The sequence below is a fragment of the Budorcas taxicolor genome, chromosome 15 (genome assembly GCF_023091745.1).
Source record: "Budorcas taxicolor isolate Tak-1 chromosome 15, Takin1.1, whole genome shotgun sequence".
NCBI classification, from domain to species: Eukaryota; Metazoa; Chordata; class Mammalia; order Artiodactyla; family Bovidae; genus Budorcas; species Budorcas taxicolor.
In genome coordinates, this window is record NC_068924.1 from 63,457,098 (window position 1) to 63,601,276 (window position 144,179).

The 144,179-nt window shown below is 39.4% G+C and overlaps 2 protein-coding genes across 3 annotated transcripts; one reads left to right on the top strand and one right to left on the bottom strand.

Annotated features, from left to right (window-relative positions):
- Positions 1-11,208: 11,208 nt before the first annotated feature.
- APIP (APAF1 interacting protein) lies at positions 11,209-36,135 on the bottom strand. 2 transcript variants are annotated; one of them, XM_052652798.1, is made up of 7 exons: positions 35,991-36,135; positions 23,849-23,949; positions 18,096-18,144; positions 16,613-16,730; positions 14,814-14,886; positions 11,992-12,159; positions 11,209-11,357 (listed from the first exon to the last, which is right to left on the bottom strand). In XM_052652798.1, the coding sequence occupies exons 1-7, from the start codon at positions 36,048-36,050 to the stop codon at positions 11,258-11,260; spliced, it is 669 nt and encodes a 222-aa protein (XP_052508758.1). In that variant the 5' UTR covers positions 36,051-36,135; the 3' UTR covers positions 11,209-11,257. The 2 variants fall into 2 exon arrangements, with proteins under 2 accessions (XP_052508758.1, XP_052508757.1); XM_052652797.1 differs by having other exon boundaries at positions 14,814-14,949.
- Positions 36,136-36,370: 235 nt separating this feature from the next.
- PDHX (pyruvate dehydrogenase complex component X) lies at positions 36,371-109,214 on the top strand. The gene is made up of 11 exons (XM_052652506.1): positions 36,371-36,563; positions 56,549-56,629; positions 72,140-72,240; positions 81,986-82,185; positions 83,739-83,837; positions 92,033-92,207; positions 93,746-93,893; positions 98,069-98,127; positions 99,751-99,909; positions 105,640-105,704; positions 108,149-109,214. Exons 1-11 carry the CDS (start codon positions 36,404-36,406, stop codon positions 108,405-108,407), a joined length of 1,506 nt encoding a protein of 501 aa, XP_052508466.1. The 5' UTR covers positions 36,371-36,403; the 3' UTR covers positions 108,408-109,214.
- The last annotated feature ends 34,965 nt before the right edge of the window (positions 109,215-144,179 follow it).

The following is a 144,179-nucleotide window of genomic DNA, read 5'->3' on the forward strand; positions in this document are numbered from 1 at the left end:
CAGAGGAGCCTGGCAGGCTACAATCAATAGGGTTGTAAAGAATTGGACATGAATGAAGCGACTTAGAACACACAGCACATAATATAATACTGATTTGTTTATTTATAACTCTCCCTTTCAATTTTGTTCCAGACAGGGATTTAAGACTTTCCCAGTCCTACTCCATTAATCACCATGACCAACAATGTCCATGATGTAAAAGCTAACATGGCTGGACTTCCCTGGTGGCCCAATGGTTAAGAATCCACCTGCCAAGGTAGGGGACATGGGTTCGATCACTGGTCAAAGAGGATTCTACATGTGTTGGGGCAACCAAGACCATGAGCCAAAACTACTGAGCCCGCAAGCCTAGAGCCTGTGCTCCACATCAAAAGAAGCCACTGCAATGAGATGCCCACATCCGGCAGCAAAGAGTAGACCTTACTCACTGCAACTAGAGAAAGCCCTCGTGCAGCAGTAAAGACCTAGCACAGCCAAAAATACTAAATAATCAATTAATTAATTATACAAAAAGACTAACATGACACTCATTCTTCCCAGGCTCAATTCTTTCCCTGTAGAACTGGGAGGAAGAGATGAGACAGACATTTCATCTTACTCCTAATTCCCATCTACTTTAATATTGCTGGGAGGCCCAGAGTCATTCACTCAGTATCTCTTGGCATCTACTTACTCTCCTAGGTTTGCAGCAATATCATTTGAGAGGCAGCAGTTTCCCATCTGGGTGGGATCATTCAGCGCTCTGGGCATGTCTATTGCATCCTCTTGGTATGGTATCTTCTTGCGGCCTCTTTTAAATCATTTACATGAAACTGACAAGCTTAGATGGTCCTTGGTGCTTCTACTTATATTTGACACCGACACAACTGCCTGCTTCAAGAGCATACTTGCTACTGTATATATGGTATATATTGTATTTCCTTGGGATAGGGTATTTTGGTTTTCAGCCAGTTTTCATAAAATAACACAAGCCTAAATGCGCATAAGATCTTTGTATTTGGAATATGGGAAAGAAAAGTTTATTAATTGGAAAGTTTCACCATGCGTAAGGGAAGAGGACTAATCTTAGCTGGCTAGTGAGTTCCAGTGGTATTCAAGCATGTTAAAGTTGACTTAATGGGATCATATACCAGGGCAATCCCCCTTTTTCCTTACTCATATTAAAGGTGATGGATGCAATGAAACCTGAAACCAAGAATGAATATTTGTGAAACCAATGGAAACATTTGTAATTTTAAGACACATTGTTCCAGTAGTAGATAAATGGTTGGTAGTGGCTTGATCAATATTCCTAAGAAAGGAAAAAAGTGTGATTGAGGGCCATAGATAAACACTTATTATTGGAAAAAATGAAAGAAACTGTGTTACATGCACAAATCACATGTATAGGACTATACAGATGATTTAAAGGATTTTTTAAGGTAATTTTGACTGTTGGAGAGTTTCACTTTACTCATTGACCTTCAAAATTAATATGCAGCTCTTCAGTAAACCAAAAAAAAATACCAAAAACACGAATTTCTTGGTTTTGTTTGCAAAGATGTAGCTCTCATTGAAATAAAAAATAATATCAAGTATGAAAGAAAAAGATACTTAGTAAAAGTACAAGTAAAAAAATAGAAGAGAGTACTTGATATTTTCAAGGATAAAACTTAATCATCAGATTGTATAGTAAATGGAAACCCAACGCATGATTAATAAATGGTCCCCAAAGAAATTTTGGGTACTGTTAGGTCAGTAAGACAGAAATGCTTCTTTTCCTAAGTCCCTAGTGCCTATCTCAGAAACCACCTATGTTTAAACAGGAAAACTCTCTTTACACCCATATAAGTAATTATATCGATGAAATAAAATTGATCTGACGTGGGAAAGTGCAAAGGGCTTGTGGTGTGGTCTTGGTAAATTTTTTTACTTGGGTAATTTAACCTCTGAATTTAACTCTGTTCATCTATTAAATGGAGGTAATAATACCTTCAAAAGTTATTATAAGAATTGGGCGTAGTATATTTAAAGTTCCTTAGCATAGCCCTTGGGGCTTCCCTGGTGGCTCAGCAGCAAAGAATCTGCCAGCAATGCAGGAGCCTCAGGAGACTCGAGTTCCATCCCTGGGTGGGGAAGATTCCCTGGAGGAGGTCATGGCAACCCTCTCCAGTATTCATCCCTGGAGAATCTCATGAACAGAGGAGCCTGGCAGGCTACAGTCTGCTGCTGCTGCTGCTAAGTCGCTTCAGTCGTGTCCGACTCTGTGCGACCCCACAGACGGCAGCCTACCAGGCTCCCCGTCCCTGGGATTCTCCAAGCAAGAACACTGGAGTGAGTTGCCATTTCCTTCTCCAATGCATGAAAGTAAAAAGTGAAAGTGAAGTCGCTCAGTCGTGTCCGACTCTTAGCGATCCCATGGACTGCAGCCCACCAGGCTCCTCCGTCCCGTCCGCGGGATTTTCCAGGCAAAAGTACTGGAGTGGGGTGCCATCCCCTTCTCCAGGCTACAGTCTATCAGGTTGCAAAGAGCTGGACATGACTGAGCAACTGAGCATGCACGCATCATGGTGCTTGAGCTCCTAGAAAATGGAGCTCTGTGAGTTTTTAGGGCTCCAAAAAGACTGCTATGATTATTACAACTGGCCTGGACTGCAGTTCTAATGACTTGAAGAAATTAATTTTATCCCCACGACATTTACTTCTACATCATAAAGTTTCAAGAACAATCATAGAAGAGACTAATACAGTATTTAATCACCTTGCTTATTCTCTGGCTTCTAAAATTTCAATAATAAAAAGTTACAGAATTTTAAACAAGGAGAAAATAAATGTAGGAAAACTATATTTTTTCTTTGCCATAGCTTCTGTCATGTTCAACTCTTTGCAACCCTGTGAACTGTACATAGCCTGCCAGGCTCCTCTGTTCATGGGATTCTCCAGGCAAGAATACAGGAGTGGGTTGTCACGCTCTCTTCCAGGGGCATCTTCCCAACCCAGGGATGGAACCCACATCTCTTATGTCTCCCCTACATCAGCAGGCAAGTTCTTTACCACTAGCACCATCTGGGAAGCCCCCCAATTTTTCTTTAGTCAGGTTTGTGTAATTTTCAGAAAATGTACTTTCAAATAATAAAATTACATGATTAGAGACAACTCTGACAGATAAAGAGATGAACACTGTTTATAACCTATAACCACAAAATGATACTTATTTCAGCAATAATCATCAGAAGCATGATGACTCAGTGGTTACAGGTCAGTGAGAGGAAAACCAAATTCTCTTTCTCTTATAGTCCTGTTTTGAAGAGCTTTGGTGGGAGAATTCTTACTGCTTCTTGAAAGTGATGTCAGTGTTCTAAGTCCCATATCTGACTACCCTGACTGGAATTCCTGATGAAACATGGCAGTTTTCTTCATCAAAAGGGAAATATTTGAGCCAGTTGAAATATAAGATGGAACTCTTCCTAAGGGTATGACTTTACCATTATGATTGTTTGGGGGCATTCTCTGGGGAACTATAGTATTTTGAGCTGCTTCTTACAAAAGAGAGCTGGGTGGGAACCATAAGGCTCTAAAATCATTTGAGAAGCAAATAACACACTCCTGACTGAAATGTTAATCCCTTATTCGATCTGGGAGTGAATGGAATGTCCTGCACTTAGTGAAATAAGTGTTTCATCTAGATCTCTTACCAGTTTACCCTTTCATTCACAACCCAATTTTCCTCTCCTTATTTAAAGAAGTGGGATAATTGAGAGAAAAACAGCCACAAGGGCATGTGAAGAATGCCTGTCGCTCCCCTCCACAAATAGTCACTGAGTCACCCATATGCCAGGTGCTGAGAATAAGCTCTTCCTTCACTGTATGTGTATCCCCTTCGGACCTCAGCCCCTGCAATCACTTTGCAGGGATCATATTCTTCTTTAAAAACAGTACTAAAAACAACTAACTAGGAGACACACACTTCCACCAGCTACCTGTGCCCCCCAAACGCCCCAACCTCCAAATGAGGTTTTATGCATCTTTTCTGCATATTGGGCAGGAGAAGGGCCGGGTGGCGGCGAAACACGATCAGAGATGTGCCATACTACAGTACAGCTTAAATGACTTACTTCATTACAATTGCCTTGAGGGTAACCAAGTGAGGGGTGTTTAGGAAAAGATCTTTACAGTTTGAATGCATTCCTGGTATATGACAGGCATTGCCGTAAGAAGTTTATATTTTTTCTCTTAAATTCTACGTATTTATTATTCCTATCTGAGCTCAACTTTGCCATGTTAAAAAAAATGGAGTAACACTTCAAAATCCTGAGAATTAAATAAGACTTACAGTTGTTTTAAGTGGCTAATATCTGACTCTTTGAAATTCCATGGGACTGCAGCATGCCAGACTTCCTTGTCCTTCACTATTTCCCAGAGTTTGCTCAAACTCATGTCCACTGAGTTGGTGATGCCATGCAACTGCCTCATCCTCTTGCCCTTTTCTCCTGCCCTCAATCTTTCACAGCAACAGAGTCTTTCCCAATGAGTCAGCTCTTTGAATTAGGTGGCCAAAGTGTTGGAGCTTCAGCTTCAGCATCGGTCCTTGCAATGAATATTCAGGGTTGATTTCCTTTAGGATTGACTGGTTTGATTTCCTTTCTGTCCAAGGGACTCTTCAGAGTCTTCTCCAACACCACAGTTCAATAGCATCAATTCTTTGGCGCTCAGCCTTCTATATGGTCCAACTCTCACATCTGCACATGGACATCTATAAGACATTTGTTGACAAAGTGATATCTCCTCTTTTTAATATGCTGTCTAAGGCTGAGCGCCGAAGAATTGATGCTTTTGAACTGTGGTGTTGGAGAAGACTCTTGAGAGTCCCTTGGACAGCAAGGAGATCCAACCAGTCCATTCTGAAGGAGATCAACCCTGGGATTTCTTTGGAAGGAATGATGCTAAAGCTGAAACTCCAGTACTTTGGCCACCTCATGAGAAGAGTTGACTCATTGGAAAAGACTCTGATGCTGGGAGGGATTGGGGGCAGGAGGAGAAGGGGACGACAGAGGATGAGATGGCTGGATGGCATCACGGACTCAGTGGACGTGAGTCTGAGTGAACTCCAGGAGTTGCTGATGGACAGGGAGGCCTGGCGTGTTGCGATTCATGGGGTCGCAAAGAGTCGGACACGACTGAGCGACTGAACTGAACTGAACTGAACTGAGGTTTGTCATAGCTTTCCTCCCAAGGATGAAGCGTGTTACCGAAAGGAGGGTAATTTGGGACTTCCCTGGTGGTCTAGTGGCTAAAACTCTGTGCTCCCAATGCAGGGATCTGGGTTTGATCACTGGTCAGGAAACTAGATCCCACACGCCACAACAAAAGATGCCACGTGCCACAACTAAGACCGAATGCAGTCGATTGAATAAATATTTTTTTAAATGAGGGTAATAGATATTGGCCAAAAAGTTCATTTGAGATTTTCCATACAATGTTACAGAAAAACCTGAATGAACTTTTTGGCCAACCTTTTCCTATGGGTCGAGCCCTGCGGTTTGTTCCATCACGTACTTCATCTCGCTCTTCAGCTCCATTTTAAGAATGAGGAAAATGAGGTTAAACAGAAGTGACCAAAACTATTTCTCCCCAGTGGAAGAATCTTCACCAAGAACCAAGAGTACCAATATATATGGAGTGCTTACAATGGTCAGGCATTTTTCTTGGTTGCAGTGAACAAGACCGGTCTGTCTCAAAGCGCTTTTTGGTGTAACTATCCAGAAACTGTTTGGAGGTGGGGGTGGGGCAACAGCTCACATAGAAGAAAATTCTATGGCACCGCTTTGGGCTATATATGGAAAGTTTAAGAGGCCTATTAGACATCCAAGGTGTTCAGTGGAGGAAGTGGAGAGATACTTCTGGAATGTAAGGCAGACATCTGGGCTAGAGATAAAATACTGTGTCATCAGCCTATAGGTAATATTTCAAAGCTACGGTGCCGAATGAGATTTCCTGAGAAAAAAAGGGTAGGTGGAGAAGACTGTTAAGGGCAGAGAACCCCGAGGCCCTCCAGCATTTAGACATCTGACAGAAGAGAAATATTCAAGAACCGCAGAAGTGACCAATGAGGTAAGTAGAAAATCACATGAGTCCGGGGTCATGGAAGCCTAGAGAAAACTGTTTCAAGGAGGGAGTCATCACCAGCGAAGTTATTGTAAATTCAAATAAAATTTAGAGAACTGACCACCAGCTTTGGCACAAAAGTGGTCTTTCATTGAGCAGATATGTATTGAGTACCAACTCCATACTAGGTACTGTTCAAGGGACTAGAGCTACACCTGTGAACAAAACAGGAAAATCCTTGTCTTCATGGGATCTACAATCTGTGAGGGGGGGGAAAGATAAATTATAATATGCTAGCTGATTCTGAGCACTTAAAAGAAAACTAAATAAGCTGTGCTTAGTCGCTCAGTCATGTCTGACTCTTTGTGACCCCATGGACTGTAGCCCACCAGGCTCCTCTGTCCATGGGGATTCTCAAGGCAAGAATACTGGAGTGGGTTGCCATGCCCTCCTCCAGAGGATCTTTCCAACCCAGGGATTGAACCCAGGTCTCCCACATTGCAAGTGGATTCTTTATCATCTGAGCCACCACAGAAGCCCAAGAATACTGGAGTGAGCAGTCTATCCTTTCTCCAGTGGAACGTCCCCACCTAAGAATCGAATTGGGGTCTCCTGCATTGCAGGCGGATTCTTTACCAGCTGAGCTACCAGGGATGCCCAACCAGGGCTTTTTCATTCTCAAAGAGTTGGGCACAACTTAGTGACTGAACAACAGCAAAGAATAGCAGGAGAGAGAGCTCCAGGTGTGGAGGGCAGGGTTGCACTTTAAATAAGAGTAATCAGGCTCTAGACCTGGAGCCTGTCCATTATTCCATTAATAATGAAGCTTTCCTTTGCTTCTGAACCTGACTCGGTCTTGTTCAACTGATATAAAGGACACTGGGAAGAAAGACCTTGCTGAAGCCCTACTCGAAGATTCAGCCTTAGCAAATAGAATCTTCCCTATAGTGTTGGGAGAACTAGCCCTCCTAGTTGTCCATTGCTGGCAGTCGGACAAGGAGTGCACACAAGGAAGACCTTCAGAAGACAGCTGGGGAGCTGCACATGGGAAGGGCATCCCAGGAAGAGGATGCAGGAAGGACAGCGGCTCTGAGAATAGAGCTGGCAAGGATTAAAGAAATAAATAAAAATAAAGTAAAATAACAGCACAGAGGTGACTTGTGAAACCCTGAATGAGCAGAGGGAATGAGCGATGCAGGTGGCTGGAGGAAGAGCATTTAAAGAGGGAAGAACGCGTGTGAAAGTGCCTGGCAACTTTAAAGACTCAGAAGGAGGCCAGAGTGGCTGCAGCAGAGTAAGTGAGGAAGAGGGTGACTGAATGGGGGAAGAGGGGAGTGGAGCCTTCATTGTGAGACAGGAAGCCCGGGTTTTGGGCTGAGGAGCACTTCAACTTCACAGCTGCTTCCATATTGAGCAGACGCTATGGGGGCCGGGAAGAGGTGGGGAGCAAAGTCAAAAGCAAGGAAATTAGTTAGGAGGCAATTGCTGTAATTTAGCACTGGGTAAAGAATCTGTTTGCAATGCAGGAGACATAAGAGACACGGGTTCGATCCCTGGGTAGGGAAGATCCCCTGGAGAAGGAAATGGCAAGGCACTCCAGTATTCTTGCCTGGAAGATTCCATGGACAGAGGAGCCTAGTGGGTTATAGCCTATAGGGTCACAAAGAATCGGACGTAACTGAGAGACTAAGCATACAAGTGAGGAATAGTGGGGCTTGGGCCAGGAGGTATCAATAACTGAATGCAGTGAGAAGTGTAGAGACTGTTCACAAGGTAAAGCTGATGGGATTTGCTGATTAGCTGGATGAAGGCAATGGCAACCCACTCCAGTACTCTTGCCTGGCAAATCCCATGGACGGAGGAGCCTGGTAGGCTGCAGTCCATGGGGTCGCTAAGAGTCAGACATGACTGAGTGACTTCACTTTCACTTTTCACTTTCATGCATTGGAGAAGGAAATGGCAACCCACTCCAGTGTTCTTGCCTGGAGAATCCCAGGGACAGAAGAGCCTGGTGGGCTGCTGTCTATGGGGTCGCACAGAGTCGGACACGACTGAAACGACTTAGCAACCCTGCAAATAAACTCAAGCAGGATGCTGCAATTATCTGCCTGAGTTACTAGAAGGATGGAGTTACCATTGAGTTGGGGAGACACCAGGAAATTCTGGTTTTGGAACTGGGAGATCTACTGCTTGGAGGAAGAGGCTGGCCTTAGCGGAGGCACAGACAGTTCATCGCAAGTACATGCGGGCAGAGGGAAGCAAGATCTCTCCTGGTAGTTTCTAATTTTTTTTTTCTTCCGGTGAAATAGCAATCAAGGTCATCAGCCAAGAAAGAATACGCAGGGAGGTGTTTCAAGTGTGAAGAGAGAAGCAGTTGTCAAGGGGAGGAAGGGAATGAAGAGACAGGCCACTGTAATAAATTTAAAATTCATAGGCAGTATTAAGGGCCCACTTGACCTCGGCAGAGTTTTCTTCAGCCACATTAAGGTGCTCAAGTACGGGTCTGGAGTCAGAAGAGAGCTGGAATGACTGTGATTGATGGACTGAAGAGTACAGTGGAACAGGAGGGGAAGGACATTGAGTGTTCAAGGAATTCACTCCCTGCAATGCTTGGGTAAGAGCGGAAGTGAAAACAGTCACTGAGAGCTTCAGGGGAAATTGTGTCCCCAGGGGAGAGAGACAGGTTTCACTTAGAGCAAAACAAGCAAACGAAGCTTTCGAAAGGATAAGTATTGGGGGGATTTCTTACTCTTGCTAAATAAAGCTGTTTCAGTGGCTGTGGTGCAACTGGATTGGAGTGGGTGGGTCAAGGAGCAAGTGAGAAAACAGAAGTTGACAGAAAAGTGGATAACGCTTTCAAAAAGCTCTGTTGGAAAGGTGCTGTGAGTGTGCTTAGTTGCTCAGTCATGACCCAACTCTTTGAGACCCCATGGACTGCAGCCCACCAGGCTCCTTTGTCCTTAAGGCTTCTTCAGGCAAGAATACTGCAGTAGGTAGCCTATCCCTTCTCCAGGGTATCTTCCCAACCCAGGAATTGAACTGGAGTCTTATGCATTGCAGGCAGATTCGTTACCAGCTGAGCTACCAGTAAAGGTGCTGGAGTTAGCCAAATGATTGAAGGCAAAGTTTGTGTGTTTGAGATGAAAGGTATCACAGTGTACTTCTATACCAATGAAAGAAGGTAAAAATTAACAATGCAAGAAATAAATGGAGTAAAATGTGGGGATCTTTATAGCGGCAAAGCCCTTGAGGTCAGCAGGTGCTGGGATCCAAGGCCTAAGTGGAAGAACTGACCTTAGAATTCAGTAAACTGACAAAGAGGCAGGAGGTAGGAAGGCTGGCAGAAATGTGAAATGGGGAAATTAGTTAGCTCTTTCAATCTATTTATCTCTAAAAGTCTGGGGAGGTTATCATCTGAGACGTAATGTGGGAAGGTTGGGTATTTGATGTCAGATAAGTAACACTATGAGAAATAGTCACCAGAGAGAGAAAGTGAACTTAACTAGGGAATTACAGGGCATCTCAGGTGGTTTAGCGGTAAAAGTATCTGCCTGCAATGCAGGACACAGGAGATGAGGGTTCGATCCCTGGAGTAGGAAATGGCAACCGGCTCCAGTAGTCTTGCCTGGGAAATCCCATGGAAAGAGGTGTCTGACGGGCTACTGTTCATGGGGTCGCGAAAGAGTTGAATACGACTCAGCAACTAAACTAGCACCAGGGAATTAAAGGTTTGTTTGGCAGCAACAAGTGCCCACCTGAGAAATGTGGTCAAAAATCTGCAGTGAGATCAGTCAACATACTTGTGCACATCTTCCCATCAGGCCTTGCTGCTTGGGTACAGGTGCCAAGAAAGTGGGTCTCAAAGACCGAGGGCTGACAGGTAGGACGGAGGGGACAAGACACACAGGTTAGGGTGTGTCCAATAATGTGGTGCAAAACGCCATCATCTATGCTTCATAAGGAAGGAAGTGAGGATAAGAAAGGAGTCATGGACACTGATAAATGGTAGGGGAAAGGGACTGGAAGTCTAGATGAGGCTAAAGACTTGCTGGAGAGAAAGAACTGGGGTAAATGAATTCGAATGGTTGAAGATGATCAACTGAGGGGCTGGAGGATGAGATGATGATTTTGGAGATGGTGCATTATTTTCTCTCCCAGTTCAATAATAGTATTAACCAAATAAAACCTTATGATCAAGATGCTGCTGCTTTTGGCTACATTAAAAAAAGCATTTTCTGATTACATCTCTGTATTGGTCATGGTTTATTTCATCAGGAGAGTTTGAGTATACTTGATTTGAACTTTACAACTCATCCCACTATAACATGACTGCTCTATCTCACAATATAGGGAAATCTGTACAGCATAAAGAGGAAATCTATAAAATTGACTCAACATTAGCACTGAGTGGCACATCTGGTCTTAACTTTTCAAGCAAATTTATGTTACCAATATTAAAATAAGAAAATGCTCATTCTATAATTTAGTGGAAATTTTCCAATGGGTTCTATTATCACCAACAACTTTGAAGAGTAATAGGAATTTTCTGGGAGTATATACAAAAAAAGATTAATTCAAAGGGAAATATGTTGCCATTAGGGGTTTAGAAATAAACATAAAAAACATTCATGGGATTCTTGTGTGGTTCAGATTCCTTGCTTCCACTCTAGGAAGCGAGGATTTGATCCATGGATTTGATCCCTGAACTAGGACCCCATATGCAGGATAGCATAGCCAAAAAACCCAAAACACATTCATTATAAAATTTTTATTCCATTGCATTGTCATTTAAGATTATAAGAATACAAGCAAATATCACCCAGTGTCAGAATATCTGCATTGTTTAGTGACAAATCAATATCTTCATGGACATTTTCAATTCATTTAGAAAAGGTCATGTCATTTATGTATTAATTAAGGTAAGCTTTATCTCTCTATGGCTCAGATGATAAAGCGTCTGTCTACAATGCGGGAGACCTGGGTTCGATCCCTGGGTTGGGAAGATCCCCTGGAGAAGGAAATGGCAATCCACTCCAGTACTATTGCCTGGAAAATCCCATGGACAGAGGAGCTTGGTAGGCTACAGTCCATGGGGTCGCAAAGAGTCAGACACAACTGAGCGACTTCACTTTCCTTTTTCCTTTATCTCTCTATACAGTAAATTTCCATTTATTTATACAATTCCATTTTCTCCAGCGGGAAGCTGTGCTGGGTCCAGCCCTACTTGCTTCATTGATACAGCAACATCAAACAAATAGTCATAACACTCACACCTGTTTAAAAAAATAAAAAGCAAAAAGCATTAAAAGCGTTTAGTCAGAGTTCTCCACTTCTAATAATCACATTTTTCCTCTGCATCAAATGAACCCTGTTCCTAGTAATTTCCACCCCCCCCCTCAATTCTATGCAAAGGGTTTCTTATTTTGTCTCTAACATTATTAAAAAAAGGAATCACACCGTATCATGCCACCATACCATACACTTCTCAGGAAATAAAAGAGTTTAAAATATACTACTTACCTAAATTTAAATTTTTTATTATGTGCCATTTTTGTAAATAAATGTAGCAAATCATCCTAGCCCTCAACTGAGAGAACAAGAGCTGTTGCTCCTTCTTTATATCAAAGGGCACAGTAACTTGCCAAAAACCAGCAGGCCTGAAAATTATGTCTTAACAAAAGAATATATAATACAAAGAAAATGTCTAGAAATAATAATGATAAACTGTGAAGTTGGTTTAAAGTCAGATTAAACCAATTTGACCAGTGACACACCAAAAAAAATCATACCAGTAAAAGAAGACCTGAAAGCTAATGCAGTCCGGTCTACTCTTTTACAGGAGCAGAGCGAGGGGTAGTCCTCCAACTAAAGGGTGACTGGCCCTGACGTTCCTTGGTTTACACTTACATGGTTTTAGCCTTCTCCCACGTCTCGCCCCAGACGTAGACTCCATGCCGTCTGACTAGCACTGCGCAGGAGTCTGGGTAATCATTCATTGCCCGAGCCATGCGCTCTTTGAGGTCTTTCTCCTCAGGTGTGTTCTCAATAATAGGTACTACTAACATATCATCGTATCTGTAAGAAAAAACATGCTCCTTTTTAAAACAAACGTATTCATATATAAAACTGATCACTTTTTCAAATAATAAGCTAGACGTTCTCTTTATATCCGAGAAGCCACTCCAAATTATGAACAAGATGTTGCATGTCAGTCTGTGTATCCTGCATGAACAACTATATCAAAAGACGCCTTGGGAATCTGGCAGGCATTGTTCTAATCCTAAGTAGAAGTGGCAGAAATTTGTACAGGACACCAAAACCTAACAAAGAAATAATCAAGATCATACAAGTATTTCCATGAAGCATAGAGAATCATAGTGTTTTGAACACAGGAAGGATTAACAACTGAACTACTTAAAGCAGGAATTTCCCAACAGTTCGAAACCATTTTATTCTATCTCTGCAGGACCTGAAAGTGTCTTGGATAGGCAAATAAATACATGTGTGGCTTATGGTCCTGGGATAGCAAAAACCTTTTGAGTGAACCATTAAGGGTATGATAACATTTTTAGAACGTTCTCACATCTGTGATGTTAGAACTTATTTTTACCTTATTTTTACTAAGTACATGTGATGAAATCAAAATACGCATTTTTCATTTTTTGTTTCTGTAATAATACTCAAGAAATAATTTGTCACTGGTAAAGTTACCACTATTTCTGAGGTCATTTACAACCAATCAAAACTCAGACATATTTTCCTTGTAACATGAACTTCTCTTGCCTTGTTAATGTATCATCTGCTTTTTCACCTCCTTTGTAATGGCTACAGTTAACCAAAATAAGTTCTATCAATAAACTATCAGAAATTACTACTTTAGGGAAGGTACAGAATAAATAGCAGTCATGTGATAAAGAACTTGGCCAATCATTACCATTAACAGAATGAGGTTGCCCATTATTTCACTTAAGTAAAACAGAGGTAATTATAAAATATCCTTAAACATGGAAGGAAAAATTGCTAGTCCCAAGTCTTTCCTAGTATTGGCCATGAAAACCACAAACTTATATTTTTCTCTACCATACACCAAACAGTCAGAAATAGCTCCAGGTGCAAAATAATTCCACAGTAAAAGAAGACCTGAAAGCTAATCCAGTCCGATCTCCTCCTTTTACAGGAGCAGAGCCAGGGGCAGTCCTCCAACTAAACAGCCTTCTTTTCACCCTTCCACAGGCATTCGCCTTCAAAAGGGAGGACAGTTACATTTAACATGGTTACCTCACCAATAAGAATTAGGCATTTGAAAGTTATCATTATTTTTAAGATGCACTTAAAATTTTTAAAAAGTAGAGTAGAAAATGTAAAAACTCCATCCTTTTTCCGACTTCATCCACCTTTTTTGCCCCTTCTTTTGACTGGATACTTTAGGATTCTACCCAAAACCTGATTAAGTACCACTGCCCAGGAGCTGTGATAATGACCCTGTTACTGATTTCCCAGCCAGCCAGGCTCAAACAGAATTGCAAAAACATCTCAAAAAACTTGGTACTCTTTAAGTTCTGAAACATTCAACATAATATATAAAAAGTATATACACTGTGATGCATAACAAATGGCATCTTTGCATTCACGTCATTCTTTTTTCCACAAATTCCAAAGACTTTCTGCTGGGCTTTGCTCCTAAACCTACCGTTTCACATGTTCTTCTGACCTATTTTTATTTCTTCACTGAAGCAATCAAATGCCGATGAAATTGGTAACACACAAATGCCTCTCCTTCAAGACCCAGACGTGGAAAAGGTAGTACGCGGCTATGCTTTACTATGTACACTTTCATAATTTAAATAGTTAACTTCTGTAAGTAGGTGTTTCTCAGTGCTGAGGAATGCTTTAGGCACACAATAAATATTAAGTAAAATCAAGTCAAATGAACTTCTCAGCACACTAGTTTAAACACGTACTGTCTGTTACGTGCAGTAACAGTAACATACTGGCGTAAGAACACTTTAGTGAAACTGGCACCCTTTTCTTCTCAACAAGCCAAAGTGGATTCAGCCTCTTTAGGAAATTAAGAAGGGTGAAGGTTCAGGAACAAGAATGCCCAAACATTTAGATGAAACCCTGAGTCCCAGGAACATATATCTTTGTGTCACTATATTCTAGATTGATGAATAATGGCCACATTTTTGTGGGTTGGTAGATTTAGCTGATTTTGTCTAAAGGGCCTCTGTTCTATATTATCTATGCCCCTTTCCACACTGAAAAATATAAGCATATAGAGATCTACATTAAAATAATTATAAAATTTTTTTAAGTGAAAATTTTACAGAAATACTACATGAAATCCAAGCGAAGCATAAACTTTAGTCAGAGCTGAAACTTCCTGAAGACAAAGTGAAGGTGAGGAGCGCTTATTCTCGGGTTGTTTCAATAGAGGAACACAGTCTTTCCATCTCTACAGAAATCTCAGCCCAGTCCTTTTCTTTTTACTCCAACAAACATTTCGTTATTCACGTTGGCAATAATTTACCAAGGCTGGGTTGGGAATGGGGAGAAGGAAGGGAGGCATCTAATTGGTGTCACTGAGAATAGATCTGGAAGTATAATATTAAGTAGGGTAATAACATCATATTAAATACATAAAAATATCAGGATCCCGTTTATCACAAGAAGGAGAAATACTGTTCAAATTATTTAAGCACAAAAAAAAGAGGGGGGGGCAGAAATACCTGTAATACCCTCCCGAGGTACATTTCTTTATTCCTTTGATCATCTCTTGATGTGTAATTTTAAACTCCTTTCCTGGGAAGACAAGGGTGGCCATGACAGCGGCTTTAGAATGGGTATGGATCACAGCGCCTGCTTCTGGGGTGCGGTGGGGGGAAGAATACAGTCACATGCTCAGTGAAAAGTAAATTATGCTTTTTAAAGAGTTTATATATATATATACACACATACACACACATATATTTATATATGGTTATAGACTTGTTTTTTTTGGCATCGAATAAAAAGTTGGCAGTGGGTAGGAGACGAGGAAGGGAGGTAGGAAAGAGAAGAGTCAGAAAGAAAAAAGAAGAAACATTAAACTTTATCCAGCAAGTGGACAATGTGCGCAATACTTCATATATGCTCAAAAACATGTTTTAGATGGTCTAAAGTACAGCTATTATAATAATAGAGATCATTATCACAATACTATGACCACTCAATTAGGGATTCCTATGTCTCCTTTAAAGATGTTTTCTCTTTATATCATCACAACAACCATCTCTCCCATTTAATGGTGAAGGCTCAGAGATTGTTAAATAACTTATTGACAGTTATTTAACTACACTGTCCAACTCTTAACAGTAGTTGAAAACTTGGGATTTGAACCCAGGTCAGTCTGACCCTTGATCAAGACAGGCTTTATAGTGTAGGCCACATCTTGGTGACATAAGGAATGATTGGGATTTTAAGATATAGATGCAATGGGTTTACCTAAAAAAGAATTTGTACACTATAAAACTCAGTAATGGCTATTTTTGCAACTGGAAGTTTATTTAGCTTTTTTTGCTAGGAAAGATTCTCCAGGCTGGCAGAATCTGCTGTTGAAGTTTCATCCTGTCAATAGTAGCTGGTAATGTCTGGGAACAGAACATAGCATGATTATTCACTGTGTACTGATTTCATTCAGGGGCTATACTAAAGCATGGTCTTTATGACTTCATTGCAATGGCTAAGTCAGTACTTCAGTTATGCTTTCTTATTTTTACATTGTCCTTTAGGTTCAATCTTTCTAGGTTAGTTCTCTACCACAATTTCTGGGAATTAGTAATAAAATGTTTATTAGTAATAAAATGTCACATAGTAAATTTTTCAAAAAAGAGAGGACCACTCCCACTGAAGTGAATAAAAGACCATGATTTTCCCTCCTTTGCAGTTTGATTAATTTCTACTACAAGTTTGCAGAGGTATAGCTCTAAACTAAGAGTAGGAATTGGATTGTATATATAATAGTTAGTTGGTTAATCTGACAATCTAGTGGAGTCATACTCATCTAGATTGTAATTCTGGCCCCCCCAATACTCACTAGCTGTTTATTTTGGGAAAACCTTCCCACAGCCTCTGTCCTTTCATGTATAAAATGAAGTACTAATGGACCTTCCACAGAGACGATGTGAGGACTAAATCAGTGAACACGTTTATAATTCTTGCACATAGCAGGCATTTAAGAAATCTGAATTACAACAATAATTGCCATTATTTAGGGGGGAGTTTTATTGTTTAGTCACTGAGTCATGTCTGACTCTTCTACAGTCCCATGGACTATAGCCTGCCAGGACTATAGTCCATGGGATTTTCCAGGGAAGAATACTGGAGTGGGTTGCCATTTCCCTCTCCAGGGGATCTTCCCTACCCATGGATTGAACTTGTATCTCCTGCATAAGCAGGAGGATTCTTTATCACTGAGCCAAACATGAGAGCCCATTTAGGGGAGCCTACTCTGCAAATATTCGTTATGTTGAGCACATTTTCTACCGACCTCTCATTGTGTAAGCATTCATGAAAAGAGGAGTACACTGGCTTTTCTTAAGATTCTTAGATGGTGGAGGTCCGCTTATATCCTTTTCATTGATGTCACAAACAAACATGTCTTCAGGCTATTTAGAGAAGGAAAAAGAAAAGGTTCATAAATATCAATGAGAAATGTCTTCTTTCTTGTTTGTCTATAGTATATACATACAGTGCTAATATATGTGTGCTGCTGCTGCTGCTACTAAGTCGCTTCAGTCATGTCTGACTCTGTGCGACCTCAAAGACGGCAGCCCACCAGGCTCCCCCGTCCCTGGGATTCTCCAGGCAAGAACACTGGAGTGGGTTGCCATTGCCTTCTCCAAGGCATGAAAGTGAAAAGTGAAAGTGAAGTCGCCCAGTCTTTGCGACCCCATGGACTGCAGCCTACCAGGCTCCTCCGTCCATGGGATTTTCCAGGCAAGAGTACTGGAGTGGGGTGCCATTGCCTTCTCTGTGATATATGTGCAACTCATTTTAAATATTTATATAGTTTCTCACTCAAAAATATATAACCATTTTGAGAAATAAAAAAATGTTTTCTACTAACCAAAATAATCTCAAGAGTTAAAAAAATCCACCTTTAGAATTTGAAGAAAAAAATTGATATGGAAAATTGAATATGCAAGTATAAGGTTATTTCATTAATTTCTCAGTTTTGCCATGTAATTTCACAACTATATTTCAGAGAGACTACATAATCACTATTTTAGGATGGGTATTATAATTTTTTTCATATTTCATAATATAAGAGGAAAAACAGAGAATAAAATTTTCTTATTCCTTGAGAATCTTACCTGGTACTCAGAAATGCTAATCTCGACGAGGCACATTATTTTTTAAGTTCTAAGGAATTATGTAGATCCACAGGTTTTTCCTACTAACACATGCATATTTCTGACTTGTAACTTTCATTTGCCAGGGTTTATTGTAAACTACCATATAAATTCTTTATTAATGAAGCATTATGCCTTAGAGAGAATTAAGTATTATGTACTTGTTTTAACTCTATTCTGGGTATTATTCTAGCGTTAATACAGAAGGGGTCCTCTCAAAATTTTGAAACAAAATTTTATGGAAGACATTTGCTATTATTAAATATGAGTCAATTTGGTCCATTTGGTCCAATCTGATTAACCTATTAGCCGACAAAGATGGTGTTATAATGCTGCAGTTATAATCATCTTTTATTATGATTTAAGACTGTACTATTCACTTTTGCCCTGTAGAGGCAGAAAGAAAGTTTAGAACACCTGGTGATATGCAGGATCATTACCACCTTAAAAAAATTTCGTAGTTACTTAACAAATGTTTGTTGATTAGTTATTTAAATTATCACAATATAATTTCCCTTCAAAACTAACATTTCTTTTAATATTAATTCCATTTCACAAAACAATAATCAGGTAGAGAAGAGCAGACATTTAGGTTTAAGAAGGATCCCTTTACCATACCTGAATCCGTTCCTTTTGCACTCCTGAAGGAGCAATGTAGATTTCATTGCTGGTGATACAAAATATAGAAATTGGTATTTATTTAACTCTATTGTTCTGCTTTTGCAAAAAAGAAAAGTGTATCCTTGCAGTCCAATCATTAATCATCTTTATAAATCAAGTCATACAAATAGCAGCTTTATTCAATTAATGGAATAGGTTGTATAGAAAGAATAGCAAGAAAGAACAGCAAGCTACTTTAATGTCTTTATAATGCTGGTGACACAGTGAAATGTTGATAGTTGCTTCTGTCTTCTACATTTTCATATAAAGTTCTTTATTTCGTTTTATGGTGCAAAATTAATGGTAACCAGACTTTCATCTAGTTAGGATAAATACAAATCTGAAAACACAAGTCCTTAGCATCTTTAAGCGTCAATAAGCACAGTTGATCTTGCTGGACATGGAACACAGTAATTCTAAAATCCAATCAGAGGAAAATATGCTCACTCAAAGTCTTGCAAGGAATCGGGTTTCATTTTGTTTGAAATGCTCTTATTACAAAACATGAAGTTCAGAGACCTCTGCTGGATGGCTGGTTAAATTACAGCTTTAACTCTGGGCTACTTTTTTGGGTGGAACAGTATGCTTCCTAGTTGAAAAACACTTCTATCTTGTGAAAATACATGGTAACAAAGCTAAAACAATTGCAGAAAGTTAAAAATGTAAAAGGCATGGTTACATCTGGAGATCTCTGTTATACAACACCTGTGCTAAGGGAGGATGCTACAGCATTACCACAAGGTGCTTTCAAATTTGATTTGGAAATTAACTTCAAAATCTTCTCTAAATTCTCTCCACCCTCAACAAAGATCCTCTGGCTCATGTGTCAGTTTCAGTTGCTGCCAGAGGGTGTTGAAGAGCTGCCACATAAGGCAAATGAAGGAAATATCAGCACCTGCATGCTCTAGCTTCCGCCACTGAGGCATGGACTACGTACGGACGCTAAATCAATATTAACTGTTTCTGAAGGAGACACCCAGGGCTTCCCAGGTGACGCTAGTGGTAAACAACCTGCCTGCCAATGCAGGAGATGTATGAGACATGGGTTCAACCCCTGGGTAGGGAAGACCCCCTGGAGGAGGGCATGGCAACCCACTCCAGTATTCTTACCTACAGAATCGCATGGATAGAGGAGCCTGGCGGGCTACAGCCCACAGGGTTGCAAAGGATCGGACAGGACTGAAGCAACTTAGCATGAACACACAAGAGACTCACAGACTTAAGAGAATGAACTTATGGTTGCTGGGGGTAAGGATGGGGGAAAGGATAGTTAGAGAGTTTGGACATGTACACACTACCGTATTTGAAATGGATAACCGACAAGAACCTACTGTATAGCACATGGATCTCTGCTCAATGCTATGTGGCAGCCTGGAGGGGAGGGGAGTTTGAAGGAGAATGGATATATGTATACTTATGGATGAGTCTATCTGCTGTCCACCTGAAACTATTACAACATTGTCAATTGGCTATACTCCAATATAAAATAAAGAGTTAAAAAAATATCAACCGTTTCCCACAGAAAATGAGGATGACTGGCTATATTGCATCAAGCTGCCGAAGTAGGGGTTACAAATAAACCTATAGACTTAGAATTGACAAAATGTAAGGAAGTTGCTTTAAGGTCTACTCATAAATTAAGGTCTAGAAAATAAATGCTGGCTATGAAAGTGAAAGTGTTAGTTGATCAGTCGTGTCCGACTCTTTGTGATCCTATGAAACCGTAGCCCACCAGGCTCTTCTGTCCATGTAATTCTCCAGACAAGAATATTGGAGTAGGTAGCCATTCCCTTCTCCAGGAGAATCTTCTCAGCCCAGGGATCAAATCCAGGTCTTTAGCACTGCAGGCTACGTCTTTACTGTCTGAGTCACCAGGGAAGCCCAAAATGCCTGATAAAGGGAGTGAAATCCAAAGCACAGTAAGCTTTGTTCAAGCATTCATTTTCACAGAGTAGTTACTGCTTTAGAACTTTGTTGCCTAAGAAAATCATAGAGCGGCATTCCTCTGGAGCCAGGGGCAATGCACAGGGATCGTACTGTCAAAAAGGACCCCTTATAAATACCAGAGATCCAAATCTTTTGTCCTCATGTAACATGAAGAACATGAAAGAGACTCTGGAATCATGTGTGGTACATAGTCTAATCACCTCTGCTGGTAAGTGGACTTGTAGGTCTTCTCATGCGGGAAGATATTTATGTAGCCCTGGGAAAAGACCCAGATAAAGTTCCCAACAGTCTGCTGTAAATAAGCCCTCAGTAGTGAAATGGCAACCCACTCCAGTGTTCTTGCCTGGAGAATCCTAGGGACGGGGGAGCCTGGTGAGCTGCTGTCTATGGGGTCGCTAGGAGTCGGACACGACTGAAGCGACTTAGCAGCAGCAGCAGCAGCAGCAGCAGCAGCTGAAAGCATGGAATCCTAACCACTGGACCGCCAGGGAATTCCCTGGTATGCTAAATTTGTTTTTATTACTACTTTTGTAAAACAGAAATCAGTTTAGATTTTGGTCAATTTTGATTAAACGATTAGCTAAATAGATTTTAGAAAAAAATATATTTACACCTACAAGGAAGGAGATATCTGGATAAAAATACAGAGATGATAGAGCTTTTATTTTGGGAAGGACAAGTGCTAAAGACTAAAAGTAAAGTATTTCTTGGGACTGTAAGCCACAAACAGAAAACATGTTGAGTTTCCAGGTACTATGTTTGGGAATTTATTTTCTCCACACTCTCTGCTCTTTCACTCTGTGGTGAGCAGGGGGACAAACCGCAAGGCTTCATAATGCATGTACATGTACTGCTTCTACTCGTATTTACTTAAAAAAATCCTTTAAATCTTACTATGCTTCAATTATCTTGTCTACAATATGGGACAATTAATTTTAATTTTAGTATCATACAACAGGATTAGTGTTTCTGACACATAAAAACATCATGCTGTGAAAATAGGAAATGTTAAATGTGAAAGGTAGGAGCCCAACCTAAACACAACGGCTGCTAAGTATCCTGGAATAGCCATGACTATTGTTATTTTCTTGGTCCTCCATTTCTTCCTTTTGATTTAACACTCATCTGTGTCTTAAGCTGTCTTCTCTTGTTTGGCACCACACGTCAGGAGCATATAAATTGGACTGATAGCAGCCAAACCTTGGAAATGTAAATAATTTCATTTTCTCCAAAGGCTTACTGCCACACTTACTGTGGAAATATAATCTATTGGGTTTGTCCTTCATGCCAAATATATGTGCTCTGAAGCATCAGAAAAAAACTTTCATTAACATGAGAATATTAATACCATTGATAAAATTATTGATATGGGTCTACAAAGTCTTTTAAATATTAGGGAGAAAATTCAACATTTTACTACAAATTACCCATTTTACTCCATGAAGCACAAATTTAGTAAGATCCCAAATGCAGTGACATACAATCGTGGCTGTTTTCACCTGTGACCTCCAGGCGGCGCTCCTCACCAATTAAGAATCTAATAACAGACATTTTACAAATACAATGCAACGTCCCCACAAATTGACTGTAATGCTACAAAGTCAATTACTTTTAAAATGTGCCCCTCAGGGCTTTAGCATAACCATACACAATTTTAGAGAACGGTTCCACATTTTAATTACAGTCTTTTATATCTTTATGATAAAAAAAATTTCTTCTTGAGATCTGCAATGGCCCCTTGCTTACATTCTATTTTTAATTTTGCTATTTTTTTTTAAAAGAGCCAATTGGAAAAAGTTGTTTTAATTCAGTTTGGTAGAAAGCTCTGTTTCTTACATATGTATGTGTGTGTACGTGTTGTGTCCGACTCTTTGTAGCCCACCAAGCTCCTCTGTCCATGAAATTTTCCAGGAAAGAAGACTGGAATGGGTTGCCATTTCCTATTAGTGGGGATCTTCCTGACCCAGGGATCTTACCCGTATCTACTGTGTCTCCTGAACTGGCAGGCGGATTTTTTTTTTTTTTTTTACCACTGCACTGCCTCTTTGTGTGTGCGCACTCAGTCATGTCCACCTCTTTGTGGCCCCATGGACTGTAGGCTGCCAGGCTCCTCTGTCCATGGAATCTGTGGACTGCAATCTGCCAGGCTCTTCTGTCTATGGAATCTTCAGGCAAGAAATACTGGAGTGGGTTGCCATTTCCTACTCCAGGGGATCTTCTCGACCCAGGGATCGAACCTGAGTCTCATGCGTTGGCAAGTGGATTCTTCACCACTGTGCCCACCTGGCAAGCCCTTATTCATACTGCTGACAATGCAATTAAAAAGCAGGTTACTAAAGGCAAGGTTTAGAATATGATTTATTATAAATAATACAGCTCAAAAACAAAATTACTAGGACTCAACTCCTAAATGAAAAAAATGAAACAATTCTAATAACAACAAATGTTGTTATAGGACTTTGTTGTGAACAGGTCAACTTGAAAGTTTTGGCAAAATACTCTGAAAACCTGTGAAATACCGATTGACACATTAGCACCGGGTTGATGGTAAGAGGACCCATGTAAGGGAGGTACCACATACTACGTGGAACGGACCTTTGCAGACCAAGAGCCTCCCTACATATGAACTCTGACAGCTGTTGAGTAAGGCCTCTCCTGCTATTTCCCACAGTTTAATTATATTTTATGAGTTTCTTGCTAATTTGAAGCAGATGAAGTTTCAATGGCATCATCTTGTGGTATGCCACAAAGTCCCTTTAGTCCAAAATGTTCTGATTCTAGAAACTCCCCTGGTGGTTCAGTGATTAGGAAGCCATGCTTTCAACGCAAGGGGCAAGATTTCCATTCCTAGTTGGGGAACTAAGATAATCGCATGTTGCGAAGCCAAAAAAAAAAAAAGTTTACTGATGACATTTTGCATTCCATTCTTCTTTAAACAATGCAGCCTCCTTGGAGGTGTTACTCTATATATTCAATATCCCATAAATATTGTAGTAGTCCAATTTTGTTAAAGAAAGTGAATTAGGATAAAGAAATAAACCAAGTTACTCAATTTAATATTCAGCCTCCAGACAATTAATATTCCTAAAACATTTCAGGAGGAAAAATATTAATCCTGTTCCAGAAACAATTAAGGGAATGAGACTCTACAACCTTTATTTTCATTGTAAGTAGGTTACTTATTTTTTCATCCTCTTAAAGGAATGACACTGAATAAATCTAATGAACAATTAAATACTATTTATTCCTTCTACTTCAAGTCAAATACCTCTTGTTTTGTCCTGTGAGCAACATGGACCCGCACGTATTAAGCCCATTAATAACAATACATGTAGTTGGAAAGGCATATTGTGATTTTCTACTCAAAATGTAATTTTTAGGATTTTTGGATGGTTAACAATATGCATCTAAGTGACTCTGAAATATGTATCTGAACCTTTGTAACAAATCCTGTCTACCCAGAAGGGATCCTTTATAGTTCCAGACACGAACATACCCAGCAGCACGTTAGTTAACTTTGGTACTCCAAACACTGGGACCAAATTATCTGGATTACAAACTGTGGTTCTTAAGTCCACAGGTATTTATTATATATGCAACATCTAGAGAACACTTACTCCATTCGGTTATGCAAATACCTATTTCTCTATTTAGAAACTAACTACCTTGAGTACCATGAGAAACTGATCATCAGCTGTTCTTTGACATAATACATGTTAGGCTCTTGGTGGTCTACTTATATGGAGAATCAGCCAGAAACTTACCCATGCTTCAAGCTAATTCCTCCTCCAGTCCCAGTGACCCAGCCCAAATGGTAGAACTGCTTGCAAAGCTCTGGGATCAGGTATCTTGGATGTTCCTTGTCCTTAAAAAGAAGATAATGATTTCTAAATAGACATTATTTTATCAAGTAACTATTATAGTAAGTTACTTGATATCTTACTATAATATATATAATACTTACATACTTACTATAGTATATACTATATAATATATACTTACTATAATATATACTGCTGCTGCTACTGCTAAGTCACTTCAGTCATGTCTGACTAGTGCGACCCCATATCCGGCAGCCCACCAGGCTCCCCGTCCCTGGGATTCTCCAGGCAAGAACACGGGAGTGGGATGCCATTTCCTTCTCCAATGCATTAAAGGGAAAAGTGAAAGTGAAGTCGCTCAGTCGTGTCTGACTCTTAGCGAACCCACGGACTGCAGCCCACCAGGCTCCTCCATCCATGGGATTTTCCAGGCAAGAGTACCGGAGTGGGGTGCCACTGCCTTCTCCGATAATATATACTAGATATCTCTAGTAAAAAAACAATTTAAGGAAGTTTAAGAAAAACTACCATAGAGAGGATACTGTGAGAGAGAAAATTATTACAAAATATACTTTGTTTTTAATGTTTGGAAAGTGGATCTGCCATATTGTTTGGCCACCTAGAATCATTCAGTTAAGGGCCACATAGTCCAATACTATGGAACAAGTTATAACAATGAGGTGGGGAAAGACAATATTATATTGCAAAGTGTCTTACTGAAATGGTTGAAATAAAATAAAATCTAGTGCTGAAAGAGGCACACTTCAGTCTACCCAGAAGATTTCTTTAAACAAAACATCGTATTTAAAACACCTCATTAAGGCATGTGTACATGATATATACTATGATAGTTATTTTTTCATCTTCTCTGTGTTGGTTCAATCTTTTTTTTTCTAAAAAAAAATGTCCTTTTTCCATAGTAATTATAGTGTTTTCTATTATTACAAAATCAATGTATACTCATTATGGAATATAAGTCAAGGAAATGACATAAAAAGCACACAGAAGCAATCATAATTAATATTTTCTAGGCCCCATTCTATGAAGATATATGTTGGGATAACATCTTACTGTTTAAGATGTTATAGAAGTAATATATGAGATATAATTGACATATAACATTATGTTTCAGATGTACAACATGATGATTCCACATTATACAGCTGGTGAAATTATCAGTACAATAAATCTAGCTGAAATAAAAGCCCCACTTTTATATATGTCTGGTGATTATTTGTTTAGAAAAAGAAAATAAAGCATTTCCCCCCTTTTGGTAAAGCTAAAATGCATGAAAACAAAAAAAATAATAAAGAAATACCATGAATTCCATTTTGGCAGTAATGATTTACAACCCTTACCTTGAAAACAACTAAAACAGCTGAATTATTTTAAAAAACATTTCAAAATATATTGCTTAGCTGGCTGGAAAATAAGGTTTCACAGGGGCCATTGAAGAAAAGAGTGAGTCTACCTGGGAGGGAAGTGAGTTCCTATAACTTCCTTGAAAGCATCTGCAAAACTCTGGTGACCTAAGTGCTTCAATTTTGATAGCTATGCAAGTCACTAGAAGCACAAGATAAAACCTCAGGTATGCTACAAACGGGGCATCCAATAGAAAATCCCAGCATACACATGGGACCCCAAGGGACTATACTCTCCAGATTAAAGTGAACAAGAAATAGATGCACTGTGCAGCAAAGCACAGTCAGCGTATCTGCCTATAGAAATCTCAGCACTGGGTAAAGGGGAAAGAACATCTTTGAGTCCAAAGAGGGGTTATTATTGAACAGACTACATTTTTAGCTACTTATATGGAAATTATGGAATTTTCCCATATTCACTGTTAATATTATACATACTATTTTATTTTAGATAAGTATTGCTAGTGATAATTTGATGGAGCAGACTTAAGAATATAAAATTAAGGATATGGGAAAGGTGATGTTTTTTAAAATTCTGATTCAGCACAGGCTTCGGGGTTAATTGCTTACATGACCCGGGGCCTCAGATTTGTTGTTGTTTAGTTGCTCAGTGATGTCTGGCTCTTTGGTGACCCCATGCACTGTAGCCCACCGGGCTCCTCTGTCCATGGGATTCTCCAGGCAAGAGTACTGGAGTAGGTTGCCATTTCCTTCTCTAGGGGATCGTCCCTACACAGAGATCAAACTGGTGTCTCCTGCATTGGCAGATGGATTTTTTACCACTGAGCCACCAGGGAAGCCCAGGCCTCAGTTTACTTATCCATTAAATGAGAACATGCTGAGGATTAAAATGACATATAATGGATATATCCAATCCCAAAAAGACAATGCCAAACAATGTTCAAACTACCACACAATTGCACTCATCTCACATGCTAGCAAAGTAATGCTCAAAATTCTCCAAACCAGGCTTCAACAGTACGTGAACTGTGAACTTCCAGATGTTCAAGCTGGATTTAGAAAAGCCAGAGGAACACAAGATCAAATTGCCAACATCTGCTGGATCATAGAAAAAGCAAGGGAGTTCCAGAAAAACATCTACTTCTGCTTTATTGACTACGCCAAAGCCTTTGACTGCATAGATCACAACAAACTATGGAAAATTCTTAAAGAGATGGAAATACCAGACCGCCTGACCTGCCTCTTGAGAAATGAATATGCAGGTCAAGAAGCAACAGCTAGAACTAGACATGGAAGAACAGACTGGTTCCAAAAAGGGAAAGGAGTACATCAAGGCTGTATACTGTCATCCTGCTTATTTAACTTACATGCAGAGTATATCATGAAAAATGTTGGGCTGGGTGAAGCACAAGCTGGATTCAAGACTGCCAGGAGAAATATCAATAACCTCAGATATGCAGATGACACCACCCTTATGGCAGAAAGTGAAGAGGAACTAAAAGCCTCTTGATGAAAGTGAAAGAGGAGAGTGAAAAAGTTGGCTTAAAACTCAACATTCAAAAAACGAAGATCATGGCATCCAGTCCCATCACTTCATGGCAAATAGATGGGGAAACAGTGGAAACAGTGAGAGACTTTATTTTGGGGGGCTCCAAAATCACTGCAGATGGTGACTGCAGCCATGAAAGTAACATAGACACTTGGTCTTTGCAAGAAAAGTTATGACCAACCTAGACAGCATATTAAAAAGCAGACATTACTTTGCCAACAAAGGTCCGTCTGGTCAAAACTGAAAGAGTCAATTCCTAGGCAGATTGATAAGATCCAGGGGTCCTCAAGGAGAGAGGGGTCTGGAATTCTCAAGAAGGAAAGGACAAACTTTGTGGAGGTTTTTTCCCCCTCTACATTCCTTAGTCACATAAAAAAATTTTTTTTTCTTTAAGCCTGGAACTGATGACTACACAACTCAGTTTAAACTCTGTCAGTTCAGTTCATTCGCTCAGTCGTGTCCGACTCTCTGCGACCCCATGAATTGCAGCACGCCAGGCCTCCCTGTCCATTACCAACTCCCGGAGTTCTAGGAGTTCCCTGTACTAAGGATTATATAACCACAATGTATCCTGCTTGAGGACAGTTTCTCCTTCCTGAAAACCTTCTGGCTAATCCTGTTATCTTAAAATGTAAATTACGGAAGTGGGTCTAGTAAGATCTTTACAACCTTGAGACATTCTTTTGATTTATAAAAGTTATGACCAACCTAGATAGCATATTCAAAAGCAGAGACATTACTTTGCCGACTAAGGTCCATCTAGTCAAGGCTATGGTTTTTCCAGTGGTCATGTATGGATGTGAGAGTTGGACTGTGAAGAAGGCTGAGCGCTGAAGAATTGATGCGTATGAACTGTGGTGTTGGAGAAGACTCTTCAGAGTCCCTTGGACTGCAAGGAGATCCAACCAGTCCATTCTGAAGGAGATCAGCCCTGGGATTTCTTTGGAAGAAATGATGCTAAAGCTGAAACTCCAGTACTTTGGCCACCTCATGAGAAGAGTTGACTCATTGGAAAAAGACTTTGATGCTGGGAGGGATTGGGGCCAGGAGGAGAAGGGGACGACTGAGGATGAGATGGCTGGATGGCATCACTGACTCGATGAACATGAATCTGAGTGAACTCCGGGAGTTGGTGATGGACAGGGAGGCCTGGCGTGCTGCGATTCATGGGGTCGCAAAGAGTTGGACACAACTGAGCGACTGAACTGAAATGAACAACTCATCAAAGTATATAATTCCCTCACTAACACTAACAAGGGGGGCACTCTCTGTCCCCCTTCTGATGTCTATGTCAGAAGCTTTCTCGGACCCTTTTCTTACTTTAATAAAACTCTGCTACACAAAAGCTCTTGAGTGATCAAGCCTGGCCCCTAGTCCCGAAGCTAAATCTCCTTCAGAGATCACAAATCCGGTATCATTCACCATAAGCTATCAAAGCTACGGTTTTTCCAGTGGTCATGTGAGAGTTGGACTATAAAGAAAGCTGAACACCAAAGAATTGATGCTTTTGAACTGTGGTGTTGGAAAAGACTCTTGAGAGTCTCTTGGACTGCAAGGAGATCCAACCAGTCCATCCTAAAGGAAATCAGGCCTGAATATTCATTGGAAGGACTGATGCTGAAGCTGAAACTCCAATACTTTGGCCACCTGATATGGAAAACTGACTCACTGGAAAAAGACCCTGATGCTAGCTAAGACTGAAGGTGTGATGAGAAGGGGATGACAGAGGATGAGATGGCTGGGTGGCATCACCGACTCTATGGACATGAGTTTGAGTACACTCCGGGAGTTGGTGATGGACAGGGAGGCCTGGCGCGCTGCAGTCCATGGGGTCGCAGTGTCGGACACGACTGAGCGACTGAACTGAACAATGGACACAGCAGGCAGCACAATGTGTGTCACAATGTTCATTTCCTTTCCACTTAATAAATGAAAAATTTCTGAATTAAAATATTAATAAAGCTATGTTGGTTTTTCTTATTTTTTCCTCTTTAAATCTAGCTAAAATTACTGATGCCTTGTATAATTTGCTATTTCTTTTTTTAGGAATATAAATGATGTTTTAATTACATATTAAAATGCAGCCAATGAGAAGACTCCTGCAGTTTTCAATCTTTAAAACCATCCATTTCCACAGCAAGTTGCAAACGTTATAGGAAATAGACTGTTCTTAAGCCCTGCTCCCCGCCCCCCCCACCCCTTTTCCCTTTTGTATTTCCAGTACTGAGGTATCAGAACCATTAGCCAGCTTTCTGCTACAGGAGTAACAATGATAAGGCCGCTGTTGTTAGTAAGGTTTCATTCAAATCCACAAAATTACAATTTCAAAAAAATAATCAGCAGCAGGAACCAAGAGAGGTATATTTACTAAATATGCAGTCATTTAAGTTGCCCAGAATAGTAAGAAAAGTAAAAACCAGAATACATATTTTAATAAGAACTGATAAGAAAGAAAAGATTTAGTTAGTATTTAGCTTTCCCCTGAATGTCAATAGTATCTTGTTTGTTATTAAGTCTGATTTTTCACTTAGAATAAGGGTTTTGAAAGATATATCTAAAGGTAGGTTGCAATCAACTTCTTATAGTAGAGGTTCCATACAGTTAGGGGGCAACATTTAACAGTACTTATATATATATATATACATATATATATATATACACACACATTTTAAATTATTTAATTGGAGGCTAATTATTTTACAATATTGTGGTGGTTTTTGCCATATTGTATGAATCAACCATGGGTGTACATGTGTCCCTCCATCCTAAACTCCCCTCTCACCTCCCTCCCAACCCCACCCATCTGGGTTGTTTTGTATATATTAAAAACTAAGGCCTAAATAGTTTTTCAATCAATATTTCATTTCCCCAATTTTTCAATCTATTTATTGTTGTGACCCAAGAACGAAAGAGCAGATAAAACTATCGAGGGGCTTGGAATGCAGGAACAGAAAAGCCAGACCCTTATCATCCTTCCCTCCCCTGTGTTTTAACTATTAATGGATTTCAGGTCCTCCTGAGCAGTATAGCCTGTCTCCCCGACACCCCATAGGGAGAAGGTATTTGCCTTACTTTTCACCCCACCCAGTATAAGTGCCTAATCCAATCAGCAAATGACCTGCAAGTCCCCTATCCCACTCCTTGTACCCTGGGTATAAAAGTGGACTAAGGACCCTGTTCAACATCGGTTCTCCCTTGAGCTGGCCCGCTGTTCTAAGAGCGTCTCCCACTCTAATAAACTTTATTTAGCCCTCATGCTGTCTCATGTCTGGAAATTCTTTTCCAACCCAAGCCCAGACAATGATGGTTATTTTAAGGAAATCATCCTCGAATGTCACTGAGGTACCTGCTCACAGCCAGCCATGGCTCTAATCTCCTCCACTTTTTCTTTCAATTTAAGCATAATAGAGGCATGTATTTCTCAGGGGTTTTCCTCGGGGGGAGACTCTCTTACAATCATAAAATGAACACCTGTCAAAGGCATTTTAGCCCATCAACTAATGAGGGAATCAAAAAGATGGTACAACTGTGTGTACAAAAGAGAATTCAAAACACAGATACATGAAATAATCAGGAATCCTGGATTTACAAATAAATAATAAAGAGAAACTGGACAATATCTACTAGAGCAATTAAGTTGAATCTCTATCAGTTCAGTTCAGTCGCGTCTGATTCTTTGCGACCCCACTGACTGCAGCACGCCAGGCCTCCCTGTCCATCACCAACTCCTGGAGCTTACTCAAACTCATGTCCATTGAGTTGGTGATGCCATCCAACCATCTCATCCTCTATCATCCCCTTCTTTTCCTGCCTTCAATCTTTCCCAGCATCAGGGTCTTTTCAAATGAGTCAGTTCTTCACATCGTGGCCAAAGTATTGGAGTTTCAACTTCAGCATTAGTCCTTCCAATGAATATTCAGGACTGATTTCCTTCAGCATGGACTGGTTGGATCTCCTTGCAGTCCAAGAGACTCTCAAGAGTCTTCTCCAACACCACAGTTCAGAAACATCAATTCTTCAGTGCTCAGCCTTCTGTATGGTCCAACTCTCACATCCATACATGACTATTGGAAAAAGCATAGCTCTGACCAGATGGAACTTTGTAGGCAAAGTAATGTCTGCTTTTTAATATGCTGTCTAGGTTGGTCATAGCTTTTCTTCCAAGGAGCAAACATCTTTTAATTTATGGGCTGCAGTCACCATCTGCAGTGATTTTGGAGCACAAGAAAATAAAGTCTCTCACTGTTTCCATTGTTTCCCCATCTATTTTCCATGAAGTGATGGGACTGGATGCCATGATCTTTGTTTTCTGAATATTGAGTTTTAAGCCAGCTTTTTCACTCTCCTCTTCACTTTCATCAAGAGGTTCTTTAGTTGCTCTTTGCTTTCTGCCATAAGGGTGGTGTCATCTGCATATCTGAGGTTATTGATATTTCTCCTGGCAATCTTGATTCCAGCTTGTGCTTCATCCAGCCCAGCATTTTGCATGATGTATTCTAAATATAAGTTAAATAAGCAAGGTGACAATATACAGCCTTGATGTACTCCTTTCCCAATTTGGAGCCAGTCCACTGTTTCGTGTCTGGTTCTAACTGTTGCTTCTTAACTTGCATACAGATTTCTCAGGAGGCAGGTAAGGCTGTCTGGTATTCCCATTTCTTGAAGAATTTTCCAGTTTGTTGTGACCCACCCAGTCAAATGCTCTGACATAGTGAATAAAGAAGTAGTAGATGCTTTTCTGGAACTCTCTTGCCTTTTCCATGACCCAACAGATGTTGGCAATTTGATCTCACCTTCCTCTGCCTTTTCTAAACCTAGCTTGAACATCCGGAAGTTATCGGTTCACTTACTGTTTAAGCGTCTCATTGAAGAGATTAACACACTCCTTCTGAAGGCTGGACATTCCCTTGGAGATTTTTGCAAGACTGAAGACCCATTCACTTTACTTCCCCACTGCATCTCCCTCTCCATTCTGCCTTTCAACTTTAGTTCCTCCTTGCTTCTTTTTCTCCAAACTATAAAATTGGGGCATCCAGACCCCAATGAGATGGTTATTTTGAGGTGCAAGCATGCCATCTTCTCAGGCTGCCGGCTCCCAAACTGAAGTCTCTTCCTTGCCTCAACACTTTGTCTCTCAATTCATTGGCCTATTGTGCAGCAAACAGAGTGAGCTTGCACACATTAACACAAGGAGCCTGGCTTTAACTCTGATATCCACTAGCTGAGTGCCCTATGTAAGTCAGTGACTCTTTCTGGGTATTGAGTTCCTTATATTAATAACCTGGATGAGTGATTCCTAGACTTCTGAATTTCAAGACCAATAGCTTGCGTTGCTGTTGTTCTTTAAATTTTAGGGACTGACATAAGATTGCCAAGTTACAACGTTAGTTATATTTAATCATCATCACATTCTTCAAAAAAGAAAGTGCATGTTTAACATAAAAACAGTAGGAAGGATAATGTCAGAATAAAAGGTAGTCCTTTAAATTGAATGCAGTTAATTTTGTAGAATTCACTTTTCCATCATCCTAGCTTTCCTTACTTTATAATAGTGAAGTTACTCAGTTGTGTCCAACTCTTTGTGACCCCATGGACACCAGGCTCTTCCATCCATGGGATTTTCTAGGCAAGAGAACTGGAGTAGGTTGCCATTTCCTTCTCCAAGGAATTTCTCGACCCAGGGACCGAACCCAGGTCTCCCACATTGTAGACAGATGCTTTACCATCTGAGCCACCAGGGAAGTCCAATATAATAGTAGAGTGTAAAGCTCTCATGGACTCATATTTGGCCAGGATGAAGGTTATTTTTCCTTATTTGGCTTCTTTGCCTACAACTTTTCCATTTCCCTCCAGCTTACCCTTCACTCTATTTTTAGTACTAATACACTACTTTGATCACTTAAACTCCCTTCCTCAAATCATTTGATGCTCAGATACCATGTCCTGGGTCTGTTAATTAAGTCCTTCTGCTTTTTTTGCTCCCATTTAACTTTCAAATATTTTCATTTTTTTACATAAATCTCTCAGTTCTAGTCCACCTACATAGTAATCAATCTCCAGGATGGCCCTTAATGATGACCCCAGTTTCCTGGTTTCCACATCCTGGTGTAAAGTTCCATTCCAAATTGTATGGGGCTGGTCTGTGTGAAGACCCACTGAGAAGTGATAGTCTGTCACTTCTGATATCAGGTTACTGAAGACTACAGCTTCCATCTTCTCTGCTCTCCTTTGGATCAGCAGCTGCCATGTTATAGGGTATTAGCTATGCAGCAGGCCATACAAGGAAGAACTGAGGCTTGGGCCAATAAAATGGGAGGAACAGAGGCCTGCCAGTAACTTTGTGAGCCCGGAAGCACATCCCGGCTGCAGTCAAGGTTTGAATGCCTGCAGCTCTAGTTGACAGCTTGACTGCCGTCTCATGAGAAACTTTAAGCTTAAATTCTCTTGCATTCCTAATTGTCAGAAACTGTGTGAGACAATGATTGTGTGTCATGCCTAAGTTCTGGGATACTTGCTATGCAGCAATAGATGACTCAAGACACATTATCTTGACAGCCAAGAATACATCTTTTTCTCTTTGCACTGTTATTGTTCATGCTGGATCTCCAATTCTCCCAACTCTAGCTGTCAAATTCTTGCTTATCAGCCTTCATACCCACTTCCCCTATGATTCCTTCTTTCATCTTCTCAGGCAGAAGTGATCGTTCCTCAAACTCTGTGTCATGGCAACTGCCCTTTGTACCTTTTTTGTGTACCTACTGAATAGCCCTCTCATTCATTCACTTAACAAACCTTTACTGAAGGCTCCAAAGAAATAAATATGAGTAAGATGAATCCTTCCCCTTGAGGGCTCAAACTCTAGTAAAAGTTGCAAAATCACAAAACAACGTATAAAACAAGATGGTCCAGGGCATTATGCGAGTAGAAGCTACTGCTGGGAGGGAGCAGGAGTTGGGAAAGACCAGAGAGGAAGGGATGCTGAGCTAAGTTTTAATAAAGGATGTGGCGGAGTGTGCAGGTATGTGAAGAGGAGAAAGAGTGTTTCAGTCAGAGAGAACTCTTAAGCACCAGCAACCAGAATTAGGTTCTGCAGGATGGAGGCAGGTAGGGATAAAGACTGTAAGGGTCTTTCATGCCATGCACTGGGGTTTGGACTTTATGTTACAGATGGTTGCTAACTGCTGAGTCATTTTAAGTAGAAGATGACTGGATCACATCTTGCTTTTGAAACATTTCTATAGGGGTAGTATAGAAGAAAGGCTGAAGGATGACCAAGGTAGCAAAAGACCAGAACAGACCAGAAGGCTGTGTGAAAGTTTCAAAATGAAATTTTAATGTGTGATGGTGGAGATGGATTTGGAAGATAAAGAAGTTAAAAAGGATAGGCTTTGGGTAAGAAAACCTTAAAAAAAAAGAGGCTTCAAGGAATTCTAAGTTTTCAGTTGGCTGAGTTGCTAAGTGGGTAGTGATACCAGTTTTAAGTATTCCTTGCCTGTCTACCACACATGAAGCACTTCTGGGAATTCAGCCCCGAACAAAACACAGTCATTGCATTAATGGAATTTATACTCCAGGGATAGTTTTTTAAAAAGCTATGTTGACTGAAGAAAAAAAAAAAAGGCACAACCTCAAAGTTAAGTTTCAGTTCAGTTCAGCGGCTCAGTCGCGTTTGCGACCCCAGGAACCGCAGCACACCAGACCTCCCCATCATCAACCGCCAGTCTACCCAAACCCATGTCCATTGAGTCGGTGATGCCATCCACCAACCATCTCATCCTCTGTCGTCCCCTTCTCCTCCTGCCCTCAATCCTTCTCAGCTTAGCATAAAGTTAAGTTTAACTGGGGGCAAAATGAGGACTATAGGCCGGGAGACAGCCTCTCAGTTCTGAGGAACTGATCCAAAGTGGTGAGAAGGGAGGTCAGTAGATAATTTTAGTGAAGGAGAGTTACATGGAATCAAGCCCACATTTTGGCCAAGGGTTGATGTTACTCACCAGGTTGACGCTAGTCACGCGGCACAGATGTTTCAATTATTTTAGTGCTTTTCTAGATGGGAGAAAAATGCAAGAAACTAATACTTATAAAATGTTCTCTTGAAAACAACTGTCTGACAGCCTGCTCTGCCAGGTTTTCCTACAGTATCTCATTCCTGATCTCCTCTCTCTACTCCTTTCAGGGTGTGTTGAAAGTCAGTAACTCCAGCAGGTATTGATCTAATCTTTGTAGAAGCAGACAGTGGGCGAGTTTTTAAATGGCAGTGAAATGAGGAATAAACAAACTGTAGTACATGGGAAGAAGAAAACAAATAAGAGACTTTGCTAATCTGTGTTATGTTACTTATTCACACAAGAATAGTGGTTGCCAAGAATTTCCCAATAAAACCTGCTAGGCTGTGACCCACGTTACTACTTTTTAATTGGGCCCTTCAGCCCCAGGAGAAATAAAGGAGCGAGTTTCGGGGGGGGGGGGGGCGCGGGGAGACTTTCCCTCTCTGCCTCTTAATTAAGCAAGGCTTCTCACGTTGCAATTGTTTATTCCTCTAGATTTCCTCCGTACCCAAGGCCAAGCCCTTAATCATCACCCTGAGCACGTGGGTGTTCCAGAATAAAAGGTATGCGCAGCCCGAGGGTGGATTTTCCTCTTCTGCTTAAGGAAAAACCCTTTTTAAGATCATTCCATAATCAAACTAAACCGAGGCAGTCAAAGAGCAACTGCGCAGAGTAAAAGTGCTGGCTACAGTCCGAAGACCTGGCTCCGCGGACGTTTTCCCACTGCCTACTGAGCGGCAAACGAAGAGCGCAGGAAAACAGCTGCAGAGGACAGTCCTAGCTCCAGTTCCACTCCAGAGCTTCGAGCTTCCCCGAAGGTCTTTTATGTTAAATGGTTTTGAAAAACACATTAAAGACGCCCAATGCTCCCCCTCAGTTATTTTTCCCTTTTCAACGTTTGGTGCCCAGCCCTCGCCGCCGAAAAATCCCAGCGCTGGAAGCAAAGCTCGCCGAGTAGGCAGGGGCCTCAGGTCCACACGCGGGGAGCAAGGGGCGGCGCACGGCGGTCGCGTCCGGCCCGGCGCAAAGCCCCACCCGGCCGGCGCCTCGCTTCGGCCGCCGCCTCGCTTCCTGGGAATAGAGGGCACCGGCGGCCCCGCCCCTACCTGCGCGCGGCACTGCCGTGAGCAACAACAGTCTCCCTCTGGAGCGTGAGAGCCAGACATGGCCGGGACTAGCAGTACCCGCGCTTGGCAACCTTCGCACGGCTCGCGTGCTCCTGGCGCTTCGCCTGGGCCAACGCAACGAGGCCCGAACTAAAATCAGGCGGCTCTGAGGGCAGCCTGGGGGCGGGGCGGACAAGATGAAAGGCGGGTCTGAGAGGGCCTCTCTGACCCAACCGCGCAGCCGCCTGGTTGGGAGGCGGGGCCAACCAGGTTGGAGGAGGGGCTAGAACTGGACTCAGAGGCGCGCAGGCCTCTAGGGGGGCGTGTCCCCGGGTGGGAGGCGGGGTATGGGCGGGCCTTGATGACTGGGCGATCAGGCTGTGCTGAGGGCAGCCCAGGAGAAGGCCGGGAAGATGGCGGCCTCCTGGAGGCTAGGCCGTGACCCGCGCCTGCTGCGTTGCCTTTTGGGCTTTGGCAGTCGCAGAAGCCCAGAGCTGGTTAAGGGGGCTGCTAGGTGGTCTGTCGGCCGTGGAGCTAGTTGGAGATGGTTTCACAGTACGCAGTGGCTGCGGGGTGAGTGGCCGGGGCTCGCTCAGCGTCTCTGTACCTGAGCAATGGGCCTGGGGCAGGGGCTTTTTGATCGAAGGCCTGCGTCTGGGTGTGGAGGCGCCCGGAGCTCACCGTTCCCTAACCCTTTTTGTGGGAGAGCGTCTGCTGGCGTGGTCTAGTGCGTGCCGCAAAGGGCTTTTTTGGAAGCTACGAGAACTTGACTCCCATCTCTGGCCGCCTGGCTTCTTCGTGACCTTGCCTTGGAATTTGGGTTCTGAGGCCTGTCTCAGGCCCCTTCCCAGTCATATTTCAGGTGTCTTTAGAGTTGGCTAATTGCCCAAGTTTGCTGACATTCAGACGTCATCGTTAGCTGCTTTTATTCATTTTCCTGACCTGTCTCAGTTAGGAGACCTTCGAGGCCCCTGGGATTGCTCTACGCCAGGACTGATGAAGGACCCCATTTGTAAATGTCTAGACATCATCAGGCATAGGTCCGGAAGAACGTTTTAAGCAAAACATGAGCTTGAAAGAGTGAAAATTTAGGAGGGGAATCTTACGAAGGTGTCGACTTAAAGACACAACGAAAGAGTTGTGAGTTTTAAGTTTTATTCTAGGTCTTACTGAGTGTTATAGCCCGGGAGCCAGCCACTCAGCCCTGAGGAACTGCTCTGCAGAGGTGGGAGTTGAGGGGGGGTGGGGGGGTAAGCCATTGCATATGAATTGTTTTGGCTAGGAAATGCATGCAGTCAAGCGTATGCCTTAGCAAAGATTACCGCCAATCATAACAGATATGTCGTTAATGATTTTAATGTTTATTATCTTAGTGTTTTTCTATGGATGGGGAGATGTAAGAATCTAGGGTTATTTAAATTCTTCCTGAGATGTGCTTTGAACCATCCTAGAGCCTGTTTATCCAAAGCATAGTGCTTCATCTTGATTTCCTCTCAGGTCTCACTGTTGCTGGGCAACTGCAGTGAGTTGTGAATTAACCCCTGTGGAACTGGGCAGTCGTTGAAATTCCTTAAATTTATTATAGAAAGTTGTCATTAAATAAAACACAATTCTCCCAGTATGTAATAGTTTGCAATGTAGTGTGCCAGGCATTATTTTTCTTGACAAAAGGGGCGAGTGCATACTGAGCCTGATGTATAATTATTACCTGCCGATCATTCAGTCTCTCCATACCATGAATTGTAATATAAAAAATTTGGCTTAGGCATTTGCCTACATATTCTGAGCTACTTGAGGCCCAAGGGGAAAAAAAAAAAGTTACATGAAGTTAATGGCATGGTGAGTGCACTGAGACTTTAAAATTTAAGGGAACAATTAAACTCCTTCAGCTTAATGTTTCATAAAATCCCTCTTGTAGCAGTGGCTTTTTTAAACTGTGTTTTAGCATTCCCTGTCCTCTCTTCCCCCAGTTTGTTAAATAATGAACTTTCCTACAGCTGCCAGAGATTCTGTCTGGGGTAGAGCTCAGCAATCTACGTTTTACCAACAACCTTTGGTGAATTTTCGTGTACAAAACATCAACGTTTGGTGTTTGATGGGCTACACTTTGAGATTTGCTGTCTTAGAAAATCATGGAACATTAAAAGCTCACTCTTAGGAATAACTGAGAAAGAATGTTCTTATTAAACAGATACTTTTGAGAATCTTTGAACATTTCAAACTCTCTACTGAGAAAGGGGGCAAGTGTTGCATACTCAAAAATGTGCATGCCGTTTCAGGGATTTTGCTTAGACCCAACTTGACAGTGCTTATCTGAGGCGTCATGAAATTTTACCTACCCCCCAACACACTGCGAACAACTTGTCTAGATATCTGCTTGAACTTCATCTGTAAAGAATCCTAGGAAAGCTGTCTTAGCTTCCTGGTGCCTCCTTCTTTGATGGATACAGGGCCCGCCTCAGTGACCTAGGATTCTTTCCCTATTTCAAGATCAGTTGTTCAGTGGTGGTCCTCAGGTGTTTACCTGGTGAGCCAGTGGTTAAAGGACTTCCCCCATGGCTCAGAGGCAAAGAATCCACCTGCAGTGCAGGAGCTGCAGAAGACAGATTCGATCCCTGGGTCGGGAAGATCCTCTGGAGGAGGTCATGGCAACCCATTCTAGTATTCTTGCCTGGAGAATCCCATGGATAGAGGAGCCTAGTGGGCTACAGTCCATAGGGTCACAAAGAGTTGGACACGACTGAAGCGACTTAGCATCTACACACATACACTCACTCACCAGTGGTTTAGACTACGCTTCCACTGCACGAGGTGTGGGTTCGATCCCTGGTAAGGGAACTAAGATCCCACATTCTGTGCAGTGTGGCCAAAAAAATTAATGAATTAAAAAAAAAATGCAAAAGTCATTTAAATTTTTTTGAAAAAAGGTCAGGTGTTTAGCAATTCTGATCTCTTTTTCAACCTTAATTCCCACTTGCCATGCAACAACATTCACAGGTTCTGGGGTTAGGACATCTTGGGGGTGGTGGGGCACAGGCATTAGTCTGTCTACACGAAAGCTGATTACTGTATGTTATTGGATAGCCATAGGTTATTTGGAAATCTTATATATTTTTCCTAATGCTAAGTCAAAATTTGTCTCCTGACTTTTCACATATTTTTGTTTTGCCATGATAAATATACATGACAATCCTTGAACCATTTGCTTTACAGAGCATGGATTACGAGGTGTTTGTTGGTTTTTCTCGAGCTTGGTAGAAATTATAGTTTCATAAAACTAAACAACTATTTGGTAGTCTATAGAGTATGAATTTGACACAATTATTGAATTATTTCCTCTTTCACTTAACTGTCAAGGATTTAAAAATCAGTCGGTTGTGAAGTCACTTGGAGTTTTGGTTTCTTTAAAAGGTGTTTGTTGGTAGCATGTTTATGAACTATAGCATATGCCGTGTGCTTGGCCCTTCTTAGAATTCCTTATTCGCTTCTCACAACTACCTAGTAAAGTTCGCATTATCTGCATTTTTATTGGGCAGAAGATACCAAGGCTCAGAGAAACTCAGTGGTACTCCCAAAGCCACCCAGCTATACTGGTAATGACCTGAACAGGAGCCATGTATTGTTTCACTCTGTGTTTAACAAATCCTTAACTGCTTCAGTCTCTGAACTGCAGTGTGTACTGAGAGGGCAGAGACTTATTCACCATACTATTACTGAGTGAAGAAATGAGCCCTAGTTGCAAGGTACCTGGTAGCTGCTAAGAAAGCAGTTGTCCTGCTGAAGGAACAGGTTCTGTATATTCAGGCACATGGCCCATCTAGTCATGCTTCTGGAGATGGAATCCTGTGTTCCGTGTAGGCTTTATCCTTAAAGTATGGGGAGGTAAACAACAGCGGCATGGTTTCAGGAGTGTGTGTAGGGAGCCCAGAGGGGCTAAGTTCAGGATGATAAGGGAGAACATAAGAAGGCTTCCTGGAGGTGGCAGCCCTTCCAGGCTGAAAGAGCTGCAGACATAAAGACCCAGAGGCTAACTGTGATATTTACAGAAATGGCAAGGCATTTGTAAACCATTTTTCATCACACCCTAGGCGTTTAACTTTGAAGAGTTTCCATTGCTGCCCTTTCAGAGAAAATGGCTTAGTTTGGAATTAATTAATAATTAGTAAGATGTTAATATTGTTGGTTTTAAGTGGTCTCTGAGAAATGACGTGTTGAATGTAAAATAACATGAGAGGAGGAAAATAAATGAGCTTCGGTCTTTGTCGTGCTTCGCCCAATATCTGACTATAGGCCTTGCGTATATAGATGTTAAATAAACATATCTGGGGAAGCTAAAAATCTCAGAAGTTATATTTTTTAAAAAAAACAGCTCTACAGTATTGCACATTTGCAGCTAGTGAACCAGTCTGTGTCATTTTAGGAGAAAATTAAATTTATTGACAACATTTAAAAACTAGAAACCTCAGATAAACAGTCTAAATTTTTGTCTTCCTTTGAAAATTTAATGTTAGGACCTGTATGGTGACAGACGATTGAGACTGAGTAATGACTGTTCTCTTCAGGTAGGAAATTACATACTTTCTAGTTGACCGTTTTCTCTTCTCTGTTACCTCTCAGCCAGCAAGACTGAATGTCCTTTGAAATTTGTCATCACCTCTAGTTGTTGTTTTTTCTTGCACTCTTCTCTCTATGGAAAGCGGAAAACGAGAGATAGGTTAGGAAAAATGGGAGAGGGCTCTGTGTGTGTGTGTGTGTGTGTGTGTGTATAAAGGAGGAAATTTATCATGATTTAATATGAAAATGAAGCATGACTGGAGCTGTAGAAACTTACAAGATACTGATGGTAGTAGTTAGTACTTTAGTCGCTAAGTCGTGTCTGACTCTTGCGACCCCATGGTCAGGCTCCTCTGTCCATGGGATTCTCCAGGCATGAATACTGGAATGGGTTGCCATTTCCTTCTCCACGGGGTTTTCCCAACCCAGGAATCGAACCCAGGTCTCCTGCATTGCAGGCAGATTCTTTACCGACTGAGCTATGAGGGAAGCCCAAGGTACTGATAACCCACTTCTTCTGTTTCCTCTAAGCATCTGAGTTTTCTATGGTGGTTCTATAACAAGGAGAGGACTTCTTTGTTAAGAGTCAGTGGTGTGGCATGTTGACCTATAACAGACTACCAGACATTTCTTGACCAAAGATGGGTTTATTCGGGATCTGCAGAGAAGAGCAGTTTGGGGTCTGCAACCATGGGGAGCCACATTCTAATCCCCACAAGCTCAGGAAGGAGAACACTTAATACAGAGGGACAGAGGAGGTGGGAGGCTACAGTAAGCAAAGAGTCCACGGCTTTTCATTGGCTGAGTCCTCGCCAGGAAAGAAGAGGAATCAGTCTTCTTCCTTTTGGGCTTTGCAGTTATCACAGCGTGTGAGACATCCCCCTTCTGGTCTCCCAGCTCTATTTCATTGAAGTTTCTGTTTATTAATTTTTACAGTTATTTTTGCCAAAGTATAAATACTGTTTTAGGCCGGGCTGTAAGTAGATCTTTCTACACTGATATTGATGAGACTCTTACTGTTCTTTGAGTTCTTTAAGCATGGAAACAGAAACATACAAACTTGCTGAACTATAGGATTTCTTAGAAGGGTGCAACACCAGAGTGCCTGGGCCATATCCGTTTCTTGTAGGGCTCCCATTGTCTGCTCTCTTTCTCTGATTTACGTTGGTTTTCTCCACACACTTGTCAATCTACTTACTCATGGTTTTTCTTTTTCTATCATGTCAACTTGCCTTGCCTTAATGCCAGTGCAGGTCCTTAGATTCGTTGCTCTTTCAGTTTAGTTCAAGCACACACCACCATTTTTGTGATCTAATTCCAGATTCCCTGGGCAGAGAAGCTGATGACCCAATGTAGGTCAGTTGTAGTATAGAACACAGGGTTGATTCCATCAAAGACTGCAGTTTGGACATTTCCTTTAAAAGGGAAGTGTGAGTTGGGAATCAATGATGTCTGTTATTCTGACCACTTGATTAAAGTAGAATAGTGAAGTCCCTCATTTTAATTGTTTTGGGGTTAAGTATTGACTAGAGAAAATGGATGATCAATTAAACAAGGCAGAATAGGCTACTCAATAGTTGAGATCTGTGGTCATCTAAGATGAACTCCGGGAGTTAGTGATGGACAGGGAGGCCTGGCGTGCTGCGATTCGTGGGGTTGCAAAGAGTCGGACATGACTGAGCGAGTGAACTAACTAACTAAGGAAAATAGAAAGGGGATGAATGAGATCTTAGTAGAAGCAGCAGCAGGATAATCTGGTAAGATTTGGATTATCAGGAAGTACTTAGTATGCATTGCTTTTAAACTTTTCATTCACGATATTAAAGTGGGATATTCCAAGGAGCCATTACATACTGAACATTCACTATTTGCCGGGCTTCATTTTAGATTCTTTTTGAACTTCCCTGGTGGTTTGGTGGTTAACGCTCTGCACACCAGTATAGGGAGCACAGGTTCAATCCCTGGTTGGAGAAGTAAGATCCTACAGGCCACACAGTGTGGCCTGAAAAAAGATTCTATACCTCTGTCACTTCTAATCATAAGACCCATGCAAAGGTTAGTTGTATTTTATGGGTGAAGAGATAGTCCATGAGGTTTAGTGGTTTGTCCCAGGTTGGTAAGTGAATGAATGCTTTGGAACTATGCACGTAATAATATACAGAGGAAGAAAAGAGGTCCTTGCTTGTTGGATATCTTGGAGTAGACTGACTTTGACTAATCATGAAGTTGGGAACTGAATATTTGTGTCCTCCCCAAATTCATACATTGTAACCTAATGGGCAATGAGAGGGTATTAGGAGGTGGGGGCCTTTGGCAGGGGCCTGGGTCAGAGTGAGAGGAGCCTTCATGAATGGGGTCTAGTGCCCTTATAAAAGAGACTCCAAAGAGCTGCCTTGCCCCTCCCACCATGTGAAGACACCACAGGAAGATGCTCTCTGTGAACTGGGAAGTGGGCCCTCATCAGCCACCATCCCGGATTGGCCAGCATCATGATCTTGGACTCTCCAGCCTCCAGAATTGTGAGAAATAAATGTTGTTTATAAGCCACCAGCCTCAGGTATTTTCTCATAGCAGTCCAAATGGACTAGGGCAGTGGGCTCATCAACTCAGGGCACGTGTTCACAAAAAAGGGTTATAGCTGAACAGAATCGGGTCTCTGCCAGCCAGAAAAAAGTTGGAAAAGTGGGTTTGGGAATAAAACGTAGCATTTATTGAGAGCTTGCCATGTACCATTCCCCTTTCTCAGCCCTTTATGTGAATTCACTCAGAACTTATGACAGCTAATGCTGTGCTCTGATGATAAAAATCTAGTTTCAACCCAGGCTGCCTGACACCAAAGCCAGTTCTTTCCCTAACCACAGTCTTCTTCAGTGCCAAGTAATAACTTGACTGTAGACATCAGCAGAACAGTGGCAACATGCTGAAGTTCTGTTCACTCTGTATGTTTTAGCGAACACCTGCTTTTTTTTTTTTTTTAAATAAGTGAGGCATTTGAGTAATATCTACATTGGGAAATGTTTTGTCAGGAACAGTTGTGATGTCTTAAGTTTTTTATTTTAAATAACTTAAGATACTAACATTCTAGACTTATAAAGGATATTAGGACCATTCAAGAGTTAAAAAGTATATGTCAGTGTCCTCTCTGTAAGTTTCTAAGATGGTCCACTCTTGAATATATACCTTGTTGTTGTCTTGAGCATCAATTTGCCTTTATGACAAAATGTGTAAATCCCCAAACTGTTAGTCATATGTTCATTCTTCCACTACACTCTGGAGTGGTGATTTCTTTTTGCCTTTGTTCCAAGATTGCAAAATTAACTGGGATTCATGTAGAATTTAAAATGTCTAGTTTAATCCCAGAAAGAGCAGTGCTGCAAGCTGAAACCTCTTCTGAGGTGTTTGGTGTATTTCACTCAGGAAATGGTTCTTCAGCCACACTGACATACGTTCAAATCACTGGGTGGGTACTAAGTATATGAAGGAATCAACAGGTTCTGTAAACAAAGTGGACTGTATTGTGCCTCTTTATTTTTTGTACTTGGTAAGCAGTCCATTTACTGTAGCTGGTGGTCTACCAGATATTTTCCTGCAATCACAGTCTGTCTTGTATTAGCAAAACATTTCTAGGGAAGAATTAAGGTTGGTGAATATATAATTCAGGAGCATTTCTTTATAATTCAGGGAATCTGTTGGCATTGAATTTTTTTAGAGGGGCATAAATCTATTTGAAAACTGAAAAACTCTCAAACTTCTTCAGAAAAAAGCAAAATTTTGTATGTGATTCCAGGGAACTTGTAGATCTCCCTGTAATTTATCTATAATGCCGCCTGGTCTCCAACCTGTTACCATGAACATTTTGGTTATTTCGTATAGAAAATAATTGTGCTACTTTGCAAGGGTATTTGCCGTATCTGAGAACAAGAAAGCTGGTAGGCAAGAATATTGGAGTGGGTTGCCATGCTCTCCTCCTGGGCATCTTCATGACCCAGGGATCGAACCCAGGTCCCCTGCATTGCAGGCTGATTGTTTACTGACTAAGCCCCCACGGAAACCCAAGAATACTGGAGTGGGTAGCCTATCCCTTCTCCAGGGCATCTTCCCAATCCAGGAATCAAACTGCAGTCTCCTGCATTGCAGGCAGATTCTTTACCAGCTGAGCTACCAGGAAAGCCCCTCTCTGCTCATAACTGTTCGTTCAAATGGAGTGACCTGCCTGTGGTTTGAAATTTTTCTTGTTACTTAATGCCACCCTCCTAAATCCTCTTAATACGGTCCTGTCAGGGAATGGATAACACTCTAAAAATGGGTAATTTGAGTGGAGTTTAGTAAGTGACCGTTTTTGTGAACTTAGGGTATAGAGATGGCACGGTACTAAGGGGCTTTTTGAGTAAGGTGCTGTGATCACCCTCAGCTTGAAGAGGCATGGGCAGGGAGCACTTCCGGAACTGGGAAGTGGGGAGCCTTTGTGATCTCTGATGGAGCTGTGCCCTTTGGTTAAAGGATCCAGCCAGGTCAGGCGACCCTGCAAGGAGGGAGCTGAGGAAATAACCTGACCTCACTCTCCTCTCTCCTTTTCAGTCTCCTTATGCTGCCTATTGGTGGAACCCAGCTGGTGGCCAAAGCAAGGAAGCCTGTTAGTGTAGCCTGTTTAGTAGTGTTGGGGAGGGTTGATGAGTAGATCTGTAAGGGCAGATGGGAGACACCTTGCAGGCCCACCTGACTGACACCCACTAGTCATTACACTTTATGCCTCAGGTTTAACACTGATGCCATCAAGTACTGGCTCGTGTGTATGTGTGTGGCAGGTCTTATGCTAAGAGGGGAAGAGAGTGAGTGTAGTTTCTACACTTGGAAGAACCAAACAAGGTTTCCCTGGACTGTTTCCCTGGGCCAATGCTTTGCCAAGAGCAAGCATAGGCTCTTCATAACTGACCTGATTTTTAATAGGATTTTTCTGTCTATATTTGAATAGCTGAATAGGAATCAAGGCTATGTAAGCTTTTAGGGCACTTTTTATAGGAAGAAGAATGTTATTTTTGGAGCAGAGGCATCTAATTTGGATTTCTGTTTTGTTTTGTTTTTTTTTTTTAAGCTGGTACTCCTAAATCAAGTCATCCTTGATTCCTGACTTTCCCATGCCACATCTGAAAACCAGAAACTCTCATTGGCTCTACTTTTTAAATGTAATCTGACCACTCCTCACCACTTGTTCCACCAACTAGCCTGGCCAGGCTTCTACCACCTCTATTCCAGTTTATTGCAGGAGTGTCCCAGTAGTTGTCCCCGCCACACCCTTGGCCCAGTACAGACTGTTCTCCCTGCAGCTTTCAGAGTGTCACTTTTAAATTATAAACCAGATCATGTTACTCTTCTGCTGAAAACCCTCCAAGAGCTTCTCATAAATCTCAGAAGAAAATCTGAAGCCCTGACTGTGGTTTACAAGGCCCAGTATGATACAAACCCTCCACCTCTATGACTTCGGCTCTGACCGTGCCTCTGCTCACACTGGGTCCACTCTAGCACACCGGCTCCCTTGGTGAATTCTGAACGTACCAAGTATGCTCTCGGCTCATTCTTGTGCTTGCGCTTTCCTCTGTTCAGAAGGCCCTGACAGAGATGTGCGTGGCTTCTTCCATTCAGTTCTGCTCACTTTGTCAGAGGAAGGCTTCTCTGATGAACCAGGAAAATAGTCCTCCTCTGCAACTGGGGCCCCTTACCTTCCTTACATTTCTTAAAAGGATCTGGTCCTTTACATGACTTTTCAGTCTCAGAACAAGTATTCTAAGTCAGTAAAGGAGAACAGGTAATACGTTCATGGATATATTCACTTTGTATTTAAAATCCCATTATTTTAGCTTTATGGTTGTGACCATCGCAAAGCACGTGCAGTTTTTCTTTTCTTTTTTGTCAGTTATATCCTTGTGGACATAGCTATGCCTATGGCACTGCAAACAAGTTCAGTATTTTTATTGTGTTTATTTCTTTTACTCAAAATATTTTCATGCCTTTTCATTGCTGTTTATAGAATGTCAAACCCATTACCCATGTAGTAAAGTGTACTGGGAAGTACTGGGGCTATGTACTGTTAGGTAGTAGTCCCAGCATACTTTTTTGAACTTCCTCGACCCACTTTTCATTTTCATTATGTCCTACTCTTTAGCCAAACTAAGCTATGTTTCCTTGCTCTTTGTTTGCATATGATGTTTCCCTATCCTGGAATATCTCTGTTGGCCCCTCACCATGTTTTATTTGCCTGGCAGATTTTTTTTTTAATTAAATGTTATTTTTTCATTGTAAAATATATATATATAAAATTTACTATTTTAACTATTTTTAAATGTATAGTTCCAGGACACTGAGAGCTTTCACACTGTTGTATGGCCATTACTGTGGTCTCCAAAACTTTTTCATCATCCCAAACTGAAACTTTGTACCCACTGAACAGTAACTCCCTGTTCCCTCTCCACCCAGCCCTTGGCAACCACTGTTCTACCTCCTCTCTGAATTTGCCTGTTCTACGTAGGTACCTCATTAAAGATGCAGTCATGAAATATTTGTCTTTTTGTGTCTGGCTTATTTCACTTAGTATAATGTCTTCAAGTTTCATCCATGTTATTGCAGGTATCTGAATTTCATCCGTTTTGGAGGCCGAATCACATTTTATTGGCTGTATATACTACATTTTGTTTATCCATTCACGTATCAATGGACACTTGGGGGGTTTGCAGTTTTTGGCCGCTGTGAATAGCGCTGCTATGAACGTGGTTGTGCAAACACCTGTTCTTATTCCTGCTTTCATTTCTTTTGGGTATATAGCCATAAGTGAGATTGCCTCATCAAATAAATGATCATTCAACGTTTAATGTTTTGAGGAACCATTGGGTGGTTTCTACACAGAAGCTGCATTGTTTTACTTGTTTTACTTTCCCTCTGGTAGTGCACAAGGGCTCTTAATTTCTCCACCAACAATTGTTTTCTGCGTTTTTGATAATAGCCATTCTAATGAGGATGAAGCGGTACTAGCACACAAATCAAGATTTCCTTTCCTGATCAGCTAGAATCTCGTCTCTCAGCCCTTTGGCATCTGACAGCACGGTCATCTACTACTGTCTACCACTAGTATGTTTGTCTTGATGTCCCATTTAAACTATAATCCTTTGAGGTCAGGATTCTGGTCTTCTGTGGGTTGAGGGCTGGGACAGCAGGAGCTCTGTAAGCGTTTCTTGAGTGCCTCGTTTGCCCTCTCGCTGTAGTGGGCAGCATTAAGAGCACCGCAGGAGGTACAGCACCTGCCAGTGGCATTAATGAGAATTAGGTTTTCACATGTGCAGTACGGTTCAAGAGTTCAAGAGTTAGTGCACTTCAGCAATGAGGGCAAGGCTGGATAAGGTAAAGAGGAGAAAGGGAACCTTCAAGTTTAGGTTGGGAAGGTGTGTGAGAGGAACCTGTGAATCTGTTTCTCCTTACCTCAGTGAATGGTGAAGTAAGATATTGTCGTTTGTGTACGTGGGCGGGGGTCGCTTCAGTTATGTCCAACTCTTTGCGACCCTGTGGACTGTAGACCACCAGGCTCCTCTGTCCATGGGACTCTCCAGGCAGGAATACTGGAGTGGGTTGCCATGCCCTCCTCCAGGGGATCTTCCCAACCCAGAGATCAAACCCGTGGCTCTTGTGTCTCTGCATTGGCAGGCAGATTCTTTACCACTGACCACCTATGAAGCCCAGGACATCATCACATAGCCAACTGCATGCCTTCAGAGTTCATCCTCTTAACCATCTCTGTGCTGCCTATTAACTGGTACCATTTTTTGAGACTTAACTTTTTGCCAGGCCCCACTGTAATGACTTGACCTGTATAACCTCATTTAAACCTATCTTATTAAATAATAGCTTATTTTAATACAGTAGTGCATGTGTATAGTTTAAATAGGCAAATGGTACTAAAAGGCTTATGGCAACACGGTGGATCTCTGACCCATCTTTTCCTACTCCTTCAGTTATCTTCCTCAGAAGCAACAAGTTTTGTCTCCTAACCGTCCTCTGGCATGTGCTCATCTCCCTATGTTATATACTATCTATGGATGACTTCTAATCAGTCATCCCCCTGTTTTCTCTCTCTCATTCTCCCAATGTAGTTATTTTTCAATTCTTAATTAAATCCGTATTTAATGTTGACACCAACCAAGTATGCTTAACTGAGAATTGTCGTGTATCATCCCATGTTATGACTTACCTTTCTTACTTGACTGGCGTGTGAGATGAGTGCAGTCATGCTATAGTTTGAGCATTCGTTGGCATTGCCTTTCTTTGGGATTGGAATGAAAACTGACCTTTTCCAGCCCTGTGGTCACTCCTGAGTTTTCCAGATTTGCTTCTATATTGAATACAGCCCTTCCACAGCATCGTCTTTTAGCATTTGAAATAGCTCAACTGGAATTCCATCGCCTCCACTAGCTTTGTTTGTAGTGATGCTTCCGAAGGCCCACTTGACTTCACATTCCAGGATGTCTGGCTCTAGGTGAGTGATCACATCATCGTGGTTATCTGGGTCGTGAAGATCTTTTTTGTATAGTTCTTCTGTACCTCTTCTTAATATCTTCTGCTTTTGTTAGGTCCGTACCATTTCTATCCTTTTTTGTACCCCTCTTTACATGAAATGTTCCATTGGTATCTCTGATTTTCTTGAAGAGATCTCTAGTCTTTCCTATTCTGTTATTTTCCTCTATTTCTTTGCATTGATCACTGGAGAAGGCTTTCTTATCTCCATGCATTCTTTGGAACTCTCCTTTCAAATGGGTGTATCTTTCCTTTTCTCCATTGCCTTTAGCTTCTCTTTTTTTCTTAGCTATTTGTAAGGCCTCATCAGGCAATCATTTAGCCTTTTTGCATTTCTTTTTCTTGGGGATGGTCTTGCTCACTGCCTCATGTACAATGTCACAAAACTCCTTCCATAGTTCTTCAAGCACTCTGTCTATCAGATCTAATCCCTTGAATCTATTTGTCATTTCCACTGTATAATCATAGGGATTTGATTTAGGTCATGCCTGAATGGTCTGGTGGTTTTCCCTACTTTCTTCAGTATGAGTCTGAATTTGGCAATAAGGAGTTCATGATCTGAGCCACAGTCAGCTCCCAGTCTTGTTTTTGCTGACTATAGAGCTTCTCCATCTTTGGCTACAAAGAATGTAATCAATCTGATTTCAGTATTGACCATCTGGTGATGTCCATGTGTAGAGTCTTCTCTTGTGTTGTTGGGAGAAGGTGTTTGCTATGACCAGTACGTTCTCTTGGCAAAACTCTGTTAGCCTTTGAGCTGCTTCGTTTTGTACTCTAAGGCCAAATTTGCTTGTTACTCCAGATATTAAAATCTTGACTTCCTACTTTTGCATTCGAGTCCCCTATAATGAAAAGGACATCTTTTGGGGGGTGTTAGTTCTAGAAGGTCTTGTAGGTCTTCATAGAACTGTTCAACTTCAGCTTCTTGGATTCCTGGTCGGAGTTATTGCAGTGCTATTCAATAGCTATTGATCTATTTCAGCAGGGCTATTCAATAGCTATTGAGCTGTTTCAACACTAGCAAAGTAATACTCAAAATTTTCCAAGCCAGGCTTCAAAAGTACATGAACCATGAAATTCCAGATGTTCAAGCTGGATTTAGAAATGGCAGAGGAACCAGAGATCAAATTGCCAACATCCGTTGGGTTATCGAAAAAGCAAGAGTTCCAGAAAACCATCTACTTCTGCTTTATTGACTATGCCAAAGCCTTTGGCTGAGTAGATCACAACAAACTGGAAAATTCTTAGAGATGGGAATACTAGACCACCTGACCTGCCTCCTGAAAAATCTGTATGCAGGTCCAGAAGCAACAGCTAGAACTAGACATGGAAGAACAGACTGGTTCCAAATCGGGAAAGGAGTACATAAAGGCCGTATATTGTCACCTTGCTTATTTAACTTATATGCAGAGTATATCATGCAAAATGCTGGGCTGGATAAAGCACAAGCTGGAATCAAGGTTGCTCGGAGAAATATCAATAACCTCAGATATGTAGATGATACCACCCTTATGGCAGAAAGTGAAGAGGAAATAAAGAACCTCTTGATGAATGTGAAAGCGAAGAGTGAAAAACTCAATATTCAGAAAACTAAGAACCAGGAAGACATGGCATCCAGTCCCATCACTTCATGGCAAATAGATGGGGAAACAGTGAGAGACTTTACTTTCTTGCACTCCAAAATCACTGCAGATGGTGACTGCCGCCCATAAATTAAAAGATGCTTGCTCCTTGGAAGAAAAGCTATGACCAACCTAGACAGCATATTAAAAAGCAGACACATTACTTTGCCAACAAAGGTCTGTCTAGTCAAAGCTGTGCTTTTTCCAGTAGTCATGATGGATGTAACAGTTGGACTGTAAAGAAAGCTGAGCGCCAAAGAATTGATGCTTTTGAACTGTGATGTTGGAGAAGACTCTTCAGAGTCTCTTGAACTGCAAGGAGATCCAACCAGTCAATCCTAAAGGAAGTCAGTCCTGAATATTCATTGGAAGGATTGATGCTGAAGCTGAAACCCCAATACTTTGGCCACCTGATGCGAAGAACTGACTCATTTGAAAAGACCTTGATGCTGGGAAAGATTGAAGGTAGGAAGAGAAGGAGACGACAGGATGAGATGGTTAAATGGCATCACCAACTCGATGGACATGAGTTTGCGTGAGCTCTGGGAGTTGGTGATGGACAGGGAGGCCTGGCGTGCTGCATTCCATGGGGTCACAAAGAGTTGGACACTACTGAGCTACTTGGACTGCAAGGAGATCCAACCAGTCCATTCTGAAGGAATGCTAAAGCTGAAACACTAGTACTTTGGCCACCTCATGCAAAGAGTTGACTCATTGGAAAAGACTCTGATGCTGGGAGGGATTGGGGGCAGGAGGAGAAGGGGGCGACCGAAGATGAGATGGCTGGATGGCATCACTGACTCAATGGACATGAGTCTGAGTGAACTCCGGGAGATGGTGATGGACAGGGAGGCCTGGTGTGCTGCGATTCATGGGGTCGCAAGGAGTCGGACACGACTGAACGACTGAACTGAACTGAGCTACTGAGCTGACCTTTTCTGCTTTTTAAAAAAATCTTTCCCTTTAAACTTTTTTTCTTTAGTTTTTCTGTTTAACTTGCCTATTTGTCCGACACCATGTAATACCTACTTAACACAGTTTCTGGTATTGTCAGTCACATCAGCTGATGTCTCAGTTAATGTACTTTCGTAGTTTCTGTATTTCTCTAGGCGTGTAGGTTCAACCAGTCTCCCAAAGGTCTTCTCTTTTACTTCTACAGAGGAAACAACCTCCAGGCTTCTGTTGCAGGATGGTGATGTTACTCAGCACTTAAATAGCATTCATCCAAGTCTTCAAAGGGCCAGTGTTTCCAAAGGTCTCAGTACTGCCAGTTCTTGGACCTTTGGGAAATTCTCATATAAACCAGGTTGATTATCTCAGTTTTTTCCACTTTGGTTTAGCATTCAGCTTTCTTAGACTTTCTTGGTCAATCATTTGTCTTACTATCTACATTATTCAGTTCTCTGCTTCCAGCAGTGTTGTTCTATTGTTCTTTCTTTTCTCCCTGTTTTTGTGAGTTTGTGTCTAAAAGTAACAAGGAACAAAGAAACATAAAACCATCAACTAGAGACAGGTACTGTTGTCATTTTGGAGTGAATCCTTTCGGTCTTTGTGTACATACAAGTTAAATAGGTAGAAATTGGATTATGCCGTGTGTGTGTGTGTGTGCACACGCGTGCAGTCACTAAGTCGTGTCTGACTCTTTGCAACCCCATGGCCTGCTGCACTGCTTCCCTCTCCTTTACTTAGGCCATGTGTACTGTTTGAGGGACATCTTTCATGCTTGTTACTTTTGATACTATATTCAGACCAACTAGTATGTTTTCTGTTGTTGCTCATTGACATTTTCAGTCTATTCTTATATCAAAATAAGTATTTGAACAAAGATCCATGTGACATCTTTACCTTTCTTCATTCAAAACTGCTGTGTTAATACTTTGTGCCCTGGTACTGATTTTGAAATTCCTTGTACTTCATATGGCCTTTTTTCATCCAGCCTGCAGGTGGCAGAATTGCTTTATCTAAGCAGAAATTTGAAAGGTTAATTTTATTTAATGAGTTCTCGCATTAGAAAGAGAAGTGATTAAATGAAAAGCTTTCTCTCTATTAGGAAATAAGCAAATTAAAGAACAGAGAGCTGTGCTAATAAAGTACTGGGTAATTTATTTCTTCGATTTGTCTGTCTGCGTGATTTCTGTGTTTCGATTATAGTCGCATTATGAAACAGAGCATGACCCTATGTAAATTGTGGAATTTCCTTAATTGTTAGAGTAATGGAGCTTAGATCTGCTTCATATTAGCCACAAAGCTATTTGTTCTGCCTTTGTATTTTAAGAGTTTGCTCATATTAATCTTTTTTTTTAATCTAGAGACCTTTTAGAATTGATGTGTAGATCTTCACTTTAAAACTTCTTTAATAGGTTTTGCTGATCTATGAGTGTTTTAAAATTAAAGACATGCCTTAGAGAATAAGAAATTAGATTAATGCACTATATTTGAAGTTGAAAACTGAATTATGCTTTAGAAAGATCGGAAGATCAGATTTGAAGAAATAAGGAATTGTTTAGAAAAACTGCTATAGATTCAGCGAGTGATCGATTGCTCGTATGCTCAAATGCCTGATGCAGGTAAAGCAGCAATATACTAAGAAAAAACGTGTTCTAAAAATAAAAAATACATACTAAAAAATGACAGTGCCATTCTGTTGAGGCAGAAAATGAGACTAAAACAGTTGTGATGGATTGATGAGACTCTAAAATCAGTATATTTAAATGTAAACTGGAAATGTACGTTACTCTAGTTACCTTAAAATATTTTAAGTATTGTCTTTAACTGCTGTAGCAGGGCAGACTTATCAGCCAATATATATACTTTTTAGCTTGATAACACTAGAATGACTACAAGAGAGTTAGTCTTAACAAAATATGGGGTATTTTTTGAGTACTAATTGAAATAACCTGTATGACCAGGGGAATAAAAAACCACATTTCCTTTATTATTACTATAGTTGTGCCCAGTTATGAACAGGAACTGTAGTTGGTGCCCATTTCAAGGCCTCCTCAGTTTGCTAGGAGAAAGGTAGAATGTACTGCTATTGAAATGAGAAGGGAAGTGATATATAACTTCCAATGGAATTAAGCAATGTTATGTACAGGTTGAAATTCAAGGAGTCTAGAAAAGCCCATACTATCTTCAAAAGAATTGATGGCAGCTATCAGATATTAGTTATGTACAGCCCTTCATTCAAAACTGGAAATATGACTATATAATTACCTTCCCACTGAAAAAAATATATTTGGAAAAGATGTGTATAATATTCAGGAAGAACGAGGATATACTAAAATGAAATATTCATTTTCATTAATAAATTAATACTTCTTAAAATGATTTTCTAGTGTGAGAGTCTGAGGATAGATAGATTGGTCAGATTAATCAGAAAACACATTGCGCATTTTACTCTCCATAAGTCAGTATAATCAATCAGGAGATAGTACTGAATAATGGAAATGTCCAGAATGTCTTTGTTTTTTTGTCACCTTCATTTCAGAGAAGGATAATAATCTATTACAGAATTTTTATGTTTTATTGTCATTATTCAGAGAAGCAATTCCAATTCACCCATGAAGGGTGGCTGTAGGAGGAATGATGTTTTTGTTTTTAAAATATGAAAATTTTTGTGGTTCTTGATGTGGGAATTCATAAAACAATGTGAAATTTTCATAATAAAGTACTTAATGTCAGAAGTAATGGGAAATGTGATAGTCTCATAGGTGAGAGATTATAATAGAGAATCGTAAAATAAAGACTAGTTGTATCCTGGCACCTAGATCCAAGGTGTAAAAATATGGAAGAGAGACTTTGTTCTGAGAAAATCGAGTTCGTGTTTGTCATACATCAGAATCTGGACATAGAATCATTGCAGCTCATTTAGTTTGCCTCCTTGTATTGAAACTATATGATGTATAAATTTGCTATGTACGTGGTTGTGAAATATTCCATCTCATAATGCCAAGCTTGAACTTTATAGAGAGGGATTGTTAGGCTATTTGATTAGACACAGGAAGAATACTCACATTAGAATTTCTGAGTGAATAGGCTATAAATAACCGATGACTAGTTAATTGATGGTCCATATTGGTAAGGATCATCAGTTACTGATGAGTGGTAATAGAGTGTAGGAGAGTACAGCCTGGAGAGTTAGGCAGAATTCAGATCCCTCGATCGGGGGCTGTATTTTTCTTTGATGAAATGGGTGTGTTGACTTAGAATTTGGTTTGGGCTCTATCACTGTTGGGGTATTGTTACGAGTGATGATTCTACTTTTGTATCCTTATAGTTTAGTACCAGTTGAGAAAGAGGCAATAAGTCAGACGAGTGGAGATCAGAGTTAACAGTTTTAACGCTGATGATTTTGTTCAGTTGGAAAATGTGACATAAGTCTGTGGCCTTCTACAGTGGGACTCCTCAGTACAGCCCCTGTGTAGACTTTGGCCTTTTGTTTGAGAGAGAGTTTGTGTATATAAACTTCACATCTTGAGTAACTTCCCAGCACCCACTGGGCCTGCTCGCAGGAACAGAGAGGGTCGGACTTGCTCTCGCTGTGAAGGGCAGGTCCATTTATGCCTAGTGCGTAGAAGAACTGCAGGGAAGATGCAGGCTCGCCATAGGCAGGCAGGTCTTACATTGAGGAGACTGAGGCAGCTGTGTGTGTTCAGGCCCTTTTCCCAGTCCTTTAGAGGGGACTGAATGAAAAGTGCAGGGAGGGCAGAAGCTTCCTTCCAGATATTTCAGAGATGGAACTCCTTTACCATGAAGCCATGGGAACGCCCCATCTGAAATTACATTAAAATTATGTGTTTCTCAAAGAAAATGTTTAACTTCATTTAATACTAGTATTAAATTTCCTTATTTCCAACCCCAAAACATCAATGGGGAGAAAAAGTGCTGTTCTACTCTTTTCCACATTTGAAATATGCTAGATGTGATATGTTTTGCTCTTTTATGTCAGAGAGTTAAATAATCTAAGAAGAGAATAAGTTTTGTGGAGGATTACAGGGAATGTAGTTTGTTACTGTGGCTGCTGCTAAAGAAGCACTGGAGTGGGCAACAGTTATTAGTATAAACTTCCTGTAAATTGTAATGTAACAACTGTGTGCTCTGGTCCTGGAAGGTGGAACTCTTGGGAAGCACATCTGGCAAATACATGAAGTGTCTTCTTTTTTGATACCTGAGGGAAAAGTAGCTCTGCTTTATTGAGAGGTCACCCTGGCTTGAGTCTATCTTTTGGATCCTAAATCGAATTCTGGTATAGAACACAATCTCAGATTGATTTAATTACATAAGTTCTCTTGCCAGATCATCCGCAACAAGGCACACCTCTCCTTTTCACACTTAGCAGCAAGAACCCTTGATTCTTGAAGAGTATATCATGTTAATGAAAGTAAAAACACAACCAGTTTCTTAAAGTTTAATCTTGATTATTCTGTTGTAAATCTAATCTTAATTATTGTGTTGTAGGTTATCAGAAACCAGTTTATTTTCTTTTTATTTGCCTTTTCCTTTGGTTGTTTTACCTGTAAATATTTTTTTTGTAGTGACAAAAGAGGAAGGAGAAAAAGATGAAACATAAGTCAACTTTTTTTTTTTTTAATCTTGTAAGCACCTGGCTTGAAAATATGCATAGAGGACTTGGGGGAATGATGAAAAAGGAATTGAAAACATTCTGGAAAAGATTACTGAACACTTAGTTTGAACAGTTGGGTGTCTTTCAGACTGGAATATTTTTTTCCTCAGATTGAATTTCATATTAATTTACTTGAACTTTTTGTTGATGCCTCATGAGGTGTATTACTTATTGTGTTTAATCTTTCCTTTGTTCAATTTCAGCTGATCCTATTAAGATACTCATGCCATCACTGTCTCCTACAATGGAAGAAGGGAACATTGTGAAATGGCTAAAAAAGGAGGGTAAGTAGTGCGTTACTAATACAGGTGTTATTTGATCATTTTTGTTTTTTCCTAATCTGCTGGTTTACACAATACATGATATACATGAAATGATTGGTTCTTATGCTTGTTAACCTTTCTTGTTTAAGTAAAAATTTCTTGCGGTAATGTAGCAAAGGTTTTATGGGGCTAGCCTGTATCTTTTCACAAGCAGAGAATGATCAGCTATTTTAAGGCTTCTTTGCAAGTTTTAGTTCTTAACACTTCCTGTAGTTTCAGCATCATAAAATTGTCAATTCCCTAAAGTTAGTTTGTTACTTTATAATGACTCTGTGTATGTGTGTTTTCCTGTAGCCAGGCAATCTGATTATAAACTTCATTGGAAAGAACACATAAATAAAAACACTAAAAAAAATTTATAGAAGGGCAGCAGAGCAGAGTTGTAGATCTGCTAGCTTTTGAAACGTGTTATTAAGCTTTTGTAAGTAAAGCTGTGGTTTTGGTGCATAGAAAGACATACTGCTAGAACTGAATAGAAAATGAGGAAATAGACACAGACACACACCATTGTTTACTGTTTAAATAGTGAAGGAAGATGATACTAGATTTTGTCCTTGCACTGTGCCAGGGATAAATTACAAATGTCTCAGTCACTTAATATACAAAAATGAAACCGGACTAAGTACTAGGGAAAAAAAGCTGGTGAATTCCTCTGAAAATAGATAATTACCCTAACTACAACTCAAACTCCAGATGCAATAAAGGAGCTACAGATAATTTGATAGTAAAAATAATAACTGTAGTATAGCTGAAAACATAATAAATAGAGTAAAAAAGTGACAAATTGGAGAAGGGTGTTGCAGTTTTTAACCACAGAGGGTTAAGATTTCTAAAAAGTACAGAATAAGAAAACTGTCAACTTAGCAAGAAAATGGGCAAGATATAGGAGTAGATGATATGCAGACAAAGAACTACAAATTGCCTTTAAACACGTGAAAAGCTACTTAATATTTTGTACTAATAAATACACAAACTAATGCTACACTGATTTATTATTTCTTACCAGTCACTTTAATAGAAATTTAAAAGTTTGATAAGTTATCCTGTTGATGAGACTAGAGGGAATGGGAGGAAGCAGGCACTCTCAAACACTGATGGAGGAAATGCAAAATGGTATAAGCCCTTGTTCAGCTGCTCAGTCATATCTGACTCTTTGCAACCCGCCTGGACTGCAGCACGCCAGGCTTCCCTGTCCTTCTCTGTCTCCTGGAGTTTGCTCAAACTCATGTCCATTAAGTCAGTGATGCTAAGGAAGAAAATTTGTCAATACCTAGAAAAACTACATTTATATTTACCCTTTGGCCAGGCAGTTCTATTTCTAGGGATCCTATCTCAAGGCAAAAATAAGAAAAGACTCACATGTGAGGTGATTTATTACAGCAGTGTTTGTAATAGCAAAAGGTGGAAACAGTCCAGCAGTGGTCAACACAGAGTTTGATGAATAACATAGACTATATCCACAGCTCCAAGAGGAATGAAGAGTATCTCTGATACTATTGTAGCTTGATCTTCAGGGCAGAAAAGCAAGGTGGAAACTGGTAGATACAGTATGTATTATTCACGAAAAAAAGAGATAGGAGTACTAATATTTGGAAATTTTAAAGCAGACAAAAAAAATTAACAACAAAAAAAAGTGGTTATCTGTAGTGCAGTTGAGGAAACAGTGTAGTGAGTGGAGGGAGTAGAAGCTAGATTTCTCTGAATGTATCTTGTTTGTCTCCTTAACTTGAGAACACATACATATTTTGCATAATTTTAACACAATTTAATTTTAAAAGACTCCTAACCGTGGAAACCAGATGAAGCAGAAGGGCCTAATTATATACTGACTAACTGATACAACACCCGTGCAGAGAGGGGCTATTTCAAATGTCAGTAAACTTGACTGTATATACCTGCTAAATTGTAACTGAAAGACAATGACACCTCTAAAAATATAAACTGTTTAGAGTAGTTGTATTATAGTGGTTATGTTGGTTGTCTTTGTTACTCTAAGGTTTTTTAAAATGTGTTTTATGGGATAAAGCAGATGAGTGATTAAGCTGATATTATTGGGAACCCAGCCTTTGGATGAGTTTTAAAGGAAAACATATGAAAGATAGCTAGGGTTAAGGAAAGGTCCTGTGATGGTTAATTTTATAGCTCTTTTCCGTGGCAGGGCCTGGAAAAACAACAAACCTGCTAGTGATGAGCACCCCTAACAATGAGACTATAGTCTCTAAATGCCATTTCCTGCTGAAGTTAACCAGAGCTTCTTGGAAAATAGCTGCTTCCAGGTCTGTGGCAGGCAGTGTACAAGATGGAATGTGAACGTGAAAGTCGCTCAGTCCTGTCTGACTCTTATGACCTCAGGGACTGTATAGTCCATGGAATTCTCCAGGCCAGAATACTAGAGTTCTCTTCTCCAGGGGATCTTCCCAACCCAGGGATTGAACCCAGGTCTCCCGCATAGCAGGCAGATTCTTTACCAGCTGAGCCACCAGGAAAGCCCAGGAATGCTGGAGTGAGTAGCCTATCCCTTCTCCAGTGAATCTTCCCTACCCAGGAATCGAACTGGGGTTTCCTGCTTGAACATATTGTCAATTTAGAAAGCAAAGCAGTTATCAAAAACTCCTGAAAGTGAAGTCACTCAGTCATCTCTGACTCTTTGCCACCCCATGGACTGTAACCTACCAGGCTCCTCTGTCCATGGGATTTTCCAGGGAAGAATACTGGGGTGGCTTACCGTTTCCTTCTTCAGGGGATCTTCCCGACCCAGGGATCGAACCTGGTTCTCCTACACTGCAGACAGACTCTTTACTGTCTGAGCTACTGGGGAAACCTGTCAAGCTAAATTCCCCCAAAACTCCTGAGGGCATCTTAATGGACTCAGGACTCAAAAATGGGCCAGTTTGAGAATCAGTAAGAATAGTATCTATGGTATATTTTGAAACACATTAAATATATTTGAATTCAAAGCTTCCAGTAATTCTCCTTTAGGGAATACCAGTAAAGTAACTCGTTTTGAAAACTGACGATGAGTGGAGAGACTCAAGTACTGTCCTTGCCTTTCTTCTACGAACTGTAGCTCAGAATAACCATGTGCCAAGAAATTTCTAATTAGTGGCATATCTTAAAAGATGGAGGAATGATAGAATGTCACCGTGTCACAATTTTGCAAACTCTAATGAATTAAGGGATATTGCCAGTGACCATCAATGCTCTGCTGTTATCACAAAAAGAGAGAAAACCAGCTAGTACACCCCACCAGCTATAAGATTGTCTTGCCAGAAACTTGAGCCAAATGTGATCAAGCTTATAGTTGTAACACCACCTTCCAGGAGATACAGAGGATGTATTCAGTGACACCATGAGGAATGTGTCAGCATAATCCAGTTCCAATGCAGGGACCTTATTTTGTTTATGATTCAAGTAACTAAAACATTTGGGGACATTTGAAAATTACATGTTTAATGAGATTAAGGCATGAATCATTTTAGAGGTTTAATGATACTGTGATAATCATTTAAAAAAATTCATCTCTAAGAGATATGAGTTGAAATACTTATGTATGAAATGACAGTATGTCTGGCATTAACTTCAAAATACCTCTGGTGGGAGGGTGAGCAAAGTTGTTCATGAGTCAACTGACGGTTGTAAAAGTTTCTAAGTTGGTTTATTAACTCTCTTTATCACTTCTGAGATTTTTGTGCTAATCTTTTCTAAAGTTGTACAGTCTGTAGCCTTTGGGATGTAACTTGGAGTGAGAAACTACTCTTTCCTCAGTTTTTTATAAGTTCAACGTGAATTTTGAATCTTGTTAGTAAGACAGTATTTGTTATAATAGTACCTAAGCTGTATGAATCTCTTACTTATATAGAAACCATTTTGTCAGATTTTTTAGAATGTGTTTACTGAAGTAACATTGGTTCATAGCACTGTGTATTTCATGTGTTCGGACCCAGATTTCTTCTCTGTGTGCTGCTCTTTGCTCACCACCAAAACCTTACGTCTCCATCTGGCAGCACGTGGGCGATCCTCTTTACCCATTTCGTCCTCTCCGCCTTCCCCTCCCCTTTCCCCTGATTACTGGGTAACCACTATTCTGTTGTCTGTGGCTTTGTGTTTGTCTTGATTTGTTGATTCTTTGTTTTGTTTGTTATATTCTTGGTATGAGTGGAATCATATTTATCTTCCTTTGCATTATTTCATTTAGCATAATACCCTCAAGGTCCATCATCCTTGCTGTTGCAAATAGCAAACTTTTCCTCTTTTTTTATGACTGAGTAGTATTCCATTAAATAATGTATTTATGTATATATCTCACATCTTTATCCATTTATCTGTTGATGATCACGTAGGTTGTTTTTATACAACTTAAGTATTACAATAATTCTTGTAAATAATTATTTTGCCAGATTTTAAATACTTAGTATGGTGCTTAAAAAAATAAGACTAAGTATATGGAGGCCAAAGAGATGAGGATGCTTCAGTGCTCATGGTACAAAAGAACAGAGGAAACATCACTGTGGAGCAAGTTGGAGGAGGAGATTTTTATTTTCCTGGCAGCTAGCTTCCTTCCCTTTCGTTTCTGTTGTTGTTGCCGTGTACCGGGCACTGACTGTGGAATGGGTTCTTTAGCCATCTCCCTGTGCTTTACCCCTCCTGCAGCATGCTAAACTTTTGGAGAGCTGAATTTCCATTAAGGTTTGTTGAACAGATGTATAGAGATACTGACCATATGAGTTCCCCATAGCCATTATTATGCCTCAGGTTGAGAAATGTTAAGCCAAGCATTAAACATGTAAAGAGAAGAGGAAAGAGTGAGCTGAGAATGAAGGACATGGTCTGGGAGGACTGACCCCAGAGGGTAGCCCTGAAAGGACTTCTGGGGTCTCTATGTGATTCAGTGGGCACAGATGTCATCCTGACAAATGCTGGTATTGAATGGTCCAGCCTAGTGCTTACCAAGTGGTAGAGAGAGAGTTTAGGCAGTGGGCAGGAGTTCAGAGTATGACAGGGCTGTGCTGTGATTCTGGGAAATGAGCCATTCATGGCAGTGACGACAAGTGTTGGGGTTGGGAAGAAGGCTGCAAGTGGAAGAACAAGCTTGGAAGTACGAGGGAAAAGCACCCAGTTCTTGTGGGTAAGAGGCAGGACCTTGATGCTAGAAAGGCAATAAGACAAGTGATAGAATGGGCCTTGCAGGAGGAGTTTGGATCTGTGGACTGGGCCAGTATAGGAGATGGGAGGTGTGACACAGGAGGCTCTTTTGTGACCCCATGGACTGTAGCCTGCTAGGCTCCACTGTCCATGAGATTTCCCGTGCAAGCCTACTGGAGTGGATTGCCAGTTCCTTCTCGAGGGCGTCTTCCCAACCCAGCAGTAGAACCCAGGTCTCCTGCATTGCAGGCAAATTCCTTACCACCGAGCCACCTGGGAAGCTCTCTAAAGCCATATGCTTTACAGACAAATATATTTGTTTGACTTGGAATTTAAAATGCCTACTCTGTTGAAAATGTTCTCTCATAGGCCTCTTCTCGTGAGGCTTTGCGGGTTCAGATTTGTAGTATTTGCATTTTCTGGGAACGCGCAAGTAGGGGTGAAGCAGTCCTGGGCTGATAATCTTCCTGGGTTACTTGGCAGATGCCATTATTATGGAAAACATAGTCTCTAAGCCAGTTCACACAAGATTCCCAGATAAAGTCCCACTTCAGCCACAGATTCACAATTCCATATTTAGTAATTGACATGGAAGCTGCCTTTTAGGAGCAAAAGTTATTAGACACAACAAGCAGCAGAATTAGACCTCCAAGAACTTCAGTTAATTGGAATGACTGCATATATCGAAACATACGTTTGAAATGATAAAACGTTTAAGAGAAGGAATTGAAACTATGTAAAAAGACAAACACAATCCAGACAGATTTGAAAAGGACAAGTAGAACTTCTAGGAATGGAAAATATTGTCTCCAAAATTAGAAAATATAAAACTCAGATTTGGGTTAAAGTGTAGATGCGACTGACCAAAGTTTTCGTGAAGTCCAACCTGAGAAAATTAGTCTGCATGCAGCAGTGAGATAAAGCAGTAGGAAATATAAAAGAGAAGCTGAGACCTGAAGAATAGAATGAGAATCCTATACTAACCCAATAGGAAGAATTCTACAAGGACAAAAAGAGGGAATGAGGAAGAGGTAATAACAACAACAAAAACTGACAGAGCCTTTTCTAGAATTTGAGAAAGACAAATGTCATATAAATGAAAGAACCAGTGCTTCATTAGGAAGCATTGTGAGCCATTGGCTCTGCAGGGTTGCTGCCACCTTTTAAAATAATTATCAGTATCTAAGAAAGTTCCACCTTTATTAATAATGCAGTCAGTTGGAATCTATTTTTAAGTTTCTTTTTTCCTGATGAATTACAGAGCTTTGGCTATTTCCATATTCAGCATGACAGAGTGTTGGTGTCATTAAATAATGATTCAGACACAGACCAGCCTTTTAAGGTTATTATAAAAAGATTAAATTTCTTCACACTTGGAGACCTGAGAGGCAAGTATTAATAGATAAGAGGGTTCTTTGGACCACATTTATCTCTTGGTCTTTCAGCTCACTGGCAGTCTGATAAGTTATTCACAGCCGTTAGAATATGGTGAGTATGATGAAGAGCCAGGAGACAAGTGGTTTCATCATTCTGTTCTTTTTTAATTTTGATTACACGTGCTGTTTTCATATAGGACAAGCCAGGATGTACTTGAAGCCCTTGGAGGCTGTTTCCTTGATGGTTGCTTTTAAAATTCTGTGTTCTACCAACTGAGGAGAAATGTTTACCAGTATACATAAGTAATAGAGAGAAGTCTAAATCCTTGGTTCTCCATAATCCACTGGCTTCTTGTTTAAGGTCATCACCTTTATGAATTTTTTTGGTGTGTGTGAGCATAATTTAGTTCTTTCTGTATTGTACACATGGGTAGGGTTATATATGGCTTAGTGTGTTTAGTGCTTGATACACGACTTGGTTCTATCATTGTGTGTTAGAAACATTTACATTCTGTAAGAAAACTTTTTATATACTTCTTATCTCACTAGCTACATTTAAAAAAATTTTTTATCTTGAGATCTTTATTGTATGGTTACTGTTTAAAACACTGAGTTTAAACTTTCAGACATTTAAGAGGATTGAAATTTTTTTCATGAAAAAGAACAATGTATCTAATTTATTTTTAAGCTGAGGCTAATGATCTGATAACCTTTGGTGGATGGCAGTTGGGTCTTACAAACTAACATTTCTTGAAAATAGGAGACTGTAATTTACAACTGTTAACAGTGTGTGGTGGGGGGAGGCGGGGTAAGCCAAGCCAATAAGAGTGGTATGGAAAATACTCTGGCCTGGATTTGTCCTTTGGGGTTCCCACTGTGCCGTGAAATATCTGGGAGTGAGTTGAGCTAGATGATAGCTAAGATAAATCCTTGACTTCAGAATTCTGTGATAACTCAGTTTCCTTTTCTTTTTTGAAGTCATAGTGTTTCATAACCTCCTCAGGAGTCTCCTGAGTGTCATCTGAAATCTGCCTCATACACGGAGGGTAGGGAGAAATGGAAGAAAGAGGCTCCAGTTTGATAACGTGACGAGTTTAATAAGCAAGGGGACTTTCATGAGAGGCCACAGGCCAGGTTGAACCCCACACCACCAGCTAGAATCTTAAAAGTATACAGAGGCCTACACTGGGGTCAGTCACATACACTGTCCAGGTGATCTCAGCACCAGAATTCTATCTCATGGCTATGTCTGTGGGCAGCTTCTAGGCCTGGGAAGGCAAGCAGAGTGCACATGTCACAGGGAGTGGGTGAGGGACTTCCATTCGCTCTTGTACAGCCGAGTGGTCACAGCTCCTGATAGCCATTATCATCACACGGAAACATGTAATAATACCACATATAAATTATTCCCATCTTTGTTGGTCTAATGAGTGTTAGAAAAGTAGTGTTACAATGAATATTACAATACTTAATTTCAGTCTGAGGATTAAGTACTGAATATGCATCATTAAGTTAGTAGAGAAAACAGTTCAAAAATGCTAGGTAACATGTACAATTTCAAAATCTGCTGAAAGGTGAATTGTACTACAATTCCACATTTTTATTTCAAGCTTGTTATTTGATGGAGGAAGTGTATATCAGATATTTTAATTTAAAGTGTATAGATTATTTTTTCATCAATTTAAAGGTCAAATCATGGGGTTGCAAAGAGCTGGACATGACTGAATGGAACTAAACTGGAAGGTCAAATCTGTTAAAACAACCAAAAGGAAGAAAATATTCTTGTTCCCTCCTATTGTGAGAGCATATTTAAGAGTATGAAAAACATTGTTTTCTTTCTTGAGATATTTAAGAGCATATCCTGAAACACTGGAACAAAACTAGGCTGAGATACTAACAATTTTGTGCAGTACTTGGCCACATCTGGAACCCACGTGGAACTTGCATTATCAGCCACGTTACTGCTGCCACGCTTGGGGTTTGTTATCTGTCAGAAACTGTCATTTTATGTGGGCTTTGCTTCTGTCATGTGACTGGGAATCTTGAATATTTCAAACAATTTTTGAGCAAACCTTAGACTGTACCTAACTAATATAGTGTATAGAATTCAGAAATAAAACTGTCTTGGATGAGTTGATCACTGAATCGTTATTACCAGTTGCTACTGGAAAGTTAAATGGGTCTCTGGCTTTTATTGTAGATGGCTTCGGTTTCTGTTTTTTTTCTGGGGATTTGTATACATGTTTGGATGCTAAAATGGAAAAAATTTTAAATGTGTGTTTCACACATAACTTCAATGTTGTTTCAGTATACTACTATTTTAACAGCTTTTGAGGTATAATATACACACTGTAGTCGTCACCTATTTTAAATGCAGAATTCAGTGATTTTTAGTGAATATATATAGTTCTGAAACTGTCATCAAAATCCAGTTTTAGAACATTTCTATCACCTCCAAAAACATCCTTAATGCTTGAGTACAGTCACTTCTTTCTCTTATCATTATCTTGATCTGCTTTTGTCTCTAAAAATTTGCCTTCTCTGGGCATTTAATGTAAATAGAATCATGTTTTATGAAGCCTTTTGTGACTGGCTTCTTTGATTTAGCGTGACTTTGCAGTTCATCCATGTTGTAGCCTGTATCAGCAATTCATTCCTTTTATTGTTGAATCACCTGTCATCATTATGAAGAGCATTTCACATTTATTGTTAATATTTCTGCTATGTCAGAATTCTAGAGTTGGTGAGTGGAATTACAGATTATGTCATTCAGCAGAGCTTTCTGTGGAGATGGACGGGTTCTGTGTCTGCAGTGCCCAGTGTAATAGGCACTAGCCATGTGTGTGGTGGGCACTGCAGTAAAAATGTGAGAGCCAGAGGGATGTAAGGGCGGTTAGCTTTGCCTAGCAGTTTCCTTCTCAAACAACTACTCATGCCTTCAGCCCTCAGAGTAGGACTTCAGATGGCCTAGGAGCTGAGTTGCCTGGGCCATGGGGCATACAAATGGTATCTTTTCCTGTGTGGTGGGAAGAGTTGGCAAATCCTGACTAGGCTCCCCTTCTCTATCCTCCTACGCTGCTTGGGCACTGACTGGATGGGACTTCTTGGCCTGCTTGTTAGTCTTCTTCCTCAGTCAGCCTAGAAACTTCTTGAAGCAGGTCTATCTTGTTATTATTTACCATCGGGCCTTGGGCAGTATCATTCACATAGGGCAGCTAGTAAATATTTGTGTTGATAAACAGTTATTTTTGCCTCTCATCATAGTTGCCATCCTGGTTCAGTTTAACACCAAGAGGAGGTGTTTTCTTTCATGTTCATGTAGATGTGACTTACTTGGGTCTCCCGCCGCTACCACCACACACACCTTCTAAGTAAAGACTTTCATTCCTCACATTCGGCAGAACAGAATTATTTTGCGAAAGTCATAGAATGTGCTTACCTGATACGGATCACCACTAACTGTCTGGTCTGGACACACCCAGAATCTGAAAGAGAAAGGGATGCCTGCCTGCGTGTACTCCAGTCCTCAGCCGCCCGCCGGGACAAAGGCTCAGCATGATGACGATGCTGGCTTCGGTGCTGGGGAGCGGCCCCCGGGCGGGCCTCTGCTCTGGCCCCTCCTGGGGCCCGCACTCTCGCTCCGGGCCCGCTCCACCTCGGCTGCTGACCCGCACCGCGAGGCGTTGGCGCAGGGACACGCGGGAACACGGCGGGGACATGCGGGAACACGGCGAGGCCGCAGCTCCTTCTGCAGCCAGGCAGCCCTCCTCCTCGCCGTCTGTCGCCTCGCGCCGGCCCTGATGCTCTGTACCAGCCTCTCAAGCTTCTCCTCTAGACTCTGAACTCGTTGTGGACAGAGCCACATCTTACTGTTGTGTTTACACCCCGTGCTAACTGATGAATGCCTTATGTACTAAACGAGTGTTGAATTATCTGTCTAAAATAAGAGTACGCACGCAGTAGGGAACTAGAATGAATCTTGGTTCTCAATGGTCATTCATAACATATCTAACTTCTTAATCTAAAGATGTTGTGAAGTGCTTTTTGAAGAGGTATGTGAAGAGTTAACACTGGCAGTTTCATGACTTTTTTTCCCTAATGGCTGTACATTCAAAATCTTCCTTAGAGTCAGAGAGAGATTAATGAGTAACTTGGTCAAAATTACCAACCAGTAAGTGTCAGGGCTTGGAATAAACCTGTGTCTGTGTTGGAAGAGCTCTTTGTAACTCCTGTGCCTTGCAGGCTGTCCAAGTTATAGCACTAAATTGTTGACCAAGGCTGAAACTGAGTATATTTGGAATCCTCATGGCTCAAAATTTTTCTTTGGCGTTCACTTTATCTTTGATTATTGATGTGTATGTAGAACCTTAGTTGTGTGATATTAGGGGTAATTGCTATGCCTTACATAATAATACAATGTTTTAAACCTTGCTGTGGTTTCTGGGGAAAGTTCACCACATAATTAGATGCTTCTCTCTGTTTCTTTACATTTTATCTCCCTTTCATGACTCTCATATAAACAATATGTATGTCTGTTTTTTGTGAATGAGTGTACATTTAATTAAAATAAGGAGACAGGATACATGAGTTTTTAAATGTCAGAAACATGCTACAAATCAAATGTAGAACTGAAAGAAACAGTTCAGCTTTGTTTAAAGGACAGTTTGATGTATACCTTATAAGGAAATGAGAATTTGTGATATTACTTCAGTTTTTTCCTGAAATGTTTTAATCTCACACTCATTATGTATGAGGCACTACCTGGAGTCCTGGGGAATGAGGCAGAGTATGAAACACCTGAGATGCATCCTATTCCTATTGTGAAGTTCATAGTTTGGTAAATAGAGGAAAACCCATTTTTAAAAAATGATAGCAGGAGCATAACATTTCATGGAGAAGGCAGTGGCACCCCACTGCAGTACTCTTGCCTGGAGAATCCCATGGGCGGAGGGGCCTGGTAGGCTGCAGTCCATGGGGTCGCTAAGAGTCAGACACGACTGAGCAACTTCACTTTCACTTTTCACTTTCATGCATTGGAGAAGGAGATGGCAACCCACTCCAGTGTTCTTGCCTGGAGAATCCCAGGGATGGGGGAGCCTGGTGGGCTGCCATCTATGGGGTTGCACAGAGTCAGACATGACTGAAGTGACTTAGCAGCAGCAGCAACATTTCATAGTGCAACTTGTGATTAATTACAACTACTCTAGGGATTCAGGAATAGGAACAAAATGATCTGGGTTGATCTATGGCTGAGATACAATTTGTGAACGATTTTCAAAGGGTGTTTGGAATTTGAAACAGGCAAGCACAAATGACAAAACACTATTTTATAGTTTTCCTTTGGGCAGAATTTCTTCCCTAGGTGTCTAAAAGAAGGATTTAGGTGCTAGGTTGCCTCTTTCAGTTGTTTTTTCCACGGTTACAACAGAAACGTATTAGGATGTGATTCCTTTCCGTTTGCAATGTAGCCTGTCCTAACTACCCTGAAATGTGTCAGATAAAGAAGTAATGTGAGATTGTATAATCTGGCACAGTAGCTTTCTCTGAGTGACAGACAAGATTCCTTTTTGGGTCTGATTCCTGCTTACTTCACCAGCCTAATCTCTCATCACTTCTCTCAGGTACTATTAGCCAGAGCCTTTGAAGTTCCCTGTTCTCTTGCCTCTGGGGCTTTGGGTATGCTGTGCTTTCTGCCTGGATCACTTGCCCCTTTACTAGATTGCCTCCTCATCTTCTTAGGCTCAGATTTTTTTTTTTTTTTTAAAGCCTTCTCTCATCTACCAAAAACTGCATTAGATGCCCCTCTTGAATGTTGCCATAGCATCCTGATTTCACATAATCCCACTGTAATTTCCACTTAATTTGTCACAGGATAGTAAGGAAGTTTCATGAGGTCAGAAACTTTCCCCTCACTGTTGAATCCTCAGTGCCGTAATATATTTTCAATAAATATTGGTTAAACAGGAAAATCTCTCTGGGGTTAGACAAAGAGCACCTATTAGGTGTTCAGTAAATATCTAACAGTTTATTTCATTAAAATAGTTTCTATTGGTTGTTCTGAACTATTTTAACTGAGGTATATTATAGCCATCTATGTGAAAATCTTGGTATTCAGTGAAGGAGTTTTAGTACAGTGAACTTCTAGAGCATATTTGTTGTTTCTGCATTTTAGATTTTCCTTCTTGTTCTTTTATTGAGTATGCCTATTCATGTTGCTATGCCAGCTATTTTTGGTGGGTAGCCAAGGGGGTGTGTTTTCTGTGTTTTGTATTTTTCTTTCTCCTTTTATTCTATTTTTGTTTTAGGTCTGTTTCTTATAAGCAACATTTACGCAGATTTGTTTTGTTTTGTTTTGATAATCTCTTACTTTTAGTAGGTGGTTTTAATCCATTTACATTAATTGCAGTTACTGGTATGTTTGAACTTCTGCCATTTTTGTGTTTTCTGGTTTTAGTCTTTGCTTTTTTCTTTTCATGCATCTGTCTTTAATTAAATAATACATTTTGTTATTTTCTATGTTTCCTGCTTTTATGAATGCTATAGGTTGTACTTCCATTTTTATATTTTTTGGCATATACCATTAAGTTTTTAGGATATGTATTTAATTATATTTTGCCAGTGGAATGTAGAATTATCCAGTATATTTTTCTCCTGTCTATATCAAAGTTCTGTATGTTTTATCAAGCTGAAAATAACCTTACCCACCTTGCTGTTTTTTCAGTGTTTGAGTTGTAAACTCTTTTAGCCCCTCGGAAGCTTGCTTGTGAACGATCTCTGGTTAGCGCGCTCTCGTTTCCTGTGCTGCTTGCGTTGCATAAGCTCTGCGGCCCCTCTGTCTGCTTTTCTATTTGATAAACTGCATTTTGTAGTAGCTCATCAATAAGTGGTAAATTTTCTTAGCTTTTATGTATCTAAAGAATACTTTTCCTTCATTCTTGAATGGTGGTCTGGCTGCATATGAAATTCTAGACAGTTATTTTTCCTCAGCTTTTTGAAGACATTACTCCATTGTCTTCTGACCTCTATTGCAGCTGCTGAGAAGTGTGCTCTCAGTCTGTCATTCCATTGAGGTAATCTATTTTTTTTCCCTCTGATAGCATTTAAGATTGTGTTTCTATTGTTGATTGTATGCAACTTCTATACAGTGTGTATCTACAATGTGGAGTCACGTGTATGCAGTAATTCTTTTTATCAATGTGTTACCTGCACAAAGTGTAAACTCAGTTAATTTTTATATGCACATGTATCCAGGTTACCAACACCTAGTCACAATGCAGAATATTTCCAGCAAGTTCCAAGACTCCCTATATCCCCTCCTAGTCAATACATCATAGATCACCACACTGTAAACTCATTTAGTACTCTTTCATTTTGAAGATGCATATCTCTTTTCAGCTCTAGGAAATTCTCAGCAATTATCTCTTCAGTTACTGTTTCTCCACTATCTCTCCCATCTCTTTCCTGGGAACTCCTTTGGACAAATGCTGCAGCCTCAATTTATGTCCTTAGCTGCTCTTTTCTACTTAACTTTTTGTATGCTCATATTAAGTTCCAGGTAGTTCATTGAAGCTGTCTTTAATTTACTAAATCATTCTTTCACTACCTCACCTTAGAACATATCCATTGACTGTTTTTTTTTTTAATATATATATAAAATTTCATTCACTGTATTTTTCATTTCTAAAATTTTCAGTTCAGGTTTTTTTTTCCTTTCAACCTGATAGTTTTGTTTCTGCACATTATTTTTCTTTTTTAATCTCTTGTTCTTGTGATGGATCTTTTACCTTTGTTTCTGCTTCTAAACATCCTTAAGATACTTACTTTAAAATCTTTGGTGGGTTGCACTAAACAGATTGCATCTGAAATGGATTTCTGAGTCGATTCCTGATTTCTGTGGTTTTCCTTCTTGGCATTAAATTTCTTCATGTTTTGGAACTTCATTTTGCCACTTACTTTTGAGGGGAATGTTTTTGTTTTAGTTTCAGTGTCTTCCCACCTGTTCCTGAGTCTCCCCTCCCCCACCCCTCAATCCAGGGATGTTGCTAGGTCTTGTTGATCCTTGGTATACCGGCAGATGCACTGATGGAACCAGAGGGCGGCTGGCTCTGTCCCTGGTCTGCAGGTAGTTTTTGTTCCCTTATTAGTACCTTATTAGACCCACACTTCTGATTTAAAGCCATAGTTCTAGTCAGAGGTTTGGGTTCACTGTTTTATCAGTCTCCTTTTATAAGTAGAGCCCTGCTCCAGCCCTAGCCTTAAGGAGAGAATTGATGTGAGTAGTTCCCTGCTTTTAGTTCCCTTTGTGCCAAAGAAAACCACTATACATCACCCTTCCTCTGTACCACCTGCTTTTAGAACCAGAAGTCAGCAGGTCAGGTTCTGCTCAGCATTTTTGAATATCCATACCATTTCTGTTGCACAGAAACATTTCTTATTTGACCTTAGCTGTGTCTTTGATTTTTCTCTCATCATGCTTCGTATGTTTTTATTCATTTTTGCTCTGTGCCAGCAGGGTTTCTGAACTCGCTTAAGATGTTAAAGAGGTGTTATTAATTGTAAAACTGTTGGAATAATAGTCAAAATATATTCAAAAGAAAGGACTGTGGGGTCTGGAATTGATTTGTTCAGAGGAGGATATGCATCCCCTACTATTCTCCATAAAATGTGATTTAATATTTACTCAACAATCTCTGTAATCACTTTTTTATTATAAGAGATATGGCTTATGTCATTATTGGGCTTTTGGAAAATGTGAGAAAGCATACTTATACACATAAACAGAAACACACAGAAACATACACACAGTGTGAGAATTATTTGTCATTCCACAGCCCAGAAATAGCTGTTGAGTATTTTAATACTTACTATCATGTTTTAAACACTTTATACCCACCAACTCACATAACTAATATTCATATTTAAAAAACAAAACAAACCCAGTCTTGTTTTGTAGGTGAAGCTGTGAGTGCTGGAGATGCCTTATGTGAAATAGAGACTGACAAAGCTGTGGTAACCTTAGATGCAAGTGATGATGGCATCTTGGCCAAAATAGTGGTAAGTTTTTATTTTGATTGTCTTCAACAGGATGAAGGTTTCCTAACTGTCAAGTTCTTTAAAATTGAGTTAGTGTTTATTTGTACCGCTTTGTTTATGTTGTTGTGGTTGTGTGTTTTATTATATCTACATAATACATTTTAAGTTCAGATATTTAAAATATTTCAGTGTTAGGTCTAATAATAATCAGTGATGATCAGACAACATAGAACTATTTCAACTATGATAAAGATGCTCAGTATTGGAGGTTCTTTAGTGGAAAATGAGAAGCGTTCTGACCTGAGGGATGAGAGAAGTGTTCGAGGTGAAATTTAAAGACAAAGAAAACAATAGTTAAAGCTTGAGCTTGCAGTTTCCAAGTTTGTAGTTGGTAAATTTTTTTTTAAAGAAATGTTTTACTGTAATCTTATGAAAACGAGAAATCTGATCTTCATCTATCCTCGGACTCCCAGGCCTGAAAGGTGTGTAAAGTCAGCTCATCTCCTTTCTCTAGACAAGAAGTTTGAAGTTGTCCTGTGCAGAGTCTTGCATGTGCGTTTCATAGCCACACTAAGTTTCCTGATACTTCCTCATCCTTACAGTTTTATTCATCCTTTATATTTTTACAGTTGTTTAAAATATAATTGCATAAAAATGTATCTGTGATTATGTGCTCAGTCGTGTCTGACTCTTTGTGACCCTATGGACTATAATCCACCAGGCTCCTCCATCAGTGAGATTTCCCAGGCAAGAATACTGGAGTGGGTTGGCATTTCCTCTTCCAGGGGATTTTCCTGACCTAGGGATCAAACCCATGTCTCTCCTGCATGGGCAGGTAGATTCTTTACCACTGCACTACCTGGGAATCCCTAAAAAGATAATGTGTGTGGAGTATTCCACATTCTTGCATGTTGTTGACACTCATGTCTTTTGATAGCATATTTTCTGTTACATGAGCAAAAGAAAATATGCTGTGGGTCTAGTAAAACCAAAGACATTTCCTTCTAGGTCGAAGTTTTAATATACTGTAGTAGTTTTGAAAACTTCTCTCAACAGTCTTTGCTTTATAACTAATTAAAAATATGAAGCTGTTACTTGGAAAACTTTGGTTGTATTATTACATGCTGAAGTTAGTGTAACCCTTCAACAAAAATGTGTAGCAATACAAGGGAGGTTACTTAATTAACAGAAGGAAATATCATGTGGCCATTAAAAAGTAATTCCTAGGAAAAAATGTGATTTCATTATAAGTTAAAAAAATTCAAAATATTTTGGAAAATGCTTTTATAATTATATATAGATGGTGATTACAGTCTTACAGAACTTTAAATAAAAATATAAATATAGACAAGATTAGAATAAAGTGTTATAAAAGTTCGAGGTTTGTCTTTGGGTAGTAGAACTAAATGATTCTCCTGCTCTTTTTTCCTGTTTTTCTCTATATTCTTAATTTTCTATAATAAGCATTTTCTTGTAATGGAATATTAGAGTTTATATGAAAAGTAAGTGAAATAAAATGCATGAAGCCTGTCTGCGGTTACATGGTATACTCACTGATAGAGCGTGTTTGTTTCTTACCTTCTAGGACAGTTAATGGATAGTGTGGTATAGCAGCTAAGAGCATAGGCTCTGGAACCACACTGTTACCTGATCCATATAGATGATCAGTTCTGCCAGTTATTAGTTATGTCATGACTGGCAAATTCTTTAGCCTTCCTAGTAAAGTGGAGGTAGCTGTAATACCCTAGGTTATGGGGTAATAGTAGAGATGGAGATAATGCATATATGCTCATTACAAGGCCTATCACCCACCAAGTGTTGGTAACCATCACTGTTCCCATTATTATTACACTTATTCATTCAGTCTTGGTGACCATACTCCCATTTCAGCCTGCATATTTATCTCATAATTGGTGTTGGTTTTTGTGACTAGACATTATTAAGTGTCCATTCATGCCTCTGCAGCGTGATTTGTGCAGACACGCTGCACATCTCTTAGTAGTCCCTGGATGTGGTCTCACTCCTGAGCCACCAGCTCACCTCCACTTGGACCATGGATATAATGCCTTCTTTTGTACATTCTATCCAGAGACTACTTTGGAATGTCACACTTAATATTTTTTGCATTCTCATTTGTCAAATTCCTTTCAGTTGACATCTTCCCTATTGATAGCCATTGTTGAAAATACTTCCTAGGAGGAAGTATGAATGGAAGACTAAAAGTTCAGTACCTTTATAACTAGAAAAAAGTAAGTGTTCTTACCAAAAATAGTTTATTTCACTAATTTATGGAGCATTTGTAAAGGAAAAATGTTTGAATTAGCACATGTAGTAAGCCCAGCTGTGTGTGCTTTTGGCAAGCTGTGTCTTTGGCCTCAGTTCTGGATTGTTTGGCTATGAAAGTCTTCCAGAATTGATAGCATTTTTCACTCAAGTGCTTAGTAATACATTTCAAATTAATAATGATGCCTTAGGTCAGGAGTACCTATTCATCTGGGCCCCAAAGTTCTGAAAAGGTGGTGTGAGGTGGTATGATTGATAACAGCTTTAGTGGTACAAATAGCAGTTTCCTTGCCAAAGGCTGTATGTATGTGCTTTAGAGCTCTGTGGCTTTATTATTATTCCACATACATTTTGGATAATAGGAATGGGAGTATATTCATATCACAGTGCGTGCAATTTTATAGGGGGAAAAATGGAGGGAAGATTAAGGTGGTATTACTGATATTTTTAAAGCCTTTTACCGCCCCCCCTCCATTCTTAACCTTTCCATTCACAAGTTACACCTTTGTCTTTCATTCTGGAATAATTCTCACATTAGCACCCATAATAAAATGATTTTTACAGGAATACATGTAAGAGAATCTTACTTTCAGAATCAAGGAGTTGGTTAATTGAGCTTATTAAAAGGCAGGTAATGATATAAAACTCGTTTTTAGTTTGCCCGCATGTTTGAAAGATTAAGAATTATAATCTGTTTTGCTCTTCATAGGGATTTATTTCCATAGTCTTAGAGAGTTTTTTATTTTCTCCCCCACCCCGATTTTATTCCTTTCTTAGTAATCATAATTTTTACATCTGAATTCCATTTTAAATATAAAATATTAATTATTGTATTTCATTTAGAGCCAGAAAAAAAGCTTGAAAAGTGAAGTCGCTCAGTCGTGTCCGACTCTTTGCAACCCCATGGACTGTAGCCTACTAGGCTCCTTCGTCCATGGGATTTTCCAGGCAAGAATACTAGATTCTTATTCTTGATGGGAAATGGGTTGCCATTCCTTCTCCAGGAGATCTTCCCAACCCAGGGGCTGAACCCAGGTCTCCTGCATTGTAAGGAGATGCTTTACTGTCTGAGCCAGCAGGGAAGTCCTGATGGCTCATTTAGAGCCAGAAGAAAAGCTTAGACATTCTTAATATTAATAAAGAATAAGTGCTGCCAGTATAGATAATTTTATGATTTATTTCCAATTAAGTTAATGGGAGAGTTGTTAAAGTCTCATTTAATCACACTAGTAAATTGTCATGTAAAAACCTTTAAGTGTTACACATGTATCAGTTCATAAGTTTAGTCTTTATTATTCAGCAAATTAGATAGCAGATGTTTTAAGTGGTAAAGTAATAAATGGAGGGGATTCCCTGGTGGCTCATTGGTAAAGAATCTGCCTGCTAATGCAGGAGACCCAGGTTCAATCCCTGGGTTGGAAAGTTTCCCTGGAGAAGGAAATGGCAACCCTCTCCAGTATTCTTGCCTAGGAAATCCCATGGACAGAGGAGCCTGGAGGGCTACAGTCTATGGGGTCGTGAAGAGGTAAACATGACTTAGTGATTAAATAACAATAAAATAGAATATTAAGATGACTTTTGCTGAAGAGTTTAAGATTGGCTTCAGATATATTTAGGGTTACTGTATAATTTGTCAGGCTTTTGAGAGTGAAGAGAATGTAAGCTGTTAGGACATATTTAAACATAATTTTTTTAAATTTTAGTTTATTGACTGGCAATACAGTCATTGATTTTTTATTCAAAACAATTTTCAAAAATAGAATTTTTTCTAAATTTTGACATCTGTATATATTAAAACAGATTTTTAAAATTCCTTTATTGATCATCCGAATATTGCAAAAAGCAGTGCTCAGTGGTGTCCAACTCTCTGTGGCCCCATGGACTATGTGGCCTGCCAGGCTTCTCTTGTCCATGGCATTTCCCAGGCAAGAGTACTGGAGCAGGTTGCCATTTCCTACTGCAGGGGATCTTCCTGACCCAGAGATTGAACCTGTGTCTCTTGCATCTCCTGCATTGGCAGGTGGATTCTTTTATTCGAACCACCTGAGAAACCTATTACAAAAACAACAGATCATAATTATTTTGGGTACTGTTCCTCTGATTCAATTTTTTCGCTATATCTCACTCCAGTACTGTGTCACTGGTGTTTTCTAAAGAATGGATCTTTTCACTGTGGTTTTATTTTATTGTTAGGTTCCCTCTTACCCTCCCTTATATTTTGTTAAATTGCTTACAGTCTTCTTCAAAATTACCTTTTGTAGTTTGAAAATGATCAGTTGAAATTTGAAGTTGTGAGACCTTGCAGTTGATTCTTCTTCATAGACTGTATTTTTAATTGAGAAAATATCCTCTCAAAGCCCAGAGCAAATCCTAGTAAATGGGAAATAGTCTCAGTTCTAATTTTTTTAATACTGAAATGGATAAATGACATTAAAGTAATAGATGAGTCTGTGTTTCCCACGAACTAAAAATTAAGTCATTTATCATGTGCTCTTCTTTTTTAGGCTTCCTTGTAAAAACAGCACCGTCTTGAGGTGCAAGGTGATCGTTTTGATCATGTGAATGTAATTTACGGACACGGTACTGATCATATTGACTGTTGTCTCTAGTGTCACACTGCATTTGACTCCTGACTTAGTAGCCCTGTGATCTAGAGCAAGTTATTTAGCCTTTCCTTCACAGCCTCAGTTTCCTTATCTATATGTGGGAATAATAATAGCACTTCAAAAGGTTTTTAAGAGAATTAAATGAGTGAATACTATGCAAGAACAGTGCCCAGCACTTGAGTGGCAGGCACACTGGTATTCAAGGACTTAAGTGTTTCTTCTCCTCTTTGCATTTTAGCTTGTTGTTCATTTGTTTTCTCCTTCATTGTATCTTACGTATCTTCCTTTTAAACCACTGTTCATTGTGCATGTAAGTTAAATATATATAAAGAACAAAAATTTCAAACTGTATAATGGTTCAAACTATGTTGGGAAAATCTGGACTGGTTTTAAACCAACTTTTAAGTCAGTCGTGTGACTCAGCTCGTTTCTACTAACCATTGTGTGTGCTCCTTCAGTCCTCACTTAGCAACTCTCAAGCTGTTCTGTTTTAAAGAAGACTATTTAAATAATTTTTTAACTTACTGATTATTTTTTAATGTCAAATCAAAACAGACAGTATTTATGAGCACCTTTAATGGAGTGGAGCCCCTCAAACAATTTCTCTCCTGGGAAGTACTGCTGTAGGTATTTTGTGTCTTCAGTATCTCATATCCTTGGGTAGACTGGTGAGCTAATTAGAGGGGCTGTCTTTTAGCACTTTTGCAGATAATACATTTCAGCTTGTGGGGATGTCTCTGGTAAAGAGAACTCATACTAGGGGTCTGGGCCTACGGATAGAATTCAGACTCTGTGTGTACATGTATATCGAGAAATAGTTCGTCATAGGCCTCACCACCACAGTGTCTCACATGCTGCTATTTACACTGTAGTGCTGCCAGCCTCGTGGCTGGGCCTTTTGTATGAATTTTCAACCTTTAGCAATGAGAGGTTCCTGCTTGATCCATGTTGAGTATATTTTTTGTTTTAAAAATAACCCTAATCCTAACCCTAACTTGGTAAGGTCCTTAACATAGGTCTCAGCTATGATTTTTTGATGCAAAAATAAACAAGTGGGAATACATCAAACAGAAAAGCTTCATACAGCAAAGGAAACCATAGCAAAATGCAAAGGCAACCTACAGAATGGGAGAAAATATATGTAAGTCATATATCTGATAAGGGGCTGATATCCAAAATACATAAAGAAGTCATACAACTCAATAGAAAAAAACAAGCAATCCAATTTAAAAATGAGCAGATCTGAATAGACATTTTTCCAAAGAACACATGCTGATGGCCAACAGTTACATGAAAGGATGCTCAACATCATTAATCATCAGAGAAATGCAAACCTAACCACAATGAGGTGTTACCTCACAGCTGTTAGAATAGCTGCTACGAAAAAGATAAGAAACAAGTGTTGATGAGGATGTGGAGAAAAGAGAACTCCTGTGTACTCTTGGTGGGAATGTAAACTGTTGGTGGTGCAGCCACTATGGGAAGCAGTATGGAGGCTCCTAAAATTTAAAAATAGAACTATCATACGATCTAGCAATTCCACTTCTGATATTTACCCAAAGAAAAAGAAAACACTAACTCAAAAAGATACCTGCACTCCCATGTTTACTCCAGGATTATTTACAACAGCCAAGATACAGAAACTACCTAAGTGTCCATCAGTGAGTGATTGGATGAAGAAACTAGAGTATAAATACACAGTGGAATACTAAGAATGAAATCTTGCTATTTGTAACAACACAGATAGAACTTGAGGGCAAAAAGTTGAAAAAAAAATGAAGGAGAGAAGTAAATAAATATGTCCATCTATATGTACATAAGGTATGAATTTAAATAAATATATATATGTTATACAAAAAAAATCATAACTTGGAGAAAGACACCACTATAATCATAATAATAGCATCTTTCCCATCTATGTAGCATTTCCTAGATGTCTGGCACTATTCTAAGTGTCTTATATATAACTCATTTATTTCATATAATATCTCTATGAAGTAGTTACTATTATTATTTCCATTTTACAGATGAAGAACCAGGCAGGGTGAGATAAACCTCACCAAGGTCACATAACTAGTCAGTAGCAGGGCCAGCATTGAAACCCAAAGAACCTGTAAAAAATTGGGAGGGGAGCCTATTAATTTAAATGACAGACTCTAGATCCAATATTTGAGCATTATTGAGCTGTTTTAGCAGAACTAAGTGTAAAACTCTTTCTTTTAGTATTAAGAAATCAGTGATACAAGAGTAGGAGAGACTTTTGATCAAGTAAGTCAAGTGCCTGGGCAAAGACCTGGGCCTCTGAGGCATCATTAAGCTCCAGATACTGTCCTAGAGCAGAGCACATCCACAGTCCTAACTCGGAGCAGTAACAAAGGCTCATTTGGTTTCTCAACACAGCTTTGAAAAGAGCATAATTTATTCTTTTGTTACTAAGTCTTCATCAGTTTTAAATATTTGCTGACTACAACATAAGCAAATATATGCAGGAAACTAGCACACCTCTAAAAGATCTCTTACGGCACTAAGGGAATAGAAGAAGAGAAGTGGTCTTTAAGTTTGTATAGGGACTTTAGTGAAAGTGAAGTCGCTCAGTCGTGTCCAACTCTTTGCGACCACGTAGACTGTAGCCCACCAGGCTCCTCTGTCCATGGGATTCTCCAGGCAAGAATACTGGAGTGGGTTGCCATTTCCTTCTCCAGGGGATCTTCCCGACCGAGGGATCGAACCCAGGTCTCCTGCATTGCAGGCAGATGCTTTAACTTCTGAGCCACCAGGGACTTTAGTGTGGCTTTAAATGGAACTATAATGGACATTGTTTTATTTTACTTTCTATTAATATATTCAAGTTGTGTGGTAATATACCATTGTTCATTTCATTTGTGTTTCATGTTCCATCATGTCATTTTTTTAATGGAAAAATATGAATAGTTAAAAATAAAATTTACTTAACACTTAGATATGGTGAAAAGGAAAATGATACTAAATGCTCATTATTGCCTACTTCTGAAGATATCAATAGGTAGGGTATATACGGAAGCATTTATATGATTTATTTCAATAAATGAAACAGAAGGTGAGGTGTCAGTTTCAGATTCAGTATAATATCTGATTTCAGAAACCTGTTGATATCTCTAGGATAAACCTTCCCTTTTTTTAAACATGCTTTTTATTTGAGTGGTGTTCTTTGAACTTGGATATTGATCCTGTTTCTGGTTCAGTTTTGATAGGAATTAACATCAAATGGGCTTCATATCACTTAATACTTTAGCAATTTTTTAAGAAAATTGGTCATTTTACTTTGTGATTTTGAGTTAGTAGTTCATAAGCAAGCAAATAGACATTTTTAAAAGAAGAGAAAATGTTAACCTATTAATAATCTTAACTCATCTTTTTGACATAGTTAAAAAAAAATGAGCAGTCCAAAGAAGTAAAACTTTTTAGTAAGTGACAAACAAGCAAATTGTTCTTGGATTGCTTAACATTTTTCCTCAGCTGCTATTCATTAAACATCTTTATTTAGTTTTATATGCCAGTTTTTTATATGTATTTTGCTCCATCAGTAATTAGTAAATTTAGGAAGCTTCCTAACTCTCAAAACTTATTAATAGTGCACATACTAATAAGCATGAAAATTAGTGTTACTTAGAAATCTCAACCCCATTCTGTCACACTTTTACTTATAATTACTGTATTAGTGAACATCCTACAGTATGTTATTCATTAAAGTATGTCTCTAATGAACCTTATTTAAAGTAATTGAAAGAGAATAATAGAAAATTTTAAAGGAATGACATTTTCTTCTAGTATTGAACTTATAATATCATCTGAAGGTTCTCCAGGGACTTCTTTTAATAATTAAATAAGAATCAACCTTTTCTTTGTAAATTAACCCTGCCAAAATGCTTAATATATATTTGCATTAAAAAATCATCTTGCCTTTATTTATGTATTTGACATTATCTGTGAAAGAATGGTTAGCTGAGACACTGCCGTGTGTCTCATATACTGACAGAAAATTCATGAGGTTTTACTTTATGTCTTAGATTTTGTAATTATACATACAAGGGAAAAAGAAATGTGGAAAGGACACTTACTATGGACTTCCCTGGTGGCTCAGATGATAAAGAATCTGCCTGCAATGCAGGAGACTTGGGTTCAATCCCTGGGTTGGGAAGATCTGCTGGAGAAGGGAATGGCTACCCACTCCAGTATTCTGGCCTGGAGAATCCCATGGACAGAGAAGCCTGACGGGCTACAGTCCATGGAGTCACAGAGAGTTGTGCTCAACTGAGACTAGGCGCACACGTGCGCGCGCGTGCGCACACACACACACTTATTGTTAACCAAAGTAATTAACCAATTCCATCCATACAATGGGACATTTTTTTCCAGAGACTAAGTTTACTGAAAAGATTTTACTTTTAGTGCATATGACTTATTTGAAGGAGTTAATCCCTTATGAGGTGGAATTCCTAAGCCATTGTGGAAACTATCTGGGAAAGACAAATAGTTAAGATATGTACTACAACTCTTATTTTAGATTTGTACCGAATGACATCAAAAGGAAGATGGTAATGGTAGCTCTTACGTATTTGAAGCCTGTCAAAAAGAGGAGACGTTCTCTGCTGGTTTTTTTTTTTTTTAATTTCAGGAGTTAGCGTTAGTAACGAAGGTGGAGAGTGGTGAAGGAAGGGGCGAGTGAGGGAACTTAGGCAAGGAACATGGTGCGTGGAAGGGAGGAGGTAGGCTGGCTCAGATGTGGGTTTTAGCTCATTTTAAGAGAGATTTCTAACAGGTACGGAGTTATGCAAAGAATAAACTACTTCACGAAATCATGAATCTTTCTCTGCAATTATTTTCTTTTTTAAATATAGGTGGCGGAAGGATCTAAAAATATACGGTTGGGTTCACTGATTGGTTTGCTAGTTGAAGAAGGAGAAGATTGGAAACATGTTGAAATTCCTAAAGATACAGGTCCTCCACCACCAGCTGTAAAACCATCAGTGCCTCCCCCCTCACCAGAACCACAGATTGCTACCCCTGCCAAGAAGGAACACCCACCAGGAAAACTGCAGTAAGTATGTTTATTTGAATAAAAATGACAGTGAAATTCACTCAATCGTGTCCAACTCTTTGAGACCCCATGGACTGTAGCCTGCCATGCTCCTCTGTCCGTGGAATTCTCCAGGCAAGAATACTGGAGTGGGTTGCCATTCCCTTCTCCAGAATGGTACATTCTTAAATCTATTTTCTGATCTAAATGTGAACATGGTAAGTATTAGTTGCTCAGTTGTGTCCAACTCTTGTGTCTGTGTCTGACTCGTGTCCGACACCATGGACTGTAGCCTGCCGGCCTACTCTGTCTACGGGATTCTCCAGGCAAGAATACTGGAATGGGTAGCCATTTCCTTCTCCAGGGAATCTTCCTGATTCAGGGATTGAACCCAGGTCTCCTACATTGCAAGCAGATACTTTACCATCTGAGCCACAAGGGACACTTACTTGAATAATGTTTGTGGATTGTTTTTTTTTGAAAGATTATGAAACTTTTGGAATATTTTAATCATTATCCTATTTAAAACATCTTTGTAGATTAAGTAAGAAGTTGCTGACCTTCCCTTTCTTTTCTTAGGAAACTGAGGTCTAGGAATGATTATTTTACCATCATCATTTATTCCACAGACAGATAATATTGAATACTTAAATATTCCAAGTACTATGAAGGCCCTATACATCCTGTGGAGAGCAAAACAAATATTTAGTGTCTGCATTGAATTCCTGAGTTAGGTTTTAAGATTCCAGAATGGAATTCAGTGTACCAAACTTCATTGTGTTCCTATTTATGGAATCCTAATTACTGTAATGTGAATTCCAATTTCAAATGTATAACTTATATAAAATGGAATTAGAATTTTAATACACATTTCTAACTACCCTGCATTTGAGTTTCTGACAAGTATTAGAGCTCAATATACAATATATATGTGGAATATATATTGTATATAATATATTATACAATATATAATGGAATGTTAGTCTTAACAAGGGAAGAAATCCTGACACAATATGGATGAATCTTGAAGATATGTAGGTAAAATAAACCAGTCACAAAAAGACAAATAATGAATGATTTCACTTAACAAGTTACCTAGAGTAGTCAAATTAGTAAAGACAGAGAGCAACGTGATGGTTGCCAGGGGCTGGTGGGAGGAAGGAATGGAGAGTTATTAATTGGTGTGGAGTTTCATTTTGGGAGGATGATAAAGTTCTGGAGATGGATCGTGGTGATGGCTGCAGAGTGTTGTTACTGTACTTAAATCCACTCAATAAAAACGCCTACAAATGCTTCAAATGGTAAATTTTACACATATCTTGCTATAATAAAAACTACATGAAGGAGCAATATAGTTTCTTATAATATTTCAGAATAGTAATTAAATTTGTATGAAAATGTCTTATTAGTAAAATAAACCAGATTATTATGGATTAACTTATTTGACTGTCACTGTCTATAGAAGTTGTTTTAGGTTCATTATACGTTTTTAGTTTTCTAATTATCAGCAAAGCTGTTGACATTTAGAATCAAATGTGTTAATTGGTTCCTTTAATTTTATATTTTCTTCTTAGGTTCCGTTTAAGTCCAGCTGCCCGCAATATTCTGGAAAAGCACGCACTGGATGCTAACCAGGGCACAGCCACTGGCCCTCGGGGGATATTCACTAAAGAGTATGTGTGTGCTTTTTGTAATACCCAGGTCCAGTATTTATCATGATCATTGCTGAAAGTGTTTAAAGAAGGACTTATTCAGTGTAAGATTTAAAAGGAAATTCACTGTGCTTTTGTACTTTTAATTGCTTTTGTCAGCATAAAATTGTATTTTATGCAAGGGTTGTTTTTTTGAATAATTGCAGCGTTACTGAAGAACAGTTCTAATTTGATAACTAAGCCAGAACCGTAGAAATGATGATAAATGGAGAAAATTAGTGTGCAGAGTGGTGAATCTTTTCATTGTTTTAAGTTCGTATGAGCTAATGATGTAATCACATGTGTATGATCAAAGCAATTTCCATCTCATTTTAGATTTTCTTTTCTATTCCATTCATCAATCTATCCATGAATTAGTACCTCATTTTTTTTTTTTTTTGGAACCACACTCCTAATTAGAAATATTTTACGGTAAGTTTTAAAATCTGATCAGTTCAGTTCAGTTGTCTCTGACTCTTTGTGACCCCAAGGACAGCAGCACACCAGGCTTCCCTGTCCATCACCAACTCCCGGAGCTTGCTCAAACTCATGTGCATTGAGTCGATGATGCCATCCAACCATCTCATCCTCTGTCATCCCCTTCTCCTCCTGCCTTCAATCTTTCCCAGCCTCAGGGTCTTTTCCAATGAGTCAGTTCTTTGCATCAGGTGGCCAAAGTATTAGAGTTTCAGCTTCAGCATCAGTCCTTCCAATGAATTCAGGACAGATTCCTTTAGGATGGACTGGTTGGATCTCCTTGCTGTCCAAGGGACTCTCAAGAGTCTTCTCCAGCACCATGGTTCAAAAGCATCAATTCTTTGGCATCCAGCTTTCTTTATAGTCCAACTCTCAGATCCATACCTGACTACTAGAAAAACCATAGCTTTGACTAGACAGGCCTTTGTTGGTAAAGTAATGTCTCTGCTTTTTAGTATGCAATTTAGGTTGGTCATAGCTTTTTTCCCAAGGAGCAAGTGTCTTTTAACTTCATGGCTGCAGTCACCATATGCAGTGATTTTGGAGCCCCCCAAAATAAAGTCTCTCACTGTTTCCATTGTTTCCCCATTCTATTTGCCATGAAGTGATGGGACCAGATGCCATGATCTTCGTTTTCTGAATGTTGAGTTTTAAGCTAACTTTTTCACTCTCTTTCACTTTCATCAAGAGGCTCTTTAGTTCTTCTTTGCTTTCTGCCATAAGGATGGTGTCATCTGCATATCTGAGATTATTAATATTTCTCTCGGCAGTCTTGATTCCAGCTTGTGCTTCATCCAGCCCAGCATTTCACATGATGTACTCTGCATATAAGTTAAATAAAATCTGATAGCACTCTCTTTTCTCTTATTTTTCAATAAACCAGTTTTCTTGTTTTTTTTTTTTTTTCTTCCAAATGGTTTTTAAATAATTTATCTAGCCCCACTGGTGGGGTTAGGCAGGAAGATTATGATATTTTTATTGGGACTATATCATATTAAATTAATTTTAAGTTTTGTGAGTTTCAAGAACATATTGAAATAGATGGGACCTGCTCTATCAAAAATTAGTCTAGTGAGACAGACAAAGATTAATCAAATAGGCATATGAACTAATGTGAAATTGCTGTAGTAGTGTATGCCACATTCCTATTAGAGTAATATTAAATTTTCAAATTGAGTTAGCATTTTGAAGCAATAAACTCTTCCCAGTTTATCTAATGTTGATAAGAAGTGATCAGTAATGTTGGCTAAAATTTTTACAAGTTGAGATAGAGCGAAGTTATTAAATTATTAAGTGGCAGTGCCTGACCAGGTGACTTTCCTTTCTTTTCATTGGATTATTTTACTTCTCATTAAAGCGCTGGTTTATTGATGAATATTTCTTTTAATGAAAGTAGTATAGCTTTAATTTTCAGATATCCTGTTATCTGTACTTTAGCCTTACTGATTTGTTTTTAAAGCACATAATGTGAAGTTTGTGTCATACTCACATGAGTTGGAAATCAGCTATTCTGACCCCTGGCTGAAAGGCAGCAGTCAGCCATTAGTTAAACAACTTACAAGTTTCACTTAACCATTAAAAATTAAAATAAAGAATCCTGGTAGGTAGTTAAGCCTAGGTTTTTGCCCACATCAATCCTTATTTAATATCTACTGCTACTGCTAAGTCACTTCAGTCGTGTCCAACTCTGTGCGACCCCATAGACGGCAGCCCACCAGGCTCCCCGGTCCCTGGGATTCTCCAGGCAAGAACACTGGAGTGGGTTGCCATTTCCTTCTCCAGTGCATGAAAGTGAAAAGTGAAAGTGAAGTCGCTCAGTCATGTCCGACTTTTAGCCCATGGACTGCAGCCTACCAGGCTCCTCCATCCATGGGATTTTCCAGGCAAGAGTACTGGAGTGGGGTGCCATTGCCTTCTACTTGTATGTTAATTTTGTTAATCTTCTACCAACCTATACCTTAATAATAAAAAGTCTCTGTAAAAATGGGTCAAAACAGCTTTCTTTATAACATGATACACTTGCTTATATATCTGAAGAAGATAAAGAGTCTATATGTAATTCATTAATTGTTGAAGACTTGATGAAATGCCAAATAATAATAGGTGTACCATAGAAAAATCAATTTTGCAAATTTGTAAAAGATACATTGGAGCAGAAGAAGACTTGAGGTAAGGAGACAAGTTAAGAGGCTCATAAAGTAATCCAGGTAGGAGAGAATGAGTACCTGAACACGGGTGAGAATGTAAACGATGGAGACAGCATTATAAGGAGAAAATCCAGAAATCTGTTGAGAATGGAGCAGGAGAGCAGCAACTCAAGGTGTGTACTTAGGATCCCGGGCCAGGTGATGTCTTGGCCCCAGGAAACAAGGGATTGGTGGAACCACTTGTCTTGATGGAGTAACTGATGAATAATGTGTTTGGTTTGAAGCTTATTGTCAGTGCCAACAAGCCAGATTGCAGATATCAGGGTCACTGAGGTGAAGATGCGTCTCTGGAGACAGTTCAGAACTAGAGTTGTAAGTTTGATAATAAACTGATAAAGTTATGACTGAGATAATAAATAGGAAAACATTTTAAAAGGCACAAATTTCTGTGTTGGAAGGTATCTAGGAGATGAATGTGAGTCAAGGAGGAAGGGATCTGAGAAAAGGCTCTTGAAGCTTAGAGGGCAGAGCAGTGGTGTGAGAGCAGTGAGATAAAGTAGAAGAATTTTCTTCTTCTTTCCCTTCTCTCCGTATGTGCTTAATACATAAATGATGAATAAAGATCTTTTTTAAACCCAAGTTGAAAGTCATCATAGTAGGTCTAACATTTCCTAAGGAGGACAGAATGGTGTTATCTTATTGGGTACCCTAAAGGAAGCACTGTTGCAGAGTTATGTTTTTGATATCTTTGCCGTCTTTGTCTTCTTGTTACCTGATCCTTTCCCTGCCCTTATTCTTTAAACCTCTACCATAAGAGAGTCAAAACCTTCAGTCTTCAAACTGTGACATATTACAAAAGATTTTATGGGAAAAATGGATCCTTAAAGCATGCTTGTATACCACTAAAGATGCCTATGTTTTGAGTTAAACACTGAGGTGAGCTTTGGAAAAAAATTGTCTTCATGTCATCTACAGAAAGGTTTACTTGTGGTAAGACTGAGAAATTGCAGGCTTTGGCATAAGCTGCCCCCAAATGCCTTAGTACACATTGTTGAGGTGCATCCTTTCTCCTTACGTTGTCAACTAAAAATTCAAGTAGAAGAGAAAAGAGGGAGTTACTTCTGATCCATTGTGTTTATGAAGAAAATCAAAGTGTCATGGTTGCTGTTTTAATGTTGCATTAAGCAGACATATTGCCCAGAATATGTATTGTGCAAAAGCACATAGACTTGACTTGGCCTACACATAATTTTAAGAAAAGAAGTGCCAAGGACGCTGTTGGAGGCAGAACACACTTACATTCTTGGCCTGCAGCCTAGCTTCTTTGGTGTATCTGTGTCTTAAATCATAGCTGTAGCTAATGCTTGTATTCATGTCACAGTGTCACAGATGCAGTATAATAGGCATGACAGTCGTGTCATATGTTTTCAGTAATATTTCTTTTTAGAACTAATTCTTAGCACACCCAGATGAATTAAGGGATCTGGTAGAGAAGGTTCTACCCTAAGTGAATGCCCAAAGCTTCCTCTGCCTTTCTGCAGAAGTGGGTGATGTATCAGTTTTTCTCTTAATTTTTTTAGTGTCCACCTAATTCTTCAAGCTTAGACTGATTATTTAATGGACAGAAAGCATTAAAGTAATTCTCTGCATGGCAGAAACAATTACTGGCTGTTATTAACCAATGATCAACATTCATCCTTTATGATGCATATAAGTATAAACTTAGCAACAAAAATTTACTGTGAGCCTGTGGCCAGAATTTATTTTCTGCTACTTGTTTATGATTAATGACTCTTAGAGATGAACCTAAACTGCCTTTTCTTGATGAAAATAGTAAGTAATCATTATGCTGATTGTGAAATAAAAGTATATCTATTTAGTCTGACCAACCTTTTTTTTTAAGTAGATGTATTTAGGCATTATTTTAGATTTTTTTTAGTTTCTTCGAATTGTTGTTGTTGTTGCTTTGTTTGTTTTTAACCGATTACTGAGGGTGCACTAGTGATCCCTGAATGAGAAAATCAGTGTGTTTTGTATATGCCATTGTGATGCTGAACTTTAGTTTAATACCCGGATTAATAATAGATTTTATTAGAGAGACATATTTAATTACCTTAGGTGATGAAAGGGGACTAGTAATGTTAGACTGTGACTTGTAAGAACTCTTCAAAGCAAAATATCTTTTGTTAAAGGCATTTTTTAAAATCAATAAAAGGTCTATTTTATATCAGTGCTCACACTTTTATCTATGTGGCCAAAGTTTTGACTCATGACATATATCCCTAGCGAATATAGGGCAGTCATTTATTTCATCTATAAATTGTCACAATCAACTGGAAAAATGGCACTTCTGGTTATAAATACCATAAGTAAGTTAAAGTGAGTGAAAGTCATTTAGTCGTGTCCGACTCTTTGCGACCCCATGGACTATACAGTCTGTGGAATTTTCCAGGCCAGAATACTGGAGTGGGTAGCCATTTCCTTCTCCAGGGGATCTTCCCAACCCAGGGATGGATCCCAGGTCTCCCACATTGCAGGCAGATTCTTTACCAGCTGAGCCACGAGGGCAGCCCAAGAATACTGGAGTGGGTAGCCTACCCCTTCTCCAGTGGATCTTCCTGACCCAGAAATTGAACCGGGGTCTCCTGCATTGCAGGCGGATTCTTCACAAACTGCACTATCAGGGTAAATTAAAAGTTAACTTCTAAACAGGAGTAAGCTTGTGGTCAAAACCCTTAAGAGTACATAAGCTCATTCCCTGGGACACTCAGTCTTTCTGTCATCACCACCATGGTGTGGCTCAACCTCGGAGCACCAGCATTGCCTCCAGTTATGTTCCTGTTAATTTTGTTGTGTCGGATGAAGGGCCTTTGTCAGGAGGTCCTACTTTTAGCTCCATATATAGACGAGGTAGATAAAGCATTTCTTCATTCAGTCCCAGCACACATGCATGCTCAGTCACTCAGTCGTGTCTGACTGTTTACAACCCTATGGTCTGTAGCCCACAGGCTCCTCAGTTCCAGAATTGCTGTCAGTCTGAGGTAGGCTTATTTCATTCTATTCTAGTCTTTTCTTATGAGAACAGTTTGTTCTGACTCTGCCTTAGTTTAGTTGACATCCTCTGCATAGGTATTAGAAGAGTAGTAGAAAACACAGAGGCTTTGGAGTTGATCAAACCAAGGTTTGTTCCCAGCCCTGGCAGCTCCTGGCTGCCTGCCTCTTCAGCTTCATCTGTAAAGCCTCTCTGCTGTGTCCATTGCACTCCTTCTACACTGGGCTTTGTTCTTAGAAGCCCTAATATCCCTGCCTTTGCACTTGGCTGTTCTCTGCCTCGTAACATGCTTTTCCCAGCTATTCTTGAGACTTGTTCTTTCATGTCCTTCACAGAAATAATATGTCTTCAGGCCTTCCCTGACCATCCTGTTTTAAAATAACACCTCTTCTCACCCATGACTTTCAACCTCATTACTCTGCTTTATTTTCTTCACTTGCTATCTGTTCATTTGTTTACTTGATTAATGTGTTGACTCTCCTATAGAATAACACTCCTTGATGGGACGTGTCCATGTATTTTCAACACCTAGGATAATAGTAGGTGTTTGACAAGTACTAACTTGGAATGGAACCTGTTTGTTTTTTTGTTTGTTTGTTTTAGCTTTTACTGGAGTATAGTGGATGTACAACGTTGTGTTAGTTTCAGGTGTACAGCAAGGTGAATCAGTTAGACATATGCACATATCTAGTCTTTTTTAGACTCCTCTCCCACATAGTCCATTACAGTAGAGTTTCCTGTGTTCTAACCTCTTTGAACCTACTTACTTATTTATAAATAAGGGAGGGAGTAGTATCCTCTCACATGGGTGGTGTAAGATTACGTAATTAACATAACCACAATACGTACACAGGAGGCTCATTTTTCCACTTTTATTCCCTCTTTCCTAACCTAAAGGTCGAGGATGATTTGAAACTTCTTTATCAGTCTGACATCTTATCTTAAATGTCAGTTCTTTAACTTTGAAGCAAGTAAGTTACTTGCACTTAATATTAAGTTCATGGATCCCTTTCTGGACCTGATATACAAAGCATGGATTCTCCTTCCTTAAAAATGTGCCTGTACACTTTGGGAGATCCCTCCCTTGATGTCCCCCAGGCAGGAGCATTCCTATCTGTGTCACTTTTCTATTGCTGCATGACAGATTGCAACAAACTTAGTAGCTGTTTAAAACAACACCCACTTAACTGTCTGACGGTGCTGTGGATCAGAAATCCTGGCCCAGCATGGCTGGGGTTCTGACCCATGGTCTCACAAGACTGAAATCAAGGTGTCAGCCAGGAGTAGGGTCTCATCTGCAGGTTGGAGCCCTCTTCCAAGCTCACATGGTTGTTAGTAGGATTCAGGTCCTTGGGTAGTAGAACTGTTACCCTTGTTTATTTGCTAGCTCTCATCCAGAGATTGCTCTCACCTCCTGGAGGCCTCCTTCAGATCTTTTCCATGTGGTCATCTCCATAGACAGTTCCTAAATGCCTGCTTGTTTCTCCAAGGCAAGTAAAAGAATTTTTCTCCATTCAGATTTCTTCTTTTAGGAATTTTCTCTTCCTTTTAAAGACTGAACCGTGGATAGGTTGCCTTTTGATTAACTCAATGTCACTGATTTAGGGCCTTAATGGATATGTCTACAAAATCCATCACTTTGTCCTCAAAGGCAGCCTAATCATGGGAGTGACATCCATCATGTTCACAGGCCCAGCTACACTCAGGAGAGATGATGTGGGGGGTATACACCAGGAACAGCAATATTGGGCAGTCTCAGAGTTAACATTCTTCCTACCATGTGATAATACCAGATCACTAACTGCATTTAAGACATTTCAGAAATATAAATTGCCTTTGGATTTGTGTCACCCTGAAGCCATTTTTAGATTATGTAAAATCTTCTTTGTTTAAAAAAATTAAGTTTAAAACATTTTTAATGTAGGACATTTTTAAGTACTATTGAATTGTCAGATTAAAATTTTCAAAAAAGCTGTTTTGTGTAAGGAAATACATGACTTTATGCCACTATAATTTAGAATGCATTGAGAGCTTGACATGGTAGTCTAACTATATATCCTTTTAATAAACAAAGACACCTTTGTTTCGCAGAATAATACAAAAGCAAGTCTGTTACTTGTTTAGTTATTTTTCATTCTAAATGCTTTTATGGGTTAGGTTTATTACATTAGATTGTGCTGATAACATTTGGGCATAATTTTAAGTCGTATGATTTCCTGGCCATAAACAGTCAAATTTGCTCCAGTGCTTTAGTAAATATCCTAATGAAAGTCATATGTACAGTAAGCTTAACACTCTGTGAATGCTATGTGAAAATTATTTCACAAGTACTAAGAATGAGGGTATGGCTTACTTTATGAATTGCTTATCTGCCAAAAGACACCTCCCTCCCGAAAAAAATACTCATTTCCTTTATCTTCCCTTCACATGTAGCCTCCATTTTCTGAACTTTCTTGGATTCCTGGTTGCTAATCATGGTTATCTAACTCCCTTATCTCCAGGGATGCTCTCAGACTGGTCCAGTTGAAACAGACGGGCAAGATCACTGAACCCAAACCCACCCCAGCCCTGCCAGCCGCTCCCACAGCGCCTTTGCCCCCACAGGCTGCAGCCACACCATCTTATCCCCGGCCAATGATCCCTCCTGTATCCACTCCCGGACAACCTAATGTAGAGGTAATGTCATCTGAACAGATTTTTATTTTTCAGATTTAACTGAGAGAAAAAATAAGAACCATTACTCTTATGGGTTCTTTTACCAGTGCATTATGAGCTACTGGTAGCAGCTCAAAGTGATAAAGACACAAATACTCTGTTTCGCACATTTCAGTAAACAAAATTTGTTTATACAGTGCTCACTTCCAAAGAGAATTATGCTTCAATTTAAATTTGCCACAAGTTCCACAGTGTGCGTGCCATGTATCTGCCCTATAATAATGATACTTTCTGTGTCTTTTTTCCTTGGGTGTGCTACTAGTTATTAATAGCTGACATCAGCTCCCTTTTGTGGATATGTTTTATTTTTGACTAACAGTGTTAAAAAAACCTTGTTTTAGTGAAAAACCTGTAGAGATTGTATAGTTCATCATTCTCTCCCTCTTGGATACATGCCCTTTTTTGTTTTCGAATTACTCCGTTTTACCTCTCTGTCTCCCTTTCTTAGTACTTTTTATGTCATTTGCTTGCCATCAGAAGAAATGCAGGATAATCATGCTTGTTTAACATTGAATGGGCACTGAAAAAAATAAAGCTACAGTGCCTTTTCTGATGGAGAAATATATTCAAATGTACTATTGGGAAAGAATTAAAAACAGTACAAGTTTCATGAGAAACAGATTTTTGAAATGTATGTTAATGATTCATGTCTACATACACAACAGTTTATGAGGAATCAGATCTTATTTCTTTAAAAAATAAGTTAGTCAAATTTGGCAGATAAACTTTAAAATTCTTTTAGTATATAAACATTATTTATTTGATCAAATGTTTTGCTAGCCTAAAATGTTTGATTCTCTTAGCATTTGTAAAAAAAAGTCAGCTGTACTTTTGACTTTTTATTATCCTAAGTGATTGTAATCCTGCCCCAGAATGAAGAACAAAAAAGGAATTATCCGTAATTTAAGGTCCATCATGTTTTTGTTAGAGGTTCAAGAAACGGAATTGAAAAGCAACGGTAAAGTTATAAGAAGACCTTCTTATCTCATTCGTACTTTATGAGTTTATTGAAAATAAGATATCATGTGATTTGTTTTATTCTTAACTACAAACCAAAATAGAAATAATTTGGGAGATTAGTATTTTGGATTATCTTTTTCTCATGTATGCCATTTTAATAAGTAAGAATTCCCTGTAGTTGTGTTGTTGATACGTTGATTGCTTTGAGTTTTAAGAAGGGACGTTTGTAACAAAAGCTACTTAACAGGCTTACAGGTAATATCTCAGTAAGCACACCCATTAGGGGATTATTTATGATTTGGTATGTTTCCTTTTCTTTTTTTAAAGAAAATGTGGTCTTTACTCCTGACAGCCACTTTTGGCTGTGTTATGTCTTTATTGCAGCTCAAGGGCTCTCTGTTGTGGCGCACAGGCTTTCCAGTTTTAAACTTTATTTTCTTAAGTTAGGTCATTGAGACCGGATTTCAGTTATACAGTTTATTTGCTTGTTTTTTTCAGTTCTGTTTATGATTTAATGGACACGTTATCATTCTTTGCAGGGCACATTCACTGAAATCCCAGCTAGCAATATTAGAAGGGTTATTGCCAAGAGATTAACTGAATCTAAAAGTACTATACCTCATGCATATGCTACTACTGATTGTGACCTTGGAGCTGTCCTAAAAGCTAGACAAAATCTGGTCAGAGGTTAGTAAAACTGAGTTTATTTAATGTCATACACATGCGAAACTGTTATGATATCCTTTGTTTATAAAATGTACATTGTGTATCTTCTTAGTTCAGTTTCATCATCTGGGCATATTTTAGTATTAGAAAAGAATTCTCTTTTCCTATAAGAAATAAATGGATTCCATAGTATTGAATACATCATACTTTTTGGAACGATATCTGAAGAAGCAATTCTTAACATTTTAGAACATAAAAATATCCAAAACTGATTTAAGAATATTTTAAAGATATCTTAAGATATCACTCTTCTTTATACATTTTAATTTTTAGTTCATATTTAAAATGTACTTTCATGATATTAAATTTGTATTGTTCCTCTCCCCAGTCAACTAAAACTAAAGTTGCTGAGAGACATAAACTTTTTAGTATAAACTGATGTTATTTTCTGTGTTTTTGATAGCAGTCATTCTCATGGGTGTATCTCCTTCATTTTTGAAAGATATTTTTGCTGGGTGTAGAATTTTAAGTAAACAGGTATGGTTTTTTTTTAATTTTGTTTTTTCAGTAATTTTAAAGGTATCATCCCATTATCTTCTGACCTACAGAATATTGGCTGCCATTCTTTTTCTTTGTTCTCCTATGATGTTTTAGCAGCATGACTGTTTCGTGCTTAAAGCTTTTTATTTCCCTTTTTGTTTTCTGACCTATTGCATTTATCCTGTCTGGGTTTCTCTTAGCTTATTTGTTTTGTGATTTGTGTATTTAATTAATTTGAAAACTTCTAGATACAGTTATTTGTAACTATATCTTCTGCTTCATATTTTTTTCTTCTGTGAGCTCTAATTATAAATATTAGACATAATTCTAAAGCTTAGATATAACCTCCGTTCCTTAATGGGCTCAAGAAAGTTACGATTTTGTAGTTGATCTTGCCTTTCCTCTCACCCTATTCAGATGGGCACAGCTTTCTCTTATGGCTGTCTACATCCTAAATGAAAGCAGGCCTGGTAAATCAGTTTAGCTATAGGCTTTCAAACCTGACAGATTCTAACAGTCCACGGAACCAAATGGAAAGCTATTTTAGACAGCGTGATCAATAGTCAGAAAGTTAAGCCTGGACGCTCCCCTTGGTCTCAAATTAAACTTGCTTAGTTTTGTATGACGTAGAGGTTATTGTGGCAATAATTTTCCTAGTTCCTTCCTCTCATGAGACAGGAAGCAGTACTATTTCAGTGAAGGTATGGATTCATAGAGCATCTGCATTGCCCAGATTTGGTTTATCCTTTCAATTAGGGATTTTCTGTTGAGTCTTCAAAGAGCCCACATGATCCATGCATCTCCACTCCTCTTTCTTATATGAGGTTATAATCTATAACATTCTGTAAGCATGTTTCACACTGTTTTGTAACAATATGCAAATGAGAGTCTTTGATATTCCCTCACAGTGTATGTCCTACTCAGTTCAGTTCAGTGGCTCAGTAGGATCTGACTCTTTGAGACCCTGTGGACTGTAGCACGTCAGGTCTCCCTGTCCATCACCAGCTCCTGGAGTTTACTCAAACTCATGTTCATTGAGTCGGTGATGCCATCCAACCATCTTATCCTTTGTCTTCCTCTTCTCCTGCCTTCAGTCTTTCCCAGCATCAGGGTCTTTTCGAATGCGTCAGTTCTTCACATCAGGTGGCCAAAGTATTGGAATTTCAGCATCAGTCCTTCCAGTGAATATTCAGGACTGATTTCCTTTAGGATGGACCGGTTCGATCTCCTTGCAGTCCAAGGGACTCTCAAGAGTCTTTTCCAACACCACAGTTCAAAAGCATCAATTCTTTGGCACTCAGCTTTCTTTATAGTCCAACTCTCACATCCATACATGATTACTGGAAAAACCATAGCTTTGACTAGACGGACGTTTATTGGCAAAGTAATGTCTCTGCTTTTTAATATGCTGTTTAGGTTGGTCATAGCTTTTCTTCCAAGAAGCAAATGTCTTAATTTCATAGCTACAGTCACCATCTGCAGTGATTTTGAAGCCCCCAAAAATGAAGTCTCTCACTGTTTCCATTTTTTCCCCATCTATTTGCCATGAAGTGATGGGACCAGATGCCATGATCTTAGTTTTCTGAATGTTGAATTTTAAGCCAACTTTTTCACTCTCCTCTTTCACTTTCATCAAGAGGCTCTTTAGTTCTTCACTTTCTCCCCTAAGGGTGGTATCATCTGCATATCTGAGGTTATTGATGTTTCTCCCAGCAATCTTGATTCCACTTTGTGTCAAACGTCCGGATTTTCACTTGATGTACTCTGCAAACAAGTTAAATAAGCAGGGTGACAGTATACAGCCTTGATATACTCCTTTCCCAATTTGTAACCCGTCTGTTCCATGTCCAGTTCTAACTGTTGTTTCTTGACCTGCATACAGATTTCTCAAGAGGCAGATCAGGTGGTGTGGTATTCCCATCTCTTCAAGAATTTTCCACAGTTATGTCCTACTCTGTTCTTAATAAAATGTTAGCAATGGTATCCTTTCTATATGTTTGAAAGGAATTTGGGGAAAACATCTTCTTTCCACATACTAGATTAGGTATGCCTATCAGAAATATAAGTGAAAATGTCATGTGAGAAAATGTGTGTTTGAGATGAAACTCGAGATACAGAAGGATTTAAGATAAAATTTGAAGGAATCATTGTCATATAAATGGTATCTGACTGAAAGAGAGTGAGCAGATTGTGGAATAAAACCAGGAGAGTCTAACACAAATAGCAGAAAGAGAATGTGTTTCAAGATGAAGAAAGTGGTCAAATATAGGAGTATGATGAGGGTGGGAAATCAGGTAAGGACTGCCCACTAGGGCCCTAGATTTGGAAATCATCAGCTGGTAGGTGATTTGGGAGGTCTTCACTGGGGACGCCTATGGATAGTAGGTAAAGTGAGAAGGATGCTGAGATACTTGAGCGATAAGCACAGTGAATTGGTAAAAGTCTCTCAGCACTTTTATGTCTTTTACATCCATTTATTTTTCTGCTCCTAAAGGAGTTTTAAACAAAGATGTCTGTAGTTCTGGAAATCTGAACTGTAAGAGCTGTGTATTAGAAAAGCAGCTGACAGTTACTATGACAGTTTGGCAGTACTTCGGTTTATGGTAATACATTTAATCCCTTTCTGAAATCTTAGCATGCCTTTGGAATGAACTGTTGTTCGTGGAAAATTCCATGATACTGTAGTAACTGGATTTGTGTATCCTCCACATACCATGACTAGATATTGATCTTAAAGTCTTTTTTCTAGAAGCCCATGCAATAAAGAATCAAATATAGTTTCCATTTTCCAACACTTTCATACGCACTGGTAAAGCAGAGGTATAAACCCAGTGCCTTTGTTATGATCAGCCCTTTGGAAAGGGAGGGGACCCCAGCTTTATCTTAAAATCATTATGTATACTGGAAGAACATTGATTTAATTGAATTCACCATAAAACTAGTGAGAGACTTCATATCATTCATTACATTAGGATCCATGCCAACATTGCTTCATCTTTGGCATTTACTATATCCTGTTTGGCTGAGTTAAAAACCAGCTCTTATTTAATGTAGTAATTTTAAATGTTTTTCATTGCATGCCTTGTCAGTAAAAAGAAATTTCTGAAAATCCCCCCCCCCGCCCCGCCCCTGTGTGTGTGTATATATGTATACATATATATATATATATATGTGCTTATTTTTTTAAGGTGTTTGTTCTAATATAATCAGTGTATTATAAAGAGTACACAGGATACGGACTTGAAAAGGATTTAGAAGAAAATGAATCGTCTTGTAAACTTCCTGACTGGGCATGCTGTGGACGGACAGACCATTTGTTATTTTAGAGACACAGGACTTGATTCTTTTTTTTTCTGATTATGGTTGTCATGTATCTTTCAAGTACTTGTGTATGATATCTGAGCAATTTAAAAGAATTGTAGTCAGGACTGGGAGTAAACATTTACATTCGTGATTAATATTATTTGTCCAAGACCTCATATAATGCAAATTTTTCTACTCAAGGAAATCTTATGACTAAGCAGACGAAGACCTGTAATATATATTTTTTTACCATTGTTTGTCAGTACAGTTCATAGTTTAAGTTTGAAATCATAATTGTTCATTTTAAAGTTTTATTTTGAATATTAACCATCACATGCTTATTTTTCTTTCAGATGACATTAAAGTATCAGTAAACGATTTTATCATCAAGGCAGCAGCTGTTACACTTAAAGTAAGTAGTAAAGCCCAGATAATTTGGGCTTCTAAAGTAGTCTCTAATTTTTTGGGCCAGACATTCTTCATTCGTGAGGATTTGTTTTGATTTATTTTCTTCTTTCATTTTGTTATTATCTATGAAGAATTTAAAATCCTCTGGAGGTTGGGGCTTTGTTATTTGGACATAGTGGCTTCGTTGCATAAAAGAGTTGAGCCTTGAAAGATGAAGAAGTGAAATGAGTAGTTGAACAGTGATGAAATGGAAATCAGTGTAGCAGAACTATGAGAAACCTAAGTGGAAATTCATCTTAAGAGAGTGGTCAGGAGTAAAATTAGAGAGATGGGGTGGAAGCAGATTGTGGATTGCTGTGCTTATATGACATGCTGGGAAGCTTGGATGTAACTTGGCAGAAAGTGATGAATTTTTTGCAAAGAAATTAGCTGTTGCTTTCCATTTCTCAGCATCATTTTCTCTTGTGATAGTTCACAGCATTATCAACACACACTGTTTGCAGGCATTTGGTAATTTCTTCCATTTTTTCATCCTCAGTGTAGTTGTATGTATATTAAATATGTACATGCTCATATGTAGTATATGTTGCTGTTTTGGTTGCTAAGTCATGTCTGGCTCTTTGTGACCCAATGGATTGTAGCCTGCCAGACTCCTCTGTCCATGGGATTTCCCAGGCAAGAGTACTGGAGTGGGTTGCCACATTACCATTTCCTTCTCCAGGGGATCTTCCCGACCCAGGGATCAAACCCATGTCTCCTGCATGAGCAAGCAGATTCCTTACCACTGAGCCACCAGCTAAGCCCCATATGTAGTATATAGCATATGTTAATGAAGCCTAGGAAATCTCTCTTAAATAAGGAAGTCATTTATTAAGGGTCTAATATCTCCCAGGGCTACTCTAAGAAGTCAGGTTCCCTTATACCGCGGGAATAATGTGGTTGAATGTCACTAACCCTCTACCCTCTTCTCTTCTTCTCAAAGTCATGTCAGTCATCATATGAGGCAGGAAGGCTCACAAACATTAAATACTCCCTAGCAGTTAGGTGTGGAGAAGGCAGTGGCACCACACTCCAGTACTCTTGCCTGGAAAATCCCATGGACAGAGGAGTCTGGTAGGCTGCAGTCCATGGGGTTGCGAAGAGTCGGACACGACTGAGCGACTTCACTTTGACTTTTCACTTTCATGCATTGGAGAAGGAAATGGCAACCCACTCCAGTATTCTTGCCTAGAGAATCCCAGGGATGGGGGAGCCTGGGGGGCTGCCATCTATGAGGTCGCACAGAGTCGCACACGACTGAAGCAACTTAGCAGCAGCAGCAGCAGCAATTAGGTTTAAGAAAAAAAGCCTTTTTCTTAACCATGATATAAAGAGATCAAAACATGTATGTATCATCAGAATTTCCTTAACCTTGCTTCAAAAAAGATAGTGTGTTTATTCTTCCCAAACATAAAAGTTATTTAATATAGGGGTACAACCCACTTTCTTCAAATCAAATTTGTATTTCTTTCCTTCAGTCTAGCTATATTCACTTTTAAAAATGCATGACATTAATTATTTTTCTCTAATAACCTTAGTCTAAAGCTCCTTCTTTAATAACATGTTTTTTTCTACTTATGCTTTCTAGCAAATGCCTAGTGTTAATGCAAGCTGGGATGGAGAGGGTGCAAAGCAACTGCCCTGTGTTGACATTTCAGTGGCTGTGGCGACAGATAGAGGTCTAATTACACCAGTCATAAAAGATGCTGCTGCTAAGGGTCTACAGGAGATTGCTGACTCTGTAAAGGTAGGTCTTAAGCAATACTATACTAGCGAAATGATCCAGTCACACTGTGAGATAGATGTGTGTGTGTGAGAAAGAGAGATTTTTGTTATTTTGAAATGATTATCGATGATGTTTACATGTTTTTAAGTTTTGATCCAAATACAGCCCTTTTTAAGATTATTTTGCATTCAGACATTCAGAAATAACATGCATATTTAGGGCCAGCTGCATTCAAGCTACAGATGACTGCTTTATTTCCCAAAGTCCATAATTTGACCCTAAATATAATATTTTAGATAGATTTTAAAGTTAAAGCTGAAACTATATTTTTATTAAAGTGCTCACTTTTCACAGGAGTTTATTCTTAAAAGTTTATTCATTTCCTCTCTAGGGTTGAGACCACTGAAAGTACTTAGTATTCCAGAAGCAAAATTTTTGTTTTTTCCCCTGGGCTCTAATATGGAAGAATCAGCTCTCACCAAAATTACTGCATTGAATAGGCAAGGAACATACACAGTAGGTCAGCTTTGACAGCCTTGATTAATTTCCAAGGGTAGTTTTTCGCAGAAGTATCCCAGGTCTTGAAGTGTTACCTTTGAAAATTTCAGATTCATTTAGATAAGTGATTCTTTTTCTGTTTAACAAGGACCTGAGATATATATGTGTGTGTGTGTGTGTGTGTGTGTGTGTGTGTGTTTATAACAAGTTATAAGGGGGATTAAAAAGTAGAATATAAGACTTCTTTATGGAGCTGTATAAATTTGTAGACCTACTTACCCAGATAAATAAATGAATGGAAAGTGTAAGTTGCTCAGTCATGTCCTACTCTTTGCAACGTCCATGGAATTCTCCAAGCCAGAATACTAGAGTGGGTAGCCTTTCCCTTATCCAGAGGATCTTCCCAACCTAAGGATGGAACCCAGGTCTCCTGCACTGCAGACAGGTTCTTTACCAGCTGAGCCACCAGAGAAGCCCAGCAATACTGGAGTGGGTAGCCTGTCCCATCTCTAGCAGATCTCCCCAACCCAGGACTTGAACGATGCTCTCCTGCATTGCAGGCAGATTCTTGACCAGCTGAGCTACCAGTGAAGCCCCAGTGAATGGAAGGTAATCTAATTTAAAATGCATAGTCTTGGATCTTAGAGTTAAATATAATTAAAGGTGACCTTAGTGGAATTTGTGTACTTAGATCTTTGTTCCCTCCTCTTTGGAAAGATTTGCAGAGTGTTTTTATATTTAAAAAAGGAACATTTTTAAAATTGAAGGGTGGTATTCAAAAGTTAAAGTAATAAAGGTTGGATTACTTAGATGCTGCACACCTTTTTTTCATGAACAGTTTTCAGCAGCAGTGAAATACATGTAATTTTAGTGTTTTTGTGACATTCCTATGAGATTGAACAGTAGAATTAGAATTTCCTTTAACTATAGAGTTAAAAATTAACTGTTATGGGCAGATTTCTTTGATTCTAACCAGTTTATCAATTTTAGTCCTATAATATGATTCTTAAAGCAGCTATGTTAGCATTCGCTATTCATTGCATACTGAAAGAAACTAGGTTGAGGTGGTTAGGAAGCAGTGTCACCTGCCTGCTAGCAGTGGGAAGGGTCCTCCCAGCCCTTGGGAATGTCCCAGGGCCTCTGTTGGTCCTTGAGCATTTCCTGTAACTCCTAGCAGCTCCTGGGTCTGTTTGCTCTGGCTATTTGTCTGAGCTTCCCATTCTGCCTGCCTCTCTCCCACTTCAAGGTCGGTGATTAACACTCCACTAGGGCTGCCGTCTATGGGGTCGCACAGAGTCGGACACGGCTGAAGCGACTTAGCAGCAGTAGCAGCAGGGCTTCCCTCATAGCTCAGTTGGTAAAGAATCCGCCTGCAGTGCAGGAGACCCCGGTTTGATTCCTGGGTCGGGAATATCCCCTGGAGAAGGGATAGGCTACCCACTCCAGTGTTCTGGCCTGGAGAATTCCATGGATTGTATAGTCCGTGTGGTCTCTAAGAGTTGGACACAACTGAGCGACTTTCACTTCCTTATCTTATCTTATAATGTACCAGACAGTAGGCTAAGCGCTTCACTCAATCTTAATAGCTTTATATCATAGTTGGAACCTTAACTTCAAATTGAAGAAACTGAGATTTAGCACTTTTAAGAAATTTGCCCACAGTGTTGCATCTAGAAAGCACTAGAAGTTTTTTGTTTAAACCCGGGCATTTCTCAGTTCAAATGCCACTTTTTTAGGCCTTCTGTGGCTTCCATAGCTAAAATAGGTTCCTGAATAAACAATTACCCTGTTTATTGTCTTCGTAGGGTTTATAAGTCTTTGAATTTACCTTGTTTATTTATTTGTCGACCCCTCTATGTTCCTGACACTCTGATGTTGACTGTCTTGTTCATTGCCATATATCTAATTCTGGATGGTACTTAGAAGATAATAGTTGCTCAGTTGAATAGTTGAATTTATATATTCAACTAGTTGAATTTATTTAAATTAAACTATATTCAAATAGTTGAATTTATTTAAAAGAAAGGTTTCAATAAAAACTATTCTGTTGGAAGTAGTTTTTCAAGGAATTTTGTTAGACTGTGAATATCTATCCATGGACTCCAAGTTAAGAACGCCTGCTCTGAGTACTTCTTGACGCTTAAGAATCACAAGGTTGTCAGTGTGTGGGACTAAAGGCATGCCTCAGCAAAGTTCAGGTTTATATTTCCTAAATAAAGTAATACAGTAACAAGCTTTAAACTCCATGCTATTCTTCATTAATTACAGTAGTTTTAAGAGACCAAAGCAAAGTTTACCTCATTCAGTTCAGTTCAGTCACTCAGTCGTGTCCGACTCTTTGCAACCCCATGAATCGCAGCATGCCAGGCCTCCCTGTCCATCACCAACTCCTGGATTTAACTCAGACTCACGTCCATCGAGTCAGTGATGCCATCCAGCCATCTAATCCTCTGTCATCCCCTTCTCCTCCTGCCCCCAATCCCTCCCAGCATCAAAGTCTTTTCCAATGAGTAAACTCTTTGCATGAGGTGGCCAAAGTACTGGAGTTTCAGCTTTACCATCATTCCTTGCAAAGAAATCTCAGGGTTGATCTCCTTTAGAATGGACTGGTTGGATCTCCTTGCAGTCCAAGGGACTCTCAAGAGTCTTCTCCAGCACCACGGTTCAAAAGCATCAATTCTTTGGCGCTCAGCCTTCTTCACAGTGCAACTCTCACATCCATACATGACTACTGGAAAAACCATAGCCTTGACTAGAGGGACCTTAGTCGGCAAAGTAATGTGTCTGCTTTTGAATATACTATCTAGTTTGGCCCTAACTTTTCTTCCAAGGAGTAAGTATCTTTTAATTTCATGGCTGCAGTCACCATCTGCAGTGATTTTGGAGCCCGAAAAAATAAAGTTTGACACTGTTTCCACTGTTTCCCATCTATTTTCCATGAAGTGATGGGACCAGATGCCATGATCTTCGTTTTCTGAATGTTGAGCTTTAAACCAACTTTTTCACTCTCCTCTTTCACTTTCATCAAGAGGCATTTTAGTTCCTCTTCACTTTCTGCCATAAGGGTGGTGTCATCTGCATATCTGACAGATGATATGATATTGATATTTCTCCCAGTTATTGATATTTCTCCCGGCAATCTTGATTCCAGCTTGTGTTTCTTCCAGTCCAGCATTTCTCATTAGTAGCCAATAAATTTTTTGAATGAATTAGTAAGGCATGTGTTGTATTTTGGGCTTCCCTGGTTGCTTAGCAGTAAAGAATCCGCCTGCAATGCAGGATACACGAGTTCGATCCCTGAGTTGGGAAGATTGCCTGAAGGAGGGCATGGCAACCCACTCCAGTATTCTTGCCAGGAGAATCCGCATGGACAGAGGAGCCTGGTGGGCTACGATCCATAGGGTCACAAAGAATCAGACATGACTGAAATGAATTAGCATGCACACACGAGGTAATTTTAGAAATAGTTGCTAGTTAGCTTGTATTATGTCCTGTCAACTGGATGGTTCGGGGAACACGTGCTTTGATTTTTAAGTTCACATTACCAGGAAATACCAATGAGGATTAGTTACTTTTAGAACCAGTGATACTCATCAGAATCTATCCTTATTCCATGCTCTCTTGAGTTCATTGACATGAATATCCTACTGATACGTTTTGGGTTTATAGAGATTTTTTAAAAGTACATTATGTATGCTTGCAGTCTGTTTTGGTTTTTTTTTAAATAATAAATGTTTTTTATTTCTTTTAGCCTGATAACTTATCAGGATGTGTTGTGATCATCTGCCTTTAGGGAAAAGCTTTTAAAGTTCATATGATATGTGCTTGTTGTTCAGATCATGTGAAGTTATATTGCTTAAGGCAGGAAAAAAATGCATTTGCCGATTGTTCTCTCTGTTTGTGATATTCCAAGTACAAGTCTAAATTCATCTCTTAATTTTCGTTCCGGATCTATATAGTTTTGTAAGTGACTGTGTACTAATAACATAAACCTGTAATTGATGCGTTTGGCAGTAAGTCACAATGATGTGTTGAGATCATTTTTAGGTTTTTACAGAATGTTTTATTTTTCAAAAATTGAATCATTATGATTTAAAATTAAATAGCGATCAGTGGTAATTGTAAGTGTATCTTTGTTATCTATATAATACATCATATTGAATAAGCCCTAGATTTGTATCATCTACCCAATGACAATAGCTTCATTTATCCCTGCTCTCTAAAATAATTCTTTATTATTCATATGTAATGATTCAGTCTCTGTCCCCTTGCTTTTGAAGCATTGAAAAATAAAAACTAAGAAAAGTATGGTTAATTGCAAGTGCAAGTAGAGAATAATTCAACTGCTTTTGACTTTCAGAGTATTATCTGTCTTTCCCTCTGTACATTTTTAGACCTCAGCTTTAGGGTGACATGAAATGGCTACATTTTTACATCCCTTGTAGCAGTGTAGACTAGGTCATTCAGGAAATGCTTTAGCTATAGGATCAAAAACAACAACAAAAAGCCCATTTTCTAGGGCTTTGTAATTCCACTTCTGAGAAATCATGTGAAATAATTCAAAAGAAACGAATTAACCAAATTACACCACTAGGAAAATGACTGAATTGTGGCAGATGCGATCTTTAGAATGTTAAACAGACATTTAAAAAATCAGTTATAAAGAATGACAACACTGAAGCTGCTTGTAATATTGTGAAGTAAATATAAAATTCTGGGTCTTTTTAAACAACTATTTGAAATTAGTTTGTTATGGGTAAAAGAGAAGCAAATGCCAAAAGATGAAAGTTGATGTGCTGGTTGTGAGACTGTTGCCACTGAATAATTTATTTAAAAGGTACTAAATTAACAGAAAGAGCTCTTCTCATACTTGTCTTGCAAGAAAAAAAGTCTATAGGCAAAGCAGAAAATTGCCTTGTATATATAAAGAATACTCAAACATTCTGCATAGTATACAAGATAATTCCAATATTTGAACAGTTTTTAAAGGGAAATGATTTTTCTAGAGTTTTGATTCACAGATTTATAGCTTCTTGGATTAACTGTGCTCTAACTTACTCATTTTTAAGTGTGTTAGAGAAAATTATATATATATAATTTTAAAATGTATATGTACATGCATATGTATGTATACTGTCTTATAAAGTCAAGGCCTATCAAAGATGAGAGTGTACCCTATAAAAATATTTAAAGTGACAAAATCAGCTATATAATGTAGTGTTGGTTATCATGCTCTGTTTATATTTTTCTCAGGCTCTATCAAAGAAAGCCAGAGATGGAAAATTGTTACCTGAAGAATACCAAGGAGGATCTTTTAGGTAAAATTTAAACTCTTAATTATTGGTAGCATGAAACAGACATAAGATTTATAAAGTACTTATCAACCTGTTTTATTTTCTGAAGCTTTTTTTAAAAATTTAAGCTAAATATACTTTAGACAAGAGAATATGTGAAAATGTTCTTCAGACTAGTTAGGCTTTCGTATTAGAGCTAGTAGAAAGCCATTAGGGTTAGCTGGTTAGCCCATTCAGATGTTCATAGAATGACATTCAGGTTCTGACATATAGTAAGTAGGTTTATAAACCTCAACTATTTTTTTTTTCTACTTGTGATTTATTTTAAGGTTCCTTGGGGTTAGGTCCCTTGGGGTAAAATATTAACACTCTGACTCTTGAGTTATCATCAGGTCTATTCTTGTTTAAGTGTAATAACTTACATACAGTAAAGTACACTGAATGTAGCTGGAATGTTTTACAAAGTGAAGAAATCTGTAACCGACCAAAGCAAGATTATGAACGTTACCTCCATGTCATAAGCTTCCCTTTATCTCTCCTAATTCTGACCCCCTAGAGGGTAACCGCAATTCTGAAAGTTATTACCAACGTTTTTGTTTTGCCAGTGTTGATCTTTATATAAATACATACTCTTCAGTGTCTGACTTCTTTCATTCAGCATTAATGTCTGTGAGATGAGCTATGTTGTGTGAAAGTCATTTACTCATTCTTGCACTGTAGCATTGTGTAGGATTCTGCATAAATATGCTAGTGTCCATTTCACTGTTGCTGGGCATTTGTGTTGTTCAGTTTCGTGCTCTTACAAATGCTAATGCCATGAACATTCTTGTCAGTGTCTTATGGTGACTATATGTATGTATTTTTTTTTTGTATAAACCTGAAAGTAGAATTGCTGGGTTTATGTCTTAAGTAGATTCTGCCAGATAGCTTTTCAAAATGGTTCTACCATTTTTTGCTTCCATCAACAGTGTATGAGAATTTCTGTTGCTTCATATTCTTGTTAACTCGGTATTGTTAGGTTTTAGTCAGTCTTGGGGTTGTAGCCCACCAGGCTCCTCTGTCCAAGGGATTCTCCAGGCAAGAATACTGGAGTGGGTTGCCATTCCCTCCTCCAGGGAATCTTCCCGACCCAGGGATCGAACCTGTGTCTCATACATCTCCTGCTTTACCACTGATACCACCTGGGAAGCCCAAGGGAAATGAAAATTAATGATGTTGAATACTGTCTTCATTTATCTGTCAGCCATTTGGGTATCTGGTTACTTATCAGATAAAACACCTGCTAAAGTTTGTGTCTGTTTTTTAAAATGTGTTATAGGAGTTTCTTTTTCCTGATACACAGACTTTTTAGGATACATATTATTTCAAATACCTTTCCCACTTTGTACCTTGCCTTTGAAACTTGCCTGATGGTGTTTTTTAATGAACAGAAGTTCTGAGTTAATAAAATCCTATTTACCAGTATTTTTCTTTGTTGTTAGTACTCTTTTTTTTTAAAGGTCAAAGTTCTCTTTTTTTTCCCCATGTGGATAATTAATTGACTAAATGTCAGTTATTGAAACCATTACTACTCTATAGCATTGAGAAGGTAACCATGTTTGGTTCTTTTCTGTATTCTCTCTCCTTTTCAGTTAGTCTGTTTGTCCTTTGCTTGCTTAATGCAAGCTAATTGTAATTTTTGATCTGTGACAGTGAAAGTCTTCCAGTTTTGTTCACCATCAAGATTGTCTTTCCTGGCTTTGTATTTCCAAATACAATTTTAAATCAGCTTGTCTTTTTTCATACACACATGCGGTGACCTTGCTAGGATTTTTGTTGGGATTGCATTGAATTGTTTGATCGATTTAAGTTTAAGGAGAATTGACATCCTTATAGCACTGAGTCTTCTAGTGAATGAACATGGTATATACCAGTGTTTACTTAGTTATTTGATTTCTTTCAGCTGTATTTTGTAATTTTTTGTTTACGGATCAGATATATGTTTATTAGATTTAGATTTTTCTATACTATTATAAATGGCATTGTATTAATTTTTTCTAATGAAAGCAACTTGTATATAGATACAGATTTTTACATTGATTTATCTAGTGGTTTAGCTAAATTCACTTACCTTACTCGTTTATCTGTAGATGCTTAGATTTTCTTTGTACACAGTCAGATCATCTTCAAACAAGGTTTTATTTCTTTGTTCTAACCCTTATACTCTTCTAGTTCTTTTTTTCTTTCTATTTCTTTTTCTTGCCATATTTCTCTGCCTGGGGCTTACAGTTCAGTGCTGAGTATCTGTTTATATTAGATACAGTATTTCTGTGTTGTTACTTGCTTTCTTTCTGATACTATAGTAAATGGTATTCTTTGGTCTTTGAGTAACTGGGCACAGTTTTTCAGTAAAGTAAAAATGTATGACTCAGGGAAAGGGTTCTTTGGTTAAAGACATACCACGTTCAGAGCTTTTTGTTTTCCCCTAGTATTTCCAACTTGGGGATGTTTGGCATCGATGAATTTACTGCCGTGATCAACCCTCCTCAGGCCTGCATTTTGGCGGTAGGGAGATTCCGACCTGTGCTGAAGCTCACTCAAGATGAAGAGGGGAATGCCCAGCTGCGGCAGCGTCAGCTCATAACGGTCACCATGTCCAGTGACAGCCGGGTGGTAGACGATGAACTGGCCACCAGGTTTCTGGAAAGTTTTAAAGCAAACCTGGAGAATCCTCTCCGACTTGCCTGATCCTCAAAGATAAGAAGTTGGTCTTTGGCTTAGTTAATTGTTTTGCTGTTACTGAGAAACATACACTATAGGAAAACAAGTAGGTATTTAAGTATGGAGTGGGTGAAATGTGTATTTATTTAAGGTGAAAGGGTTTGACCTGCGTTGCCTTCATTTTCATTTGGATTTGATGTTATGGAAGTAAATAATAAACTGTAACTAAAAGAAGAGTGAGAACATTTGGTTAGTCAGATGCATCGTTAGTTTAACCACTGGTGCTGTACTAAAGGGATGTTAAGCTAGATGTGAATTAAATTAGATGTTTGGCTCAGTGGAGCATTTTAGGATATTTGAGGATGTATGATAAACTGTAAAATCAAAAAATTTTAGAACTCTACTTGTGTTGGAATTAGAAGTGGTCTTCAAAGAGATACCCATTATTGTATCAGTGGGACCTCACTTTTACAAGCACTGCTCTAGATATACTTGAACAATTTAATATGTACAGATGTTTATTCTGGATACTAGTAAATAAATAAGAATCACACTGCATTAGGGGTTGTGGCAACATTATTGAATTTTTTATGTATATAAAGCCATATGTTTTAAAGTGGTTTTTATCAGTCTTATTTTACACTTCCATGACACTGTGAACTTAAAGAAGAAGAATTTTTTTTAAAATTAATGATGAAAAAAGAAACCAAAATATTTGTTTTGATAATGAATTATAGTTAAAATATCTAAAACTTTAGAAATAAACTGCTCGCTTACCTTCATACTGAGTTGGAATATATTAAATCATGTAATTTCCTGCCAAACATTTTAATTTAGTGTTATTTGAATACAATGTGTTGTTAATACATTTTAATCAAGTTTATATTGTGCAATAAACTATAAGAAAATATAAACATTTCTATTGTATTTTAAACATTAGGGCACAGAAGTTTAGTACCTTGAAATAGATTAGTAATTTCCCTGGAACAGCTTCAGTGAGATCCTACAGAAGGAGAGAAGAAATTTAAAATTACAGTTAACCCGTGAACAACTCAGGTAGGTAATGGTGGCCCGTGTAGTTGAAAATCTGTGTTTAAGTTTACAGTTGATCCTCATATCCCTGGTTCTGCATCCGGGAAGTCAACCAAATGGAGATTGGGTTATAGTAGGTACTTACTGAAAAAATTCCATGTGTTAAGTGGACGTGCACAGTTCAAACTCATGTTGTTCTGGGGTCACCTGTAATATGACATTAGGAAAATAATGGATGTGGAATGTAAAACTTCAGAAAGAGTAGAAGAGAAAACCTGTCAAGCAGGTGAGAACTATCCTTTTTATTCCATTGGTAATATGAAAGTTTGACTACTTCTTGTAAAGGTTAGAACTTCTTTTAACAACTCTGCTACACTTGACAGACTAACTAAACCTGGAATTGGATGGATTTAATTTACCAGTGACTCCCAGTTACTTGCGGTATAAGTTGTATGTTATGGCGTGATGAACTACTTATGCTATAACAAAAGAGCTTTCTAAAATAATTAGAGCCCCAATGTATCAATTGCTAAGATGCTTAATCCACTTACTCAGCCATTCTTTAAAAATAGTCTTCAAAACTTTTGTCATATTAACAGTTATACTAAAAATTGTAAGCAAATGCTATTTTCAAAATAACTTTCATAAGTCACATTATTTTCAGTTCATTTTAACTGAAAAAAAATTTTTTTCTTCTAATTTTTATGTCTGAAGAATAGAGCATGAGGCAGCCATAAGTGACCCTTGGCCTAGAGTTTTGCTTTGCCAATGGACTAACACTCTTCTGTAGTCATGCCTGATCAGTAGCCACTACACTGATCAGTAGTCACATCTGTTTCCTGGTAGGTGAAATGGGTGATACTTGGCCCCGCCTGCCTTTCAGAGCTGTCCTGCCTTCCACAGGAGAGATGCTCCATAAATTCAAGACATTTTAATTCTTCATGGACATCACAGCCAAACTTTTCCTATAATCAGTTGCTTCTCATGGCTTGAGTTCTCAGCTATTGGTATAGATGCTCATTCATTCTGACTAACAGTGTTTTCTCTAATATATCTATACTGCCTTGGTTTATGGAAGGGTCAGAGAAATAACACTGATTTGAGAAAGAGGTGTGGTGTCCTTACAGAGAAAGCGATGGCACCTCACTCCAGTACTCTTGCCTGGAAAATCCCGTGGACAGAGGAGTCTGGTAGGCTGCAGTCCATGGGGTCGCTAAGAGTCGGACACGACTGAGTGGCTTCACTTGGACTTTTCACTTTCATGCATTGGAGAAGGAAATGGCAACCCACTCCAGTGTTCCTGCCTGGAGAATCCCAGGGATGGGGGAGCCTGGTGGGCTGCTGTCTGTGGGGTCGCACAGAGTTGGACAGGACTGAGGCGACGCAGCAGCAGCAGCAGCAGCAGCAGCGTGGTGTCCTTGATTGGGATGGTTACAGAGAATGAACTGAGTGCTATACGAGCAGGCTATCGTCCACATTTTAAATTTATTTATAGTACTGACAGGATGTGAAAATGAAACTTTATACATGTTTTGTTTTGTTTTCCTTTCTAATTTAAATAAGGGTAATGACCAAAATGTTGAGAAGACTGGTAAGGGAAAGGCAACACATATTCCAGTTAACACTTGGGCATGAAAATATCAGTGAATATTAGAATTGATAAGTCAAAATGGCCCTGCTTCTCCCTGACTGCAACTTGTACTTAGTGTTTTCAGGCACAGTTTGCTCACTGACTGTTTTCTGGCAGATTAAAATCTTTAGTATGCTGCTAGCCAGACTCTTTTGAAACATGGCTAAGAAATTGATATGTACTGGTCTGAGTGTACATATCAAAAGGAACTTCTGCTTTTAGATTTTTTTTTTTTTCCTTTTGGCATTTTGGACTTAATTTCACAGTAAATTATAAAGGCCAGATATTTGGGCATTATGCTAAAAGTAAAACTAGTTTCCTAACCGTTATTCAAAGATAGGTGGTGCTGTGAGTTAATATACTGAGAGTATGGGAGAAAAATAAAAATAATAATTCTTAGTTTTCAAGGAAAATATATCCTCGTTACACATTGCATCATGGTCAAGCGAAGTGATGAGATAAAAGAATGAAGTGTGTTGCAGGTAAGAATTAACCATTATTTTAAATGTGACGCGGAAACTTGTTGACTTTTGGAAAAGGAAGTAACAGTGTAGAATCACTTTCAAGTTAATTTGGCCACAATATATAAGATCCATTGATTAGATTCTCTGCCAGGTCAGGGGCTTTAATGAACGGAGAACTCAAGAATATTTGACGTGTTCATTTGCGGTGGGATGTTATGAATATTTCCTAAAGGAAATCAACCCTGAATATTCATTGTAAGAGCTGATGCTAAAGCTCCAATACTTTGGCCACCTGATACAAGAGCCAACTCATTGGAAAAGACCCTGGTGCTAGGAAGAATTGAGAGCGAGAGGAGAAGGGGCTGACAGGATGAGATAGTTGGATGGCATCACTGACTCAATGGACATGAGTTTGAGCAAGCTCTAGGAGACAGGGAAGCCTGATGTGCTGCAATCCATGGGATCACAAAGTTGAACATGACTTAGTGACTAAACAATAACAGCATTATGAATATGTGGGGTAGGTGTGTGCTGTCAGGTAATGCAGTAACAGTGATGCAGTTTCCCAGTCCAAAACAGAACCTTCCATGGCCCTCATCACCAGTGAACAAATGGTTAAGATTCTGATAAGTTACATACAGCAAATGCTATATTTCAGGAAACATTTTGACTTTATAAATGGGAAATGCAGCAATCTTCTATTAAAATCATTTAAAATACTTCTGTGGATTTTTAAAATTGTTTTCTAGCATTTGTATTGATCTCAAGAGAAAGAGACTGCTGGGTTTTAAGGATTTGTGGTTTGGCTACTTGTAATATTGAAGACACTGTTTAATTGAAATTTAAGGTATAAAGATGTATTTTGAAAAACCATTAGCCTCTATTAGTAGCAGTCTTTGACTTCTTTGATCATATAAAATTTACTTTGACATTTTATCACTTACCAGTCTTTTTTAATTTATTTGTCAGCAACAGTGTTAGCTGCAGCACATGGGCTCTTTGGTCTTCATTGCAGCAGGCAGTATCTAGTCGCAGCATGCGAACTCTTTAATTGTGGCATGTGGAATCTAGTTCCCTGACCAGGGTTTGAACCCTGAACTGGGAGCTTGGAGTTTTAGCCACTGGACAACTGGGAAAGTTCCTTACCTATATTTTTTGCAACAAATCCAGGCAGCCTTTTCCTTCCTAGCAAAGTGTTAATAGCTACTTTTTAAGCCTCTAATTTAACATATGTATGGTATATACAGTTAAGAGAAACTCGGACTTTTATTAAAAGTTGAGAAACTATTAGCAAAATCATTGCTTATTCCTGATTTTTCTTTATTCACACCTAGAGTAATTTATTTTTTTCTGAGATTTCTTAGTTTATGAAATTATTACTCCTATAATTTAAAAAAATGGGTCTTTAAAAGACAAGGCGATTGTGGTCATATTAAGTTATATTAGTCATAGCACTTTATAAAGCATAAAGTATTATATAAATATGTTAACTTTTTAATCCCGTGAATTACACTTGTTCTACTGGCATTATAGCTATAAGGTGTGTGTGTGTGCTTAGTTGCTCAGTCGTGTTGGACTCTTTGTGACCCCGTGAACTGTAGCCCATCAGGCTCCTCTGTCCATGGGGATTCTCCAGGCAAGAATATTGCAGTGGGTTGCCATTTCCTTCTCCAGGGGATCTTCCCAACCCAGGGATCCAACCCAGGTCTCCCACATTGCAGGCGGATTCTTTACCGTTGGAGACACCAGGGAAGGTGGTACTTAATAAATTACCATCCTTCTCGGTGGAGCTACTGGTCTTTAGTACATCATCTCCCACATTTGCATCCTTAAATCAAAAATATTTTAAGCCTAGTTTTCAACTTTATCTGTAAATTACTGTGCTGTTGGTAAAAAACCTCATTTCTGTGCCTCAGAATTCTCTTACCTATAAAGTGAAGAAATAAGAGGGAAATGAATCACATTTATGGTTATTTATCTTCTTTAATCTTCTCAGTTTTATGAGGTAGGTATATGCTACTTTATGACCATCATTGCAAGGCAGACTACGGAAACAAACTCAGGGATTACGTGAGTGGCAGACAGCTCAGAAGTGCCACAACTGGGATTTGAACCTAGGTCTTTGCAGTGCCAAAATTCAAGCTCCCCACACTGCAGTATATAACCTTCTAGGTTGTGTTATTTCAGCTGGGATAGTTCTGTATTCAGATACCATTTTACATTTGCAGCAGTTGTTTTCCAGCAGACAGCAAAATTATAGGAGCAGGTAAAAATCAAGTTTTACTTTTACAGTTTGGTATTTCTAATGCTAAATATCAAGTTAGTTCGTTCTTTCAATGTATTAATTCAAAGTGAATGTTAGCAAAGTTGAGGCCAACTCTCTTCATCTTCCAGCACCATGTAGCTCTTCCCATGTTGCACAGCTCTCACAGTTAACTAGGTTTCATTACTTACTAAATAACATACTATTTGTGGGTATTTCATTTTGACACCAAAGTTAAATTATTATCTATTATTGATGAATTAGCAAGAATATACTTTATCTCAACTGTTACTTAAATACTAATCAAAATAAGAGTTCCAAGGTTTTCTCTTTATACTGTGCTTTCATGCGACTTTAGAATGGAAATGGATGCTAAGATTTATAAATGTAGCTGCTCTTGAGAGCAAACTTAAATTTTTTCAATTTTAGTCATTTTTTTTTAGAGAAAACTTAGAGTCATTATTCCTTTCAGCTGAGAGTATATGAGCCTATGAATGGGGCAAAACTGAAAACTTAGTATTCAGTGTGTACAGGTCTTTTGTGTATTTTCTTGTATCATTTGAGAAATTCTCTACAGGACTCTTATTTTCTAGGCGAAGTGAAATGAACTGAAAGTCTCTCAGTAGTGTCCCACTCTTTGTGACTCCATGGATAATACAGTCCATGGTAGTCTCCAGGCCAGAATACTGGAGTGCGTAGCTGTTCCCTTCTCCAGGGGATCTTCCCAACTCAGGGATCAAACCCAGCTCTCCCGCATTGCAGGCAGATTCTTTACCAGCGGAGCCACAGGGGAAGCCTATTTTCTAGGTAGATACTTCAGTATAATTTTCTGATTATCTAGTTAATTTCATTCCCATTAAGATAAGACCTTTTCTTCAAACTATACATACGCTCACCCTGAGCTATTGTGATAGCTAGCTTATTGTGTTTCAGTCACTGGTCTCAGTTTTTAAATGTAAATATTGTTAACTCAAGTTTCATCACAATCTCATAAAGTCAATATTCATATTATCAGCATTTCACTAAAGACATGTTGAGTAACTTCAGTGACAGGATTCAAGACAGGCAGCTTGGTCCCAGAGCCTCGTAAGAGACTCCTCTTTCAAAAAATATCAATTTAGTAGTAAATCCTGGAGGTTAGCTCCTTAAAGACTTATGAGTCGGGGAAATGCCTGTTAGCGTAGTAAAAACGAACTTCTCGGTAGCACCTGCTACAGCACTGTAGAAGTAAGAATATTACAAAAATAAATTTGTAGCTAAAGCCACAGCAATCTTACTGTCCTCTGGATTTTAACAGTAATGAATGATATATTGCTTTAACCTTCTGATTCATGAGTGGTGCTAGATGGATTAATAATTAAGGGTTCACCAGAAAAACACCTCGGGTTCTTAATTAGAGGGCAACTTATTAGCTGAGGACCAAAAAAAATTCTTTAGTTTTGCTATGAGATAACAAGCTATGGAAAAAGAAATGTCTAATAATTTCTTTAACTTAATAAATGTCTTTGTGGTTGAAAGTACATGTTCTTTCTGTGCAGATACCAGAGCTTGGTACATAGAAATAGCTGCTTGATTTTCCCCGGCTTGTTTTGCAAGTGTATCTTGAATGTGTTTTTCCTTGAAGTGTGTCCCTCTCCACCCTTCATCCTTACCATCACCAATGCAGTTATTAATTTGTAAAATATAACACAAGGCTCATATCTTGTAGGGTGTCAGGCTGATTGAGTTTCTCCCACTCGTCATCCCTCACCATCCCTCAGTGTGTCAGTCTGACCTTTACCTACCAAACACATTCCTGTTTTAAGGACCTGGGGAATCTTGTTGGAGCAGTTCTGTACCTAGGTTTCAAGAACATACCGATTAAATAAAAGTATTACCATTTGTCAGGACTAGGCCATAATATTGTGTTTTCTCTAAGATGTTCTGAGGCCAGTTTCCCTTTGTGATGGTAGCATTGACTCATCTTCTATTAGAGGTCAGAAAGATCTTTTTGTGCTTTTATATTTTCAATATCATAAGACATTCAAAAGCAGTTTACCTGAAGACCCCTTATCTGCATCAGTTGTGTTTTTTTCATGATTGAAAAATTACACTTTAATTGGATGACTCTTTAGCAGAAATTTCTGCAACCTGGTACTCAGATAAAAATAACAGATATTTGGTGGACTTTTGCTTCTCTGTATTTAAAGAAGAATTAAGAAATTAGGTGGGTAAGATTGTGACAAATGGAAAAATACTCGTGTGTTGAATAGATTCATGGACTAGGACACACAAGCAGCTTGGACAAGCAGAAATCTGATTTGATTAGGGACACATTTTGTTGAAAGAATGCTTTAAATTTCATTGCAGTTTCCCCCAGCACTGAAGGAAACTCCTTAGTGGTGAGTGTTAGCTATTGGCATTGGCCTGAAGTTTCAAAACAATAAGATTACCAAGCAACGGAATTTTTAAAATTTCTCTACATCTTTTTAATGCATGAGTGCTGCATGCTAAGTCGCATTAGTCATGTACGACTCTTTGTGACCCCATGGGCTGTAACCCTCCAGTTACAATCCTCTGTTCATGGGGATTCTCCAAGGAAGAATACTGGAGTAGGCTGCCACTCCCTACTCCAGGGGATCTTCCCGACCCAGGGGTGGAACCCCACATCTCTTGTCTCCTGCATTAGCAGGCAGGTTCTTTACCACTAGCGCCAGCTTGGTTTGATAATTGCATTTTATTTCACCGTTAGAAAGATATGTTTAAACCATAAGCAGTGACAGATGTGTAAGAAGTCATGATATTTGTGTACACTTTGCTTGATGAAAGGTGGAGATGCTCACTGACGCTTGTATACCAAATGTGTTCCAAATTTGACAAAAAGATCAAACTCCTGGTTTACTACTTCGACGCCTCTACCCACCTGTCCTCTGCTCCCAAGGAGACATTAATGTGGATTCAAGGGGAAGGACGTTTGTTAGGCCATGGTGTCCAGACTGCCTGCCATCAGTTAGAATTCTCCCTTGTTTTTCCACATGGCAGGTGTGGTCAGCCTAAAGCTGTCCCTACTTGGAAGACAGCCTCCTTAGGAAGGGCCGTATTAGGCAGATTCAGTTATTGGGTTTGCATCTTTGGGAAAATTTTTCCTTTTGACTTGTGTTCTGGTGCAATTCACTGTGTACTTCTTGACTGGGGAATGGTAAACTGAAGAGCTGAGATAAGGGCATGGACCTATAGGATAGAAGGCGCAGAAGCCGTTCAACCTGTTTTTGTTCTCGGCTTAGGCCACAGTGTCCTGGTAAATGTTTGAACAGCCAGCTCTCTGGAAAACATGTATATACACATATAATCAAAAGTGAGTCTATTAGAAATTTTACTGATACATAAAAGATAATATAAACAATTCGCAAATTTAATAGAATATACAATGTCATTAACTACAAATGCAGTTCAGTTCAGTTGCTCAGTCGTGTCGGACTCTTTGCAAATGCAGCATGGAATGCAGCATGTCAGGCCTCCCTGTCCATCACCAGCTCCCCTGTCCATCACCGACTCCCGGAGCTTGCTCAAATTCATGCCCATCGAGTCAGTGATGCTATCCAACCATCTCATTCTCTGTCGTTCCTTTCTCCGCAATCTTTTCCAGCATAAGGGTCTTTTCTATTGAGTCAGTTTTTCACATCAGGTGGCCAAAGTATTGGAGTTTCAGCATCAGTCCTTCCAGTGAACATTCAGGACTGATTTCCTTTAGGATTGACTGGTTTGATCTCCTTGCAGCCCAAGAGAATCTCAAGAGTCTTCTCCAACACCACAGTTCAAAAGCATCATTTCTTCAGTGCTTAGCTTTCTTTATGGTCTAACTCTCACATCCATACATGACTACTGGAAAAACCATACCTTTGATTAGGTGGACCTTTGTTGACAAAGTAATGTCTCTGCTTTTTAATGTGCTCTCTAGGTGAGTCATAGCTTTTCTTCCAAGGAGCAAGCATCTTAATTTCATGGCTACAGTCACCATCTGCAGTGATTTTAGAGCCCAAGAAAATGAAGTCTGTCACTGTTTGCATTGTTTCCCCATCTATTTGCCATGAAGGGATGCGACCAGATGCCATAATCTTCACTTTTGAATGTTGAGCTTTAAGCCAGCTTTTTCACTCTCCTCTTCCACTTTCAGCAAGAGGCTCTTTAGTTCCTCTCTGCTTTCTGCCATACGGGTTGTGTCACCTGCATATCTGAGGTTAGTGATATATCTCCTGGCAATCTTGATTCCAGCTTGTGTTTCAAATACAGTACATGTATAAATACAGTCAGAATTCAATAAAAGTATACAGTTCACACACAGAACATACGGTACTCTTTATTGTGAATTTTACATAGCTCACTGATCTCAACGAATGCTTTCATTAAATGCAGTTGATGAGTAAGTGGTTCCCAACATGAATGTTGGTTGATGTTTTTCTTAACATGAAAGAGTAAGGTGAGGGACTTCCCTTGTGGTCCAGTGGTTAGAACTCCGTGCTTCCACTGCAGGAGCTATGTGTGATCTCACATGCCGCATGGCATGGCCAAAAACAGAACAAGTTAAGGTGATAGTTAAAAGAACAAAGATGTCATATTTTGGAATTTGTTTGTCAATAAAGAGAGTAACATGTTTTCTAAAATCAGACAATTTTTAAATACTTACTAGCATTTCCTCAAATTTTTGTGCTATTCACAATGTACCAGCTACAACCGTGACATATTTTTAAGTTTCATCTGCATTATTTGCATTTTTCTATCACTTTCTTAAGTCTAGAGACAGCAATATATCAATTTCCAGTTTTCTAGCATCTGCTGATCTCCACGATAAAATGTTCTAATCTCAAGCTACCAGTGTGTTGTCACTGACAGTGGAGTTGGGAAGAAACGCGTGGCTCTGTGCCATTTCATTGCATTTCCCACCAGTGTATAGGCAACAGATGTAGAAACCTCAAGAACATTGGGAACAGTTAAATGTAGTGAGTGATTAGGACATAATGAACTTTGCATATTAGCTATGGTTTTGATATAATTTACTAGTGGCTTGGTGTTAAAAAAGTCCACCTGCCAATGCAGGAGACCCAAGAGACACGGGTTCACTCTCTGGGTCGGGAAGATCCCCTGGTGTGTGAAATGGCAGCTCAGTCCAGTATTCTTGCCTGGGAAGTCCCATGGCATTCATGGGGTCGCAAAGAGTCAGATACGACTGAGCCGCGCGCACACATTTAATAGTATGCTTATATAATCTAACTTTGATAAGTGTTTGCAAAAGTGCCTGAAAATTATAAACAGTCGGCTTTGGCGAGCTGGTACAAGCCGTCTTCAGCACACCACTGACCTTACACTTTCCAACTCGAATCCGTGGTTCCCTAATACCAAGAATGCTGGGGACAAGAGAAGACATGCCGATATGCCATACTTATTAAAGTACAGAGTCCAGGGCCCCACCCCTGGAGAGAAGTCTGAGATGAGACTTGAAACTATAGAACGAAACCATACCTCCCCAGGTGATTGTGATGTGTGACCAGATTTAAGAACCATTCCTCTGGCAAGAGTGCTTACAGTTCAAGCCAGCTCACCAGGATTCATCACGTCAGGGTTTGCAGCAAGGAGTCCCATTAACAGTCGTGTCTGCCTTTGCCTCGCCTTGTTCTCTGCTCATTCATTCTGTCCCTTTAGAATCTTCTGGTGGAGCGAGGAGAAAGCATGGAGGCTGAGAAGAATGAGTTCTTGTGTTTAGGATCCTGGGGCTCAGCCACTTTTCCTACTACTGTTAACACAGGGAATCTTGGCTGGCACCCCTGTGGATCATACAGAAGTAGAATCTATCCCACTTTCTCAGTTCCTGACTAGAAATCAGACTCTTAGAGAATACTGGAAAAGCAGAACTAGGTATGAAAGGCTGTGGGCTAATTAGTTGGAACTAAGATCTTTGGCTGGCTACTGACTCATGGATAAGTTCTATCGCCTATAGCCCACATTTTCATGTCTTTGTTTAGTAGACCTTAGCAGCAAAGCTCGATTGGCTGTTGTGTTGGTGTGTAGGCTGTTCAACAAATGTTAAGAGAACAGTAGCTTCCATCCTCTTTTGAAATTAATTCCTGAAAACCTGAAATGAGAACACAGGAAGTGGGGAATGATGTCATCTTTTCAAAAGGACTTTTGCTTTATGAAAAGCAGAAAGTAACCTAAAAAATACCCTTCAGATAATTTTTAATGGTGCTTGCAAAATCCTCACTGATACATTGTATTAGAAATACTCCTATTGCGTTAACCAGACTAAACCTATATTCATTGTGCAGTACCCAGAAGCTGTCTTCTTGTGTGTGTGTATGTGTGTGTGTGTGTGCACGTTCAGTCGTGTACAACTTTTTGCAATCCCATGAGCTGTAGCCCTCTAGGCTTCTCTGTCCATGAAATTTTCCAGACAAGAATACTGGAGTGGGTTGCCATTTCCTACTCCAGGGGATCTTCCCAACCCAGGGATCCAACCTGCCTCTCATGTCTCCCGACACTGGCAGGTGGATTCTTTTACCACTAGCACCACCTGGGAAGCCCCTATCTTCTTATAACTGTGCAATAGAAAATATGGGCCAATTGGGACAGAGTTGGGGAGAGAATTGGGGAATTACATACTATCCTAAGTGTCTTTGGCAACAGTCAAAACACTAAAACCTTTTTCTTTGCTAGACTGAGAGTAATTTGCAGGCAACAGGCATGAGCCAGCAATTTTGAAACTGCTTTTGTCCCTGTAACACATCCTGGCCAAAGAAATTACTCATGAGAATTAAGGAACCTTAGCTTGAGTGAAAGTTTTAAATTCTTGAAATATCCATCATAAAACACATATATAGGAGAAAAATCTATGGGTTGTGGAGCAGAGAGGCCAATGCATGAAATCAGATAACCCTAAAGTTGCATAGACTCGAAATTCTATTGTTTATTTAATCATTTTACCGAGAATTTGTCATGGAAAATTTAGAAAACCAGTGCCCGGGGACAGAGGAGGGGATCTTTCAGGGTTCATTAGAAGTCAGATCATTTTCCTGAGCAATTTCCAAGTCTTCTGATGAGCATTAAGTACATTAATGCAGATGAGCTATGCTACAGATAGAAGCAAAAACAGGAGATGATTAGGGCATTACTTGAGTTTTTATTTTTATTTTTTTTAAGTAATGACATTGCTATCTAAAAGCTTCCTTAAGCTCTATGAATGTATAATTTCAAAGGGAGAATGTCTAACTTGATATGACAGGCAGGCTGCTGTTGGACGTGGAGAACAGAGGTTGGAAAGAAGCAAGCAAACCATGAGATTTGTTTTACTAATTTTCTAGTAGTGCTTCACATCTGTGCCGAGACCTTTTACTCGTGTTTTCTCCAACCTTAGCTGCTCTGACTTGGAAACCTGTAATAGTCTGTGCAGGAGCACACTCATGACACAAAGGGAACCGGCAGATCTGACCCCTTTCATGTCCCCTGCCTCCTCCCCTGGGCTCCCCAGGTGGTGCTAGTGGTAGAGAGCCCACCTACCAATGCAGGAGACGTAAGAGACCCAGGTTCCATCCCTGGGTCGGGAAGATATCTGGAGGAAGGCATGGCAACCCGCTCCAGTATTCTTGTCTGGAGAATCCAATGGACAGAGGAGCCTGGTGGGCTACAGGCCATGGGGTTGTGGAGTCAGACATGACTGAAGCAACTTAGCACACAGCATGCACATACCTCTTCCCCTAGCCCTGTCTATCTGACATGTCACATGTGAGGCTTACTGACTCGTGTCTCTGCCCCTGGGCACCCACTATCTTCCCATCTGCAAATGCCATTTACACTGCTCTTTGCCACCTGGATCTCTCATATCATGACCTTACGCAGAGAGATCCTGTTCCAGAGAGGCTTCCAGGATGATCACCACCCTGTAACCCTCTGCAGACCAGACTACAAAACAAGCACCGCTGTTGTAGTCACTGCTGTAGGTCTCTTGGAGAGGTAGGCTGATGCCCTAAACTGGCACTAATCCCTGACTAGCCTCTGCATACTCTGTTTGGTGTCCCTGGGGCCAAGAAGCAATGCCAGATGGAGCTAATACGGCACAGAATCTGACTTTCAAGAAACAGCCCTTCCTGGCCTGGCCATGACTAAGCCTCTCCCTTAATCATGTCCCTCTGCTGCATCCGAGTGAATCCGTCTGTTGTTCGGCCTCCCCCAAAATGACCACTACTTGCTTTTTAAAATAAGGTTCAGATCAAGCATCATCACTTCTTGGCTCTGGGATGTATTCTGGAATCTTCTAGATAGAGTCAAACAGCCCTCTGCACACCTACAAATGCCTTGTGGATCTTCCCTTACGACACTTCAAGCTTTATCTAATCATGACCTTTTTTATTTGCCATATTGTGAGCTTCCTAAAAGCAGACCATGTTTGTCCAACTCTTATCTCCCGCACCCAGCAAAAATGCCTGACATGTAGTAATTCTTCAGCTAGTGGTTGAATGAATGAATGACCTGTTGCATGCCTGGGAATTAAAATGAATGAATACGAAGAGAGGAAAGAAAGAAAAAAGATTGTCTCTGAGCTCAACTCTTAAAGAATTCTAACACCATCCTGTGACCTGTGTGAGTGACCCTCGCCTGTGATTGATGCGGGCTGGCGGTCTGACATGTGACTCAAGTATTCCTAGGAATATAAAGCCTTGAGAGAGGGCAAACATACCAGTCAGGAAGAGCTTGAAATAAAAATTATCGTTAAACAAACACTGAGGGAGAGCTGTCTTTGGTAAGAAATAATGCCATAAGAATGCCTCAGGATTCAGAACAAATAAATCTAGATAAAGAAGAGATCGTATCAAAAGGAAACCTATTTTATTAAATGGAAAGGTAAGAAGGGTGATTCATAGCTCTCCTGGGTTAACAAAGTCCAGTAGGTAAATCAATGACATGGTAGTAAAGAATCTACAGCTGCTTAATACAGTGTGCTTTTAGCTCGGGGGAAGAGAGGTGTTTCATTCAGCTTGACAGCATGTATGCCACACAGCCATTTGGTTGATAAGGTCAAAAAAAGTATCAATATACTTTCCAAGTTGATGGTAGTACATATCAATGACCACTTAACAGCCTAAAGCTGCATAAAACAGCATAATTGTGTTGGTTTCCCCCAAAAGGTCATGTGTAACTCGTGGATGTGCTGTGTTGCATAAGGACAGCTGCAACCAGAGTTATATGTCGTTCCCAGCCCAGCCCCACCCTGCTCCAAAAGGATTAATGATGGAAAAAACCTGAAGGGCACAGAACCAAACAACATTCATTTTAATGAAACTGTTCTGTAGTCATTAAGCATTGAAAGAGGCTGAATTCAGGATCTCGGGCTGTAGTGCTTTATAGAATCAAGATAGTGTTATAAATTCTCATCAGTATCATTCTGCAGTGAATTGGCAAGAGCTTTCCTGGTAGAGAGTCTTGTAGGGTTTGTGGTTCTTACTGTCCCTGTTTTTAAACATGGTCAAGCATGTTGCCTTTTCCTCTGCAAAGATCTTGCTGGACTGGTGCTGGGCTCAGTGAAGGGCACTTGCTTTTGAGGAACCTATAGCTGGGAGTCCAGAACAGGGCAGTCAGAACCTCAGTGGCTTTGTTTGAAAGACCGCTAGAGGCAGCTTATTTTTCTAAACTAGTCTCGAAAGTGGCTCTCTCTGGTCTGGCCTCTTGTGTTCCCTCATCCGATATCATTTGACTATTTCAATGCAGGTGGCAAAGAGATCCCAAGCTGATCGATGTATTTTTTTTTTTAATGATTTTGCCAGGATCATCCCAATTTATACCATTGTCATGAAGTGCTTATTTGTCTATGGTGATGTGTACACTAAATAATGCAGAAAATCTGGCAGGTGGTAGGTAGAGAGAGCAGGCACTGGCTACCTTTCCTCTTGGCTCGTTGTTCATGCTGTTGACTTTCAGGTAAACCGTCATCTTCACACTTCTTCTCTCACCTAAGCACGTGAAGAGGAGGTTGAGACCTCTGATCTGCCTGTTACCCTGTATCCATGGTAGGTCCAAGCACTTACCTTAGAGCCAGACTGCCTGAGTCCCTACCCCAACTCCACCACTGCTGTGTGACACAGGGCAAGCTGCTCAACCTCTCTAACTTGTTCCCATCTGAAAAACCCAAGGTCATCATTGTACCTTCCTCATAGGGTTCTGGAGAGGATTAAATGACTTAATATTTGTGAAGTACTTGAGTGTTAGGTACTACTGTTATTTTTAGGCCCATTTGCCATGCAGATTCTCAGATCTTCACCCTTGCAATTCCAAACACAGAATTTATAGCCGAAAGAGGTAGGGCTGGTTGTTGCCCTTTTTTAATAAAGGAGAAAACTTAAATCCGAAGAAAAGACAGAACTTTTCCCAAAGTCATATGGCTGTGAGGGATAGAGGGAGGTCAAGCATTTGAGCTCTGCCAACTGAGGCATCTTTTTGTGGTCCATGGTTTGTGGACAGTGAGAGGATCCGATTTCCATATAGCAAGCTGGCTGTTTTTCAGATGAACTAGTCTTTTCTGCTTAGGCTTTCTGAATGGGCATAAAGGGGATGACTTTATAGTTTTAAGAATATAATGCCTGAGTCAGTGTGCAAACTCAGGAGGAGACACAGGATTTCAGAGGATGAAATTACAAATAGCCAGGGGCCAGAATGCCGCTACTTAGAGGGCCCTGGGACTCTGGTGGGAACTGATGACTTTACGGTGACCAAGGGGGGCTGCACAGGAGGAGGAGGAAGTGGATTTGCAAGCCAGGACTTAGAAAAGAGACCTGTGGTTTATAAACCTATTCATTTGGGCAGCCAGGCAGTAAAATGGGCATCTTTTATTATATAATCCTCTCTCACACAGTACCAACATAATATTCTCACCATCCCTCCCCCAAGATCCTAACTGTCCTTATCAACCAGACAGAGTAGGGCCCGTCTTGACTGCCTCTTCTGCCTCCTCCCCTCATTGGCTCCTTCTTGATCACCCTTAACGTCCATTTCACTGTGACTGAACCTCAGTCTAAAGATCAGGATGAAGCAGTGTGAACTGCCATGATAGGAAAGAAAGAAAAGTCACCCTTTGGATAACACTAGTCCACAGGCTTAAGTTGCCATGGTTACAAAGGTTATACTTTTGTGCAGGGGGAGGAGAGGGAGGGGGGCAGCTGTCAACCTTGCTGGTCAAGTGGTCTCCCAGAGCCAGGGACCCAGGGTCACCCCAGGACGAGGAGGAGAGCTCCTCTCCAAGTCTGCAAAGCACACGCTTGCTTTATTTTTTCCTATTTAAAAATTTTTATTTATTTAAAACAGACTTTTGGACTCAGTGGGAGAAGGAGAGGGTGGGATGATTTGAGTGAATAGCATTGAAACATATACATTACCATATGTAAAATAGATGCCCAGTGCGAGTTTGCTATATGATGCAGGACACCCAAAGCCAAAGCTCTGTGACAACCTGGAGAGATCGGGTGGGGAGGGAGGTGGACACATGTATACCTATGGCCGATTCATATTGATGTATGGCAAAAACCATCACAATATTGTAAAGTAGTTATTTTTGTTGCATCAAGATAAATTCTTCAGTCACCTGAAGGGTGAGGATAACTTCCTATTTATCTCTTGGGTTCTTAGGAACTGGCAGTTACCACATGTTGTCAGTTAATTTACTTAATTGAATCTTTATGCCTCCCTGAGCTCTGCAGGTTGGAAAGTAAGGGTAGTGTTTTCTTCTAGGACTGCGCCTGCTGACCTTTGAAATAGCTGAGGGTGGCCCTGGTGTTGGCTTCCGGCAAGAGGCATGGACCTCCTTCCCTCTGCGGTCTGGCCACCTCCAGTAGACCTGTCTCCCCTTTTGCTTCTAACTAGGATGTTGCAGTTAATGCTGGTGTGAAAATGATTAGCCTGAGAAAGCCCAGCAGGATGTGAGTAAATTAAAGAGTTGGGTTTTTTCCCCTGGGTTTTTAAGCAAAGGGAACCTACAAAACTAAATAAAAAGTACCAACATTAATGAATATAGGGGCAAGTCCAAAGCCGAGATAGCATTTTTGCTCTAAGTAATCCACAAAGGGAATTTCCTCCCTTTAGAAAAAAAAGCAAGCAAACTATTAGAAACTACTGTTTCACCATTCTCTCTGCCTATTTTTCCACTTTCTTCTGGGGTAAAGTGGAAAGGGGGTGGGGACTCTTGGAAGCTAACCAGGGAGAATACTGTCATTGGGTTAGATGGTTCAGAAAATTTATGATTAGATACTCAGAGCCTTTATTAAAGGGGAAGCAACTTGCTGCAATTGATATGGGTCAAAGGACTTGAATACACGGCCAAAGTGATACAATAAGGATGAGACTACACTGAGGGAATATACTACTATGTTACTAAAAAGTCTGGAGACCCCAATTTCTTAGAGGGAGAGGGCCAAGCTTTGGAGTTGCCTGCCTCAAGCATTAGAAAACATGTTATCTGCTGACTCTTGTCCAGAGCTATAGAACTGGCTGTCTCAGCAGCCCGAAGTCTAGGTCCCTGTTTGTTGAAAGAGGTCAGTCAGCCAGCATTCTGACCCTATTCAGGTTCCTGGTTACTTTGAATTAGGTGGCCTGGAAAGCCCCAGAGATTTCACATCTGATATCTGGAAGTCAGTTGAAAGAGAAGCTTAGCAACCTGATCCCCAGAGACAGTATAAAAGTCGGCACCTTCTAGCAGTGGGTTCTGGGTCTCTGGAGTTTGTGTGTCTGCATAAGGCCAGCCCCATGGGGAGTCATGCACTTCCATGGGGGGCAGGGCACACGGCATCATCTGACACTGAGCAGCATAGTTTCTGAGATGTGCCTGCCCGAGAGAGACGCTACTTCCTTTATTGTTGTTGCTTTGAAACACAGTTTTATTTTATTTTGCTCTCGCCATGGAGACTGTAATAAATAAAGAGAAGCGTGATTTCTTAATGGTCTCCATCTTCAGATGTACTTTTCTGCCCGATTACCTCAGAGCATGCAGCTCATGGGAATAAAAGAGGGGGAGAGGAAAGGTGAGCTTTGGCAGGAATAGGCAACACATTCAGGGCTGGAAACCAGTGTACTCTCAGGCCAGGTTCTGACATTTGGTGTGTTTTTGTTTGCAGAAGGATATGATATATGCATTATGCAATTAGAAGCAATTTCTTTTTGAAAATTGAGTGAAATCCAATTTTTTGTATGTTTTGGCTATCCTAAAGAGGGGTTGGTTTTCAATTACTTCAGTGTGGTGTCTCACAGACTCATTCTAGTGGAATCCAGTTAGATGGTCCGAACACTTTTCTTCCAGAGATTGACATGTGTTTTGATTTACACTGTGCCTGGATGGACCGTACATACCCTTCATTCCTATGGAGGACGTAAGTTGCGACAGAAAACTTGGGATAGCAGCATCCTTGCTAAGCTATTAAAGGAAAAAAAAATATGGAAGGATTTTTCTGATTAATTCCCAAATCTAATACTGCCTTTCAGATTCTAGGTACCATTTCAAGTAGTTAGCCCAGTGTGATTCTCAATTCTGGGTCTACAACAGCCTCACTTGAATGGAACGTTAATCCCATTCATCTTATTCTCCCCACCCCATCACTCCCAGAGAGTCCAGTGTGTCTTGGGTGGGGACCTTGGGATGGATAACAGGTGCCTTTGAGCCTCAGCCACGGTTGAGAAACTGAGTTTAAAAATGTAGTTTTTTTTTTTAAGGGTAATTTGTTTTAATGACAAATAATAAAGAAACCTAAGGATACAAAAAGGAGATGCTTATAGAAACAACCAAATGTAAAGCAATTGCCCTTCAATTAAAAAAGAAAATAAATTTTAAAAAAGACAACTAAATAATGTCCATGATCATAAGGCACCTTGCTTTTATAATCTGCTGCCTTATCTCATGGGCTAATTTGGCTTTACATCAAAGTAAGTGCTATAAAACTATGAAATTCAATTTTGTTACTGAAATCAAAACCATGGGGAAAAGCCACCTCCAACTATTACAGGAAAAGAGTGCCATTTCACTGGGCTATATCTGGCTTCACATACCAAGGTGATATGCATTAGTCTGCAGGTAAGGAATTGTTAATTATCTGGACAGTGGTTGGCTCATTCCTGGTAAATATAGTCTCAGTTGGATATGGACGCAAGCTTTATAAGGATTGTTCAGTATGTATACAACAGATAAGCTGATAACAACCACTTAACCATGTGCTGTGTACTCTTCTAATGCTTTATTTATATCACCTTCCAACATCTCTACCAGGAGGTATTGTTATTCCTGTTTTACAAGTGAGAAACTGGGTACAGACATTTGTCCACATTCACTCGGCTAGTTGACAGAAGTTTGGAACTCAGATCTGTACGGCCCCCAAACTATGCTGCAAGCGCCGCACACAGGTCTCACCCCTGCCCTGTGGAGTTGGCCATACATACTGCAACAATGAAGACCGTGGAGCTGACAGCTCTGCAGCTGCTTCAGAGAGAGACGTAGAGAGTTATGCACAAAGAGGTGTGCCTAAGATATGTTATAGCAAAAGGCCAAATATTCTTGTAAAAGTGGCAGGGATGACTGAAGAGCTTTATTAAGCATTATTAAGTATGTGCAGTGGAGCATTACCATCTGTTAAATCTGGGTGGTTTTATTGATCTCTCTATTTTGCTGTATGTTTGAAATATTTCATTATTAATCATTCTTAGGCAAAAGGAAATGGAAGAAAGCAGATAAGTTCTTCTGCATTGTGAGTTATTCAGGTAGTTTTTGCATAAACTGGAGGGCGATAATTGCCGATATGACTTCAAAAGAGATAAGGGAGCGAAAGGAATGTTTGCTAATTAGCTACCAAGAAGAGAGAAATGTGAGAAATAATTAAATCACCTGGTTCGGTGTGCTCCTCCAATGCATCCTCCTTGAGTGTCTCTTCCAACTTAATGACTCAGAGCAATCAGCCAACGCTACACTCGGGAGAAGAGAGATCTCGTTAAGCTTTGAGTTTGATGCCAGTGATGCGTGCATTGTTTTCACAAATTACATTAGTGCTCATGAACTGGAATTGCTGCACTTCAGACACTCAAAATTATGGGCCAACTATCTCTAGTGGTTGCCTGGTTTTGGAGTGAACCTCAAAGGCGAGCCTTGGCTAGGAAAGATTTTTCCATATTCCAGCAGCTTTTGTTCAAAGCATGTTTTATTTATACTTCCTTCCAAGTTCAATGTGACACGGATGGTTGTGCTTTGATTTTTTTTTCTTTTTGGGGGTTCGTGGAAATCATAAATGAAGTTTAATTGTTTAATCTTGCCCTTCAGAGCAGCTGACACATCTCAGCCAATGTTTGTTGTATGTGCAAAATATATGGAAGGGAGGAAAGAGTCAGTTAAAGCCAAAAGGAGTAACAGAAAGGAAATACTTGAGAACAGAAACCAATAAAATAGAAAGTAGAAATGAATAAAATAAATCAGTTTTTTAAAAGATTAATAGCGTTTTTAATCCCCTAGCAAGATTTATCAAGGGAAAAAAAACCCACACAAATTACCAATATTAGGGAAAATATTATATATATATACACACACACACATAAGGAAGGAGTAGCTATTTCAATGGCTGTGGGACATTAATGTGGATGTCTTGTTAGTCAGAGCTGTTGATTTGATTTTAAGAAAGCTCATCATTGTCGTTTATTCTTTAAGTTGTGTCCGACTCTAGTGACCCCATGGACTGTGGCCTGCTAGGCTCCTCTGTCCATGGGATTCTCCAGGCAAGAATACTGGAGCGGTTACCATTTCCTTCTCCATTTAAGAAAGCTACTTATATAAATAAGCTATGACAGAGGGCGTTCATCCAAGTTTTAATGAGACAGCCTAACTCTCCTGCTAAATTAATACATCTACTTTGAGACTTTAATCTCCAGGAGAAGTGGCAACAGAAAGGACAGTTGAAGAAACACTCCTTGTACACATTCACGATGTTTATTTTTATAAAATCAACACTGTAATATAATTCCACTTTTATCTAAAACAAAATGTATAAATGCAACTAACACTAGAAGAGTATACAAACCAGAATATTCATAATGACTAATTTTCTCTTGAAGATAATTTTTTAGATTATTTTTATTGGATTTTACTTTTCCTTGTTTTCTCACTTCTCTGTATCAAGCCTATATATCCAGTTTAGAATGAGAAGTGAAAGTTGCTTAGTTATGTCTGACTCTGTGACTCCATGGACTATAGCCCACCAGGCTCCTCTGGGATCTTCCCAACCCAGACATCAAAACCAGGTCTTCCACATTGCAGGCGGATTCTTTACCAGCTGAGCCACAAGGGAAGCCCTGGTTTTGTTTTCTTTGGCTACAGACAGGTGGGATCTTTGCTCCTCGACCAGGGATCGGACCCACATCCCTTATGTTAGAAGGTGAAGTCTTAATCCCTAGACTGCCAGGAGAAGAAAATACAATAAATGTTTCAGGATCAAGAGAAAAAAGATGAATATACACCAATGTTTAAGGGTCAAGAGAAGAAGAAAAATGAATATGCACCTACATGCGACAGCTGGACCATTTCTAGTGATGGAATGTCTCAGGTTTCCTTGCTCCATTAGCAAATGAGGAACACAGCACCTCTGTGAGAACAGCCACTGAGGTGGCCAGGAGTGACTTCTGGCTGTCCTGCAGCTTCTGCAGTGAAGAGTCTAGACAAATCTTCCTCCCCAAGGAAGGCTTTGAGGAGTGGAAGCTTCAGGAGGAAAGGGCAGCCGTCCACAAGCAAGTTTCCGACCACCTTACCTCGAGCAGCATAAGGGCAGGACAAAGTGTAGCTGGTAAAACATCCCACGCAGAGCAGGGGCTCAGCAAAGTTGAATGGCGGCGACGTCCTGGCTCTTCCAAGACACTGTAGAGCAGATATTTATGGATTCACAGAAAGTCACTCAGAGATGTAATAGGCAGCCAGCTCAGCATCTCCTGGGAGCCTTTGAAAATGCAGCTTTCTGCATTTTCTTCGTCACTCAGGGAGATTTGGGTTCAGTGTTTAAAGCATTCCAGCTGATTCCTACACTCTGGTTTGTAGGATCTACTGTAAGACAAACTTTGACAGACAGGAGAACTGAGTCAGTGGAACTGAGTTTTTCTTTTTTTATGCTGGGTATTCTACACAACTGTTGTCCTTCATCAAGTGTCCTCCTTCAGAAGTGCCGTGCCTATCCCATTGCCTTTGCTGAAAACATCGCTGTGACTCACTTTTTTGAACTGCTTTCAGAACACAAGGCATTCTTTTAACCACCCTCCAAAGTATGGTGGCAACACACTGTACAGAGGAGAAAGGAGTGCTAAAGTAATTTGTTATATATTTTTGAAGTATTTATTTGACTGAGAAAGGTTTTGTTACATTGACAGAATGACAAAAACTCCTGTTTTATTCAAAAACACTTTCAAAACTTATTTCTAATAAACTGAATGTAACATATATATATGCAAAAACTTTAAATGTCTAGATGTTGATTATATGACCATTAAAAAATAGCAACTAGAATAGTTAATCCTGGTACTCATCCTTTCTGTTGAAGTCTATTTGATTTATAACATTATATTACTCTCAAGTGTGTAACGTAGTGATTTGATACTTTTATAGATTACACTCCATTTAAAATTATTATAAACTATTGGTTATATTCCCTGTACTGCACATTATATCTTTGTGTTTTATTTATTTTATACCAAATAGCTTGTACCTCTTGACTGCCTTCCTCTGTCCTGGCCCTCCTCCTCACTCCTCTCCTCTCTGTAACCACTACTTTGTTCTCTGTGAGTATTTCTGTTTTGTTTCATTTATTTGTTTGTTTTAACTTTTTAGATTTCACACTTAAGTGAAAACACGGAGGATTTGTCTTTCTCTGACTTCAGCATAATACCCTCCAGGTTCACCCTCAGGATAAACCTGGAGGGTATTATGTTGTAGTAGATGGCAAATTTTTCATTCCTTTTCATGACTGAGTAACATTCACAGCAAAACTGAGCAGAAAGTGTAGAGATTGTCCTTGCCCCTCCTGCCCCCACACATGCACACATTCCCCCGTTGACAGCATCTCCCACCAGAGTGGTACATTTATTGAACTGACACAGCATTACCATCTAGTCTATAGTTTATATTCAGGTTCATTCTTGGTCATGTACATTATATGTGTTTGGACAACTGTGTAATGACATGTATTCATCATTATAGTATCAGGCAGAGTATTTCCACTGCCCTAAAAATCGTCTATGCTCCACCTAGTCATTAGCCATTTTTAACTCTAAAACGGTGTCACTAGTATTTTTCCAAAGAATTTTTTTAGTGTATTTCTATTTTTGTGTGCATTTTTTTCCTTAAAATTTCTGAGATCGTCAAATTGTAATTTCTGACTAATTTAAAATTCTTGACATATTCAATTGACTCTCATTTGTATTAAAAAAAATCTTTTTTAATTGAGCAAATAAGTTACAGATGCTGGTAAGATCAGGATGATTTATGTTAAATGAAAGATATTCTCAAAACTATTTTTCTATATTGAAATAGCTAAATATTTCAGCTTGAATACTTTAGATACTACCTTTCAGCTTCAGTTTGAAGTAACTTTTTTTTGTCAAATATTTTTAAAGACAAAATTCACCATAAAGATTGCTTGTATTAGGACTTCGCTGATGGTCCCGTAGCTAAGACTCCTCCCTCCCAATACAGGGGGCCCGAGTTCAATCCCTGGTCAGGGCCGCAGCTAAGACCTGGTGCAGCCACATAAATATATAAGTAAATTAAAATAAATATTTTGGAAAAAAAATTTTGCCTGTATTTATTATTATTTTTAATGCTTCATCAAATTTAAATGGTAAAAAATCATATGGTTTTTACTTTTACTTCACTCCAGCAGACATTATCCAATTATCTACTAAAAAATAGATGCTCCATCAAATTATTCTTCCTACATGTTAAGATACTCCAAACTCAATTACCAATTTTCCAAATCAAATCTCATGTACTGTTTGAATGCTCATTATTTTACTGATTTAGTTCCATCTTTCTTTTAATAAGAAGATATGTCAATGTCTCCTCGTTGGCAAGCTTTCCCTTATTCCTGGCAGTTCCCCCCCAAATTCCAAAAGCTGCACTTTGAGGGCTTTCCATTTATGGCATACTTTAAAGATTTCCAACTGATTTTAAATGAAATTCAACCAAGTTTTAGAGCTCTCATTTCTAAACAAATAAACAGAAGTTTGATACATTTTTGGACACTAGTCTTAATCACCATCAAAAGATCCTACTTCTTAATTCTGTAATATTAGGGGGTTTGGTTTCAACATCCAAATTTTGGAGGACTCATTCCATTTGCTTTCCAGTATTAATAGCTCTTTGAAAAAGAGCTAAATACTGCTCTCTTTTGGGCTTCCCAGGTGGCTCAAGTGATAAAGAATCTGTCTGCCAATGTCATGCAGGACAGGCAGGCAGGTGGCATGGGTTCAATCCATGGATGGAGAAGATCCCCCAGAGGAGGAAATGGCATCCCACTCCAGTATTCTTGCCTGGAAAATCCCATAGATAGAGGAGCCTGGCAGGCTACAGTCCATAGGGTCGCAAGGAATCAGACATGACTTGGTGACTGAGCGCACACAGCATACACAGGTTGATAAACAAAATAAAAATTGAAAGACCTAAAAAATGTTTTACATCTGATTCATTATGAGCAGCAAGGAAGTAAAACTCATTCCTGTGCCAGTGTTTGAGGGTTTTTTTCATTTTCAACATTACACTTGTCACAAAATTTGGTAGTTTAGTTTTTGTATCTGTGTACATATAGTTTGATAGCTCTAGCTTCTTTTTTTAAATTGGTAAAATACTGTGACTTGTTTGTATAAAATTATGGCTTATGTGTTTACCCATAAGTTGTGATTTGACTCTATAGGCTGTTTTTATTTAATAAGAACACTGTTTTTACTATATGACTATGCTTCACCAAAATTTGCTTTTATATTAATGGAAAAGCAAATAAATTTGTCATCACTGGTAAACATTTCACTTGAATTTATAGAAACATTCAAAAAAACCTCAAGTGTTTCACTATGAACAGGATAAACTTCCAAAACTTTCCTTGAAAGTGAAAGTCACTCAGTCATGTCCAACTCTTTGCGACCCCATTGACTATAGAGTCGGTGGAATTCTCCAGGCCAGAATACTGGAGTGGGTAGCCATTCCTTTCTCCAGGGGATCTTCCCAACCCAGGGATTGAACCCAGGTCTCCAGCATTGCAGGTACATTCTTTACCAGCTGAGCCACCAGGAAATTTGGATTTCAAAAAGCAAATTAATATCAGAAAACAACTGATTTTTCTATATGAAGTATCAAGTGACAGTGGTGGGTAAAATTGGAATTATTTAACTATTTGCAAAGTTCCCACTTTTCCCCTTTTGGTTTCAAAACACTAATTTTAAATGTGCACAAGAAATCTGAAAGTAAAAATAAGTGAAATTAATTTAGAAAAATATTCAATCAATTTAAGTGGAAAAACCATGCTTCATAAAGTGATGTATAAATGTACATTCTGTCATTTATAGAAGCTAGAGCTGCAGTCATTATCTACAGACACATTGTTTAAATATCCACTTAGCTCAAGAGGGAGGGAATATATAGTTATAACTGAGTCACAGTGTTGTATGGCAGGAACCAACACAGCATTGTAAAGCAATTATCTTCCCATTAAAAATTTTTAAAATATCCACTTATGATTAAGTAGGTGACGATGCTTCTTCTGCAGCAGATTTGTACCTTCTGGTTTTCAAGTAATTGTGATATCACTATGACACCCTAATTAAAAGGGATATTACCCTTAGTAGTGAGGATTGTCAACAAAGGTCCATCTAGTCATGGCTATGGTTTTTCCAGGAGTCATGTATGGATGTGAGAGTTGGACTATAAAGAAAGCTGAGCACAGAAGAATTGATGCTTTTGAACTGTGGTGTTAGAGAAGACTCTTGAGAGTCCCTTGGACTGCAAGGAGATCCAACCAGTCCATCCTAAAGGAGATCAGTCCTGAATGTTCATTGGAAGGTCTGATGTTGAAGCTGAAACTGCAATACTTTGGCCACCTAATGTGAAGAGCTGACTCATTTGAAAAGACCCTGATGCTGGGAAAGATTGAAGGCAGGAGGAGAAGGAGACGACAGAGGATGAGATGGTTGGATGGCATCACTGACTCAATGGACATGAGTGTGGGTGAACTCCGGGAGTTGGTGATAGACAGGGAGGCCTGGTGTGCTGCAGTTCATGGGATCGCAAAGAGTCGGACATGACTGAGTGACTGAACTGAACTGAATGAGGGATTTGATAGTAAATGTCAAACATATTTGTGTACGTTACACTTATCAATTCTCTTGAAACATAGAAGCATAGTATTTAATTGTTCACTAAATGTATGAAGTGAAGTGAAGTGAAGTCGCTCAGTTGTGTCCGACTCTTTGTGACCCCGTGGACTGTAGCCCACCAGGCTTCTCCGTCCATGGGATTCTCTAGGCAAGAATACTGGAGTGGGTTGCCATTTCCTTCTCCAGGGGATCTTCCCAACCTAGGGATTGAACCCAGGTCTCCCGCATTGCGGGCATATGCTTTAACCTCTGAACTACCAGGGAAGCCCCACTAAATGTATACTTTCAGTTTAGTTTTGAAAAAAATTGGCTCATTGTGCCTACAAGATTTATTGTAAAATAAGTGCAAAATAAGATGGTCATAGATTTATACTGAGTGATGACAAAAACCACAGTGCAAGACTATTTTGACTTCTCCCCGTGTACTGTCCAGTAGGATGGGGCAGTGTCTGTTTGGGGCATGTATTTCATAAATATGTAGCCTATGATTTCCATTTTCCTCTGCCCCCAGTGAATGGTGGTTTGGCATTATCATCAATTTCACAGACTGTGGCAAGACCATACAAAATTAGCTGCTGGTGTTTGCATGGATTTAGCAGTGAATAAAATATCTTACTCTACCAGGCTACTCCAGAAGAATCTGAAATAGATTCTCCTGCCAGTTTGTTAAATTTGCCCCCAGATTCACCTTTGTGTGTCCACTAGCATGAACTGCATAAGGAAATGCAAATGAGCCCCTACCTGGGGAAATCTGAGGCCAGGAGGGAAATAACCTGCAGGAGAGGAAGGGGATGGCAATTAAAGAAGGGATCGCTACATCAAGTGGCCGGCAGGGTGGCGGCAGCAGCAGATGAGTGACTCATCACACTGGAGACCAGAAGGAAGTAAATTGTTCCCAAATTCTGTCTGAGCTCATGAGTAAGAGGCTTAATTATGCTGAGTGGAAGCATGATTCCACTTGCATGAAATTCTACTAATTTCATGAAAAAAGATCAGAGCATTTGTTGCCCCCAGGGAGTGTGGACAGAGGTGATTGGGAGGAGGCATGAGGAAATTTTCTGGGGTGACGTTAATATACTACAGCCTCGTGGGTTTGGATTAAACAGTTGTATGTATTTGTCAAATCTCAATGAATGTCCATGTTAGATTTGTGCGTTTCATTGTGTATAAATTTCATCTTAAAAGTAACAAGTTAAAAATATGCATGGCGAAATATTTAGGGTGAGCTGGATTATAAAGAAGGCAGAATGCCAAAGAATTGATGCCTTCAAACTCTGGTGTTGGAGAAGACTCCTGAAAGTCTCTTGGACAGCAAGGAGATCAAACCAATCAGTCTTAAGGGAAATCAACGCTGAATATTCATTGGAAGGACTGATGTTGAAACTGAAACTGCGGTATTTTGGTCATCCAGTGCTAACAGACAACTCATTGGAAAAGTCTCTGATGCTGGGAAGGATTGAGGGCAGAAGGAGAAGAGGGCTTCAGAGGATGAGATTGCATCACCAGTGCAATAAACATGAACTTGGGCAAACTCTGGGAGATGGTGAGGGACAGGGAGCCTGGCGTGCTGCAGTCCGTGGGGTCGCAACGAGTCAGACACGACTGGGTGACTGAACAACAACAATGTTTTGGCATCTGCAATTTACAAAATAAGATAGATTGATGGATGGAAAGAATAGATGGATGGGATAAACTAAGCATAACAACATGTCAATGGTAGAACCTAGGTGGTAGATACGCAGTGTTCACCAGGAAATTATTTCTACTTTACTGTTTGCTTGAAAGTGTTCATAGTAAAATGGGGGATAAAACAGCCTCCCTGTGTACAGTGGTAGAAAGGGTCACTTTCATCTGTTCAATCCTATCAGTATTCACAGACAATTCTCACTGGTAATATTGTTTATGAATATGTGTGGATGTCAGTATAAATGTAGGCAATATTACATTACTATGATTACAAGTAGAGTGTCAGGGCCAGTATTGGTAGATCCTGTGATATCTTTTCATTTTGTAAATGAATATCTTATGATAAATAAAATTTTTGTTCTCTCTGTGTAAGTGAAAGTCACTCAGTCGTGTCCGACTCTTTGCGACCCCATGGACTGTACAGTCCATGGAATTCTCCAGGCCAGAATACTGGAATGGGTAGCCTTTCCCTTCTCCAGGGGATCTTCCCAACCCAGGGATCGAACCCAGATTTCCCACATTGCAGGCGGATTCTTTACCAGCTGAGAAAATAAACACACACATATATATATATCTCAAGCATACACATATGCATATGATATATGTATTTAAAGGATATACACCAAAAAGTTAGCCATAGTTATCTTTGGATAGTAAATTATGGGTGATTTTTAAATATATCTTCTTATTTTGCCCATAGTTTTAAAATTTTTCTCCAATGAACATCTATTTCTTGTGCCATGCTGTTAAGTTTTCAAAGATGTTCTTTATTAAATGCTTTTTAATAAAAGCAAGCAAAATTTTTTTCATATGGATATAAATACTTTATTTTGACTTTTTAATTAATCACCTCTTGAATTACGTTTCTGTGGAGTATACTTAGACATTTTTTCAAATGATGGTAAAATACACATAACATAAAAATTACCATTTTAACCATTTTAAGTGTGCTATTCAATGATATTAAGTACATTTTCATTATTGTGCAACCATCACCATCATCCATCTTCGGAATGCTTTTCATTGTGCAAAACTGAAACTCTCTACTGATTAAACAACTCCCTATTCCCCTGTCTTTCTCCAGCTTTTTGCAACCATCATTCTGCTTTATGTCTCTGTGCATTTTGAATACTCAAAATATCTCATTTAAATGGATTCATATAGTATTTGTCCTTTTGTGACTGACTTATTTCACTCAGCATAATGTCTCCAAGATCCATCTATGTTGTAGCGTGTGTCAGAATTTCCTTCCTTTGTAAGACTGAATAATATTCTATTGCACGTTATATCACTTTTTTTATTACCAGTTCATTCATCCATGAACACAGTGCTTCCACCTTTTGACTGTTGATAATAATGTTGCTATGCACATGGGGGTACAGATATCTTCTTGAGCCTCTGCTTTCAATTGTTTTAGGTATGTACCCAAAAGTGAAATCACTAAATCATATGGTAATTCTGTGTTTAACTTTTTTGGGGAACTGCCATGACAGATTCCGGAGGGGCTGCACCATCTTACATTCCCATCCACAGGGTTGCAATGTCTCCACATCCTTGCCAACAGTTGTTATTTTCTATTTTGTTTTAATTTTGTAGTAGCATCCTAGTGGATGTGAAGTGGTATCTCATTGTGGTTTTGGTTTGCATTTGCCCAACGAGACTAGTGATTTTGAACATCTTTTCATGTACTTATTGGCCATTTTTGTATCTTCTTTAGAGAAATATCTATTCAAGTCCTCTGCCTATTCTTTTATTTGAATTGTTTGTTATTCAATTGTAGGCATTTTTTCTATATTCTTCATCTTAACCCCTTATCTGGTATATGATTTACAAATATTGTTTCCCATTCTGCAGTCGCCTTCTCACTCTGTGTCCTTTGATACACAGAAGTTTTAAATTTGGATGTAGTCCAATTTATTTTTTCCTTTGTTGTCTGATGCCTTTAGTGTTGTATCTAAGAAATCATGGCCAAATCCAATGTCATGAAGCTTTTCTTCTATGTTTTGTTCTAAGAGCTTTATAGTTTGCTCTTACATTTATTATATTTAGGTCATGTATCATTTTGAATTTTTCTTTAATAGGTGATATAAGAGAAGGTGCAACTTCATTCTTTTGCATGTGGAAACCTAGTTTTCCCAGTAATGTGTATTGAAAACACTGTTCTTCTCCGCCTATACAGTCTGGGCACCCTTGTCAAAAGTCATTTGACATATTTCTATTCTATTAAATTGGCCAACTGTCTATATGCCTGAACCACACTGTTGATTACTGAGTTTGAAATCAGGAATTGTGAAGCCTCTAGCATTGTTCTTTTCCAAATTTGTTTCAGCACTCTAGGGTCCTTCGAGATTCCATAGGAATTTTAAGATGGATTTTTCTACTTTTGGAAAATACATCATTGGGGTTTTAAGAGTGATTTCATTGCATCTATAGATTAGTTTGGATAGTACTGACATCTTAACAATGTTAAGTCTCCTAATCTGTGAACACTGTCTTTTTACTTACTTGTGTCTTTAATTTCTTTCAGTAACATTTTGTAATTTTCAGTGTATAAATCTTTGGCCCCCTTGGTTAAGTTTATTTCTAAGTATTTTATTGTTTTCAATGCTATTGCAAATGAAATTATTTTTTTTCTTTTGAATATTTTTTAGTGTATAAAAATGAAACTGATTTTTGGGAGTGATTTGGGGGTATTTTTTCTCCTTTTTTGGAGTTGAATATGTTCTATATTTTGACATGAGTGCATTACACTGTCGTACACCTATATAAAAATTCACCAATCTGGCCAGCTAAGATTTTTGTGCTTTTCTGCATGTAAATTAATCCTAAACAAATGGAAATTTGTTATGATATCTTCCAAACATCAAAATAAATGTGTAGGATTATCCTTCCACAGAACACTTTAAAAACCAAGCCAGTTGAAGTCTTAAGTGTAGACAGGTTCTTTATCACTCTATCCCATCCCAAGTAACCTCCAACCTGAAATTGCTGGGTATTATTCTCTTTATGCTTATTATAATGAAAAGTTCACCTTATCGGTTCTCTTCTCAAATCTGGAAATCCTTGTTACTTTTCTCTTTGAAAATTTAAGGTCAATTTATTAAGCTCAGTGATAAAAGCTATCAGAAGAATATTTTCCTGAAGATTATTTTTTCTTAGGAAAAAAAAAAAGAGAGAGAGAGAGAGGAAAAAAAAAAAAAAGCAAGACCCTCTCCACGTAGCCTCAAGTGTTGTTCAGTCAAGTCTGCAGATGGGCATGGGCTGTTGGTCATTTTCTGAGCCAGCAGAATTGTTACCTGGTCCATTCTCCTCAGCCTCTTGCTCCAGGTCACACTTCTACTGGCACAAAGCCTCTCTGGCCTCCACATGTTGGCAGCACCTCCTGCAGCTGGATCTCAGATGTGTCGCGATCATGATTTGTCTTAAATCACTGATTCCCGCTTAATTTTTTCCACTCGTTCTTCTGCTCATTTCTTTTATTTGAACATTTTCTTGTTTCCTGAAGCAGGCTTGAATCACTATAAAGTTTCCTTTTGGAATTTTCATTGTGCCCCACAGATTTTATATCATTGTGTTTTTATTTTCATCTCTAGGCATTTTTTTAAATTTCTTCTTTGATTTGTTCAACGACACTTTAATTGTTTAGCAGCATTTTGTTTGGCTTCTACGTGTTGTTTTGAAGTTTTTTTTTTTCCTATAGTTGATTTCTACTCTGACAGTTTTGTGGTCAGAAAAGATGCTTGATATGGTTTCAATTTTCTTAAATTTACTGAGGGTTGTTTTGTGGCCTAACACATGTGACTTAGCACTCCTGAGAAACCTGTATGTGGATCAAGAAGCAACAGTTAGAACCTTACATGGAACAACAGATAGTTCAAAATTGAGAAAGGAGTATAGCAAAGTGGTATACTGTCACCCTGTTATTTAGCTTATATGCAGAACACATCATGGGAAATGCCAGGCTGGATGAGTTATAAGCTGGAATCAAGATTGCTGGGAGAAATATCAACAACCTCAGATATGCAAATACCACCACCCTAATGGCAGAAAGTGGAGAGGAACTAAAGAGCTTCTTGATGAGGGTGAAAGAGGAGAGTGAAAAAGTCGGTTTAAAACTCAATATTAAAAAAATAAGATCATGGCATCCGGTCCCATCACTTCATGGCAAATAGGGGGGTTGTGGAGGGGGAAGTTGGAAGCAGTGACAGATTTCCTCTTCTTGGGCTCTAAAATCACTGCGGATGGTGACTGCAGTCATGAAATTAGAAGACGATTGCCTCCTGGCAGGGAAGCTATGACAAACCTAGACAGCGTGTTAAAAAGCAAAGACATCACTTTGCCAACAAAGGTCTGTACACTCAAGGCTATGGTCTTTCCAGTAGTCATGTATGGATGTGAGAGTTGGACCATAAAGCAGGTAGAGTGCCAAAGAATTGATGCTTTTGAACTGTGGTGTTGGAGAAGACTCTTGAGAGTCCCCTGGACAGCAAGGAGATCAAATCAGTCAATTCTAAAGGAAATCAACACTGAATACTCATTAGAAGGACTGAAGCTGAAGCTCCAACACTTTGGCTACCTGATGCAAAGAGCTGACTCCTTGGAAAAGACCCTGATGCTGGGAAAGATTGAAGGCAGGAGGAGAAGTGGAAGACAGAGGATGAGATGGTTGGATGGCATCACTGACGCAATGGACATGAGTCTGAGCAAAGTCTAGGAGATAGTGAAGGACACGGAATGTTCCATGTGCACTTGAAAAGAATGTATATTCTGCTGTTTGGGGATGGAATGATCTATGTCTACTAAGTTCATTGGTCTAATGTATTGTTTAAGGTCAGTGATTTTATGTCTGGACGATCTGTCCACTGATATGAGTGGGGTGTTAAAGTCCCATATTATTATTCTGTTAATGTCAATTTCTTCTTTTATGTCTATAAATATTTGCTTCATGTATTTAGAAGGTTCTATCTTGTGTGCATATATATTTTTAATTGTTTTATCTTCTTCTTGGATTGATCCCTTGATAATTATGTAATGTCTTTCTTTGTCTCTTGTTACAGTTTTTATTTTAAAGTCTATTTTGTCTGATATAAGTTTGCCATCCCCTCTTTTTTTTGTTTTGTTTCCAGTTGCATGGAATACCTTTTTCCACCCCATCTTTCTGTCTTTGTGTGTCTCTAGATCTGAAGTGGGAGAAGGCAATGGCACCCCACTCCAGTACTCTTGCCTGGAAAATCCCATGGATGGAGGAGCCTGGCAGGCTGCAGTCCACGGGGTCGCCAAGAGTCGGATATGGCTGAGTGACTTCACTTTCACTTTTCACTTTCACGCATTGGCGAAGGAAATGGCAACCCACTCCGGTGTTCTTGCCTGGAGAATCCCAGGGACGGGGGGAGCCTGGTGGGCTGCTGTCTATGGGGTCGCACAGGGTCGGACACGACTGAAGTGACTTAGCAGCAGTGTTGTATTTGGATTCCTTTCTCTTTTTTATCTGTGTTTCTATGGTAGATTTCTAGTTTGTGTTACCATGAGGTGTGTGTGTGTGTGTTAAGTTTCTGATCTCTAAAGTTTCAATACATTTCAACAACCTTGCATTTTCACTCCCCTCATCCCCACATTTAATGTTTCTGATGTCATATTTTACATACGCTGTGTGTGTGTGTGTGTGTGTGTATTCCTTAACTACTTATTGTGGATATGGATGATATTTACTACTTTTGCTTTTTAACCTGCCTGCTAGCTTTCTAAGTGCTCATCTACTACCTTTTCTGTATATTTGCCTTTACCAATGAGATTTTTTTCTTTCGTAATTTTTATATATCCAGTTGTGACTTTTTCTTTTCTGCCTAGAGAAATCCCTTCAACTCTTCTTGTAAAACTGATTTGGTGATGCTGAACTCTTCAAGATTTTGCTTGACTGTAAAACTCCGTCTTTCCATAAAGTATGAATAATAGCTATGCCGGGTAGAGTAATTTTAGTTGCAGGTTTTTTTTTTCTTTCATCACTTTAAATATATTGTAGCACTCCCTTCTGGCCTGCAGAGTTTCTGCTGAAAAGACTAATGATAGACTTGAGGGAGTTCCCTTGTGCATAATTAGTTGCTTTTCCCTTACTGCTTTTAAGATTATCTTTAATTTTTGTCATTTTAACTACAATGCATCTCAGTATGGTGTGCTTTGGGTTTATACTGTTTGGGACTCTCTGTGCTTCCTGGACCTAGGTGTTTGTTTCCTTTCCCAGGTTAGGGAAGTTTTCAGCTATTATGTCTTCAAATTTATTCTCTGCCCCTTTCTCTCTTCTCCTTCTGGGACTCCTATAATGTGAGTGTTAGTATGCGTGATGTTGTCCCAAAGGTCTCTTAAACTGTTCAAATTTTTTTTTTTCTGTTCAAATTTTTAAAAATTCTTTTTTTCTTATTTCTATTCAGTTTGAGTGATTTCCACTACTTTTGCTTCTAGTTTGCTGATTTGTGCCTCTATAGTATATAATCGAGAAGGAAATGGCAACCCACTCCAGTGTTCTTGCCTGGAGAATCCCAGGGACGGGGGAGCCTGGTGGGCTGCTGTCTATGGGGTCACACAACTGAAGCGACTTAGCAGCAGCAGCAGCAGCAGCAGCAGTATATAATCTGCTGTTAATTCTTTCTAGTGTATTTTTATGTTATGGCTGTGTGCTTCAGCTCTGTTTGGTTCTTTTTTATATTTGCTTTTTGTTGAACTTGTCACTGGGTTCTTCCATTCTTCTCCCAAGTTTATAAAGCATCTTTATTATTATTACCTTGAACTCTGTTGGGTAGATTGCTTATCTCCCCTTCATTTAGTTCTTCTGAAATATTATCTTGTTCCTTGATTTGGAACATAGGCCTCTGATGCTTCATTTTGCCTAATTCTGTTTTTATTTCTATGCATTAATATTTGGTAGGTTGGTTAGACCTCCTAATCTTGGAGAGGTGACTTTATGTAGAAGATGTTTCATGGGGCCCATTGACATACCCTCTTTTGGTCACCAGAGCTATATGCACTGAGAGTCCTCCCTGTGGGCTACATAGCCCTGCTGTTGCAGAGGACTGACTTCTGTGAGCATGCTGGTATAGCTGTGACTGCTCCTGGTCTGGCTGCTCACTAGTCCCTGCCTGACATGAGACTACCTGCTTCTAATGGGTGAGGCCAGGTCCTAGCACAGCTGGCTGCATGACCTGGGGAGTCCTGATCTGATACTAGTCCATTGGTGGGCAGGGCTGTGAAGCTTTAGTCATCTTGGGGCTAGTTCTGGCCCACTGGTGTGCAAAGGCAGGTCCTGGGGTCACTGACTGCCAAGGTGGGTGCTTTGAAGCTAGTATCAG

Bases quoted from the DNA above. Each gene is read 5' to 3' on its own strand.
- APIP (XM_052652797.1), bottom strand. From the start codon at position 36,050: ATGTCTGGCTCTCACGCTCCAGAGGGAGACTGTTGTTGCTCACGGCAG. The intron at 18,145-23,848 runs GTAAGTTTCTGG...TTGTATCACCAG, and splicing joins GGAATTAGCTTGAAGCATGG to CAATGAAATCTACATTGCTC. The intron at 11,358-11,991 runs GTAAGTGTAAAC...TTTTTTAAACAG, and splicing joins TGGGAGAAGGCTAAAACCAT to GTGTGAGTGTTATGACTATT.
- PDHX (XM_052652506.1), top strand. From the start codon at position 36,404: ATGGCGGCCTCCTGGAGGCTAGGCCGTGACCCGCGCCTGCTGCGTTGC. The intron at 72,241-81,985 runs GTAAGTTTTTAT...TTTTAAATATAG, and splicing joins GCATCTTGGCCAAAATAGTG to GTGGCGGAAGGATCTAAAAA. The intron at 92,208-93,745 runs GTAATGTCATCT...CATTCTTTGCAG, and splicing joins CCGGACAACCTAATGTAGAG to GGCACATTCACTGAAATCCC.